The sequence below is a fragment of the Elgaria multicarinata genome, chromosome 3, assembly GCF_023053635.1.
Source record: "Elgaria multicarinata webbii isolate HBS135686 ecotype San Diego chromosome 3, rElgMul1.1.pri, whole genome shotgun sequence".
NCBI lineage: Eukaryota > Metazoa > Chordata > Lepidosauria > Squamata > Anguidae > Elgaria > Elgaria multicarinata.
In genome coordinates, this window is record NC_086173.1 from 145286601 (window position 1) to 145429495 (window position 142895).

Consider the following 142895-nt stretch of genomic DNA (forward strand, 5'->3'; position numbering starts at 1 on the left):
GCCGTTAGAAGAAGGCACAGGTTTGTTACCGGAGGCTATCCTCCAGAATGTATGGGTAGGTTCGTAGCCTTGTGTGTACAGGTAGATTCATAAGATTTAGTTGTCCTGCATTGTGGTTGGAGGCCTTTTCCTTTTCACAAAGTACTACGATTCAGATGTGATGGGGAGCCCGTTCTCCTCTCCTCTATATATTTCCCCCTGAGCAAATCATCCCATGACCGTTGTGGGCTACTCTCATTACCCCACACCAATACACCTCACCTATTAACAGTGAACACTAGGGGGCGCATTCTACTAACAGTAGAAGCCACACAGGAGAAGGGAGGGTGGAGCAGGGGGAACAGCCCTTGCTTTGCCATTGGTCTGGTTTCTGTGGGGTGAGTGGCGTGGTTCTTGCAGCGAGGGGCAGCGGTGGGGTTCCGCCGCCGCCGCCGCCGCTCGGCAAGCTGGGAAGTCTCAGCGAAGATGGTCTCTTTGCAGCCCATTGAACTACTGTGGTTCCCTGCATGCCTCTTGAATGCAGAATGGCCGGGAAGCGGGTGGGCCCTTGCGGTGCACTCTGGGAGTTGTAGGACCGTGTGAGGGGCTCGGGCGGCCCTGCCACCTTCCATCTTTCCCATCTGCCCTTGCGCAGGTCCCGTGCCGCTGCCTGGGGCGGAGGAGAGAGAGTGGCTTTGCGGCATCCAGCGAGAGGGCGGCGGCGTGGACTCAGCGCTGTGGATCCGCTGAGCCCAAGCCCCACCCCACCCCACCCCACCCCGTCCGGTGCTGGCCGCCGACGTTGGCGAGCACCCAGTGGCGGGAGGAGGAGGAAGCCGGCGGACGGGCGGCGCCCTGGGAGTGTGGGTGGGGCCGGCTCGGGGAATCGCTTTCGGACTTCCCTTCCTTTCCGCCGCCGCCGCCGCCGCCTCCTGTGTCTTTCTACTGGCCATCTGGGCAATCGCCACCGAAAGGCTGAGGAGCCACTGCGCGGGAGCCCGAGGCTTGGCCTCCTTCCCCGGCCCCAATCCCCGAGTGCCTGCTGTCAAAACAGACACACGCAGCGCGCCTCCTGCCCGCCCGCCCGTCCGTCCGCGCACCCCCCTTTCCGTCCACGCAGAGGTTGACCCCGTCCATGCACGATTGACCCACGCAGAGCCACCGTCATCCATCATCTGAGCGAGCCCTAGCACCGCCACCGCCGCCTCCTCTCTCCTTCTCCAGGGCTTCAGACACAAAAGCTTCTGCCAGAGGGTTCCAGCGGAGCTGCCCTCGCGAGCACAGCGGCGGAGACATGAAGATCAAAGATGCCAAGAAACCATGTAAGACCTTCCTCTTCCCAGCCTCTCGCAGCTTCACGCCTTCTCTCTCTCTGATTTGAGCAAATTGTTCCTGAGCCTTCACATTTTTTAAAAATAGAGATAGGAGGGAGCAAACATCGGATGTAAAGTCACCCCGTGTTTTTTTTTCCTCCCAGTTTGCTTGGCATTGGAGGTTGGCAAGATAACCTCGAGGCTTATCATAGAATCACAGAATAGTAGAGTTGGAAGGGTCCTATAAGGCCATCGAGTCCAACCCCTGCTCAGTGCAGGAATCCACCCCAAAGCATCCCTGACAGATGGTTGTCCAGCTGCCTCTTGAAAGCCTGTAGTGTGGGAGAGCCCACAACCTCCCTAGGTAACTGGTTCCATTGTTGTACTGCTCTAACAGTCAGGAAGTTTTTCCTGATGCCCAGCTGGAATCTGGCTTAGCATGATTACTCCACTGTAGAATGTATAAAACATGTGGTTCCTTGAACACTTTGGGGGGTTTTCTTAGTAGGAAGAGGCAGGTTGTAATTGGTCAAATGCACATGCTTAGATTGACAGTTGTAGGTGTTATGGCGAGGGGGGTGGATCAATGATGGTGAGATATTTCTTTTAATCGAGTGGTTAAGAACCAGTTGGTTGCAATATATGCTAGCATGTAATTCTGGGTCAGCACCACCTTATACTTTATGCATTTTTTTGTGCAGAAAATACTTATGTCTAGTGAAATATTAAACTGGGGTGTGTTATCATACCTGCTGCCAGCCTGCATTTCTGGTTTGTTTTGTGGAAGTTAGTGCATGTGTGCTAGGATGCTGCAGTGAAATGTAGCTTTCCAATAAAATAGACATGTATGTGTTCTTGTTACATGTGATCTGCATGCTGGCTTCATATTTTCCTTACATGCTTTCCTTTAAAGAACTGCATGATATTTGAACTTCCATCTAGTGATTTCATCACATCCAACGGCTTTTTATATAAATTGAAGTTGTGATTGTAGCAGTTGGAAACAGATTTCCTGAATACTACAAATTATTTTATTATTATTTCATTTCTGAACTGTCCCATAGCTGAAGTTCTCGGCAGTTTACAACAATTCATTAAAAATACTGCAAAATACAACATAATAAAAGCAGTCTTAAAAAAATTAACACAGAAAAATAAAAACAAATTAACACAAAAAAATAAAACAATGTAAACAGCTAAAAGCCCTAGTCATTACCTGGTGCTGAAAAGATGCCAGTGTCAGCACCAGGCAGGCCTCAGTGGGGAGATCATTCCGTAGTTGGATGGCCACCACTGAGAAGGCCCTGTCCCTCGTTGCCACCTTCCAAGCCTTCCTTGGAGGTAGCACTCAGAGGGAGGCCCCTGATGTTGATCATAGTGTCTAGGTATGTTCAGGTTGGGAGAGACGTTCCATCAGGTATTGTGTTCCGAAGCCATATAAGGCTTTATAGGTTAAGACCAGCACCTTGAATCAGGTTCAGAAACATATAGGCAGACAATACAAGTGGGCCAGAATTGGTTTTATATGCTCAGATCTTCTGGTCCCACTTATTAATCTGGCAGCCACATTTTACATAAGATGCAGTTTCTGAACAGACTTCGGGCAGCCCCAGGTAGAGTGCATTGTAGTAATCTGAATTGGAGATTACCAGAGCATAGATTACTGAAACTAGTACTTGTATTTAGGCAAATGTGCAGCTCGGTCCCAAGCATATGTTCTTGGAAGTAAGACCCACACTTGCAACCTGAGTAGCCACATGACAATTGTGTAGAATATCTTTTCTCAATGTGTTACAATGTTAGGATACAGGAGAAGTAAGAAGAGCTAGTCACCTGTAAACATTTTTTTTTTGCCAAAATAAGAGCTTGCTTGCCAAACACTTGTAGATGTGGCACATGTCTCTTGCCCTTTGGTCCTGGAAGGAAAATACCTGTAGAAGTCTGGAATTTAAACTGGACCACCTACTAAAATGTCAGGTTAATGCATCATGTATCTTAATAGAAGTAGGCTTTGCCTCTAAATATTTCAAAGTGCTGTCATGTAAATCTCGTTCTTTGTTTCTTTTGTTTTCCTTGCTAACCTAACCTACATGTAGTTGCGTGAAAATGCACCGTTCATACAAATGTTTTGTTTTTCATTTAAATACCAAGAAAGTGACAGGTGTCTTTGTGACTTCGGAATAAAGAGGGCTGGTTGGTTTTCACTCATTTTTTTCTGTTACTTTTGAGAACTCTTCTGCTCATAAACTGCTTTCCAACAGCTGACAGACAGTTGAGCATGGGTAGTTTTTATTAAAACATGTAAGTAGTGTAACAGCTTACTAACATGCTTTGTGCACTTTGGGTGTTTTAAAAAAGCCGATAGGGCTCTGTTCCAAACTAAGCAACAACATGCAATACTCAGATGTTTAATCAGAACAACAACAAAAAACTTTTTGGGAAAGATCTCATACACTTTGTTTTATTCTTATAAGCATTGCACTGCAGCCAGATAAATTTATTCAAGCACAAATATGTACCTGGCTGACAGCGCAATCTTACCATGTCCGGTTGAGTTCAGTGGGCCTTACCACCTAGTAAGTATGTGTCAAGATAGCACTCCCAAGTCGTTTTATGTCACGTGGACCTGTCTGTTTTACAGAAAATGTGGTGGTAAAACCTTTCAGTCATGTAGATTTGTATTGCACTATGTTTTGAACACAGCCTAGTACCTAACCTGTCAACTATCATACTCTTCACCTGTGTATTTATAAATGGTCATCTGGTGTATTTATTTATATATTACATTTTTATACCGCCCAATAGCCGAAGCTCTCTGGGTGGTTCACAAAAATTAAAATCATGAAGAGCGTAAAAACAACCAACAATCTAAAAACACAAATACAAAATACAATATCAAAAGCACAACCAGGATAAAACCACACAGCAAAAATTGATATAGGTTAAAATATGGAATTAAAGTTAAATTTAAGTTAATAGGTGTTAAAATACTAAGAAAATAAAAAGGTCTTCAGCTGGCGACGGAAAGAATACAGTGTAGGCGCTAGCCAAACCTCTCTGGGGAGCTCGTTCCACAGCCGGGGTGCCACAACAGAGAAAGCCCTCCTCCTAGTAGCCACCAGCCTCACTTCCTTTGGCAGGGGCTCACGGAGAAGCATTGACAGATCAGTAAAGCAAACCTATCCTTTTTCCAAGCCATCATGTGCTTGCCAAAAAGCAAAGATCTCATTGCTGTTGGAAGATACCTTGGTTTAATTTTTCGCATACCTCTTGAGGAAGAGTCCTCCATAGCTGGGAGACAGCTATAGAAATGCCTCTTGATTTCACCCTTTGCAATTGAGGAGTGGGACACTATCATTATTCTAAAGATGGCATCCTCAGTGACTGGGTAGGTTGAATGCCATTACTGATAGATATTTGAATTCCTTCCAGTTGTCAGGAACTGCCAGTCACTATTCCCATTCTTGACGGAATTCCAGTACAGAATATGAACAGAAAACCTCTAGATTCCATGGGCCAAGTTGTGCAAATCATCAGTGATAGTCCATGTCAGTTTATGCCATAACAAAACTCTTAGTGTTTAAGGTGCCACAAGCCTCTTTGTTGCTTTTGCTGCTACAGACTAAAACAACCATCATTCCGGAAGTTATCACCAGTGAAAATGAATTCAAAAAGGCTTTTACTCTTGTATCTTTTGACAGCAGTTACTTTGTTTTACTACACTCTGACATGTATGTGGAATTGTATTCCTCAGATTTGCACCTGTGCAGCCTATTCAATCCCATGGAGGAATTAACTTGACTTGGGGAAACGAGGCTTATTGGCACCCCTTTCCAGTGGCTGAAAACCTCTCTGCCAGATTTGCATAAATTTCCGTTGCAAAGTATTGTCTGCAAACACACATATGTTGAAATGTTACTTCTTCCACTGTGCTGTGTGCGTAGGGGGTGCTCCATTAGGATTTTCCAGGATCTATGTACTGTCCCTTGCTTGTAACTTCCTGGATCGTTCTAGTTAGGGGAAGGATGCTGAAGGATATGGTCTGTGACGCATCTAGGCTAAAGGTTTTTGGGAGGAAGGGTTTCTTAAATGGGATATTGTCAGCTCCTGTATAGGGTGGCCTCTTGCACATCGATGCTAAGTGGATATAGATCTGCATAACATTCACATTTGCCAATTTGCGTATGTAGGTGAAAATTTACAGACCATCATTATAATTTAAATAGAGGTACAATGTGGGGGAGACTGACCACATGACCTGTGTACCTGTCTGCTGTCCAGCTGTTAACAGTAGGTGGGCAACCTCAGAGCTCCTGCCCTTCTATCTCATCATTCTTTGACTTTAAAGTGGACATCTTCAAATAGAGGGATGTAGAAGAAACCCCTATTCCTGTAGAAGAAAAACTGTCTAGAAACCCATTTAAATGCAAATTTGTATTTCTATAGGAGCAAAAATCTCTTATAGCCTCCTGGTTCCAAAGAAAGTATTTTGAAGTAAGCCCAACTAACTTTAGCAGTGCTTGCTTTCACAAATAAATATTAGCATTGTTCTGCCTAGTACACTCACAACATGTTCCTGTAGAATTAATACCCAATTTTCAAGTAAATGTGAGAATTCATCTTTAAAGCTAAAAGCTATTGCAGAAACAAACAAGGTTCAAAGTTTACTGGATGCCCTTGGTGAAGTTTTATTGCACAGTGCTGAAGAGTTATAAACAGCTGGCTGACATTCTGTTGCTTGACGAGAACAGGGATTACAACTTTTTAAATTGCAAGACATGCAGAAAGCTACCTAAATTTCTGAAAAACTTCAAAGCAGAAAGTATAAACTGACCTAGAAAAAGCCATGATTTACCAGTATGGTCAAATCTTCACAACAAAATAAACACATTACAGGACAAGAAGACATGCAATGTGTTTCATCAAAGCTTAAATAAAGAGTACTTTTCAGAGTCTAGTTATTTTACTCTTAATCTGGAGAAATTGGGGAAGGGAGGAGAGTGGGGATATGGTGTGTTTCATCTGAAAGTTGCAATTTTTTACTTAGATTTTATTTTTTATGCAAATGGCATGAAAAGACTAACTAGATCCTACCTTCTGTATCTTCCACTTAATACCTTTTGAGGTATATCTTAAACCTTTTCATTGATAGATCAACAAAGATTTAAACCATGGATGCTGCTACTCTTAGAAGTTTACTCTCTTTTTTCCCTTGTACATTTCAATTGGCATTGTTGAGACAAATGTCAATCTGTAACAAGAATTCTCAATGCATGGGCACTTACTGTATTGTAAAGTTGAGAACAAAGTCCTGATGCATGCTAACAATCTGGGATATGTAGAAGTGGGCTGTTCCACACTTCTTAAGAAATACCACAATAATGCCATGCAGTCATTTCACAAGACTGAAGAGGGTATTAAAGTTCAGGCAGATAAGAGGACATTCAGTCTGAATTTTCACATGTATAAGATTCTCTAACCGCAACTTTATTTCTCCACAGCTTTTCCATGGTTTGGCATGGACATTGGGGGAACCTTAGTAAAACTCGCATACTTTGAACCAATTGATATTACTGCCGAAGAAGAGCAGGAAGAAGTTGAAAGCCTGAAGAGTATTCGCAAATATTTGACATCAAATGTAGCCTACGGATCCACTGGTATTCGGGACGTCCACCTTGAACTCAAGGACTTGATACTCTTTGGGCGAAAGGGAAATTTACACTTTATCCGATTCCCAACCCATGATTTGCCTACCTTTATTCAAATGGGAAGAAATAAAAACTTCTCGACGCTGCATACGGTGCTCTGTGCCACTGGTGGTGGTGCCTATAAGTTCGAAGAAGATTTTCGCACAGTAGGTAGTTGAGTTGCATGTTGTGTAGCATGTAGTCAATTAAAGTATGCTGTTATCTGTGGTGGTGCAGTAATGAACCCATGTGGTTGTCGCCTCAGCTATCATGGGCCAGGATACCTCTGCATCTTTTGTCTCTTCCTGAAACAAGGCATTGCCTGCATGACAGTGACTATATTGAGGGAGCAGTGTTTTGCATCCTCTTGGTCTTTCCTGAGCTGAAATAGCCCCATTTATTGATATATATATTTCATTTCATTTGTAAATCCCTTATAGCTGAAGCTTTCGGGGCAACATAACATGATAAGCACAATAAAGCCAGTAGTATCATTTAATAAAAATCTAGTCAACAATAACATTTTAAAAGCAGAAGGTAAATACCAAGGCAGCATAAAGAAAGGCCATTTAAAAATGCAACATAGAGAAGGGCCATTTGAAAATGCAGACCTATCACAAGAAGTAAAATAAGCTAGACAAACTTAAAAGTCTGAGAGAAGAAAAAAGGTCTTTGTCTGGTGCTGGGAATTCAACAAAGTTGACACCAGGTGAACCTCTCTAGGGGGTATTCCACAATTTGAGGCCCACTACAAAAAGGGCTGGCTCACAAGTAGCTACCTGCTGAATCTTACTTGGGAACAATGTTTAGAAGCAATGACTACCAAGACTCCTCCTGCTATCTCTTCTTGGTTCTTGGCCAGAAAGTTGTACCACGGATGAGAGTTCTTAGCACATGAGTTATTGGACCTTGTACTGTTCAATGACCTTCCACCTCTCTCCTCCTTCGCTTAGCATCCTGCTATATGTTTGCTTAGTATCACACACATTTTAGATACTTGGGATTTTTCCAACCCTGGGCACTTGTACTGCATGGTCCCTGCTTCTGTCCACAGCTGTAGCGGTCTTCTCTTCAGTTCCTAGTCTGCCATACTACAGCTGGACTATGTATTCCTGGAGATTATTTGTCACCTCCAGCAATCTGATGCCGTCTAATCCTTTTGGAACAAAAACTGTACCATTTTGTTAAAAGGGTTAGGGCTTTTCTGGGTAGTGTTGGTATAGCAATGTAGTTAAAATAACAAGTATTTTTGTGGATTTTTCAGTACTTTTGATTACATGAGGCCCTTAATGGTGGGAGTAGATGGTGTCAGCTGAGGCCTACAGCTTTATTTAAAATGTTGCCCCCAAAATGGTCTAGAACTACAAATTGAGTCCCTGTAGCATGCATGTAAACATCTTAGATGGCCAGATGTGAACAATTTGGAAGGGAGCAGCTTACATATATGAAGGTAAATTAATGGGGAGGTTGTTCAAGTGCAGAATAGTTCTAAACTTGTTTGTACATTAATTGTAGTTTTGGAAAGGCTACTGTTTTGTCTTTCATTTGTATTCTTTCCTTTTGACTGACAAACCTTGCAAGGCAGTCTGGTATCTGGCTGCTACTTCTTATACCTCTTCCTCATCCAAAATTAGAATTAGTCATATGGCAAACTTAGAGAGGTTTTGTGAGGGTTTTCTACTTACTGGCGAGATTCTTGATTATTTTGAATGTGCGGGTATAAACAATCTCCATTGCAAAAGACTCAACTTTTATTTAGCTACTTCTATAAACATTGTGGTCTTTTAAATTTGCAACTGTGTGAATTTTATTGTGGTGAGGAAGACTTTTTTTTAAAAAAAAATCCAGATTAAAACACAATAAAATACTGATTAAAAACATAATATACACTGTTAAAAACATCCTAAAAGCATACTAAAACCGTACTAAATGTATCCTAAAATGCTACTGGATAGGCCTGCTGGAAGAGATCAGACTTGATAGCTTTTTGAATGCTAAAAGACTGTCAATATACAATTTTTGTGTATTGTTTTTGAATGCTTTTATCCTATGTAAACCGCCTAGAGAGCTTCGGCTATGGGGTGGTGTACAAATGCAATTAATAATAATAATAATAATAATAATAATAATAAAACCAAAGTGGGGGGAGAGTTGGCTTCCATGTCTCGAGTTAACATGCTAGGTTTCTTCAGTATCTGCCAAGTTTGTTCATGGAACACGTTGTGCTAACGTTTATTTTTATTTTTGCGTTTTCATAGATTGGAGATCTACAGCTGCACAAACTGGACGAACTTGACTGCCTTGTCAAAGGCTTGTTGTATATAGATTCTGTCAGTTTTAATGGCCAGGCGGAGTGCTACTATTTTGAAAATGCATCAGAACCTGAAAGATGCCAGAAGATGCCTTTCAACCTGGATGATCCGTACCCGTTGCTGGTTGTAAACATTGGTTCAGGAGTCAGTATTTTAGCTGTCCATTCCAAAGACAATTATAAAAGAGTAACTGGAACAAGGTAGAGATTTTAATGCATGCTGAGTTAAGGTATTAATTGAAATGATCTTCTGGTGTGTTCTTTATGGACCTCTTCCAAACATACACGAAATTGGCATTCTGAAGTATCTTTTTATTTTGCAATGTGATAGTTTAGTTTTCCTGTATTAAGAGCGGTGTGATTTTACAGCCCCAAACTTATTTTTGAGAGTTGTGTTTTCATAGAATCATAGAAGAGTAGAGTTGGAAGGGGCCTATAAGGCCATCGAGTCCAACCCCCTGCTCAATCCAGGAATCACTGATTTGTTTCCAGAAAATCAACATAATGAAAAATCTAACAAAGAACTTTTCAAAAACTTGTTATGCAGGCTGCTTGTTTAAAAAGTGGGGAAGTTGGAAAAGAGGAAGAGAAACTGTTATAATTAGGAAGATCTAACGTACTTTATCTGGAGTGCCCAGTTGCTGGTGTTTGCTGCTGTAGTTACAACTACAATAATTTCGTCATGATCCAAATTGGCAAAATACTTGCAATATTTGGTTAATCTTCAAAGACTGCTGCAGTGATGTAAATGCCTCAAAAGAGGAAAGTCTGGCTTGAATACCAGTGGTGATGACAACAAAGCACACGTAGTCCTTAATGATATATAGAGTTGACGCACAACCCAAAGTTACGGTACAAAAATATACACAATTAATTATTATTTATTTATTTATATATATATATAGCACCATCAGTGTACATGGTGCTGTACAGAGTAAAACAATAAAATAGCAAAACCGTGCCGCATAGGCTTACATTCTAATAAAATCTTAATAAAACAATAAGAAGGGGAAGAGAATGCACCAAACAGGCACAGGGTAGGGTAAAACTAACAGTATAAATGTAAGATCAAAATCAAGTTTTAAAAGCTTTAGAAAAAAGAAAAGTTTTTAGCTGAGCTTTAAAAACTGCGATTCGCAAATTTTCTGGAAGAGCATTCCAGGCGTAAGGGGCAGCGGAAGAAAATGGACGAAGCCGAGCAAGGGAAGTAGAGACCATTGGGCAGATAAGAATCATGGCATCAGAAGAGCGAAGAGCACGAGCGGGGCAATAGTGTGAGATGAGAGAGGAGAGATAGGAAGGAGCTAGACTGTGAAAAGCTTTGTAGGTCAACAGGAGAAGTTTATATTGGATTCTGAGGTGAATTGGAAGCCAATGAAGAAATTTCAGAAGTGGAGTAACATGGTCAGAGCGGCGAGCCAAGAAGATGATCTTAGCAGCAGAGTGGTGAACAGAAACCAGCAAACTGATGTGAGAAGAAGGAAGGCCAGTGAGAAGGAGGTTACAGTAGTCCAACCGAGAAATAACCAATGCATGAACAAGAGTCTTGGCAGAAGAGACGGACAAAAATGATCGAATCCTGGCAATATTATACAGGAAAAAACAACAAGATTTAGCTACTGCCTCAATATGAGGAATAAAGGAGAGCGAGGAATCAAATATAAAGCCAAGACTACGAGCTTCCTTGACTGGAGTAAGTGTAGCATCATTGACAGTAAGAGAGAATGAGAGATGAGAAGGTTTAGGAGGAAAAACAAGCAATTCAGTCTTTGCCATATTACGTTTCAAATGACGATGAAGCAACCAAGCTGAGATATCTGAAAGACATGCTGAGATACGATCATGAACATCAGGAGAAAGTTCTGGAGATGAAAGATATAATTGTGTATCATCGGCATACAGATGATATTGGAGACCATGAGATTGAATAAGATTACCCAAGGACAACATGTATAAGGAAAACAACAACGGGCCAAGCACCGACCCTTGCGGAACCCCTTCTGAAAGGGGAAAAGAAGAAGACAAGCTGCCATTAGCCAACACATTGAAAGAGCGACCCGCTAGATAGGAGGCAAACCAGTTATAGACGGAGCCACAAAATCCGAGGTCATGAAGGGAATCCAAAAGAAGATGGTGATCAACCGTGTCAAAGGCTGCAGTAAGGTCCAGGAGTATAAGAACAGAATAAAGGCCTTTAGACTTGGCAATAAGATCATTGGTAATCTTAGTAAGGGCTGTTTCAGTGGAATGCAAAGGACGGAATCCAGATTGAAAAGGATCCAGAGCAGAGTTACTAGAGAGAAAATCAAGACAATGAGAGTAGACCATACGCTCCATCTTTGAAACAAAAGGCAACAAAGAGACAGGACGGTAATTAGAAAGAGAAAGCACATCAAGAGTAGGTTTCTTGAGAATAGGAGAGACTGTAGCATGTTTAAAAGCAGAAGGAAATTAACCAGAGGACAAAGCAAAATTAATAATATGAAGCAAGGAAGGGAGGATAGCAGGGATAAGATTATTATTATTATTATTATTTATTTATATAGCACCATCAATGTCACGAGAACAAGTGGAAGGCTTCGAAGAGCGCAGTATTCTAGACAGTTCATCAGCTGAGACCAAAGGGAACGCAGAGAAATTTGCAGGAGGAACTGACAGATGAGGGACAGGAACTGGAAGAGGAGCAGAGCTGGCAAGATCAGAGCGAATAGTTTGGATTTTAGTATTGAAAAAAGAGGCAACGTTATTAGCAGACAGAGAGGCTGGGAAAGATGGTGGATTAGGCTTCAGAAGAGAATTGAAGGACGCAAAGAGCCACTGAGGATCTTTTTTTAGCATTAAAATGATTTAATGCTAAAAAAAGGTACAAATATTAAAAAATATGGTATCCAAAAGGTACCATGTTGCATATTGTTGCATTCACAATATATAAAATAAAAACACTGGTAAAATCTAAAAACTGATGTTAAAATGTTACATTTATATTATTATAGAAGAACAAACATGACCAGATGCATGAATATGTATATAATAAAAACTTTAAAACCTGCAAATGGGCCAAATATTTCAATTCATCATTGGCCTGTACAAAGTAAAAACATAACCAATCAACAAAATAGTTATGTTTTAAACAAAGCCTGATCTCTGAAATTATTTCATTGGAGGAATGAATGTGTATCCATATATCTGTGGCAGGATACTTGTAATACTTGGTTACTCTTAAGACTGCTGCAGCTACCTGAACACCTCAAAAGAAAGATGTCTGGCTTTGCATATCCGTGAACTGGGTTCCTAAGTAGTTTTCTTGCGGTTGATGTTTGGGGACCATGTTTGGTGCATCTGAGTGTTTCTCTGCCTGCTTAATGTATGCTTTTTTTTCTCATAACATAACATTGCCCACTAAGAGCCTTTGTGATCTGGTAGGCTACCATTGGTAATATCTTCGTTCGCTCAAAACAGTTTCTATAGCTCTGTGTCCTTAGTTCTGTACATAGCTTGTAGTTCTTTTCTGTTGTCTATTTAACTTATTAGGCCTCCTACTTGCTCTGGACAGATAAGACAATCATATTGTTGCATTCATATTGTGAACTTTAGAAATCACACCATTTACACTATCTTTTTTTTTCCACACCAGTCTAGGTGGTGGGACCTTTCTTGGCTTGTGCAGTCTACTGACTGGATGTGAAAGCTTTGAAGAAGCTCTAGAAATGGCATCCAAGGGAGACAGCACACATGCTGACAAGCTAGTCCGAGATATTTATGGAGGAGACTATGAACGGTTTGGCTTGCCAGGGTGGGCAGTGGCATCTAGGTAGGCAAAGTAACACTAGTGGTGTGTGTGTGTGTTGTGTTAAAGCTAAAAATGCTAGATTGGAGAGGGCTATGTGAGAAAATTTGCTTTTATACCTAATAAGGAATTTTAAAATGTAACATGTTTATGATACTTTCCTAGTATTCTAGTAATTTATGAATACCTAAGAAGCAATACAGGACAGTAATCAGGTTTTTGAAGTGAAAGATGAGTCAGCTGCATAGAAAAGCTGGTTTTGAATTCTATTCTCTACCTTTACGCTACAAACGATGCAATCCTATGCACATTTTGACAGAAGAAGTACCCAAGCTCCCAGCATCCCCGAGGTAGCATAGCTGGCTGAGGAATGCTGAGAGTTGTAGGCGTAGGATTGCACCCTTAATCTTTGAATTGTGCATTTTGGAGGTAGAAATATAATAAGCGAGACATACAGTGTGCCCCTTCCTCTTGACTAAACCATTGTAAATGACAAGGCTGCAAGTAGAGGTTTACTGTGTAGATGCACATATTCCTTTTTTTAAAAAAAGAAAAATTAATGTTACACACTTCTCTTCTTTCAACCGAACAGATTCTGGTGCTGGTTACATCAGAAAAAACCCCAATGACCTCAATATATCTTGGCATTCTGCAATAACTGTTTATTAAAAATATTTATTTATTTATTTTTATGTAAATGCTTGCAAAATAAGCTTGGAGAAGTTTTAGGCTTCATCTGTTCAGAAACCAGCAGAAAACGGATGATAGCTATTTCAAAGTAATGGGTCTTCAGTGCCGAGAAGAACTTCCTGCCCCTTTTGTATGGAGAGTAGCCGTATTTCTATTCCTAACGTTTGTCTATCACAGTCCTTCATTCCGCATTCCGCACCCCCTTGGCAAAAATTTACAAACCTATTCAACAAATGAATCTTGAAAGTTAAATGGTTATATGTACACAGAGATGAAACCAATCACTTGTCCTATATTCAGCTTTCCCCATACAGAACTGGGATAGATGACTATTTATTTATCCATTCTCAGTTCTTATCCAAAGCAGGAAGGGTCCAGAGTGGCTTACAAATGTTGATAATACAAATATAAATAAAACAACAATATCTTGCTCTTGCAAAAAAGCTGTTAAAAACATGACAATAAGCTGTCGGCGTTATTAGCATTGTTTCCCCATTTGCATCTAGTGATGACGGGGGCATGAGAGGCCAGAAGGGGAACTCCTTACCATGGGGTCTAGTGTTCTTAATAAAAAAATGTATAACATAAAGGGAAGAGACTCCCTCCCCTACTCCACCCCCCTCCCAGTACTATAGCAGCCATCAAACTAAGCTTTTTATCCTGCAACTTACTGGTCCTTTTTCTTCCGGATTCTTTGTGGGATTAAGTTTGGCAGCAAAACTAACACTTCATTCGAGACCCCACAGGAGAAGTAATAAAGACAATCAGTTTTAAGCAAACAGGGCAAACTTAAAATGCTTTTAAAACATGTTAGAATGTAAGCCATATGGCAGGGTGTTTTGTATTTTGTTTTATTTTGTTCTGTACAGCACCATGAAAATTGATGGCGCTATATAAATAAATATTAATAATAATAGTAATAATAATAATGTTTTTAATGTCTCCCCAACTTTTAAAGTAAAATTTTGCTGTACAGGAGGATAGGGGGAATAAAATTGTATAACGTTGTGGGCTTTCTTTCTTTCTAGTTTTGGGAATATGATCTACAAGGACAAACGGGAATCTGTCAGTAAAGAAGACCTGGCAAGAGCGACATTGGTTACTATTACCAATAACATCGGATCTATAGCTCGAATGTGTGCTGTAAATGAGGTAAAACTTAGTTGGGAGGGAGGAGCAGAGATGTTACACAATGCCTTTTAAAATCCAGATCACAATAAAAGTGTACAAGAACTTCCTTGTGCATCTGCCAATCTCTTCACTGGGGATAACCAAACAGGTTCTTTCTCATACACTGGAACCAACTTTACCGGTTCTGTCATTTCTGTTTTACATTAAAACATTCTCTCGGTAGTATCCTGGCAAACAAAGGTAATAAGCACTAGTTAGGTTGAGGTTTTCAAAGTTTTAATTTGCAAGGAAAACTTTATAAACTTAGCAACAGAGTTTTATAATTGGATTCAGACATAGGTCTTTGTGAGTTTGCTTAGACAACACACATTATTATTATTTATTACATTTCTATGCCATAGCTAAAGATTAAAATCCATTAAAAATACAGTATACAAAGTTTAAAAATGCAGAAACATACAGTACATAGAGACAACATAGACCTAAAAGCAACTTTGAGCAATCAACCATAAGCATAAAACCAATCCAGGACTCAATTAAAACTCATCGTATGCTGACAGATGCCTGAGAAAAGAGAAAGGTCATGACCTGGCACCAAAAAGATAACAATGTTGGTGCCAGGCGGGCCTCATCGAAGAGATCATTCCATAGTTGGGGCCACCCCCTAGAAGGCCCACTCCCTTGTTGCCGACTTCCTAGCCTCCCTCAGAGGAGGGACCTGGAGGGGGGCCTTAGGTGCTGTCATTTGCTGCTGGTTAAAGTGCTACATCTGTTTCAGAGGCACGCATGTGGGAATGTGGACCTTGTCTTGACCGACTAAACCATTATGCCAAAAGGAGGAAAAAGGATGCTCATCTGGAATATTTCTTGCTGCCTTCGGCTTCTTTACAGTGCTGCCTTGTTGCATATGGATCAAGCAGCATTGTACAGGGCTATGAAGGCACCGAGTGCTGCTCCGTTGTGCACAGTGGTTTGGTTGCGTTGGATTCCGCCGGCTTGAACTAAATAAGAATTTTGTAATTTGACTTATCCTGGATAAGAATATAGCTGCATATGCAAATCCGTCTGCTTGAGATAAGCTCTAGTTGAATGCCTGTTGCGTTCTGTACCTGTGGTAATTCATTGGGTAGCCTACGGCTTGCTTACAACCACAAATGGTTTTCCTAGACCCTCCATTGCCCCCATCCGTCCTATTTCCATCTGTTTAGCTACCTCTTACACTGATGGTAATCCTAAAACGACGCAGCGCAGCAGTAAAACAAAAATACAGATCGATAAAGACAGGCAGAGAGAGAGAGAGAGAGAGAGATGATTAAAAGCCAGCTAGGTGAGATGCTGGAAGGCCTGGGTGAGCAGAAAGGCCCCGTGCATTGTGCTGGGAAGACAGCAAATTTGGTGCCGGGGAAGCATTCAATATTTGGGACACCCTTTTTCTGGTTGTCACCTGCCTAACATCAGATCCTGGTGGGAGGACTGAGATGATGAATGTAATATGAGGTGAACTCTAGCGGAGAGGCAGAAGTCTTGCCACATTCATATCAGGTCTGGGATGGGTCTAGCCTTTGCTCCTGCGGGTAGGAGCGCCACTTGGGGAACACTCCTACTAGTGGAACTCAGGCATCTCTTCATTGGCTTCCAATTCACTTCAGAATCCAATATAAACTTCTCCTGTTAACCTTCAAAGCTTTTCACGGTCTAGCTCCTTCCTATCTCTCCTCTCTCATCTCACACTATTGCCCCGCTCGTGCTCTTCGCTCCTCTGATGCCATGTTTCTCGCCTGCCCAAGGGCCTCTACTTCCCTTGCTCGGCTTCGTCCATTTTCGTCTGCTGCCCCTTACGCCTGGAACGCTCTTCCAGAACATTTGAGAACTACAAGTTCAACCACAGCTTTTAAAGCTCAACTAAAAACTTTTCTTTTTCCTAAAGCTTTTAAAACTTGATGTTGTGCAGACTTCTACTGTTACTTTCTACTGTTAGTTTTTCCCTACCCTGTGCCTGCTTACCCTTCCCTGTACCTGTTGGCATTCTCTTCCCCTCCTTATTGTTTTACTATGATTTTATTAGATTGTAAGCCTATGCGGCAGAGTCTTGCTATTTACTGTTTTACTCTGTACAGCACCATGTACATTGATGGTGCTATATAAATAAATAATAATAATAATAATAATAATGGAAGGGGTCGGAGGCAATTTCGGGCAATTTCTTTCCCCTCTGCAGCTGCTTTGTGGCCCCTGAAAATTTGCTACGGTGAGTTGAAGGGCCAGCTGGAACAGTGTGGGGGTGATGCAGTGGGGAGGGGAAATTGGTGAAAGTTGCTTGCCCCCCACCCCCCTTTTCCACTGGATTGGGAACCATCTGTAAATGGCTCACAGGAGGTGAAGTCTGGGATCCAAGCCATTGGCAATTTTCTAGATCCCTAGAGGATGCTCAAAATGCATAGATTAATGTAAAAATGTATAGTTACAGGTGTGTGTGTGAGAGCGAGAGAGAGAGAGAGTTTTTAAAAAATGTAAATGCCCTGCAACAAAATCTGTTGAAAGACAGTATGTGAATTATTTTATATGAATAAATGCAGAACAATTTTTTTATTCAAGCCACATGCGCCTGGGAATATATGGGTGGGACTTACTTCTTAGTAAACATGAATTGATTGTGTTGTTCATCTTTTTCTTCCATTCCAGTGAGGAAACTTTTATTGCTCTTCTTTCCTTAGAAAATAAACCGCGTTGTCTTTGTTGGTAACTTTTTACGTGTGAATACGTTGTCGATGAAGCTGTTGGCATATGCACTGGATTACTGGTCCAAAGGCCAATTGAAGGCGTTGTTCCTAGAACATGAGGTACGTATGACCACAGCTATTTATATAGACCAGGAGTCCCCAACCTTTTTGGAACTTTGAGGGAATGTCATGGGCGCCCTCACAAAATGGTTGCCATGGAGGGGACTTCCCCATTCATAAAATGGCTCCCTGGTAGGCAAGGCTGGTCACAAAGCATGCCTTTCCCAGAAGGCAAGACTAAAAGAAAAATAATTTGCCTAAGAACCTAACTTCAAGATGGAAGTGGAATCTGAGCTCCAAAACATAAAAACGCTGTAACTTATATGCACCAGTTGCTGGGGAACATGGGTGGGAGGGAGCTGTTGCACCGTGTCTTGCTTGCGAGTCCTTGGTCGACAGCTGGTTGGCCACTGTGTGAACAGAGCGCTGGACTAGATGGACCCTCAGTCTGATCCACCAGGGCTCTTCTTATGTTCAGTGCTTTGAACCCAAATAAAGATGGCACTGGAGGGTAGCCCATTATGCGGGCAGTGCTATGGGAGCTGCACATGCAGCAATAGCCCCACTGCCAGTCACAGGCTGGGAAAGGAACTTGGGATGATACCACAAGGGGGAGAGTGACTGGTGACAGAAATAGCAGGAAGGGACAGAGGGGGAAAAGAGAAGCAGAACACCTTGTAGGGGGTGTCATACAGTCCACTGAATCTTTAATACAAAGCCTGGTTTAGACCTGATTCATATTATTGTCAGTATATTAACTATACTGTCAATATATTTCATCTGCCTAATTTTGAGATATGCATCAGGGAAAGACAACAGATTTTGTCATATATTTCTGTGTCTTTTGAAGAAGACTGAGTTGAATACAGTTACTGAAATTGAATTGTGCAAACTCTTCTTTTAACTACAGGGGTACTTTGGAGCAGTTGGTGCCCTGCTTGGATTGCCAAATTTCAGCTGAAGCTCAAAGCATCACAATTCTGAATTGTTCCCTACCTTTCTGGCATTATTACAACACTGTTTTGTTTTGTTTTAATATCAATTGGAACCAAAGTGGGGAAGGGCCACAGTCTTTCTATAAATGTCTTTAACTGTAAGAATTCTCATCTGTCTCATGGAGGCAGAATTTGAAATCTGGGTGTTTCTGTAGAAGCAGCTAGTGGTTTTCGTGGATGGCATCCTCTAACAAATACTAAATTTTCAGTTTGCAGTACAGCCTCTGAAAAATGAGCCTCTAACTCAGAATTGGGATATTTGTCTTAGCTGTTCAAACTCTGCAATGCTAATCTAAACTTGCTTCGAAAATTCCTCTTAAGGCTATTTGATCACATCTAGTTCTGCAGGTCTAATTATAGCCTTATACTCAAAAATTCATTTGAGCGATATTTTTTCATCAGCTCCAACGTTGACCCATAGCCATATCCAAGTGCCATCTACTGAAAATAAATAAAGAAAATAAATAGGATTTTCTTTCAGAGCAAGGAGATTACAATGCATTGATGTACTTAATTCAAACTTTCCAGTATTAAGTTTCCCAAAAATTAAAAGTAAAAAAGCATCAGCAAAGACATTTTACAATTGATTTACTGTGTGATAAGCAAATGAATCCATGTATGTACAAACTACTAACTGCATTATCAGGTTTTATTAAGCTCCGTGGTATCCTAGTTCATTTACAATGCAATCCTATACGTATTTACTCAGAAGTAAGACCCACTGAGTTCAATGGGGCCTACTCCCAGGTAAGTGGGTATAGGATCGCAGCCTTAATGGTTAACTGTGTAGGATTTTCAGTCAGACCTGAAAGGATTTTAAAGGGTTGACAAATACAAAAAATATCTATATCTCAGAATCACCCATTTCTATAAAAATGTGCCAGCAGGTGTGACTGAGATCATAACAGCAATAGTGTTACAGTTGTTGGATTGCCAGATCTGTTGAGATGCCTGTTATGCATCTCAACGTAAACACATTCATGAGTTGAGCAAATGGAGTGTGTGTTGACCCAAAATGTGATATTGGGGGCAAGTTTGTGTCTTAAGCAACCATGGCAGCTTTAGAGGTTGTACTGCACAGTCAAAAAGTCCTGCGTTTATTGTACTCTGATAACTGTTCCCAATATTGCAACAGTGTGGCCTTGAGATAAACTCCACGTATTGGGGCTACTCCTATATTTTGACTGTCTGCTGTTTCAGACTTGATTGTAAAAGTTTACAATAGTGGCATATTAGTAGATTGCTGCAGCAAAGCTTACCGTAAGACCTCAGAAAAAAATTAATCATCTCAGAAAAGAAACTTTCTATGCACAGGGAGGGATGTATCAATGTATTCTGAAGGAATATGAAGTTCTCCAATCCATGAATTAAGTTTTCTATAGGGGAATCTACCACTCTGGTTAAGGCTCACAGAGCTCAAGACTAGTGCTTGATTTACTTGATCAAATTGATATGATTTTGGCAGATTGATATTTTATACAGCAATATCTGTATGGATAATGTATCTCCAGATATCTAGGGTGTGTGGCTTTTGCCTTTTTTAAAAAATTCAATTTCATATAACTACATAATTTGCGTGCTCAGTAGCAGCCATTAGTATTTAACTCAAAATCATGTTGACATCACTTGTGCTGACCACCTAAATGCTATTTTCCACTCTTAGAACTCAAACATGAGTGAACTCTTTACAGCACAAAGCAATGGCCAGAGAGTTTTAGGTATTCCACTGGTCCCCTGTTGAGGCAACGGCCAGAAAATGCAGCCCGAGCAAAGTGTCTTGTTATTGAGACCCTGTACTTGAGTATTTTGAGCCCATTGTTGTGGTTTCTAATAATGAATACAGTATAATAATGAATTCATAAATAGTCACATGGAAGTAACGGTTTGCCATTAAAAAAACTTACAGATGTCAGGCCTGTCTTTCAGTTCATATATATATATTATCAATTGTGATTAATACTTTTCAGGACATACCCTTGGCGGGATGAGAATGGTCTAGAGTAGTTCTCTGTATTGGTTGCCATTCAAAACTGAACGTGATTAAGAGATCAGAAACACCCCTTGAAAATCTTAGTCAATCCCAGAGTCCTCCCACTGCAGAGGTTTCTGCAGAGGCTTCAACTATGAGGTCTGAACCTCGTTGGGGGTTGGGGAAGAGCTATAATGAGGGTGTGGCAGTGGATGAGAAAGGAGAAGATGTGGATTCACTGGATTTCTGGCCCCCAATCACATCCCAAACACAGGGAAACATTTAAACCAGTGCCAGGGTTGATAAAAATGAATTCCTTCCCATTGCTTGCAACGGGAGGGGATTTTTTTGCTAAGGATCTCCAGCAGGGCTTTGGATAGATTGGACGTTCCAATATCACAGTGCTCCTTTCTTTGGGTTCCTTCCCTTCAGGATTGCTCTCTAAGAGAACTTCCAGATGAGGGTTTTATTGTGCAATCTTCCTGCCTCTTTCATGCAACTTTATTGTGGGGAGGGTGAAAGGGGTTTCCAGGCTTCTTCCGACTGCTTTTCTTACCATGAAAAGAAATTTGTTAAGCAGGAAAAGGTGGAATAGCTGCTTAATGCCTTTTGATTGGTAGGGCTAGGAACCCTCCATCTGGAAGCATCTTAAAACAACTGGATGGCTATCATTTAGTCCCTAGGCAAATACACTTCAAGAAGACCTTTGCTATAGTACTGAGAAATACAGTATATCCCACTGCAACTGGAATAAATAGCCCAAATACAGGTATGGAATCATCTTTTTAGTGGTTTGATCTCATGCTACAGCAACGTTAGAAAATCCAGTTCTTCATATATGGGTCATGTTGCTAGAGGTTTCTTTTAACCTATGGGAAAAGCTTCTCTGGCTTTCTTCGGGTTGGCAGAGAGCAAGGTTTGTTTGTTTTTTGCAAATATATGGATATCTAGGATTGGTCTCAACTTTCTGGGGAGAGGGAGGAACCACTTGCTGGGTAAGAAGAGGCACATTTCCTTCTCCCCTAATTAAGGAAAGGAATAGAGGTTGTGAGTGTAGTGGCTCTTAAGTCCAGCAGTCACATGAGTGCCTTAAATGTCTTTCTGTAGTTTCAGCCACAGTTTGATATAAGACTATTCCTGGCTTTGGATAGTGGCAGATCATTGGTACCTGTAGATTAGTTTAAAATTGACCCAGATAGGCCTTTGGAAAATTAGAGATTTTCCATCATTTTTCTCATTGTAATTTTTAAATCACATAGTTTTGAGTGCTTTTTTTATTGCAATACAATATGTAGCCCTGGGTATAATATATAGCATTTCCCCCCAAATAAGAGAACTTTTTAACTAGGTAATTTCATCTCTTAATAAGCCAAGCTATTTTCATAGTATGTAAAAACTTGCAAAAGTTTTCATTATCTATTACGTTAAGGTGCATTTGGATAAGACTTCTCATCTATAGCTTCTTCCCTCCCAGACCATAAAACTAGGGAATTAATGGACCGTATAATAGATCCCCCCCCCCCCGGCGTTCTTTTGTGTATTGTCATGCACATTTTGTTTAAAGCAATATTCCATGAAAAAGGTGGTAGTGTAAGGACCAGTTCACTTTTTCTCATTGTTTTTGTCATTTGTGTTACGCTTTCAAGTGGCTAACGAGTCTCATGACCCTGTCAATGTGTTATACTGTCTCTGTGCCATTGAGGTTGGTTGTATGTGACCCTGCTGAATGTCACTGATTAAGTGGATTAAGACCTAATACATTGGTCTTTTCTAATTGTATTGCTGCTTAAATTTTTACTAGCAAGAGCAACTCTTGTAGCTATTCGCAAATTCTGTGTACCTTTGTATCTTTCTATCAGCATGTGGAAAAGTTAGGCAGCCGTCTTTACTATATACTAGCAACATCTACTAAAGTTAGAAAACCTTAGGTATCTAAAGTTCAGCCAAACAGTTGATCCAGTGTCCCTTCAACCTTTCGGAGTATTTCTTTGGACTGCCTTACACATGGTAGTAGAAAATACTTATTAAAAGTTTAGCATGTTTTAACTCTAGCATGAGGTGGATGTACATCTTTCCCACCAGCACCACCACACATGTGCTGATACCTCTTGTGACCTCCCTGCAGCATGGTTTCATGGTGTAGAGGTGTGAGTATGTGGATGGGAAATGTAGTCTTTATGGGACAGAAGCAGCTACATGCTAAATTTCAACGTGCACCTTCTACAGTAATGTGTAAAGCAGTCCTCCAAAGGAAGTCTCTGAATATTTTCAAGTGCTTGTACTGAGAGCAAACTTCTGTTGCTTAAACATTAATAAATTGGACTCATTTAACTTCCTAAAAACCCATGCCTCGTTGCTTTGTAAATAGTGCATTCTATCAATAAAACTCCGTGAACTGAATATCTATTAGATAAAGTAGATGACGTAACATAGAATCTTCAGTGGTAGATCAAAATATGTTTCTAATTGGATACTTGTGTTTTTAGGAGAGAGCATTTTTGCTGCTGAAGTGAAATGACAGAATGTTGCACGGACTGGAATCATTTTTTTAAAAAGTAGAGGTTTCAGGGGTTGTGAATCGAATGCAGTATGCCATTAAAAGATTAGCACCCCTTTTCATTACTATTCCAGTGAGCTACAATAAGCGTTGATCTTAATGAACTTAACTATAAAACTTGGAGATAACAGAAATATGATACTCAATTCTTTTATTAAAAAAACGCCTGTGTTAATAAGCAGGTTGGAATAAAAGGCTTAAAATATTAGTGTCAACTTACTTTTTATGCCTTTATGAGATAATGTGAAGCTTGCAAATAGGAGCACACATATTACAAGTTTTCTGATGGGGGAGGGGCAAATAAGATGCCTTAATTCAGACGTGATCTCTACTTAATTGTTGTCAATGGAGTTAAGTCCTAGAATACATTGTGGTAGGGTATAGGTTTCCCAAATCCTAATTCCAAAGAGTGTTCGTGTTGTCAACTGTACAGTGAGATTAGGAAACCTGCAAGCAAACATTCTCCTAGGTCTGTTTCTCCCCCCCCCCCTTAATTTGTGAGTCATGGCAAGCGGACATAAAATATGCATCATGGTAAATTGTGAGTAGTCACATGAATCTGACATGCATGCAGCTGAAAATATTTGCGAAATGTATGTTGGTCACAAATCCTAATCCTACACAAGTCACAAAGGTAAGCATCTTTTAAGAGCATTGCTGCATACTTTGTGCATGGGAATAGTAACTTCAAAAGTTGTCAATGGGGTGCCTCCATTATGTAAACACTAGAAAATACAGTGGAACTTAATACTAAGAACAGTGGCTTTGTGTTCTCTTGCCATGGAATGGTTATGCCTGCAATTTAATCCTTATCCTGCTCACTAAGACAGATAAAGTAGGCTGCTTTGATGGGATAGGAAGATGGCAGGTCAATTTAGTGACCTATTTTTGGACATAACACTAAACCATACTTAAGTGTTTTATGATAGAGGAAAAGTGAGCATTGGATTTTTGCACTCCCACCTCCAGCAAGCTGTGAAGAGATCTGTTCCTGCTTTAAGCTTACTGGAGGGATTTTGTGTCTAAACTGTGGTGTCGGGATTGACTCTGGTTTGTTAACAAGGAAGGGTCATAAGTCATGTTTGATTGTGGGTTGTTTCAATAAAACCAATTTTAAGCTAACTGGAGGCTGGAACAACAACACACATACCCCACTCCTTTCGTTCAGACATAAGGATATACTGGTTAGTTTAAGAAAGGAAGTGGATGCTTCTGATCTTGAGCAGTGCCAGGGAAGTGGGGCATACAACCCCACGATTCATTCATATAATTGTAAACCGTGGTTTACAGTTACATTGAAACCAGCCAGTATATTGCTGTTACTCCTTAATAGTAAGCCAGACTAGGGTATGGGGGAGAAATTGTAAAACAATCACTGTTTAAAGTCTGATACTTTACAGATGGACATTTCATCGAACTGTAATTACGTCTCATGGGCTTATCTCAAACTGTTATACCTGGACAAAAAAATCATTAAAGCCAAGGGTTTGTCATGAAATTGGCTTTTTATTAAACAGACTGCGATTGAATACATGTGCTATGAAATTTCCAGAATTTCAAAAACAACTGTTAAATTTGTGTATTGCTTGATGTATCTGTGTGTTGATTGAAATTTGATTGACACAAACCTATGTTGAGTGCAACCATGATACTGTTCATTTTTATTTGTATTGTGAGTACAATATTACAAAATTTCTAACATTTTAGATAAAACTTTCCATAATACTAACTGACAAATGTGGACAGAGCTCTCTGGAATCAGGAATAAATAAATAAATTTCACTTCAGCATTAGATGTTGATGCATTTTAAGCAATAGTTACATTCTGAAGCTTATTAGCTTTATGTTCAATCATTACAAAAAGATTTTTACAAAATAAGGTTTTGTAGATGGGGAAGTTTCAATAAACAGTACACTTTGATATTCACACTGATAGGAATTAGTTAGGAAATACTTCATTCACCTGTTAATGGCAAAGTTGGCATTTTAACTTGTTTTTAAACTTCTAAAAGACCAAATTGTACTTGTAATCTTTGATTCTACAGCAAATTCATATTCTACAAAAAACAGTGTGCATATAACATTTACCATAACAGCCATTTCAGATAAGTTGCCTTACTCTGTTGCAGTGAACTTATTGTCTCCACTGTTTACTATTCTGACAATGAAGTTGGTGTAAAAATGTATGTTTTTGCAAATTTAATTTCATAGTTGCTAAATTATTTAATGCATCTCTTGTAAATTGTTTAATTTATTTTCACCATTGATGCTCTCCTGTATCATTTTCCAAACGATATAAGCTGTATTGTAATCATTCCCATCAGAACTGTATAAAAATTCTTTACTGTGCTTGCATGAGTAAATGTGAACTTTAATTTTGTTGTATGATGAGCTTTTTGTGTTTTCCTAGTTTTCCTATTGTTCTGTATGAATGAACAGAACTTTTGACTTTTTTCTAAATAAATACCAATGATTGGTTCTCTCTCCCATACTTTTTGATTCTGTGTACAATTGCAGCTGTCTTAATAAGGGGGTGAGAAACCTCTCTTGGTGTAGGGAAACCTAATTTAATCTAAAAATCACAAGCTGGCCTTTTAAAACTTGAAACAGCAGTTTTCCCAGAGCAGGTCCGTGCAACCCTGTCTAGGAGTGAAGGATTCGTTGGTTGGTTCACCCTCAGACCCAGATAGCAGTTACACTTAGCAAGCATGTGTTAAGATTTAGAATTCAAGATAGAACAACTCACACATGCAGTCACACAAGTACAACAAAGATAAAAGTTAAGCTTGCGATTTTGCTTCGTCTGTCAGCAGAGGTAGCAAATCGACCCAGGGTCCAAAGTTGACAATACTCGGAACTCGGACACATCTTTCTATTAAGTTTAAGTTAGTCTCTACAAAATGTGCCAAATTTGGCAATGTTTATTGGTTGCCAGGGTCTCCCAAAACCATACCCCTCATATCCAAAGCACTACTCTCATCTAGATCAGTTGTTTAACTCAAGACACCCCTGACTTCACTATGTTCTTGCAGTTACTGGTGAACTTTGGGCACTTTAAAATGAAATCTGCATGTCTGCATATAAGTTCTCACAGCCCTACAATATAAATAATAATAATAATAATAATAATAATAATAATAATAATAATAATAATAATAATAATAAAAAATTTATTTCTTACCCGCCTCTCCCTTTGGATCGAGGCGGGGAACAACATTAGAACAGGAATCAATACATCTTTAAAAATCATGATTTTACATTGGTCTGGATAGGCCTGCCGGAAAAGGCTAGTCTTTAAAGCTGCCTTAAAATCACACATAGTGTTAATTTTACGAATCTCCTCCGGCAGGCCATTCCACAATCTGGGGGTGACCGAAGAAAAGCTCCTCTGGGAAACTGATGTCAGCCTAGTTTTAGCTGACTGAAGTAAGTTCACCCCAGAGGACCTGAGTGTGCGGGGCGGACTATATGGGAGAAGGCGATCCCGCAGGTAACCTGGACCCAAACCATTTAGGGCTTTAAAGGTGATGACCAACACTTTGTACTTTGCCTGGAAACTAATTGGCAGCCAGTGGAGTGATTTTAATGTTGGTGTAATGTGGTCACCCCTAGGTGTACCGGTGACCAACCTGGCTGCCATATTTTGAACTAGTTGAAGTTTCCGAACTAGGTACAGTGGTAGCCCTATGTAGAGCGCATTGCAGAAGTCAAGCCTTGAGGTTACCAGCGCGTGCACTACTGTCTTTAGGTCTTCTGACTCTAAGAAGGGGCGCAGCTGGCGTATCAGCCGAAGCTGATAGTAGGCACTCCTGGCCGTCGCATCTATCTGGGCTGTCATTTGGAGCGACGGATCCAGGAGCACCCCCAAACTGCGAACACAGTCTTTCAGGGGGAGTGTAGCCCCATCCAGAACTGGCTGACACACCTCCAAACCCAGGTTGTGGCCTTTGACAGCAAGCACCTCTGTTTTGTCTGGATTCAGCTTCAGTTTGTTTTTCCTCATCCAGCCCATTACTGCCTCCAAGCATTCATTCAGAGGAGACACACTATCCTTAGCTGATGCTGTTATTGAAGGCATAGAGAAATATATTTGGGTGTCATCAGCATACTGATAGCACCCCGCCCCATGCCTCCGGATGATCTCTCCCAGCGGTTTCATGTAGATGTTAAACAGCATTGGGGATAGGATGGCACCTTGTGGTACGCCATACAACAGCTCCTTTTTTGAGGAACAACTATCCCCAAGCATCACCATCTGGAATCTACCTGAGAGGTAGGACCGGAACCACTGGAGCACAGTGCCCCGGATTCCCAAACCCCTCAGGCGTTCCAGAAGGATACCATGGTCGATGGTATCGAAAGCCGCTGAAAGGTCCAAAAGTACCAGCAGGGACACACTCCCCCTGTCAATGCTCATGCGGAGATCATCCACTAAGGCGACCATAGCTGTCTCAACTCTGTATCCTGCCCTAAAGCCAGTTTGAAATGGGTCTAGAAGATCTGTATCATCCAAGACTGATGGAGTCTTGGAAGGCAACTGGAGTTGGAAGGCAACTGCCCTCTCAATCACCTTGCCCAAAAATGGAAGATTTGATACTGGTCTATAATTATTAAGGTCCAGGGGATCCAGGGAGGGCTTTTTGAGAAGCGGCCGTACCACTGCTTCTTTTAAACATGGTGGAAAACTCCCCTCCCTGAGAGATGCATTAACAATATGTTGTAGTTGTAGTCTAACTGCATCTCCTCCCTGGGCGACCAGCCAAGAAGGACAGGGATCGAGAGGACAAATTGTCTTCCTTACTCGTCCAAGCAGCTTGTCCACATCATCAGTACTCACCAACTGAAACTGATCCAGTGTAATCCTACTCATGGAGTTGCTGGACACTTCAGCTTCAGCTTCTGTTATAACGACGGCATCTAAATTGGCTCTTCTCCGAGAGATTTTATCTGTGAAATGATCATTAAATGCATCACAGCGAACTACCGAAGGCTCTAAAACGGTTCAGGGGAGGAGGTGCCTGAGTTAGACCCCTCACCACCCTAAACGGTTCTGCTAGACGTGAATTCGCAGACGCAATGTGGTCAGAGAAGAAAGCTTTCTTAGCTGCACGTATTGCCACCCCATAGGAACGAAGATGTTCTCTATGACATGCCTTATCGGATATGAGACGAGTTTTCCTCCATCGACGCTCCAGTCGTCGACCTTCCTGCTTCAACTTCCTGAGATCTTCTGTGTACCAAGGTGCCCGATTGGAAGCAGGTCGGAGAGGACGTTTGGGGGCAATCGTGTCGATAGCACTAGTTAGGTCTTGATTCCATCTATTGACCAGGGCTTTAACAGGATCGTCGACAATACCAGCCATAGCACCCTCTAAGGCTTTCTGGAATCCAAGAGGATCCATCAGCCTTTGAGGGCGGACCATCTTAATAGGTCCGCCACCCCTGCAGGGGCGGATGGTAGCCATGATATTAACCCTGACCAGAAAATGGTCTGTCCATGACAGCACAGAGGTATTTATCACCTCTGCCCACAGATCTGTCTGTTCGGAACTGAAAACAGCATCGAGGGTGTGACCTGCTGAATGTGTGGGTCCAGAGACCAATTGGGATAGGCCCATGTTTGTCGTGGATGCCATGAACTCCCGAGCTGCACCTGACAAACCACTCCCAAAAGGGATGTTGAAGTCGCCCAGGACCAAAAGCCTGGGCGACTCCAACACCAACTCCGACACCAGTTCCGTGAGTTCGGCCGTGGACGAGGGCGTGGGGCCCAAGGCAAAGCTGAAGACAAAGAATGGATTCCAGTGAGTCTGGAGGGAGTCTGATAGGCAGCGGGGTGGCTGGTACACTAACAGAATCCCCAGTCTATCCCTGGTCTTTAGACTCAGGTACACACTCTCGATATGATTCAATTCCCAGACAGGAAGTCTGGTCAGGTTGAGATTATCCTTATAGACCACAGCTACTCAGCCCCCGCTCACTTTTCCTCACCTGCTCGATAACACAGTACCCAGCTGGGAGGGCCTGGGTCCATGTTGGGCCACTGTCATCTCCCAGCCAGGTCTCTGTGAAACATGCCAGGTCGGCCTCCTCATCTGTGAGGAGATCATAAATTATATTTGTTTTGTTTTTAACCGACCTGGCATTGCAAAGGAGCAAGGAGAGGGTCTGTGGGTGGCTTGGTTCGTTCTCCAAGTTCCCCAGGGTGGCAGGGCGACCGGAAGGAAAGATGGGTGTTAAATATCTATCTCTCCTTCCCCTGTAATGGCACTTCGCCCTGCCATCACCATATCTCCCTCTGCCCTGCACAACTTGAATTGTCGCCTCCTTTCCATTATACATTATACATCTACAATAACTTCACAATAGCAAATTAACAACAATACACAATTAACAGGGGAAATTAACAGTTAAGTAGCTCAATTTGATCGGGGGAGGGAATTGAATGGCTGCTGCCAGGTGACCGTTGCTGGAAGAGAGCAGGAGGGATGGCTGAGCAGGTGTCTCCTCAGCAGAGCTCCCTTTCTCTGTCTCCTGCAGCCTGGTGGAATGGCTGCTGCCAGGTGACCGTTGCTGGAGGGGGGCAGGAGGGATGGCTGAGCAGGTGTCTCCTCAGCAGAGCTCCCCTTCTCTCTGAAGATAGGCTGAACCGACCCCATGTAGACATCATTTTGCGTGGCTGCCTCGCTATAAAACGCATCAAACCTGGGCTGGTGCATTAACGGGGGTTCGCCGGAACTCAATCCGGCTTAAGCGCTGATGACTAGTCATGAATACTCAGAAGCAAAGCCCTCGGCTTCCAATGTTTCTAACTCCCAAGTAAGATGGCTTCGGAAGGCCAGGATCCCTTGCAGCCCAATGACTACGGCAGCAGCGGTTCCGAAGGGCTCCGGTCTCAGCCCCGCATCGCTCTCACCCTCGCTTTAATCCCCGGTCGGGTCTTTACGCTCACACACAAATGGGCATTCAGGGGCTCCCAGTCTCCGTTTGTATTTGGCGCTAAGCCCACCCGCTAAAGGGAAACAGACAGAAATATTTCTGTTGACAGAAATATCTCTGTCAACAGGTGCAAAGTACAAGAACTCGTTGTGCAAATCACTTGCAAAGAATTTTTCTGGTCCAAAGTTTATCTTAAGCAAGCCATCTTGCTTCAGCCTCATTTATGTCACTGATTCTCAAAGTATAAACAATGCAAGCGCCTCTCTGCTGGGGAGAATAAACAGAGGCAAATGGTTAAAGATAAAGAAAGGAAGCCATGCTTGTGTTCCACTTGCTATGATACAGGGCTATTGAAACCCATATAGCAAGTGAATACAAGCTTCTAAAAGGGCTTGTTACGTGAAGCAGCGGAAGGAATTACTCCTTCCAAAAGGCAGTGACCTGACTGTAATGTTAAATGTTACTAGCAACATGGCAATTCAAAAACCTGTTTCTCAAATGCACCTGAATAGACTAGTGAACATACCCAGGTTGAATAGCCTTTCCTTTGATACGGTTAAGCCTTCAAACAAAGTTATGCAGCTGTCAGGGTTGGATACACCAACCTGTCGTGAGTGGAGCCATCTCCCCTGGCACCCCATGGCCTCCTGACGGAAATATCTCCCCACTCCATTTCCCTGAGGGGAGCGGCCATACAATTCTGTCGCTCAGGCTGCTCCCCCACTTGCGTCAAACCAGAGCTATACACTGGTTAAGGAAATCTGCCACTTAGTGACTGAACATGGTATTGCAGCCTTCAAACACATGGACACATTTAAATTAAAATGTATTCATGCACTTTTAAAATCAATCAGCCCTGAGGTGCACACCTCTAGGTCCCCCTTAGTATGTTCAGGTGTTCTAAGAAAGAACAAGAACAGGCCACAACAATTTCCCTTTCCTGCACTTCAGTGTTACACATAACACCTTGCCTTACCTGAACTAGGCCCAGGGCTGGGAACCTCAGTGGGGTGGCTGCCTCCTCTGGGCAGGACTTCCTCTTCCATGGGCGCATTGCTCTTGGGAGTCTTGATCCTCCTGGTACATCATCTTCTTCTGCCGTGTGGCCAACCTGTCTCTCCTCATCTCACTCCACTGCAGGTGTTTTCCTTGATCTGGCTGTTTGGCATTAAGGTGAAAGATTTGGGGTTGTTGTTGTTAAGGCCACAGCAGTTACATCTGATCCATTTATCACAGCTTGATTTGGCAACTTTCAGCTGCGGTTGGGGAGATACCGTTGGGCCGAATGCACTGCAAGCTGTCCTTGAATATACTTTTTCATGAGCATGGGCTGGGTCTTTTACCTTGTGGACACACACATATGCACCTCTCTCTCTCTCTCTCTCTCTCTCTCTCTCTCTCTGTGTGTGTGTGTGTGTATTTACAGTGCATATACAGATGCTAGGGGGAAGAACAGGTCATTGTACTTTTATACGTGACATTTACACAGTGGCCAGCTGTCAACTGCCACCCACAGATGGTGTAACTCTCAGAAGAAAGGTGACCTTTTATTTGGGGGTGGTCTCCCCTGAAACATATCCACCGCCTAAAGAATTCCCCCTTCAGTCTTTTGAATTTTGATTTTGTTTGAGCAGGACTCCTCTGGTAGTTTGCAGTGCAAAGGCCATGGGTGACCCTCCTGAAAATGTTGGTGCTTGAAAGCGGAGTGCTTTCTCTTTCCCCTTTCCAGTTAGGCAGACTTGCGCTTTTCCAGCCCTTCTAAGTGAAAGATGGAGTGAAGAGACAGGAGGGGGAGTAAAAGTGTCTGAGGATGAAATAGACCAAGACATTGGCAGTATGAGGAAATTAGGCAAATTTCATGGCAGGGAAACAGGAGAGCAATTTAGCACGACTTCTCCAGTAGTTGTCATGCGCTCCTGTGCACTTGCACAGGAGCAAAAATAAAGTATTTAAAAATGCAGCCCTGTTTGGGACACACTCTGGTGACCTTTCTTCATGAGACCTGCCCCCCAAAATGTAAAAATCCCTCCTGAGGCTGAAAAGGGGTGATGGAGAATGACAGCTGCACTTGTGAGAGTGGAGAGAAAATTTGCAAGTCACACAGCAGTAGAATGGAACTGAGGAGAAATCTGTGCAAATTTCATGGAATTTGTTAAAAAAAAGGTTTGTGAACACCTTCCCACAGGTGTTCTTTAGTGTAAAAGGTTGCCGAAGTGGGAGACACGGACAAGAGGGGGATAAGGGGAAGGTTGCCTAAATAGCAAACAAGTGGTCTTTCATAAGAGCACAAAAATAATATTTGTTAAACATTGGCAAACACGTTCCCATGTGTTCCATAAGGGCTCAGAAAAATATTGGCTTTTGTGATCTGATATGGGAGGTCCACCCACCGACCCTGCAAGTTAACCAGTACAGAGCTGGAAAAGGAATGTGGGGGTTGCCCAGTGTGGCACATGGCAAAAAAAGAAAAGAAAAGCCTGCACTCCCAAGAGCTTTTAACCGGCCGACACAAGTACAAGTAAAATTAAAATACAAAATGATATTGTAGCTGGCCTAACATAGGACTTTGCTAGGCTGTTGTTGTTGCTGCTGCTTCAGTCTCTGCCCAATCCAGTCCTCCTCATCTCCGCAGTGATCCTATGAGCCACAGAGCTGAATCCAACTGCTTCCAGAGAGTTGTGCTTTCCTCCCTTTATAGAACACTAAGCTGTGCCACTCAGACTCATACAGCTCAAACCTCATCCCTCACTGGGCACAAAGCCCCTCCACCCACCGACCTACGCACCCAGTCACTTCAGGGGGGCTGGGGGCTGAGTGGTATTCTCTGTCTACCCAACCCCCCGGTGGCTTTTCCAACAGTAACAGAAGCCAGATAAGAGTATTTCCTTGTTTTTAATTCTTTTATGTTTAGTCTTTAAAATATTTTTTTAAACATGTATATTAAAACTTTTTAAAATGATACTGCTGTTGTTGTTCATTTGAGCATTTGGTTGTATTTCATTTGAAGATACGATTTAAAACAACAACACTGTTGTGGCCCCAACATATACTTTGAAGGTACTGTTAGTATTTGTATTGTATGTGTAATTTTACAAAGAATAAATTCACTGAAGAATGAATTAGGCAAAAGATTGAACCAATCTAAAAGCAGGTGTTTAAAACTAAGGCACAAGAAACGCTGAATCATTCAGTGTCAGCCTGTTAACCATTTAAAATAGGGGAGTGTCTCAAACAGAGTTGTGGGCGGAAGTGAATAGGAGGTGGAATGTACATGCTGCTGTGGGAGTTTGTTTGGGAAGCTGTTATCTCGTTGTTCCGTGGCTGCAAGAGCGAAGACCTCAAGCAAGTTCAGCCTGAAGGTATTCAAGAAAGACTTTTACAAAGGAAAGAAGGAAAAAGGACTCTTTGCAGAGGAAAAGAATATAACTTAGAACTGTATGTATGAAAGGAATACAAGTTGTTCATATGCTGCTAATATGAAAAGTAAAGCTACTCATCCTTAAACCTAGCGTAAGAAATTTGTTCCAGCTCATAGGTTTAAAGGGTGAATCCACTGTGTCACTCTGTTTCAAAAGAAAAAAACCCTAACAGGTACCACTCTTCAGTCTCTTCAGTGAAGCTAAGCAGATCTGGAGCTGGTGAATGCCTGAATGGGAGACTCCTTGAGAGTTGCGTTGCTATTTATCTTGCTGGCACTACTATCAGACTTTAGTCCATGACATTCACAACGCTCTAAAGTAGGCAGTGGAAGTTCTTTCCATCTGTTCTTCAATATCTGCAATTCCTTCTGCAGACTCTACATCCATTGTTTCTTCATTTCCATTGGTGTGGTTTTAGATTACAGCTCGGCTGAGAAGCTTCTTGAAAGATGTCCATTTTCCTCCCATTAGAGAAAGACAGAAGTGGGATGTCCTAAAATTCCAGTCACAAAGCCACAGTTCAGCAAGCTTGTACAGAGGAATCAAGGAACTGTAACTGATTATAACATGAAAATCAATACCATCCTTTGATTCTAATATACTAAAAATATACTTAGTGTTTATTTTTTATTTCACATACTTTTATATATTTATACATTTCAGGAATGTTGTGGAGGGTTGGTTGGGTGAGGTACCAGAGATTGCATGCAGTTATGCACACATCCCATAATATTCACTGTCAATTATTGGGGGGAATGGCATGCCAGTATGGCCTAGCTTATGAAAAGGGGTATACATGTTTGTGTGCACCTTCTGAAGGTAGACGTATGAGACATACTGGCCTGCAGGAATAGCTGAATATTGGCCATTCCAGATAATAGTGATTATGGATTGTGGAAGTAGGACTTCCATTAGAAAAAGTTGTGGACTGTCACCTCCCCAACTTCGTGTTCTACGATTGGAAGGGAGCGATTGCTTCCCTACTTTCTTGACCAAGAAACATTTGACTTACAAGGCCTGTTCCAGTTCCAGAATGATGGTTTTCTAGTGACCACACATATGGCCTTTAGTTAGTAGTAGTATGTTGGTGGGTCCCTTACTGGAAATCTACCTTGGGCTGCTTTCTCTCCTGCCCTGGTGAAGCTTGCTTTCAGCTTTTCCCACTTTGAGCAGACCTGCTTGTTCCTGCAGGTTGACTCCCATTGACCAATCACCAGCAAATGTCCTCCCAGGAACGCATATTATGGGCAGGAACTTTTTGCTGTTGGATAAATTGTAAAAATTCTTACCTTGATTTTTATGGTTCAGTCCATGGACAGAAATGTGATTTATGATTTGCTGAAGGTTTCAACGGATTCCATGTAAAATTCCATGAGTAAATATGCATAGGATTGCACTATTAAGGACTACAGTTTTACATGGTCATCTGTGCAATCCTGTACGATTCTGCTTCAAAGTAAGGTCTACTGAGTTCAATGGGACTTACTCCCAGGTAAGTGTGCATAGGACTTCAGCCTAAGGGTCAAGCCTCAGTTAGAAATGGATGGCACAGCCTTTCTTGAAAGTGATTCCCCCCGCTAATATACTGGCACTATTATTTTTATGGGATGACAGTGATATCATACCTATGAAAAGTTAAGGAAGAAGTGACATGCAGCAGGGAAAAAATTAGCATTGTTTTAATTTATCTATAAGTAAGAACATTAAAAATGGTCAGTTTTTTTAGTTACATGGCTTTACAGTGTTTAAACTCAATACAAATATAAACATAGTATCAAAAATTATTTCAAATTATAAGAATGCTAGATAACATGTTGGACAATGTAAACATTACATCTCAATATTTCAATAGTGCTTTAAACATTCTCATTAGAGGAAAGTGCTTTTTGAAGACAGTATTGCTGTACATTATTAATCCAGAGTGTCAAGTTCACTTAAAAGAAAAACATTCAAAGCAAGTTGGGATTTTTTTCTACAACTACCTGGCTCAGACTGATTATTAATTGAGCTTAAGTGTTTCTATTACATCCTAACATTGCTCAAGTACCATGGGAAGCTTATTCAATCACTGAGATACATTGACATTATTTAGCCTTATCATAAACTGGCACTATTCATCCAGGAGCCAAACAATGGCCCTCTCCTGTGGTATCTATATGCTTTTTGTATTCCAAGTACAACGTTTTGTGCAAAACATTAATTCTACAGCAACCCTTGACATCAGTAGCAAAACTCCTGTTAAACTTAATGTGCTGATAAGGTTTTCAAAGCTTATCAATTGTATTTGATTTATATGTTTGTTTACAATATTTACAGTGTACTCCTACATACCAGGGGTGAGGAACCTTCCCCACAGGCTGCACGGCCTCAGGGGAAAGTGGTTGACAGTTGCATACTGGTCATGTGGAGGGACAGATCCAGTATTGGGTAGGGTGACCATATGAAAAGAGGACAGGGCTCCTGTATCTCTAACAGTTGTATCGAAAAGAGAATTTCAGCAAGTGTCATTTGTATGCATGCAGCACCTGGTGAAATTCCCTCTTCATCACAACAGTTAAAGCTGCAGGAGCTATTATAGAGTGACCAGATACAAAAGACGGCATGGCTCCTGCAGCTTTAACTGCTGTGCTGAAGAGGGAATTTCACCAGGCGCTGTATGAATACAAATGACACCTGCTGAAATTCCCTTTGCTATGCAACTGTTAAAGATACAGGAGCCCTGCCCTCCTTTTCATAGGCTCATCCTAGTGTTGTGTAGGGCCAAAGGTGTACACAACAAACAATGGGCTCTCCCACACTAGAGGCCTTCAAGAGGCAGCTGGACAAGCATCTGTCAGGGATGCTTTAGGGTGGATTCCTCCATTGAGCAGGGGGTTGGACTCAATGGCCTTGTAGGCCCCTTCCAACTCTGCTATTCTATGATTCTATGAATGTAACCCTGGTGCTGCTCTGCTCTTTTTCACCCCCCCTTTTTCACGTTTAAACCACATGTCCCCTCCCCACTTCTCAGCTGATCACAGGAAAACAGTTTAGAAGTGAAGAAAGGGGAACTCCACAGCCCACTCCCTCACACATCAGCTGTTTTTCCACCACTCAGCTGAGCAGCATAGCAACAGAGATCACTGTGAGGGGTGATTGACTCCCCCCCCCCTTCAATCTTTTCCCTCCTCTCCGTTCAGCTGAGCAGCAGGGCAACAGTTGGAGGGAGGGGCTGGCCAGCCAGATGGGGGGCACCCTACTCCTGCTGTATGCATTTATTAAGTACTGCTGAGTTCAATGGGGATTACTCCCAGGTAAGTGGGTATAAGATTGCAGCCTTAACATCTCTGAACTTTCCTTCAGAGAGGGGCGATGGGTAATTTATTTCAGCAATTCAGTTAGATTATTTGATGTTTACCACAACATTAGCATGGCAGACTATACTTTAGGAATTGCCTCCAGCTATAAAGTCTGATAAAAGCAGGTTTCTTTCTTAAGTGCGTAGCCCCAAATTGATTCAGAGCTCAGTTTTATAGAGTAGATTACTTTTCATATAATATTTAGCTTTAATTCGTTAGAAAGTACTGAAGCCTTTAAAAAGCCATTCTTTTTTGTAATGTACACCTTCACACATAAAGGAAACTCAAAGGAAACTTTGCATATGTCCGATGGCAACAGAAAAAAATTCTTTGTATACAGTTCTAAAAAAACCCTAGAGAATAAAAATTTTAAAAAATTAAATTAATATTTCCCTTACATCAATTAAATTTTAATTTATTATTTTACATATGTTTCAGGACTGCATGGATATTCATAATAATATGTAATAATACTTAATGTTACTTGTTAACATTAATATAATCAAAACCAGATGTTCCAATCTTGATAAACACAGTCCAGAAAAAAGTCTGTCCCGTCCCTCTGCCTCAATCCTAATGACATTAGTCAGACTATTTTATCATTTCCCACAGATTTCAAAGAAGTTAAATGGCATTTTAGTTGTGTGCTTTAGTTACATGGCTAGTTCTAAACTTTTATTGACCTAGTATCCACTGTTGTCTTTTTAAAAGTGATCAAAAAATCTTTAATGCAATCCTAGATTCTCAATTGCAAATAACAAAAAAATTTCCAGAGATAGTGTTTCATTATACCATTATGGGGAGGAAAGGTATGATCTGGCTGGTCTACATAAGCACAGTTCCTTGCATGCAGCTTTCGACTACATTCTCATATCAGATCAATAAAAGCTTCTATTGTTCAAAAACACTATTGATCACCTTGTGATTAAAAGTATATAATAAACACCTGCCCCCAATGAAGCTTAATGAGTTACTGATAAAGGAAATTTGTATGTTTTATTTCTTTTTCTGATCCTCACACCCAAACAAGGCTTGCTGCTTTCCATCCAGAAATCTATTTGGAAATGGTTGAAACGTTGCAATTACACACACATACACCTCTTCCTTTTCTTATGTTTGCAATATCCTGGCAGTGCTCTTCAAAGTACTTCTGTTACAGTCTTTTAAAAGTTTCTCTATCCACCTGCAGAAATTAGTGCACCCTTTAAATGCTGCAATCTTCAGACACTACTTGGTTCTCCTTTCATCAAAGGACTAGACCACTGTGAGGTAAAAAAAAAAAAGGTATTGATGCTTTTATACTCTGACCACAGAAGAACAAAACAACCCCCAGTTTTATGTCCATATTAAGCTAAATCGGTATTTAAAAGGCAGTGAGAGACATCACCGATTGGTATTAATTGTGGAACTGTCACTGGTAAATTCAGGCAACTCAAAAATTGTTCTCCGTTAGTGAATATTAATTCTACGAGAACTGGGGATATACTTTGTCTCTTGGTTTAATTATTAAACAATTAGAGTTGCTTTATCATTATACAATAATCCCCAAATTCTCCTACTTTACTGACAAGTTGGCTGATATTCCTTTTGTTCTCTAGTCATCATTTCTACCTTTCCTGCTTCACCAACTGCAAGCTCCTTGCCAATAAGCCCTAGGTTGTGCAAATTTAGAAGAGAATCTGCAATAATCCGCGCTGTTCTCTTCTGGTAGCCTCCAGATGTCACCATCAAAATAGGAATTCGGTGTTTTCGGGCAGCTCTGAATACAATTTCATCTCTTTCGATAATTCCCTGTATATTTTCGTCAACAACAAAAGGGGGAGATAACGTGAATATTGATTTACATTGTATTTTATAAAACTTGCAGTGTCATCATATTGTATGATGGAGAAAACAAAAGCACATGTATTAATGAAAACTAAAATAGGTATTAAATGCCTAAAATAAAACAGCTGCATGTTATGCATTAAGCTTTTTACAATTTATGTACTACAGTAAGGGCACAATCCTATTACTTCCACCCTTGATAATTGTAAGCCTCTAGGTTCAGCGGCTTACGATCATCCAGTACAGAGGCACGATGGAGATGATCTTTGCCTCCCTGTCCTCCAACTATGCATTTTTGCTAGACGGGCTTATTTTGCCTGTCTAACTGGGGCGTTTCAGAGGGGGAGGGATGCCTCAGGATAGCTCATATCCTGGCCTCTCCAGTCTCCTCTCCTCCCCGCCCACCATAAGGCCCCCTTTCCCCCCCTCTCCAAAGTTGCATTCATGACATGGGAGAGGCAGTGAGCATGGTACTTTCTGTGCTGGCTGTGAGGGGGAGAAGGGGTTGGAGCACAATCTCTGATGTTGGATCTGGGAATCTGAAGCATCCTAAGGTCCCCCAGAGATGTTCTAGGGGTCATAAGATTGCTCCCTCATAACTAAGACAGCGATCCAGAATCCATTAACTCTGGAATAGTTTCATTAAAACCAATGAAGTGGATTGCAGCTTAGGTTGGCAGAAGCCTGGCTTATCTGTCAAAAATTTCCCATACCTACTGGAGTTGAACTCCCAGAGAGCTGGTGAACCACCCAGAGAGCTTTGGCTATTGGGCGGTACAGAAATGAAGTAAATAAATAGACATCGGGGTCTGAATCCATGATTTCATTTATTATTTTTCTATACCACCCCATAGCCAAAGCTCTCTGGGTAGTTCACAAGAATTGAAAAACCATTAAAATACATTATATAAAGTATAAAACCATTCACGCAAGGACATAAAACAGTTAGCACACAAAGAAACAACATATATCTAAATCAATTTAAAACTATCAGCCAGAAACAATTGAGGACCTGTTTTTTTAAAAAAGACTCCTATGCTTCCAAGTGTCTGAGAAAAGAGGCCAGTTTTAACCTGGCGCTGAAAATCTGACAAAGAAGAGCCATGCTGGATCAGACCAAAGGTCTATCTTGTCTGGCATTGTGTTTGCACAGGGGCCAATGAGAGGCTGATGGGAAACCTACAAATAGAACGTGAGTACAACAGCAGCCTCCCGTTCATATTCTCAGCAACTGGCATACAGAGGGATACTGGTACTTGCACAGTCTACCTGATATTCAAGGTAGCATATAGCCATCAGGATGTGTGCCCATTGATAGCCTTACCTTCCATGAATGTGTTTAATCTCAACTTAATTGTTTAAGTTGGTGGCCGTCACTACATCTTGTGATAGTGACCATCATTCAACTACGTGCTTTGTGAACTAGTACTTTCCTTTGTCTGTCCTGAATTTCCTAGCATTCAATTCCATAGGATGCCTCTCAGTTCGAGAAATGGGAAAAACCCATCTCCCTATCCACTTTCTCTGCACCATACATAATTTTATACACCTCTAGTCTATCATGTCTCCTCTTACCATTTTCCTAAGCTAAATAGCCGCAGACCTTGTAACCTTTCCTCATAAGGGAGTTACTCCATCCCCTTGATAACTTTGGTTGTCCCTTTCTGCATCTTTTCCAGCTTAGTTTAACAAACATAAAAGTTTGTTAGTCTAACAATATTATATCAATAAAGTTGACAGACAATCAAAAGAGGAGCATAAGTATACTGTATGTGCTCGTTATAAATGCTGCCCAGATTTTAGGGAAGGCAAGAGAGAATCATTATAATTTCTGAAAACAATATAGCTGAGTAGTATTAGTTGGCTGGACGTGTATTATTTGGCTCAGGGAAAAGAAAACCACAGGATTGCTGGGACTAAAAACAAGGAAAATGAAAGACTTGAACGAAAGAGTTGAAATCCAGCTCAGGAGATAAAATAGGATCCTGCAAATATATCTGAACGAATAGTGTGTTTGCATTGCTTGGTGTTTAGAGCAGACTTCAGTATCATATTTTCATTTGTAGGAAAATGTATATTTTGTGCTGTACAAACCTGTGGTGAAATAGCCAGGCCTCCCAAGGGGTCACCATCCAAAATATCCGTTCCGGCATTATAAATAATTATGTCTGATTTCACTTCGTTCAATGCACCTTCCACATGTGTCTCTACTTTTCGGAGGTATTCTGTATCTTCTGTGCCCCAGTCCAATTCAATTTTCCGCCTTATTGCACCTAAACATTATTATAAAAAATTATGCATAATGAGAAGTTGGAGAAAGGAGGAGTAAGGGTAAAAAAATAGTTTTGGATATTTAAGCTGCAGTCCTATGCCCATGTACCTAATTGTAAGCTCCATTGAACTTAATGGGACGTACTTCTGAGTAGACATGCATGGGATTGTGTGGTCTGTCAAATGTACATCTTAAACTGTAAATTATTCTAGTAAACATTTGATAGAAAACGTTCCTTAAAGTAAATAAGCTATATCAGACACTGGCCCAGCTCAAACAATGGCATGCCAGCGACCATTTTGAATATTCAAGCCTCAGTGGGCACTCGCATTTGTTATCATGACATCCGAACCCAGCAAAGGTGAATTATTGGTGTGGTTAACAAACCAGCCACAACCCTAAAACAGCCCTTGACAACCCTAAAACAGCTCTTGACAACCCTAAAACAGCTCTTGACAACCCTAAAACAGCCCTTGTTAACCAAGGCAATAACCCACCCTCACCATGACTACTTGCCATGGCTTGAATATTCAAAATGGCCTCTGACACACACTGCAACCTGGGCCACTGGAACTCTGAATGATGATCTCCAATGTAACTTGGTAAAAGATGAAAATAAAGGTACATGCATGATGAGTAATGTTGTTGTTGTTGTTGTTATTATATTTATGTTCTGCCCTTCTTCAAGGAATTCAGGGTGGTGTACATGGTTATTCTGCCACTCCCATTTTAGAATCACAACAACCCTGCATGGTAGGTTAGGCTGAGAAATAGTGACTAGTCCAAAATTATCCAAGTGAGTTTCATGGCTGAATGGGGATTTGAACAATGGCCTCTGGTCCAACACTACGAAACTACAGAAATAAAACGGCAAAGGATGTCCAAGGATAGTAGCACTACAAGATGAATTCTGCTGAACACAATATTAGTGTTGGTTGGCACTACTTCAAACATTTGCCCCGCCCACTCAGATGTCCTCCAGGAAGTACCAACAAAAGCAGGAGGGGCACCTCTAGACAGTCCTAACTGAGGTGTCTAGGCTGTGCTTCTAGATTTCTTGGCTCAAGGCCCCTAGCACCTTACCACGTCCTCCACACACCTGTGTGTCCTTTGGATGCACCATACAGGGAAAATGTCAAGCAATTTCAATTGCGGGGGACGGGACAGTGCTGCATTTCATTTACCAGGGAGCAGTTATTCATTGATGAGTGTGGTAACTCTATATTAGGAAATGTGTCTTAATTTTTTTTAAAGTTAAGGTTGTATCCATTTTGAAAATGTTAATCTACTTACGTTTAGCAAATCCGTCTCCTGGATAAATATACCTGTTGTAAACGTCCATAATATACACTCTTCTATCCTCCATGAAGTCTCTTTCATGGCCATTTCCCTATATGGTCATTACAACCAATACAAATCAAGCCAGATATTATTTATTATTATTATTAACATTTCTATGTCCCATAGCCAAAGCTCTCTAGGCAGTTTACAAAAGATCAATGATCAACATGCTAATGCAATTCCATTTCTTTTTGTATTTTTATCCCACCTGCATGGTCGCTTATTGTAGTGTAAATAACAGTATATACACACACATTTATACACACACAGGGCAGTATCCAATGTTGCCCAAGCACCAGTCAGACCCACCCCATGCCCCATAGTGCTTTGTAAAGCAAGTGGAAACTAGCATTTCAAATAGCAGAAGGAAGCTCTGCTGACCTGTTCCAGGATCGAGCATTGCACCTCGTTTCCGGGATTGCTCTAGGTGTTGTGCTAGTGGTGGGTCCTGTTGGTGCAACACAAACAGTGGAGGCACAGCAGCAGCTTTGGATACTGCCCACACACTTTGGATACTGCCCACCAACATGTATCATCATACTCCAAGGATAAAGGTAAGTATTTATCTTTATACCCCAGTGTATATTCCGATGTCTCCTTTAACCACTAGTAATTGGACTTCTGAGAATATCCCTATAAAACTTATTTATTTATTTATTACATTTCTATACCGCCCAATAGCCGGAGCTGTCTGGGTGGTTCACTTGGATTTGATTCGGTTCACTTGGATCAAAACTTGGATCAAAATAAACTTTTGACATGTTTGGGTATAGCCAAATCAAAAAGGAATTATCTCAGGGTTACTACGAATCACAGAATTAAAAAAATGTTCCAGTTCCAAATTTATGAAGTTTTAATATTTCATCAATCAATCAATCAGTCCGTTAAAACCCATGTGATTAGATCAGTGGTATTAGATCAGTGGTAGCCTGGCAAAGATACATTTTTTTAAACAATTGCAACAAATTACCCTATGTACATTTGTTTAATTTCCATAAAATGTTCTCAATTCACCTGCTATATTTTGAACTTAGTATCTGATTTTTAAAAAATGTATAAACCACTGGTCTTCACAAGATCAGTCCAGATGGGTCGTGGCAAAGCTGTTGCCGCTATGTTGGGCATGGAGAAATGTTGGGCATAGGTCCCATGTTGCAGGTTGGGAGTCAAGTTGGGTCTCGGGTCTGGACCAGTTGAAGACCACTGGCATAAGCAACTGCTCCCTGTGGAATCACGATGGTTTGGATCCAAAGGTGCCCTTCTGTTTATAGAAGGGCTGTGTCCCATTCCAGAAGAGTGCCAAACGAGAGAAACAGCTCTAAATCCAGAGGCGGTCAGCCTTATTCAAGCTCCTGTATAAGTTCCTTTTACGTGCTACAGCCTTTAACTCTATTGTTCATATTTCCTATTTTGTAACACATTGTTGTAGTGCACCGCAAGGCATTTTCTGCTAGCACTTCCACAAAGGTTTACAGAACAACACTAATACATTGATCCAGTTCACATCCCTGGTCTGTTTTTGGGTAATTTGAGGGTTGTTCCTCCCTCAAACGAGTCATGTTCGAATGACATAACAAGCCTCACCCAGGCAGGTAATTAGGCAAATGGCACCCAGCAGACATTCCAGTTTGAACAGGCCACTGCGGCCTCTTTAAGCCACCGTGATTGTGCAAACTGGGCCATTTTCTCCTTCTATGAATGGTTCTATGGATCCAGGCCAATACATTTGATATATCCATAATAAATATATACTAATGTACAATAAAGGCTGCAATCCTATGATCCCTGGTAGGGTGTCTCAGGAGCCATCGATTTTTTGAGGAGAGATATCCTTCTCTCTTTGAGGGTATTATTATTATTATTATTATTTATTTATATAGCACCATCAATGTACATGGTGCTGTACAGAGTAAAACAGTAAATAGCAAGACCCTGCCGCATAGGCTTACAATCTAATAAAATCATAGTAAAACAATAAGGAGGGGAAGAGAATGCAAACAGGTACAGGGTAGGGTAAGCAGGCACAGGGTAGGGAAAAACTAACAGTAGACAACTCATCTTGTGAGGTTGTGGAAAGATGCACAGCCATGTTCTGACATCGGAGAAGGCAAAAAAGAGGTGTTGTAGAGAGGCTGTGAATGCACAGGAATCAAAGCCCTCCCATTCCTGCAACATTATGGAACTCACTACTACAAGATGTAGTGATGGACACTAATTTGGATGGCTTTAAAAGGGGGTTGGATAAATTCCTGGAGCAGAAGGCTATCAATGGCTCTGATGGTTGTGTGCTATCTCCAGTATTTGAGGAGTAAGCCTGTGTGCACCAGTTGCTGGGGAACAGGGGTGGGAGGGTGCTGTTGCACCATGTCCTGCTTTGTTGGTCCCTGGCCGATTGGCTACTGTGTGAACAGAGTGCTGGACTAAATGGACCCTTGGTCTGATCCAGCATGGCACTTATGTTCTTATCCAAAATGGGGAGAAGCACACCTGCCCTGCAGCTGACATAATTTATTTTCCTCCCTTTGGAATCAATGGGAAGGAAACTGAGGACAAACAATACTTACAACTGGTGGGGGGAGGGAAGAACCCCCCACCCACATGCAGGGTAGTATCCAATTGTGCTCTAGTGGCAATGATGTTCCACTAGCATAATCCAACACTTGCTAGGGCAAATGGGGGAAAGCGGCAATTTGCCACTGCCCTAGCAAGTCCTACTTACGTTGCGCAAGTGTTGGTTTATGCTAGCATGAGCCCAACAGGGCAGCAGTTCCCCTGCCTTGGGTGCTTCCTCTCCCATCCCACAGGATTACTCTAAGACCAATTTTCTTTGATGTCTGTGTAGAGATTAAGATTTCCCAAAAGTGCTATTCATGTATGAAGCTTTCAGTCTGTTTTGTTTTGCTTTTTAATATATACAGAAAGAAAGAGTTTTCCAGTGGAGTTACTAGCTTTTGAGTTAACCTTTTTTTTTATTTGACCACTCACCTGATGTGCATCCAGATCTATTATAGTTGCCTTTGAAACTCCTTCTATTCTTTCAAATAAGAACTGGAACACAGAGAAAGGAAATAAAAAAGACAGTTGGGAAAGAAGATGAGGCATTTATCTTTCACTACTGGATGAATTACTATAATATAATATGACAGCTGTTTTAACAGCATATAAAAAGTATCCATTTGGGATCATTTTCCTTAACTGAAAGGTTTTTAAAGCTTCACTGGGCATTTATCCAAACGTATTTTCATCCATGGAGCACGGTAACAAAGCAAATTCTCAGTTATCCAATCAATGCATGTATTTCCAACACCTCATAGCCCTCCTTCAAATTCCACAGGATGTAGTTCTACGGCTGAGGCTGGCTGAATAAGAGGCTGCCTGGATCATCCCAGCTGAACCCTTACAGGCCTGATCCCCTGCCTTTGGGTGTCTGTGTTTAGAGCTTTGCAGGACTCTACAGGTGCTTCTAGATAGAAAGGTCCTGGCGCTAACCATCAGAAGGCATCGTGCAGCTATTTTCTTCCTTAACGGATTTCCCATGATAAGGAAAAAGACAGAGGAATCAGTGGGAAAACCCAGAAGGGTTAGAACTGGAAGATGGCGTAGTCCAGACGCCCCATAAAATTCCATGAATGAGGCAACACGATTGCACATTAAAAGGTCTGTCTGGAAAAATCCTATGCCTGTGTTAGACCCAGGATGAGAGCTTAAGTGTCATTCTCTCCAGCTCCTTCAGAACACTGTACTATTCTTTATTTATTAATCTTCAGCTTTACTGAAATCAACTGTGCTCCAAGAAAGCCAAAGACCTTTTTTTTTCATTGATCCTCTGCTTAGGATGTCCCCATACTACTAGGATTACGATAACTTTCACATATTCCATTTTTACTTAACAGCATTTTGTGAACTATTAAGAACAAATTAAGGCTATTGGTTTCACACATATATAATAAATATTTGTGTGATTTCTATAAAGAATCAATGCTTTTGCCTACAATGGAGTTTCCTTACCTTTATGGCCAACGAGATATCAGCATACGCACAAAATCCTCCACCTTTTTCACTTGAACAGTGATGAAAGCCACCACCTAGAAAAAGAAAAGGTAAATGTGAAATACATATTTAGGTAAAATGTTGTGGAAATTATGATTTTATAAGGTACTTAACAGATTGCTTCATCAGCCATGCTCTATTAGTCTGCACCAAAAACAACAACAACTCCATTAATGAATAGGCTGGCTTGCACTAGCCTTCCCCAATCTGGTTCCCTCTGGATGTGTTGGACTAGTGACTGTGGATGATGGCAGTTGTAGTCCAACAAATATGGAGGGCATCAGGTTGGGGAAGGCTTCAGGAGGGCATGGGAACTACGGGATGTACCAAAGCCTTCATGTAAAAGGTGGTTTTTCAAGAGGGATTTGACGGAGGGAGGAAAGATAGCATCACACTGGTGTTCTGGAAGGCAGTTCCAGGTGTAAGAGGGAGCAATGGAGAAACAGAGGTGCCATTTGAAGCAGCAAGTGAGGGTGGTGGAGCTGAAGAAGCGGAGGTCCCAGAGAAGATGTATAAGGACATAAGAGGAGAAAGAAAAGAGTGAGGTGTTGTTGGTGGTGAGCAAAGCCATAGGGGGCTTTGAAGATAAGGACAAAGAGCTCATGCTGGATCCAGGAGCAAATATAAAGGCACTGAAAAGTTTCAGAGATGGGATGAGAGACCTGAATGGTTTTGGCAGCACAGTGCTGGATCAGCATGAGAAGAACAAGATGATGCAACGGCAGACCAGAGAGAAGATTGCAGTAGTCTCTAGGCAAGAGATGGAGCAGAATTTTTGCTGAGGGGATAAAGAGGAAGTATGTAAACATATTGCTACTTACCAACATTAACTGCCCATCCTCTTTCAATGGCCAGTTTCCCTGCCTTTAAAAAATAAAAATAAAAATAACTTACTAAATAATTGGTTTTTTAATATTAACATTAGAGTGGCCATGTGTCCTACTTAGCAGACCAAACAAAACAGGAGATATCTACCAAACCTTAGACAAATAACAACAAAACAACAGGTTCAGGCTGACTGATGATGATAAATATGAATAGGACAAAATCTAATAATATTTTTTATCAATAAAGGTATATATAACAGTAAGAAGGAATACACTGTTCTTGTGCTGTAAAGACTTATACAACAAATCAGTGAGAGAGAACGTAATGTTGTGTTATAAAGGTTTAACCATACCAAAAATAAACAATACCAAAAATAAACAGAACCAAACGCCTTTCGACATACAGTCTTCCTCAGTGGTTGTAATGTCGGGCTCTTAGAAGGGATTTGTGGAGAAGAATCCAAAACAATCAGGGCTCCAATACAGCAAACAAAACAACTTTATTTCTCCATTGTAAGACAGAGTACAAAGCAAAGCAGCAGAAAACTCTGTGTACAAGGAACAGCTAACCACCAAACCTCGATTATTTAAATACTATTCAGCTGTGCTGGGACATGCTTAATCTTAAAAGAACATTATACCACAATGGTCTAGTAAAAGGGATATGGTCTAGTATATAAAAGATATGCCCACAAATAAACAAGCATAGGTATACAGTCACACTGTATATAACACAGCACAATTGCTAACATAGGGCCCTGCTATATTTAGACCTGTGGATATACAAACAATATTACGTTTAAAATATTTTCATTATAACATAAAGATACCATCAAGAAACCTCTTATAGAGGACAATACACTGTTTATAGCCCTTCCCTTCATGCAAAACGTGGGTCTGCTGAAATCTGTGCCTGAAATCTGCCAGTAAAATTGGCCTTGGAATTGGATTTTTTTCCTTAAGGGACAATTCTGGTAGTGAATGTAAAAAAGCCATAAGCAGAGCAGAAACATCTTTTTTATTCAGGGTTGATTCATAGAATCATAGAATAGTAGAATTGGAAGGGGCCTATAAGGCCATCTAGTCCAGCCCATTGCTCAATGGAGGAATCCACCCTAAAGCATACCCGACAGATGGTTGTCCAGCTGTCTCTTGAATGCCTCTAGTGTGGGAAATACCACAACCTCCCTAGGTAACTGGTTCCATTGTCATTCCGTGTCCTGCACTCTGGGAGGATCGAGAAGAGATCCTGGCCCTCCTCTGTGTGACAACCTTTTAAGTATTTGAAGAGTGCTATCATGTCTCCCCTCAATCTTCTCTTCTCCAGGCTAAACATGTCCAGTTCTTTCAGTCTCTCTTCATAGGGCTTTGTTTCCAGACCCCTGATCATCCTGGTTGCCCTCCTCTGAACACGCTCCAGCTTGTCTACATCCTTCTTGAATTGTGGAGCCCAGAACTGGATGCAATACTCTAGATGAGGCCTAACCAGGGCCGAATAGAGAGGAACCACGCGATTTGGAAGCTATACTTCTATTAATGCAGCCCAAAATAGCATTTGCTTTTTTTGCAGACACATCACACTGTTGGCTCATATTCAGCATGTGATCTACAACAATTCCAAGACCCTTCTCCTTTGTAGTATTGCTGAGCCAAATATCCCCCATCATGTAACTGTGCATTTGGTTTCTATTTCCTAGATGCAGAACCTGGCATTTATCCCTATTAAATTTCATTCTGTTGTTTTCAGTCCAGCACTCCAGCCTATCAAGATCACTTTGAAGTTTGTTTCTGTCTTCCAGGGTATTAGCTATCCCACCCAATTTTGTGTCATCTACAAATTTGATAAGCGTTCCCTGTACCTCCTTGTCCAAATAATTAATAAAAATGTTGAAGAGCACTGTGTCTCAACGGTCTCTACAGCCGCTGTTGCGGAATATTTGTATATACTGAAACCACATCCATGAATCCCTAACAGGTGTCTTGTAATACCTCAGAAACAGTGTCAAGGAAATTAAGAAAATGGGAAGTATCCTTTATATATTACTCAATTTTGTAGACAAAAGGTTTAAGAAAAGAATATATATATATATATATATATATATATATATATATATATATATATATGTGTGTGTGTGTGTGTGTGTGTGTGTGTGTGTGTGTGTGTGTACGTACACGCAAGGGTTCTAATGTAGATCCAGAGCCAGATATAATAGGTCTCCCTGTGATAGGAAATATATTTGTGTGGATTTGGGGGAAGAGATCTGGGGACTCATCCCTCACTTTCAAGCAAATAGTAATGTATATTCTTACCTATATAACCCATAAGAAGTGTCTCATCCTGGAGGCGAAGGCTATCAATGGCTACTAGCTCTGATGGTTGTGTGCTACCTCCAGTATTTGAGGCAGTAAGCCTATATTCACTGGTTGCTGGGGAACATGGGTGGGAGGGTGCTGTTGCACCATGTACTGCTTTGTTGGTCCCTGGTTGACAGCTGGTTGGTCATTGTGTGAACAGAGTGTTGTACTAGATGGACCCTTGATCTTATGTTCTTATAACCTATTTCAGGGATGCTTTAGGGTGGATTCTTGCATTGAGCAGGGGGTTGGACTCAATGGCCCTTCCAACTCTGCTATTCTATGATTCTACGATATTTGCGTGGTTGGGTTAGCTGAGACAGCATATAAAGGCTGGCATTATGAAGCTGGCAATAAGACTCCTGGAGGTAGTTGCCTTCGTTCATGACCACTAATTGAATTTCCCTTCCCCACTGCAGCCCCCCTTCTGGAGCATATTTGGGGAGTGTGCCAAGAGCTGCAGGGGAAAGGATACTCCCATTGCTTGAGCAGATGTCTGCTTTGGATTTAGCCCTAGCACCAAAGGAGCCATAATCTGTCCTCTGGTTCATTTCCTTCTGCTTTTAAACATGCTACAGTCTCTCCCATTCTCAAGAAACCTACTCTTGATAGGCTATCTCTGTCTAACTACCGACCTATCTCTTTGTTGCCGTTTGTTTCAAAGATCCTGGAGCGTGCGGTCTACTCTCGCTGTCTTGACTTTCTTTCTAGTAACTCTGCTTTGGATCCATTTCAATCTGGATTCCGTCCTCTGCATTCCACCGAAACAGCCCTTACTAAGATCACCAATGATCTCCTTACTGCCAAGTCTAAAGGCCATTATTCCGTTCTTATTCTCCTTGATCTAACTGCAGCCTTTGACACGGTTGATCATGATCTTTTCTTAGATTCCCTTCATGACCTTGGATTTTGTGGCTCTGTCTATAACTGGTTTGCCTCCTATCTAGCGGGTTGCTCTTTCAGCGTGTTGACTAATGGCAGCTCATCTTCCTCCTTTCCCCTTTCAGTAGGGGTTCCGCAAGGCTCGGTGCTTGGCCCCTTGTTGTTTTCCTTATACATGTTGCCCTTGGGCAAGCTTATTCAATCTCATGGCCTCCAATATCATCTGTACGCCGATGATACACAACTATATCTGTCATCTCCGGAACTTTCTCCTGATGTTCACGATCGTATCTCGGCATGTCTTTCAGATATCTCAGCTTGGCTGCTTCATCGTCGCTTGAAGCTTAACATGGCAAAGACTGAATTGCTTGTTTTTCCTCCTAAACCTTCTCCTCATCTCTCATTCTCTCTTACTGTCAATGATGTTACGCTTACTCCGGTCAAGGAAGCTCGTAGCCTTGGCTTTATCTTCGACTCCTCGCTCTCCTTTATTCCTCATATTGAGGCAGTAGCTAAATCTTGTCGATTTTTCCTGTATAATATTGCCAGGATTCGATCATTTTTGTCTGTCTCTTCTGCCAAGACGCTTGTTCATGCACTGGTTATTTCACGGTTGGATTACTGCAACCTTCTTCTCTCTGGCCTTCCTTCTTCTCACATCAGTCCGTTGGTTTCTGTTCACCACTCTGCCGCAAAGATCATCTTCTTGGCTCGCCGCTCCAACCATGTTACTCCGCTTCTGAAATCTCTTCATTGGCTTCCAATTCACTTCAGAATCCAATATAAACTTCTCCTGTTAACCTTCAAAGCTTTTCACGGTCTAGCTCCTTCCTATCTCTCCTCTCTCATCTCACACTATTGCCCCGCTCGTGCTCTTCGCTCCTCTGATGCCATGTTTCTCGCCTGCCCAAGGGCCTCTACTTCCCTTGCTCGGCTTCGTCCATTTTCGTCTGCTGCCCCTTACGCCTGGAACGCTCTTCCAGAACATTTGAGAACTACAAGTTCAACCGCAGCTTTTAAAGCTCAACTAAAAACTTTTCTTTTTCCTAAAGCTTTTAAAACTTGATGTTGTGCAGACTTCTACTGTTACTTTCTACTGTTAGTTTTACCCTACCCTGTGTCTGCTTACCCTACCCTGTACCTGTTTGCATTCTCTTCCCCTCCTTATTGTTTTACTATAATTTTATTAGATTGTAAGCCTATGCGGCAGGGTCTTGCTATTTACTGTTTTACTCTGTACAGCACCATGTACATTGATGGTGCTATATAAATAAATAAATAAATAAATAAATAAATATAATAATAATAATAATAATAATAATAATAATAATAATAATAATAATGGGACTAGGGATTTATGGCCTGTGCCTCTCAGCTAGCAGTCCCCCTAAGCCACATGGAAACCACGTTTGAAATGGAGGGGCCTTCCAAGAGCAGTGGTGATCTGGTATGGGACTGGGGCTGGGTGAGAGGGAATAGCACCAATGGAAGTTGGAGAGAAAGGAGAGGCAGGCTCTGCTGCTGTGGTTGATGTACAGTGAACGTTTTATTGTTTCCAAATTTAGAATAGCTCATTTTAAATTTAAAATGGTATGGGAGTCTGCTGTTCAGTTTACTTAAAAGTATTGTTTTGATACACTCATTTAATGTAAACCTGACAGAGTATCATAATACAAGTTTGACAAAATCCGACAAAACAAAACAAAGCCCAATGTATTAGCCTCATTCATTCCAAAATCAATAAGTAAAACCAACATAAGCAAAAGACCAGTTATAAAAAGATATAGCTTAAAATCGCTTCTTGCTCCCAACATTGTAAAAAGTTATACTGAATCCTAACCCTTTCCAGTACATTGCAAGAATTCCAGTACATTGTAAGAATATTTATTTTTTCTATGTACTCATAATGTAATTGTTAACCTTACCTTTGTTTGTTATCTTAACCCAGAACTTTAATAGCCGTCCCATTACTGATGGAGCCTCTTTCCCTCTCTCTCGTTCTGTCCCACCTCCCCACCCCTCATGCCATTTCTGGCTGATAGCATTTTTAGCTGCAATGAGAAGGTGAATTCTCTATCCTCTGCTGTTCAGTTTATTTATTTTTTCAGAGTCAAAAAACACTGGGCATGCTCAATCCCTGAGCCTCAACTACACATAGGGTTGTACGTGACATAAATCCTATTATGCATCCTCAAAAATACATGCTGCATTTGAATAAAATTTGTAGAGCTTATCCAGAAGAGATGCTCAATTCTTGAAGGTATAGCCAATCCACAATGCTGACCTAACCCTATACTTACACTGGGACTGTTGCAATGAATTGCACATACTAGAAAGCATGACCCACTGAAATTAATGCCCTTTCCTCCTGAACAAGCACACTAATGATCAAGCTCTAGAAAAAAGAAAATATGCTTTGGATTCAAAAGCACGGAAGAAAACAAATGATGACACACTAGTATGTGCTTTGTATGACATCCAATGTTGTGTGAACAGACTTCTGCTCACACAATAGAACTTTCCCATCTTCTCTTTCCCACTGCAGCCTGCCATGAGCCCCCAAATTCTGCAACAGAGGGGTCCCCAACTTTCCAGAGCAGATTTTGGGAGAGGATAGGATAGGAATAGGAAAGTCCACTCATACAACACTGGATGTCACCTAAAATGCATACAAGTGTGCTTTCTGTTGCAGAATTTCCTGATATTTAATACCTTTGGTTTGCTCTGCTTACTGTATATTTGTTTTAATTTGCTCTTTTCTATGGTCTTGAGGGGGAATCCGTTCTACAGGCTGATGCTGTTCCATTAGATTTCACCCTGTGTCTGGTAGTGATTTTAATAATTTTCATAGCTTTGACATTATAGGAGTTAGGGCAGCAACTACTAAATAAGGCCAAAAAGCCACTCAAATCCTATGAGAAATGTTATTCAAAACATTCAGCATCCAGAAACTGCTTTGAAAGAACTCAATTACTCTATTCTGAAATATGGATTAATTCTGTAGCATTCACCCTATGCGCCACCAACGAACATTGAGGAAAAGTCACTCTGCTCAGCTGAAATTTCACACAGAAGGGTTTTCTTATAATCAGCCAAATATTGATTAATTGTATACATTTACCCTCCCTCCCCTTCCAAATCTAAAACGTTCTCTCACCTTACAACATCCAATTGGAGGACATTCCCTACAAATATCCACATTTAAGTGCACTGGCAGCATGGCTTAGGATTTATCCCTATCTGCAAGCCAGAAAATTGATTCCTTCAAAATTTCCTTCCCAGGTGGAGGCAGCCAAGGAGGGAACACCGTTTTTCTCATGGAGCTGCTGGTGAGGCTCTCTCTGCCAGAGAGGAAAGCGGAGCTGTGCCTTCCGCCTTGCATGCAGAGAGTCCAATGTTCAATCCTTAGCATCTCCAGTTAAAAGATTGGGTCGCAAGGGAAGGGAGAAAAAATCCCGAAGAACCACTACCAGTGAGAGGATACGATGTTGGACTCAATGGACAAACAATCTCACTTACTATAAATGGCTTCCTCTGGTCAATGGTAGATTTGTTCTTGCTTAATACTGACTAAGGCCAATGGGTATTTATACTAATACAGACAGGATTTTACTGGCCTTTTAAAAATGTTTCATTTAAAGCAATTAGAAACAGTATGAGAGGAAAACAAAACAACAAAAACACTTTCCTTACCATTATTGTTCCTCCCGTTTGTGTTCTTAGGGGCCGTAGTACTTTCCTCTGAACAAGGAAATTGGGCAAAAAAATAACAGGCGGGATTTCTGTAATTGTAGCCACAACAAATGACCACTAGAAGGAGGAAGAAAAACTCGATTAAGGATTAGTTCCTGTCAGCACAATCCTAAGCATGGCCTATCTGAAAGTAAGCCTCACTGAGTTCAGTGGGACTTATTCCTAGGTAAACATGTATAGGATGGCAACCTAAATAGCGGATCTATTTACAGTGCGGTCCAAATATGTTTACTCAGACTTAAGTCCCTCTGTATTGAATGGAGCTTACTAGTAAGCTCCATCCTAAACACATTCTAGTAAGTGTGTTCAGGATTTAAATCTATTCATATTATAATTATGTGCAAAGCAAAAACATATTTTTTTAGAAAATGCATCGTTACAAAAAACACCAATGGCATCCTGGGAAAATGCTGATGAGCAAACGAGAGGAGCAGATTAAGAGTTGTATCCAATGGTAATGAATGAGCAGAAGGCAACTCATGCAACGGATCTTTCTCTTCCATTCCTCTCCCCTGCAGCGCCTGGTTTGTATCCAGTGTTAGTCTAACTTTTAAGCCCTATTCGTTTCTTTAGGTCTACTCTAAGTAGGACTAACACTGACTGTAACCCCTGAACCCTCAGAAAAGAAAACCTCATCAGAGGGTCAGGGGACCTTTCTGAACAGTGGGGCTGTGCTAGCACAAGATCCCTCTGCCTGATTTCAGACGATTCCCACCTTCTGCTGCAGTGTCCACTGTTCAGGAAAGCTAGGGTGACCATATGGAAAGAAGGACAGGGCTCCTGTATCTTTAACAGATGCATAGAAAAGGGAAATTCAGCAGGTGTCATTTGTATATATGGAGAACCTGGGGAAATTCCCTCTTCATCACAACAGTTAAAGCTGCAGGAGCTATACCAGAGTGACCAGATTTAAAAGAGGGCAGGGCACCTGCAGCTTTAACTGTTGTGATGAAGAGGGAATTTCACCAGGTTCCCCATATGTACAAATGACCCCTGCTGAAATTTCCTTTTCAATGCGACTGTTAAAGATACAGGAGCCCTGTCCTCCTTTTCATATGGTCACCCTAGGAAAGCCTTCCTCCCAAATGCTCTAGATCAGGTCGAAGGCCATATAAATTGTTGGGTGGGTGACCGTTGGGCCGTGTGAGCACACATCTCACACAAACGCACGCACACACCTCCCACTGCAGATCACTGGGGTAATGATAGTGAGTAGTATTATTGGGATGGGGACAACGTTAAAACCTCCCCCTGCCATCATAGCAATGGTGCTGAAGTTCACTGCGGTGGGGAGTAGCAGGTTCTAATCTCACCCCCATCATGGCAATTCTCCAAAAACATAACTCCTTGCACACCTTCTTTCTCTGATGCATGGCTGCAATGGAAGTGACGTTACAGCCTCCTTCCCATTGCAGCGATGCTGATGAAGATCACTGGATGAGGGTTTAATCTTGTCCCCATCACAGCAATTCTCCCCCCAAATAGCCTGATGCTCCAAGGTGCTGTTTGTGGCAGAGGAGAATTACGCAGAGGGTGTAGAAACAGGTATGAATGATGGCATGCGGCCCGTGGGCCACACCTTCCCCACGCCTGCTCTAAAGCTACAATTGGATACAACCCCTAATGATTTTGGGTGCTTCCAGATTAGGTTTTTATGGCAACATCATCCTACCTCACAGAATTTTACAAAGGTTCCAGATGACGACATCTTCACTCATAACCCTCCCACGTTTTCCCACCATTTCTTTCATCTTTTTCCTTACCGTAGAAAATCCATTAAGGAAAAAAAGAAGAAGAAAGAACTGGTGCACAATGCTTCCCATTATACCACTAGGAACCCTCCGTCTGGAAGCATCCTCAATTAAACAAACTTTTGTTCAGATCACTGGTCTCAGAAAGAAAAACCACTTTTGTTGCTCTTTAATATTAATTTAAGAAGGCTCAAGAATATAAAAATAATTTAGAAAAACATCAAAAAGCAGAAGGACATTAACTACAAAGGCAAAAATACAGAGCAACAATGGGTAATGAAAATGATTTCAGTGCTGGATGTAGCTAATGCAGCAAAACAGCACAATTAAAATGACAATACAACAAATAACTAAGCTGCATTTTATATTCATAGCACTTTCAAGTGTGTAGCAAAAGCGCAAAATGGTTTCTAGAATACCTCTTCAAAGCTTTCCAGTATATGCTTCTGTAAGCAGCACAAAAAAGTTGAAGAAAATATATTCAAACATCTTGAATAACTTGTAGCCATAACTAATCTCCAAACTCTGTGTTGTTTGTGTTAGCTGTTTGCCAGGTGAATTTGAGCACTGAAACAGGTTTCCTGCCAACATTGCAAACATTGCTCTACAGAAATGTTTTGAGGTTACATGTTAGGTTATAATTTACCAAGGTCTTTAAGGAGAAAAATAAATTTATATGGTAAATTATCTCTGTTATGACGTCCCACTTCAGAAACATAAGTTTTACTATTTCGTATTATAAGTACTATTACGAAAAGGTTTGTGCTACCCTTACTTTCAACAACATCTATCAGAATTAAAGAAAGCTAACTACCTACCTGTCATCTGTTCCTAGAAGAAGATAAGCAGTGGCATCCACTGAGAAACTCAAGGAAGGAATTATGAGGGAAATTATATTTTGGCTTCGTAAAATGAAGTGCTACATCATAATCAGAGGAATGGGTTACTTCTCCTACTTTATGCAATAGAAAAACTGTGCAAGCTGACTGCCTGAAACAAGGGTTGTCCTACTGAAAAGCTAGGAAACCTAGGGACCTGTAGTTCCTTCTTCATCTCTGACTTCCATCCCTTACCAGAAATATAAGAGAACCCGCTCTATCTCTCTTTCCAGTGATGGGGGGAATACGAGGCTGGAATAGCATGAAACAAATCTCACTTCAAACTCCGTAAGTGGGGAAATTGGTTATGATCTTGCTGTTGCCTGCGTTACATTGTAGTGATTAAAAACTTCACCACTAGGATGGCCAGATGCAAAAGAGGACACAGTTTTTACATGTGTAGTAGTTGTGCTGAAATTCCCTCTTTTATTGAAGGTATAGGATTCCTCTCCTGGCCACCCTACAGGAGGCACAGGCTCAGTTGAGACAACGCGTTTCTCAATGGTCGTTTTAGAACACCACGGTGGAGTTTTTACACCACCGTTGAGAAATGTGTTGTCTGGTGGGAAAGCTCCATGCAATGGTGGAGTTTTTTAAAAAAACACTCCATGCAGAATATCCATGCTGTGCAGAGGAAAATTCCTGCAGAAGCGTTGTGTTGCATGTTGTATGGCAGGCTCCATGGAGTTTTCCAATGCATTGAGTTGACTTTTACCACTGGCTATAGAGTTCCCTGGCAAGAGTGGTGAAAGGAGTGAGTACCACTCTAGGAGAGCCACCAGGATTGTTTTTTTTCTTTTTTAGCAATGGCTGATGGGTTAGCATCGAGAGGACCAAGGGAGGAGAGAGGGCGGAGGAACTGTCAATCAAACATTGTGATGGATTTTACTCAACTCCACGGTACCCCACAGTCACACAACGGTGGAGTTAAAACATGTTGTGTGGAGAGTACCCCCTAAAAACTCAACCATTGAGTGCAGTTTTCACACTGTGTTGACTAACATGTTGTCTGAACTGAGCCATAGCGTCCTAAACTAACCATCTAATTTAAATGTTAAAGGAGCGGAGGCATAAAAAAATGATAGGCCCACTGTCGCTTTGTCACAGGAAGACACTAAGCCAAAGATCACGTTCATGGCATATGGAACCATAGTAAAGCAGAATTCCTGATCACACAGAGGCTTCTAGACTACAGCATCGATTTGACTTTCCAATAACGCTGCTTCTGCTTACAGATATTTTGAGAACATGCAAATTCAAATCTTAAGGGAACAGTTTTCTGTATTAAACCACAGTTGCTTTTAACTGATTTAATTGGCCATACACTATTTCAACAGAAAGAAGCCTCTTCAATTAAAAGTAGTCAGCTTTAATATGGAGAGAACTATCATTGTTTTTTCCAGCTTTCAAATACAAATGCCATACAAGATTGTAATAGAGGCCTGTCCCATCCCAGGCACCGTTCACTTTCATCTTTTGTGGAGAGCATAGCCCTAAAATTAGGAAGTTATTTTTGGTCTAGAACTGAGTCTAGATGATACTGTTTTCATTATACCCACTTACATTTGCTGTGGATTCTTTTTCTATGTGTGAGTGAGAAAGTGTAGTTAGAAAAAATAATCAAAACATTTGTTTGAAACACAATAGATACCATACCTTTAATCGATTCAAGTAGTGTCTCGTGTGAACAACCAAAAGGTCTTCTTCTGTTGCTTCTCGAGCTTGTACAATCACATCATCTGCAATTAGTTTTGCTTCTGAATCGGAAAAGAAAATCAAATGGCAATCAATAATGTGCAAATAAGACCCACTCTTCTGTTCTACAAAAGCCTGCACATAAGATTTTCCATTTCATAAACAAGGCTTTCTTTAACAACACAATGGGCCTGTTCAGACAACATGCTAAGCCATCGTTAAGCAGCTAACCCTTTTGCAGTGAGCATGTTTAAACCATGGTTAAGAATGGTTCACACAACACGCTAGGTCATGGTTCACACACATGGTTGTAGAAACGGAACAGTATACAAATTTTGTAAATAAAACAAATAAAAATACTACAACTGCAAATCTAATACAGAAAATAAGAATGCATAGAAATTATCCATAAAATCTATCATCAAAATATGAAAGTATTCATAATTGGCACCTATATCAGTAATAAAAGAAACTACCATCTATATGAAATTACTTCTTGCAAGATGACTGCATGCAGAACATCACATCAGCACATTTTCACAAATTGGAAGTCCTTCAGTTTTGTTATTATTTTACCTTTCAAGAAATTTATTACTTTCCCCCATTTTCCAGCATCAAATGGATGCAGTTTCTCCAATCCCATAAACGTAATGTTGTAATCTGGAGAATACACAATAGGCCAGCATGTTGGTGGGATATCTTGATATAGTTCCGTTCTGTGAGGCCTTACAGGGGGGGAAAGAGATCATTAGAAATCTAGAATACTGATAGGTGAAAAATACAACGCATTCCAAATAAATGTTGCTAAGTTATTTAATACTTTAGCTATAAATTTAGATCAATGTGCATATTTAGAGAGAGTATTTGATATACCTTTTCCTTTTCAGTTATTGTTTTGACCTCTGGCACACAAGATGGGGAATGGTGTTACATAAAGTGAAGTGAGAGAACAGCTAAGGGGTGCAAAGAAACCATGGAATAGCATGGGGGAAAGGTCATGGAACTTCTCCATTTCCCTAAATTCAAGAATTTTTGTATTGTACTTGTTTGTCACATCACAACATCCTTTGGAAGCTGATACTTTAACAATTCATTTGCATTTGTGGTTTTATTTCTGTACCCTCCTGTTACATGTTTGTTCAGAATACAGTTCATCCACTTACCAGTCTAGGGAATCGTGTATTACACCAGCCCATCTTTTTTACATTAGCTGCATGCAAAATGGCAGACTCAATTTAAGAACACGTACATAGGCTATACATTATTTTATTTTAATTTATTTAATTTATTACATTTTTATACCGCCTAATAGCTGAAGCTCTCTGGGTGGTTCACAAAAATTAAAACCATTAAGAACATAATAAAACATCCAACAATCTAAAAACCCAAATACAAAATACAATATAAAAAGCACAACCAGGATAAAACTATACACCTATACTTGGAACATATGAAGCTGCATTATACCAAACAGCACCCACAGCCTCCATTACCAGAGGCCATGAGTGACAGGAGAGACCAGATTGAAGCATCCAATACTGCAAGATTTGTGGATGCTGGAGACACTATGGACCCGGTGGCCCACTCTCTTACATCATGAACAGCCTCCAGAAAAGGCCTCCTTTCTTTGGTCAGCCAGTGCTGATGGAGGATCTGGAAGTTCCCACCCTTCTGCACAGCCAAAAAGCCTCTGATCACTGTCAGCAGGAGCAGCCTGCAAAGTGTGCAAAGGGACTCTGCACTTAGGCTGCCATCACACCAGGCTTTTTATCCAACAACTTAGCGGGACTTTTGTTTCTGGATTCTTTGCAGGATTAAGGTTGGCTCCTTTACACAGCTGGACATGTGCTTTGATTCTAGGAATTAATTTGTCAGCAAGTTCTATATGTTTCATTATGCAGCCACTAGATGGCACCACTGTATAGCACACCTCTGTCATTACAGATTACTGATACATCGGATAACGCTCCTTGTCGCATTATCTCTGATCTTTTTATAAGCAGAATAAAGGTTGAAATGCACGAGAGACACCCTGGAGTTTGGCTATGTCGTGTAAAGGAGCCACAATCTTCTGTGAGTGACCAATCAGATTCGTCCAATAAAATCCTCATGTAGAAATGCTGATAGAGACTGGACATAAGGGTTGCAGTTACGCACAGCTATTCCTGTCTCTGATGTGCACAGATCCTCCATACAAAGACATTATATTCAAGTAAATTGGCCCAAGTGCCTCCCCGCTTTTTTTTTTTTTTAATAAGAATGGAGCTATCTATTACATGGTCTGCTAGGTGTGCTGCATCCAAAACATATGCTGGTGATCTAACTCAGTGTTTCTCAACCTTTTTCCGACCGTGGCCCCCTTCCGACCTTGTTTCCTTCCTGTGGCCCCCCTATCCTACCAGTAGAAAAGTAGCTATTTAAATATTTTGTTTGTAAATAGAACATGTTTTATTTATAATTTTTATAATTTATACAAAATACAATTACATAAAAATTTATACTTAAGTATTTCTCGATCAATGTGACCCTTGTGCAGAAACAAGCTTTTTTTTATATCTGGTTCTATTGCTGTGAGGGATAACCGAAGATCACCTCTGTCCATTATGTTAAGGCGATTCCGCGTTAGGCTGAGTAAATAATTCACACAGCTGAAACCTGATTCTACAGAATACGAAGTAGGAAATGCCATGAAAAACAATTTTGCTTTATCCCAAAGCTGTGGAAACTTTTTAGATTATTGTACTCTTTATCCAAAAATGGTGTTTTTCTTGACTGAAAGTTACTTTGGCTGTTATGTTGCTCTGTAGCTCTATGAGCGCTTCTTGCAAAGAAACATCAACGTCAGCAGCATTCACAGCAAATGGATCAACTACCCAGGCCGGAATATCCACGTCCAGCAGATCACGGAAACAAACTTCCATATCATTCAATATGATGCTTCAAATGATCCACATACACAATTATTTCATCATCTTTCAATTCATCACTAACTGCTGCCAAAGAGGAAAACTGGGCGAATTCTCGACGTCCAATATTGGTGGCATACAGGTTGACTTTTCCAAGAAACCCTGTAATAATCTCCTTACTTGAAAAAAAGGTCACAATTCCTGCCCTGTAGTTGTTTGTTTAACAAATTTAACAAGTTGTTTGTTTGTTTAACACTTCACTTCTCTGTTTTCTATTTTCTTCACTTCTGTGTTTTCTTTTCTCGGTCACTTCTCTGTTTTCTTCACTTCTCACTTCCCTCTGTGGCCCCCTAGTCTTGTGCCATGGCCCCCCATTTATGTGATTTTCACCTGTGGCCCCTTGGAATATCCTGGGGCCCCCAAGGGGGCCTTATGGCCCTCGGTTGAGAAACGCTGGTCTAACTAGCCATTCACAATCCAAGATGATGGTATAATTGAGATTAGGCAAGTGAAAGACGCTCCCCCATCAGAAACAGTTTTTAAAAAATGAAACAAAAAGTGTAGTACCCAATAGGTAGAAATTTAACCTGTGGCTAAACATGTGACCAGGAAGTTGTGTCAAAATATTTTAGTGTTAACTGGTATGTTTCTCATTAAAAGAAACTTTGTTACATACTACCATTATATAACGGGGACAGCAAGGTTTTACTGCACAATCCTATGCATATTTATTCAAAAATAAATCTCACTGAGCAATAGGATTCACTCTCAGGTAACTATATCTAGAATATGTAGGGGAATATTTTTTCTGTCAAGGGTCACATTTTTACTTGGTGGTAATATGCTGGTGTATGAATTTAGGTTGAAGGCCTAGTGTACAGCTTTACAGTGCAATCCTATACAAGTCTGCTCAGTTCAATGGGATTTACAGTCCTGGGCCCAGTGCTCTTCAACATTTTTATTAATGATTTGGACGAGGAGGTGCAGGGAACACTTATCAAATTTGCAGATGACACAAAATTGGGTGGGATAGCTAATACCCTGGAAGACAGAAACAAACTTCAAAGTGATCTTGATAGGCTGGAGTACTGGACTGAAAACAACAGAATGAAATTTAATAGGGATAAATGCCAAGTTCTACATCTAGGAAATAGAAATCAAATACACAGTTACAAGATGGGGGATACTTGGCTGAGCAATACTACAAACGAGAAAGATCTTGGAATTGTTGTAGATCACAAGCTGAATATGAGCCAACAGTGTGATATGGCTGCAAGAAAGGCAAATGCTATTTTGGGCTGCATTAATAGAAGTATAGCTTCCAAATCGTGTGAGGTACTGGTTCCTCTCTATTCGGCCCTGGTTAGGCCGCATCTAGAGTATTGCGTCCAGTTCTGGCCACCACACTTCAAGAAGGATGCAGACAAGCTGGAGCGTGTTCAGAGGAGGGCAACCAGGATGATCAGGGGTTTGGAAACAAAGCCCTATGAAGAGAGACTGAAAGAACTGGGCATGTTTAGCCTGGAGAAGAGAAGATTGAGGGGAGACAAATACTCAAATACTTAAAAGGTTGTCACACAGAGGAGGGCCAGGATCTCTTCTTGATCATCCCAGAGTGCAGGACATGGAATAATGGGCTGAAGTTACAGGAAGTCAGATTCTGGCTGAACATCAGGAAAAACTTCCTGACTGTTAGAGCAGTATGACAATGGAACCAGTTACCTAGGGAGGTTGTGGGCTCTCCCACACTAGAGGCATTCAAGAGGCAGCTGGACAACCATCTGGTGAATAGGGTGGATTTCTGCATTGAGCAGGGGGTTGGACTCGATGGCCTTATAGGCCCCTTCCAACTCTACTATTCTATGATTCTACTCCCAGGTAAGTCAGTAAAGGATTTCAGCGTTAATTTTATTTCTACCATGTTTGGAACCGCACAAAATGAGACCATTATATATTATATACCTAGATTCATTCCAGAAATGAAGGTTGTTAATTTTAAAAGCATAGGCTGCAAGCATTTGGCCTGAAGTAAGTTTATTTTACATGACTGAGCTAATACTAGCAAGAATATTGATTTTAAAGAAACGTTAAGGGGTTATATATAAAAATGCTTAAACAGCCAAAATATTACTTTGTCCTCAAACCCAGGTTCAGGTTATTAATTTTGTTCAAATCACTTTTTATGTGCAATAATACTATTTACAGAATAAAAAGCGATATTTCTTTCAAAACAACAATCTTTTTCTATTTATTATTGGGGAAACCAATTACTCCCATTGTGACCAGTCAGTGTTTATTTTGCATATATTTACATTTTTATTATTATTACATTTATATACCGCCCCATAGCCGAAGCTCTCTGGTCAGTTGACAAAAGTTAAAAACAATAAACATTAAAAACAAATATACAAAAATTTAAAAGCATAAAAACAGCAATATCCATTTAACTGAATTGTCAGTGTGCGCTTTCACATTCCATGATTATTTTAATGTGCCTTTTCATTTTCCCCTTCCACCTATCTGTGTGCCACACACACCACTGCTGCCACTTGAGGTTTACACTTAAGGCAACAGAAGTGGAGTCCAGTCCACATAAGCTTATGCCATAATACAACTCTTATTTTGTTATGATTGATTCTTCCCATCCATTCCTCAAAACTAGCCTTCCCCAATCTGGCGACCTCCAGAAGTGTCTAAATACAACTCCCGGCGGCAATCCCCCCTGCCAACACGGGGGCACAGGGCTGTAACATTCCAGTGCCTCTATTTCACAAGTCGTCAACGCACCGCCCTCCATGGGTGTTCGACTACAATTCCCATCATCCCCCCCAACATGGGGGGAGCACAGGGTGCGTCCTCCGAGTGCCTGTTTCAGCAGTCGCCGACTCAGTGCCTTTCAACGGTATTCGACTACAACTCCCATCAGCCTCCCAGCTGGGGTGTGGGTGCTGGGAGTTACAGCCAACGCATCTGGAACGCACCCAGTGGTGTGGAGCCTCGCTTGAACCCAGAGGCGGCTGCAGTCCCTACGTCGCTGATGATTGTGAGATAGGACGAGGCAGCCTCAATAACACGGCCGGGCCGGGCTTGCTTTGGCGCAGTTTACTACGGAATGGGCACAACAACAGGCCTGTGACATGTGACCTTCTTCTCTTTGCACCGCCGACAGGCCAAATGGCACTCCTGCCTGGGTGCTGCTGCCTACCAGGGACGGCTGGGGAAAGAATGAGGGAGCCTGTGCCTGAGCCCTCCTTCCCGTCCCGAGAGGTGCCCGTCAGTCGTCCCGCCGCTTTAACCTGCAGCAGCAGCAGCAGCAGCAGCAGCAGCAGCAGCAGCTCCTCCCTCCCCACACGCCAAGGCCGCCTCTCCCTCGCCTTCCCAGTCCGGCCCCGAACAAGCCCCGTCGCTCGTTACTCACATGATGCCCCCTCAATGGCATAGCGCACGAGCTCCCTCCTCGTCAGAAAGCCATACCTGGATGCGACTGAGCATGCCCGGATTCTAGTGAGCATGCCCGGACTCGTCGAACGAAGACGCCTGCCCTTAACTTGCCCTCACTTGCTGCTCTATTACCCTTAGGTAGAGACATTAGAAACAGCAGGGAGGGATATAGTGACGTGCAGTTGCATCAAGGCTGTGAACATGAGAATGAGTCAGATGATGATTAAATAATAATAATTTAAAATCTCCCATCATAATTTATTTCTTTTAAAATATTTAAAATTTATTATTATACAAAATGTAAAAAAATATTATTTTAAAAATCAGGAACTGTGTAACAGAGTTCCCAGGCACTGTGCATGATCAAAGGCTTCCCCCTTCCTTCACTTTGGTACACTCTGGAATGCTGAAATCATGATGGGACTACAAAGTGCTTTACTGTACCTAGACTTCTTAATATTTATTTATTAATTAAATTAATCACAACACAACTATATATATTAAACATAATTCTTGGCATTGGCCCAGCTTGATGTCCGCCAGGCCCCATCATTACAGACCTTCATGCAGGCCCCAAAATGTACCTGTTTACCTTTGGATGATTTTTTTTTTTTAAAAAAAGCACACAACATTGCAAACATGGTGAAAATGCTCACCCCACGGGCTCTCTCCACACAGCTCCTTGCCCATTTCCTGAGCCCCACTACTCGCAGGGAAGAGGGAGGACCCCAGGAGGGAGAGCCACACCATCCGTGGACCATGGGATTGTCCCGAGACCGGAGCGAAAAATGGACAAAAGCAGTCCCAGATATCCTGGGAGAACTTGAGTGACGGTCTCTGGTTCACCCCAGGATCAGCTGTGCATCATTTGGACCCGCAGGGACAACCTCGAGTCCACCCCAGGACAAATGGCAGGTTTGATTAGGCCTCACTGCATTGGAGATTTGCTGTCCTGGAGAGGGGAGGGATTCCCTTCCTCTCCAGCCCCCCACAATCCCCAAATCTGCTCGAGGGTTCGGACATCCTCCAGAGCAGATTAGGGCAAATAAAAGTCACGTTCCACAAGTGTGACATTAGATTTTGCCCACTATGTGTACCAAAATATACTGCATATGTAAACATAAGCATTTACAAACGTTCAGTGTTTTTTATAAATGAGGGTTTTAGGTTACATGCAAATAAATATTAAGGTTGAAGAAAAGAATAAAATACCTTTAAAAAGTCTTACAACTCACAGCTTTCTCAGGCCAGAAAAGTCCTACAGCTCCCAGCTTTTTTTTCTGTCTAAACATGATTGCGCCGTTAACCCCCCCTCCCCATTTCTCTCTGTCCTTCGCCAGATTTTATTATTATTTTATTGTTATTATTGATGCTCATTTCTGGACTCCTTCCAACTGCAAAACTATGCAAGCTTCTTGAGCGCTCTTTGGCTATGCCATGCAGCAAAAAGCGCAGGTGTTAACTCATTTTGCAGCACTGCTGGAATCAAATGGAACCAGCAGGGGGAGATCTACGATCGCGCTTGCTAAATTGCAAGCAGTTCTCCAAGGTCAACGTTCGATTAAAACACATACAGAGTTAGTCGGCTTCTTTCCCGCTGGAGAAAGGTCAACAGACTCAAAAGACTACAGAGATCCAGGGGGTTGAAGGGGAGACGATCAGAGACCGGAACACAGAAGCTTTTTTTGGGGGGGGGGGAGACAAACAGAGAGAAAGATCCCCTGGTGCTCTGATAACGCAACGAGCTGCTGCTCATCTTGCAGCTCTCTTGCATGCAAAGGACAAGCAGCTGCAGACGGGCAAAAGGGTGTGTGGGAAGCCAGGCTCGGATGCCTTCCTCTTCCTGTCTGCAAAGGCAGGGTGGATCCCAGGCTTGCTGGAGCCGCCTCCGCCTCCTAGCCTTGCCCATTGGTTCGCTGGTCTGCTGATGCCCCCCTTCCCTGAAAGGAACCATTCGGGGGGGTTGATGGATGTGACGTTATGGGCGGGGATTGGCCAGTTCAAGCGTCTGAAAGAGACCCTTCCAAGTCCCGATCGAAGCTCCACCCACGACGTTACTACTGACTAACAACTGTTCATGTGAACACTCGCTTGTGCAAAAGATTCCATCTTGGCTTTCTTCTTGTGCCCTTGTGTTCCATGCAATCTCTATGTTATTTTCCTCCAGGGGTGGCCTCTAGGTCTTTGGAGGAAAGTTTATCACTTTTAAGGCATTTAAGGAGCTGTAGCTGTGTGGAGTTGAGTACTGGTCTGTGTGGACTAGGTGAAAGCAGAAATGCCTCATACACCTCGCCAGCGCTTGCAGCCTCGTGCTCCTGTGTGGTCAGAGACAGAAACCCGAGATTTTCTTGCACTCTGGGGTGAACTGCTGATTTTAAGGTGGATTGAAAACCGTCCACCAAACAGCGACATCTATGAGGACCTTTCGGCCCAAATGATTGCCAGGGGTCATGAGCGCAACGCTTCGCAGTGTAGGAACAGAGCCCGGGACCTCAAGCGGAGTTATCGGAGAGCCAAGGATGCGCAAGTCTGTGCTGGAGCGGAACCGGTTTCCTGCCGCTACTTTCGAGAGTTGGATCAGATGTTTGGCGGTGAAATGGACGGCGTAGCTAATCGAAGCCTGGCTGGCATGGATGGGTCCATGCGGGCCGTTGTGAAAACCGAAGATGCAGAAGACATGGAGGCCCAAGTTTCGGAAGAAGAAGGCAACCAAATGACACCACCGAACACCCTCTCGAGCATGGATGCTGACACCGACACGGAAACGGAACCAACGTTGGGGATCTCACGAGAGCTGCTGGCAGCGCATCCAGATGTGATTGAAACCACCATCGGGGAGGAATGTTCCGAAGACAAAACAATGCTTTCACGTGGACAACCAATGGCTGGCCCCAGTGAAGATGGACACCACACTGTTACTGGTGAGCAAGTGACCTGTTACTGCCATGGCTTTTTGTGTGGTCTCTCAGTTCCTATAATTCTATCTAAATCAGTTATAGGAACCCATAAGAACCTATCTCACTCTGTAGGGATTGGTTCTTGGGTCATGGAGAGGTGAGGACATGACCTGAATTTTCTCCTGTTTAGAGGCCCTGTTTAGATGTGCCTTGGGAGAAAAATGAAGACTTGAAATCAGTTTTAAAAGAGGAACCTGGCTAAGTGCTGTGGAAGCTACTCACATCATCTCACTTTGCCAGGAGAGCCATATGGCACTAGGTGTCCAGGTTCAGCCAATTTTAGTCACAAGGTTAGCTGAAGGGTTGGGGTCTTTTTGCAGGGATTGGGAGGGTCTGGAAGTGTTTGGTGAGGCGGTCGCTTAGATTTTCATCCGAGCAGCCAATCAGCATTAGTTCCCAGCAGTCTCAGCTCCACCCTAGCAAATTAATTGGGCTGTGGGATACTATGGCAGGCAGGCAGGCAGGAAAAAGGAAGGAGACAGAGGAAGAGGCTGAGGACAGAGGAAATGTAGAAGGGTGGGAAAGTGTAAATGGATTTGGCTGGAAGGGGAAGAAAAGGAGAAGCTCTGTGGATGAAAGCAGAAATAGTAAATACAGTATTGACCAAGGAATGTTGCCAGGGTGTATACATTGTAGTTTTGTTCACAATCCTGGGTGCTTCTGCAATACATGCACACATCCAGAGGAATAGGGAATTATAAAACCATTATAAAACTATCTGACATGTAACAGTAAACCTACCACCCATGGTAGTCACTGCCACTAGTTTTAGACGTTTTCTGCTTATATTGCTTAATATTACAGGATATATAATATCAGCAATAAGCAGTTTCATCTACTGTGATGTACCCATACCACTGGTGACATTAATTACTACTAACAGTTATTATTATGATGCTTGGTCATGTACATTTTTCCAAGCAGAAAGAACAAGATTGGTACTGTGCTGTGCTACTAATGTTATATCCAAATGTTACATATGTTGCAGACCTTGGCCTAGTTCGTGTCTGTGATAGCTGATTGTTCTTTCACAGAAACAGCAGTTTCACACACACATATATGGCAGATGCAGTTATGCGATAAAGATAACTTTATACATCGGTCCCCCTTATAAAGGGGGGACCCCCCCATTTGTCATCATGCCCAGGAAAGAAAACCCAGAAGTGTTAGGGAAACCTCAAATATATGCAGAACTGAATTATGAAACCTAAACTTCATTTACTACTTCAAAACTGCATTTCTGTACCTACCTCCTGATGGAAAGCCCCAACCAAGTCTGTGGGACTTACTTCTAAAAGACACGTATTTCATATAAGAAAATAGGAACCTACAGCAAACAATATTATGTTGACTGCAACAGTATTTTTTTTAAAAAAAATATATACATACATATATATGTATGCAGTTAAACCTCAAAAAAACCAAGATTATGGCAACCAGCTCGATTGATAACTGGCAAATAGAGGGAGAAAACGTGGAGGCAGTGACAGACTTTGTATTTCTGGGCGCAAAGATTACTGCAGACGCTGACTGCAGACAGGAAATCAGAAGACGTTTACTTCTTGGAAGGAGAGCAATGACAAATCTTGATAAAATAGTTAAGAGCAGAGACACCACATGACAACAAAGGTCCGCATAGTTAAAGCAATGGTATTCCCCGTAGTAACCTATGGCTGCGAGAGCTGGACCATAAGGAAAGCTGAGCGAAGGAAGATAGATGCTTTTGAACTGTGGTGTTGGAGGAAAATGCTGAGAGTGCCTTGGACTGCAAGAAGATCAAACCAGTCCATACTCCAGGAAATAAAGCCAGACTGCTCACTTGAGGGAATGGTATTAAAGGCAAAACTGAAGTACTTTGGCCACATAATGAGAAGACAGGATACCCTGGAGAAGAGGCTGATGCTAGGGAAAGCGGAAGGCAAAAGGAAGAGGGGCCGACCAAGGGCAAGATGGATGGATGATATTCTGGAGGTGACAGACTTGACCTTGGGGGAGCTAGGGGTGGCGACAGCCAACAGAAAGCTCTGGCGTGGGCTGGTCCATGAAGTCACGAAGAGTCGGAAATGACTGAACGAATAAACAACAAATCTTTCTAAATATCAATAGCAATGAATACTTATAAAATGCATAGATCTGAAAATACAACAACAAATATCCATAGGCTTAAACAAAAGCAGAGCAGATATCCAAATAAGAATCCATTTCAAGGTGGTATCTATATGCCACCCATTCAAATGTTAGAAGTGTTATCCATTGCATTATAGGAGGCAAGTGTTTATCCTTCCAATGTTGTAATATCAGTCTTTTAGCTGTCAAGAGGGCACAGCAAATCCATTTATGCTGACCATTCTTTAATTTCCATGAAGCAGGTAAATAATTTAAAAGAGCATGCACATCAGTAAATATTAAAGACTGTTCCAGTACAAAATGTATCTATTTAATAACTTCCTCCCCAAAAGAATCAGTTACTGGACATTGCTAAAATATATGTTTAAAAGAACCATTAACTGCATTGCACCACTAGCAATTAGCTGAATTAGACAATCACTTATTAAAGATACATTGCAGTGTTTAATAGCCACACACAAAAAAGTTTTTGTTGAATAAGGTGTAGCCTGAGATCCATAGACAGTATAGATATAGATGACAAAATGGTGATGCATTGATTAGGCTGAATGGGACAATCCAATTCCCTAATATATTACTGCTTAAAACCTCCACAGTACTGTGCAGAAACAGAAGAAATGTGACCATGATCCAGTGAGAGTTAGTACTTAAGATCCATCGAAATGAATGGGACTTCAGTGTGACTCAGGCTGCAATCCTATACCTGGGATTGTCCCATTGAACTAAATGGGGCTTACTTCTGAGTAGAGGAGTGTAGGATTGCTCTGTGACTTCCCGTTGACTGAGCCATGCATTTCTAGAGGAAAAGCCCACAAAGGAGTATCCTTTTAATGCAATTAATATTTCACAGATGATCATTTCTAAAATAAATTGTTTGTAAGAGTCTTCCTCCCACTTCAATTTCTTGCCAAATTTCTGACTTTTCCATTAGGGATGGAAGGCATCTGTTTTTTTCTCCATCCCCCATCCCCTGCCCTCAGCCTTTAGATCTTAAGCTAAAATCATTTATCTTTTTGGTCCTCTTCCTTTGAAAATCAGATGACTGACAAGTCAGTACAATGGTTTCACTTCCCTCCACCTCCAGAAAAAAACCTGCTAGCAAAATTATTGTCTCTCGTGTGTTTGTTTATTGATCTCCTGAGGCCGTCTGATCTACACAGGTACTGCAGAGATTTAATATGTTACTCTAAGGCCGACATTGGTTTGGACCCCAGCCTCCAGGGATTATAGAGTGATCCTCTGGTCATATTAAAGTTTATATTAAAGAGTGGGGGCTTGCTATTTATTACATTTTTATGCCCCCCTTCCTCCAGGGAATTAAGGTAGCATACAGTATTCTCTCCTCCACCCAATTTTCTCCTCGCAACAGCTTCGTAGCTGGGTGATTTGAACTAGGGTCTCCCCAGTCATAGTTCAACTCTCTAACCTCTGGGTCTCCAATTTTATGCTTGTGGGCACCAGTGTGCCCACAGATCCTTCTCTAGGCACCTGCCCGGCTCCTTGCCTCTTCTCCTTTAATATTTTTTTTTACTGGAATACTGAGAAGTGCTGCCCTCCTGTGCCATCTTTATTTGAGTTCAAAGGCGTAGTCTTGTGTTTTGGAGTTCAGGCCCCACCTCTACCTTGTACTTAGGTACTTAAGCATGTTACTTTTCCTTTAGTCTCACCAGTTTGCTCTCTGGTGAGTGTTTTGTGACCAGCTATGCTCCCTTTAGCAACTGTTTATGAATGGCCAGTCCACCCCCACCCCCATAGCAGTTTTGTAAGAGTGTCCAAAAAGATTAAGGACCTTGCTCTAACCACTACACCACAATGCCTTAGTAAAGCCTTGTAAGGCTGTGAGCTTCAGTAAATCCTTGCTTCTGCAAAACACTGAAACAAAAGCAGAGAATGCACCACAGTCTTGCCACTGCCACCCACTCTTTTTGCTGTTCTCTGTATCTGTGCCAGCGAGTCAGAGCTCTGATCTGAGTGATGGGTCAAAAATGAGCAGTAAGCAGAGCTGTCTTTCAGTGCCTGACCAGAACTGTTCTTTTCCCTTGCAGGCCGAGGCAGGCGAGAGAATCCCCTAGGGCGTCCCCTGACAACAGCAGAGAGAATGGCATCCATGAGGGAGAGGAAGAGGCGGTCCCACGAAGAAATGATGCATGAGATCATGACCGACTACCGGAGGACCTGGGAGACTATGGAGGCCCTTCATGAGAGGGGAGAAATCAGTGCAGGGGAGTTTCGCGAGGCGATGCTGAGGGAAATGCTTTTGGACAGGGAGGCCCGGACCCGGGAGGCCCAGCTAGACCGCGAATCCCGGGCTAGGGAGGCCCAGTTGGATAGAGAAGCAAGAGCCAGGGACAGCCAGCTGGAGAGGGAGATTAGGATTAAGGAGCTCAACATGATTGAGGCCGAGCTCCAACGCACCAGGGATATCCTCCATCCCATGGTCGATGCTGTGGTGTCTGTGGCCGAGGTGTTGCGTACAACAGGCAGCGTGCTTCAGCAGTCTCGTCAGCCACAGCAAAGCGGAAAGCGTCCCTTTTTGGAATTGGAGGATCGCAAATAATTTCCTTTTAGGGAAAATAGTATATAGACACTGTGTTGGACAAAAAGGAGGGGTAGTAAGGAGGGGAGGGATGAAAAGAAAATGGCTTCCTCAGGAGTTAGAAACACTACAATTGCCCATTTCTTCCAGAGGACATTTTCTCTTGACTGGTCAACAGCTCAGCTGAATTCGCCTATGCTTTTCCCTGCAAAGGGTCCGGCTATGTGAATTTAGAGAAATCATGTAATTCTATGTGGGTTTGGAAAAGGAAGGAAACCTAAAAAACATACTGACTTGCTGCTTCAGATCTTTATGTTTCCTAAAATCAGGTCTGGTGCCATGGGCTGAGCAACTTGTGTATCTGGGGGCTTTTTTCTTGAGTGATTGTACCAAGAACACAGATTGCAGTACGCAATACATGTATTTATCGTTAAATGGGAGGGTTTGTGTGTGTGTGTGTGTCTGTATTGTTCACAGCTTTTCCTTTCCAAATACTCATGAGCAGGTGCTCATTCCTTTACCAGAGGGCGGGATATAAATGTTGTTGTTTTTTAAACAGCTTGTGGACTTTGCAGAGACATATGGCTGATCACTGTTGCTGGTGGGCTACTGGACTGGATAGACTTTTGGCCTGATCCAGGCTCTTCTTATAGCAAATGGTTGGGAGGAAAGGGGTATGGCCAACTGCGGCATCCAGGAGGACTGGGTTGGGATGCCAGGCAGGCCAGATTTGAGGTTATGCATTTGAGGACTGGGTTGGGATGCCAGGCAGGCCAGATTTGAGGCTCTGCCTTATACGGCCATGGCTATTTATACACACCAGCATTGGGCCTGGCTTTTCTAGAGCGAAAAACTGTTTGAAAGCTTGGGTTGGTATGATGTAAAGTGGTCGGAAATGTGGGCTGGAGGGAGGTGGAGGGACTTCTTAGTGTCTCATAGAAAAGTGGCTTAAAAGCAGGTCTTCATGATATAGCCTGAAGCTGCAGGAACTGGTAGCAGGTACTGCACTCAGTATCCTATGAATCTCATGATTTCCTTCTTTAAAAAAACAAAAACCCCCCCGCAGAAATCCAGCCAAACTAAAAGCACTTTTAAGCCCTACTGATTGCAGTGGGGGAGAGTGCTTAACTTATCCTGGTCAATGGTGTTTTGAAAGTAACTTTGGCTGGATTGTGTTCCCCCAAGGTTTCTATCCCACAATGCTGTGGAGATGCACTGACAGAATCTCAGAGGGGCTGGGCAGGATTCCTAAGGCAGAGGTAGCAGGATTTCAATTCCATGCATAGATCTTTGCATAGAGCTCTCCACGACTAGCTGAAACAGAATCAATTGTGCCTAGTAATCAAATACATGTAAATCTATATACTAAGCAAAGGTAGCGGAATCCTGCTTTTCTTGGCCCAGAATGTTGATTTTTCTTTTCTTTCTAGGCAGGGCTTTGTGCATTCTGCCTCCAAGTGGAGTGGATAAAAAGCTTTGGATGCAAAGAGAGGAGCAGTTAAATTAGCACGCGGCAGGCAGTGGCTGTCGGTCCAGTTAGAGTGAATTATTTGTAGGGTATCTGCAACGTTTGGTACAAGTAAGAAGTTGGTATCCTAGGTTTAAACTTTAAACTATACATTTTAAAAACCAAAGAGCCAATAAACCAAATGCCTGGTTCTAATGGTTGATGCCTAGAGAGATGTGGAACCATGTGAGCAGAATTTGTTAAGACACAGAAGCCAAAAAGTTTGGAGCTGGATGGGGTGTGTGGCTTGCCAGAATTTTCCTTGAGGAAGGGGACATGATTTTAATGCTATGTGAAATTCATTTTTTCTGCCCTCACTGGCTTTCTAGTTCCTTTTCTCATGCTACTCTCTCTCCTTCTTTATGTCTGTCATCTGACTTATCTCCAGTCCCTTCCTCACCAAAATTCTTTGGGAATCTCAATTTTGTAATGTACAAAATTAGCAAGTGGAGGCAACTCTACTCCAGCTATATCATTTATTCAGACTGCAGGATTCAAGTTTCCTGTGGTGTCAAATATGGATTAGTTCTCCTTTTGCAGGTGTATGTATAGAATGCTCACAGTTTTGAATATTTGCCCCAGAAAGGCACTCATCCAAGGATAGACTCCTGTTGCAACATGCATATCTGTTTAAGGTTGGAGCTACGCGTTACAAATGGCATCCCTGTGTCAAGTTCTACCCTCTCCTCCTGTAATATCTAGTTCAACTTATTTATGTATTATTTATTTGTTACATTTATATCCCATTTTTCCTTCAAGGATCCCATACATCCTCCTCCTCCTCTCTATTTTACCCTCACAATGAGGAGGTGCAGGGAACGCTTATAAAATTTGCAGATGACCCAAAATTGGGTTGACACACAGAGAAGGGCCAGGATCTCTTCTCGATCCTCCCAGAGTGCAGGACACGGAATGACAATGGAACCAGTTACCTAGGGAGGTTGTGGGCTCTCCCACACTAGAGGCCTTCAAGAGGCAGCTGGACAAGCATCTGTCGGGGATGCTTTAGGGTGGATTCCTGCATTGAGCAGGGGGCTGAACTCGATGGCCTTATAGGCCCCTTCCAACTCTACTATTCTATGATTCTATGACAACACTTTACCCTGTGACTCAGGTAAGGCTGAGAGTCAGAGACTGGCCCAAAGACACCCAGGGAGCTTCATGGCCAAGTGGGGATTAGAACCTGGTTCTCCTTTGTCATCCAGAACTCTAGCCTCTAGACCACACTGACTCTTACCCCATGTCTTGATGTTACAATGTGCTTTTCATCCTTCTCCCCAACATAAGTTTGCGGCTGTGGAAATGCACATCATTAGAGAAGCTGCCGAATTTCATAATTAATGAGCTTGTTGGTCAAAACTCACATGTTCATAATGCTCACCTTTGTAAGGAGCTTGGATTGTTGTCTTATGAGTTTGTTACTTATTTCAGAGTAGATTGTGAGCTTAGGAGCATGCGCAGTCTGGATCTAAACTATGGCAATTTCTGCGCATGTGCTGAGTTGGTTGGTTTAACCCTTTTCTTTCAGGAGGAAATGTGGTGATGTCACTTTAACCTTTTAGGGAAAAGTCCACACTTGAACTCTTTCCACAACCAATCATGTTCGAAGAAACAACCACATAGGTTGTACACACCTCCATATGCTGATCCATATCTCTCTCCTCCATATACTGATGGGCGACAGCAAGTAAACATTATGAAAAAAGGCCATGTCGAAACAAGCAATCAGGAAGCATACATAACATGGTGATGCATTATGTGACACATTATGCAATTCCAAACGACAGCTCCCAAGGCGCAATTTGATATTGTGCATGCATGAAAATTGTGTATAGAGAATAGTATCTCAAATTAAGTGAGAACTTCCATCTGAGATTATACAGATGAATTTGTTACTTTCTGAGGAGATAACAAATGTATTTGGGATATGCATGTTCACCCATCACTACACGTAATTATAGCATCACAGTAAGGAGCCATGGGGCAGGGAGGAGAGAGCCTGACTCAACAAGAGACGCCTTTTTTCAGCAGCCTCGGCCCAGTGCCACCCTTTTTAACATGTAGATCTGCCTTAAGAAGTTAACATTCCAGTCGGTCATTCATATAGAATGCTTGTAGCACTGGCCTCTTATGCATATTGCATGTTCTGCTGTTTGTTTAGGCAGGGAGCATCTTACTTCCTTTTTTTGTTGCTGATACTATCTACTTTGGGGGTCCCCCCCCCCCAGAACAAGGAAGAGGTGCAGCCACTGTCATGGCTGGTTCAACTCAATATATAAAACAGTCATCTTCTGGCCCTTCTCCCTATGCTGCTTACTGCCTATAGCCATCCATCCACCAAAGATCTTTTGCCTATCCACTCCTTTCTGGTCAACAAAACACCACCCCTCTCCCAAGGACTGGTGTCCACATTGTTTACTCCTGACCTCTTCCTTCTAGATCAATCCCTGACTCCTATAACCCCTTTCTTCAGGCCTCAGCCTTCTCCATTCATCCTTTCCTAATTTCCCCCTCTTTGAGCCCTGACTATAGGCTCTCCTCCACTTGACCTCTTAGTTTGCTGTCTCCCTTTTTACTCAGTACTACTGCCTCCCCATTTCCCCCCTTGTCTCTGATGTGAGCTTTTTAACTGACCTTTTACTTCATGCACTGATATGGCTTGGTTTGTTCTGTTGCTGATATCCTCACTCTGAGCAGTTAGAATGTTTGCAAACATTCTATGACATCACAGCAGTTCAACCAGTGGCTAAGTAGGTGATATTCAACCAACATGATTTAAGTTTTCTATATCTAAGCAGGACACATTATGCTTGTTCCTAAGGATTTCATAGGATGGAATCATAACATTCTTTGAATGAATGCTTCACTGTGGGAGGATCTACACTATACAGTGACAACTGTTGGGGCCCAGAACACATTCAACATACAGTTTTCAAAGTGTCATATCCTGCTTGGTGTAGATCTGGCCTGTGTGTGTCCTCTGTCACTGTGTATTGCAAAGGATAAAGAATGGGAAGGTGGAGGATCAGTTTGGGGCAAATGTTTGCTTGCAGCCATAGAACTACCCTTTCAAACCCAGTGGCACTGGCAAAACAGTCCAGGACCTTAGCTCTTACAAAGATATTACACCAATTTAGGTTTAGAGTTAGTCCAGTTGCAGAATGGGACTTAACTATCTAGTGGGTTTTTAAAAATGTGAATAAACAGTTTTATCAGAAAACATTTGTGTGAAGGATGCTTTTTTCTGCAACAATATAATAGTTAACAGTATATTTGCTAATACCTGTGAGTCCTAGCACAAGCCAAGCCTATGATTATATCCAAACAACTCTAATTTACGATATGCTTTTTTTTAAAAGCATGCTAAAGAAAAATATAAAAATGTCCAGTGTCACCTATGCAGGCCTCACTGCTGTAGCCTCTCATAGGCAAAACAGAACGAGGGAATCCCCTCACTGCAGGCCAGCCTCACCCCACTTCCTCCCAAAATGTCTGGCGTGAAGGTAACATCATGTCAGTTTCTGAACAGAAGGGAGATCTCAGCCTTCTGAGCTTGAGGGGCCAGAAGCACAAGGCCCAGCAGCCTGACAAGAGTGGTGTGAGAAAAGGGAAGGCCCCTTATCTTTGTCAAGGAAGGGAAAATTGCAGCCAGGGCGGGCTGGAGAATGCAGAGAGGTGTGTGGGGTGGTGGGGATTTGTCACTGCCTCTTAATATATGAGGTGAACACTCTACCATTTGGGCTGGCTCCCCTTCACAAAGGAAGGCCCAAGTCACCTAGACAAGGGCTGCCTTTCCCAATCCTAAGTGGTCTCTCGTCTTTGTCCTGATGGTTTAGGGAGGCATAATTCTCACTTTGGAGATGAGAGGTCCCCAGACTAACCCATGCATGCTTAGTGCAGAGCTAAGCGAATGCACGTCGATACCATCCCTATGTGCATTCACTCACACTTCAGTAGGCCAAAAGGGGACAGGGGCTCCTGCACCTTTAACAGCAGAAGGAATTTCAGTAGGTTTACTTGATATGCCTGTTGAACTGACATATCTGGCCCAAAGATACAGCGGTGTCTCCCATCGCAGAGCTACAGACCTTTACTCCCCTCCCTCCATCTACTCTAGCAAGATGGGACTCTACTTCTGCTTCATAACAAGGTGCACAGAATCTCAGAATTTCAGCCTCTGGGGTTCCCCAGTTGATCACACCCCTTCCCCTAGCTCCACTTCCTTGGCCCCAACCATTGATCATTTTGTGGTTTCCAACTTCTGTTTAGACACCCCCATCCACCCCATTCTAAAAGGCAATGCCGCTCTCATTTTATTTATTTACTTTTAACCACCCAATAATCAAAATTCTTTGGGTGCTGTATAATACATTCAAAACATACTGTACAAATATCCTGTGCAGGATAAAGCCAGCAGCGCAGGCGCGCACACATTTTTTTTTTTAAAAAAAAGCAACAAAATAAAATGAAATTAAAATGAATTAAAGGGGTTAGGTATTGGCTGTAAAAGCTTTAAACTAAAATAGGCTGACACTTTGGGCCCGCCTCCTTTGCCTTCAGCCCACTCACTGGAATGTGGCCCCCAAAAGCTTCTACGAAATTCAATTCGGCCCTCGAGTTGAAAAGGTTCTGCACTACTGGACTAGATCACTGGAGTCCTGGGGCAGGAGTTCCTGAATTCGCTGGCTGGCTGCTAACGCAAGAGGCATTCTCTCCAGGTGAAGAAATGGCGGTGAGAGACATTGCCCCCAAATGCAAAGGGAACGTACAAAGACAACCACCTGCTTAGTTGTAACGAGCTGTAACATTTGTTTGAAAATTAGAGTCGCAATGAAAAATCAGTGGCTGCACTCACTCTGGCATCCTAATCCTGGCAAAGGCAGCAACCCAAACATGGAATCTTTACATTGCTATCAGGTCAGGCTGATATATGGTTACGCCTAGGAAGTGTCCGACAGGCCATGACCCAGTCTCCCCACCAGCCGTTCACTGCTACAAGAGTGCCAACAGTAGCTTCTGCACTGGCAGCATTTGAGTCTATTCTGAGCTAAACAAGGCTTGAGTGCAAGCTAAGTTAGTCTAGTTGTTAATACACCCCCCCCGAACAAATAGATTCATGTTTTAATACAGTGATGATAGAGGGAAGTCCCATAGCACAGCAACACCCTTGCAGCTGGTGCCACAACTTGTAGGAGGGGGAAAGATGGCACCCTTCGGGTGGGCACATTTAAAATTTTGAGTGTCGTGGGCTCTCTCACAAAATAGCTGCTGTGGCAGGGGTGGGTCATGCCTAGTCTTTAAATGTCTGCCATGGTGGGCATAGCTGGTCACAAAACACTCATTTCCCATATAGCAAACTAGTGAGACTAACAGAAAAGTAATTTGCCCAAGAACCCAAATACAAGGCAAAGGTAGGATCTGAACTCCAAAACACAGAACCATGCTTTTGAGTCCAGATAAAGATTTGCTGGAGGGCAGCACTTTGCTTTGTCACCAGCTATGCTGCCCAGTAGCTGAAGCTCTCTGGGCGGCTCACAAAATTTTAAACCACAAAATACAGCATAAAATATAAAATATGGAAGCTTAAAACTACAACCAGAATAAAACCTGTCGTCTAGCCTCTTGAGAAGAACCAGGCGGACCCCTTTCTCATATCAAGGGGGCTCTCATGGGAAGAAAATCTGAACATCTTTAATCAAGATCAGCACCTTGCTTCAGCTGAACCCCTTCTATGCCCAAGTTTCTAGGTGGACTAACTGGATTACTGTCAGGTGCAATGTGTGATACAATATGCACAAGATCTTCCAAGAAATCAGGGCTTTCTCTAAATCAATAGCTGTCAGTCCTCCCTGCACTTATTATATTTTAAATATCAATGGGGAGGGTCTTCATACCTGCTGCTCTTCAGTTTTATAAGCATCCCCACCAACTTCCCAGGCCTCTATCCTAAAGCTTAATTTGAAAAGAAGTTAGGTAAAGAGACAAATTCTCTAGAAAAATATGAACAACAAACAAATTTATTTAGTTTAACCTGATTTAGGTTAACCATGGTTTGTTGCTTCAGTAATGAATAAACAAGCATACAAACCATGACTTGTTTTCCCTATCTCGGGCTTGTTTCTCTCTGGCAACTCTTCCTTCAGAGCTGTTTCATTTTCAGGCTGTTTTTACTAGATCCTCTGTTTCAGGGTGAACAGCTACACTAACAAGCCAGGGATAAGCCTCAGTTCTGGCTTCAGACATTACAACAAGCCATGGCTTAAAAAAGACAGACTTCTTAAACCAACAACAAACCATGTCTTCTGTTTGTGATTTGTAGCTGTTTAACAACCCATGGTTTGTTTGAGGTGATGGGTTCAGACACTAACAAACCATACTGCAACAAACCACACCGTGGTTTATCATTATATGTGAACAAGGCCAATGTAGAATTTCTACATATATATATATATATATATATATATATATATATATATATATGTGTGTGTGTGTGTGTGTGTGTGTGTGTGTGTGTGTGTGTGTGTGTGTGTAATAAATGACTCCTTTGTCTACATGCAGCATTGTTGGGAGCTCATTCTAAGAACCAACAGAGAGCTTCTTTCAACTCCCAAGAGTTTCGCACTTCAAGGCAATTACGCTAATGTGTCCTCCTGCCTGGTGCCTCCTGTGACTGGATTTGTGGCTGAAGCTCTTTCCGCACTCACTACACAGATATGGTCTCTCTCCCATGTGGATTCTCTGATGGCTCACGAGATCTCTGCTCCGGCAAAAATCTTTCCCACAGTCTGTGCAATTGTATGGCCGTGGTGCTCTGCGGTGGCGTCTAATACAGGCTGCACTGTCCCCAAAACCTTCCGCGGCTTCAAGTGCTGCTTCTTTGAGGTGCATCCTTTAGTTTCTAGCCAGGTGGGAACTAACGTTGAAACTCCTCCTGCACTCAGGGCATTCGTAAGGCTTCTCTCCCGTGTGGATTCGATGATGCCGTATTAGAGCTGACTTGAAACTGAAGCTTTTCCCAAACTCAGGGCAGCCGTAGGGCTTCTCTCCTGTGTGGCTTCTCCGGTGATGAATCATAGAATCATAGAATAGCAGAGTTGGAAGGGGCCTACAAGACCATCGAGTCCAACCCCCTGCTCAATGCAGGAATCCACCCTAAAGCATCCCTGACAGATGGTTGTCCAGCTGCCTCTTGAATGCCTCTAGTGTGGGAGAGCCCACAACCTCCCTAGGTAGCTGATTCCACTGTCGCACTGCTCTAACAGTCAGGAAGTTTTTCCTGATGTCCAGCCGGAATCTGGCTTCCTTTAACTTGAGCCCGTTATTCCGTGTCCTGCACTCTGGGAGAATCGAGAAGAGATCCTGGCCCTCCTCTGTGTGACAACCTTTTAAGTATTTGAAGAGTGCTATCATGTCTCCCCTCAATCTTCTCTTCTCCAGGCTAAACATGCCCAGTTCTTTCAGTCTCTCTTCATAGGGCTTTGTTTCTAGACCTCTGATCATCCTCGTTGCCCTCTTCTGAACACGCTCCAGCTTGTCTGCGTCCTTCTTGAATTGTGGAGCCCAGAACTGGACGCAATACTCTAAATGAGGCCTAACCAGGGCAGAATAGAGAGGAACCAGTACCTCACGTGATTTGGAAGCTATACTTCTATTAATGCAGCCCAAAATAGCATTTGCCTTTCTTGCAGCCATATCGCACTGTTGGCTCATATTCAGCTTGTGATCTACAACAATTCCAAGATCTTTCTCATTTGTAGTATTGCTGAGCCAAATGTCCCCCATCTTGTAACTGTGCATTTGGTTTCTATGAAGTGTGAGATCTGAGTGAAACCTTTCCCACAGGCTGACCACATGTAGGGTTTCTCTCCAGTGTGGATTCTCTGATGCTGAGTGAGGTGGCTGCTCTCCATAAAGCTTTCGCCACATTCGGAGCATTAAAAGGGCTTCTCACCCATGTGGAATTTCCAATGTCTTTTGAAGGCTGATGGATTAGAAAATCCTTTCCCACAATCCGGGCACTTTAAAAGCTGCTGATCCCCACCAATGCTGTCATGTGCTATAGGATTCTGCCAGCTGCTTTCCTTGCAAACAGTGTCTGCATTTTTGTTTCCACCTTGGTCCTGATGGACTCCAGGTTCTTTCCAAACTGCCTTGGCAACATTGAGGGAGTCCCTCCACCACTTTCGCTCACTTCACTGATCTGCGGGGTGCACAGTTTTCAACAGACTTTCCCAGCTTAGGATTCTGAGATGTTGCCATCCCAGGATAAGAATTCTCTGCCCTCTTCTTACTCAGCATCCTTACGACTGCTGGGGAAAAGAAAAGGGGAGGGGGGAAAAGCTTGAGTTTATTTATTTATTTATTTCATTTCATTTCTATACCGCCCAATAGCCGAAGCTCTCTGGATGGTTCACAAAAATTAAAACCATGAAGAGCATAATAGAACAACCAACAATTTAAAAACACAAATACAAAATACAATATAAAAAGCACGACCAGGATAAAACCACACAGCAAAAATTGATATAGGTTAAAATATGAGATTAAAACAGCAGAGTTTAAATTTAAGTTAAATTAGGTGTTAAAATACTGAGAAAATAAAAAGGTCTTCAGCTGGCGATGAAAGGAAAATGTAGGTGCCAAGAGAACCTCTCTGGGGAGCTCGTTCCACAGCTGGGGTGCCACAGCAGAGAAAGCCCTCCTCCTAGTAGCCACCTGCCTCACTTCCTTCGGCAGGGGCTCACGGAGAAGGGCCCCTGTGGATGATCTTAAGGTCCGGGCAGACACATATGGTTGGAGGCGTTCCTTCAAATAACCTGGCCCCAAGCCGTTTAGGGCTTTGAATGTTAATACCAGCACTTTGAGTGTTTGAATGTTAATACCAGCACTTTGAGTTTCAGGTAAGATATGGCCTTAGATAAGCCCATTATCTATTTATTCATTTATTTTTATTCAATCAATTTATAGATTATTTGGCTGTATCTAAAAAGATATCCTGAAGCAGTTTACAACATAAACATTTAAAATATAAACAACCTCAGTTAAAACATTTACAAACAGAAAATACAAAACATCTCAGAAAATACAAAACATCCTCAATTAAAACATTTTTTTAAAAAACAAACAGCTATCGGACAATTAGGCAGCACAATCAGTCAGGTAAAGCTAGGGTGAAAAGGTAGGTCTTTAACCGGCTTCTACTTTTTTTAAAAAAAAGGCTTGTCATGAGGAGACAGCACCCATGGGATGCGATTTAATAGCAGCTCCCATGTAATGTAATGAATTAATGTGGGCTAACCATCATCTGAGGATGTTAAAATGAGGAGCTAGCAACATAAAAATGGAAGCCCATGCCCACCCTATAATTATTCTAACTAGCAGTAAATTCAGGACAGAAAAAAGGAAGTACTTCTTCATACTACACAGAATGAATATATAATTTGCAGCCACAAGATCTCAGGATGGCTATTAGATTTGACAGCTATTGACCATGGGTCTATCAACAGCTACGTATATGCTACCAGAGGCAGAATACTATGCTGACTACCAGTTGCTAGAGGACAGCAGGTGAGGGCTGTTGCATTCATATCCTGCTTATGAGCACATCAGAAGCTCCTGGTTGGCCACTGTGGAAAACAGGATGCTAGGCTAGATGGTCTTTGGGTGTGATACAGCAAGGCTAGATAGGAAGTGGTCTTATCCCAAGTCAGGGCATTGGTCCATCTAGCTCAATATATCTTCTTACATCAGGGATGCAGAACCTTTTTTCTCCCAGAGGAAAACACTCCCTGGGGAGTAATGTTAGGGGGCTGCATAGGCAGGGCTGCAAGTGGCCTGGGTCAATATCCTCTCTTTCCACACACACAGAGCATCCCTCTGCCCCCACTCACACACACTAGCACACACACACCAATCAGCAAATTGGCAGGACTGGCATGGGATCTGCCCGAGGACCACATATAAGACCCACTGCTGGTCTACACTGACTGGCAGCAGCTCTCCAGAGATACAGACAGGGATCTTTCCAAGTTACCTGGAGAGGCAAGGGATTGAAGCCAGGACCTCTGGCTTGCAAAACACGCACTTTACTACCGAGCTATGGCCCTTTTCCCTATTTGTGTGTTCTAATGGGCTAGGCATGCTCTGTACTTTCCCAGAGTGCCTCACTCCACCACATGAAATCAACAACAACCTAGTTCCATTCTAGAAAGCAAACGGGGAAGGAGTTCTGGGCGTAGCCCCACATCTCTTTACAGATCACAGTCCACTTGTGGAAAATGCACTTCTAGACAGTATAAAGTTTATGTGGATATTACACAGTTAGGGCAATCCCTGCTGGAATAACTTCTGTGGCAGTAAGGAGCCATTTTTTTCCCATTTGAGAATGCAGTTGGCATGATAAAATAGGCCCATGTAAGTTGGATCTGGATTCACAACAAAGTTTTTCGATAAACCTAATTCATAGATGCCTGCACTCCTAATAGCTGTTTGACCGGAAGTCATTCAACAGATGCAGCAACGAAAAAGGTTTCAGCTATTAAATTTCCACATGATGTGCAACAGTTAAAAGCCACAGGAGCCCTGTCAGGCTGAATGAGCAAGCCTATAGTGGGGAAGAATTGGAAGCTTCACTTGTTGGATTTCTGCCGGTCAGCCACTGCGCAGTTCCTGGAGTTTTCCCTACTGCATCGTCTCTTTTGAGAACTCGCTCACTTCAACTTCCAGCTGTTCCCATCCCTTCAGGAGTTAATGACTGCAAGCCAAGGGCTGCTCTGTGAAGTTTCGCCCAATAGCAGCCAGCTCCTCCTTCGATCAGGTACGTGGAGAACAGTGATCCTATCGCAGCTTGGACGACAACAGAGCGGGCTGTGCATTACGCCAGAGCATTTGACCCAGGAAGCGCAACATACCTGTGCAGCAGCAGAGAGGCAAAGACTAGCCTCATTTCCTTCCTCGGCTGCCGGAGCCCTCTTGTGGCTGCAGCCAGGCAAACTCGGAAGGTTTCATTTCTAAAAGAGCGCCAAGGGCTGCAGCCACTGGTTTTGACACCCACGGGCCCCCTCCCGCAATGAATCTGTCTGTCGGTCAAGCAAGTGGAAGTAATGATGAGAAAGAGGATGAGGATGGCACTGAGCTGGCAGAGAGCCAGTGAGCAAGTAGGCAGGGATATCTACTGCTCCTCCCCACCATCACCATCTGAGCCAGAGCAAGTGGCAGGTTGCAATAGCAGGTTGCAATAGTGACAAGGATGAGCAACTCCAGGGGGGCTTTTGTTAGTAAAACCCCCCCACCCCTGCTCTGGTGTGGTTTCTTGACAGGTGCCTGATCATGCCCACCCTTGGTGCCAGCCCTGCTCAGGCCCAAAGTTAGTGCCCCCCAAACTGCCAACTAAATAGCAGCAGGAGATGGAGGCAATGGCAAATAGGCACACGAGAACAGACACTGTTTGCCACAGCATCTGTTGTTATTTTAAAAAATGATTTACAGTTGGGAGGGGGGGCTGGGATCGGCCGGCCAGGCATAACAAAGCATGGCGGTGGGAAGGGGAGACAAATGGAGAGGGAGACATTTTCCTCCCTCTCTCATAATACTAGAACCCAATGAAGTCATTCCATGAAGCTGATTGCTGGGAGATTCCGGACAGATAAAAGGAAGGACTTCACATAGTTAAGCTATGGAATATGCTACCACAAGAGGTAGTGAAGGCCACCGCTTTGGATGGCTTTAAAGGGGGGTTGGTGAGTTCCTGGAGGAGAAGTCTGTCAATGGCAACTAGTCCTGATGGCTATTTGCTACCTCTAGAAGCAGTATATCAGCTGCTGAGGAACATGGGTATGAGGGTGCTGTTGCATTATTATTATTATTATTATTATTATTATTATTATTAATTTGATATGGTTGCCAACTGGCCAGAAAAGAAAAGCTAAAGATACACTTCTTTGTTACCCGGTCACATGCCTGGACATTCAAAATAGGTTCCAAGCCTAATCCTGTACAGAGAAATAAAGCTTGCTAGAGTAATCTACCAATGGCCTGGCCTCCTGTGTCCTTAAAGAAGGTTTGTGTAGTGGGTAAGAAGAGATTGAGCTTTGAATCATGAAGTTTGTTCACCTGCCTCTTGCTCTGACCCAGACAACAATGGTGAGAAGAAGGAGCAGTAGATGCTTACTTACTCACTGGCTCGCTGCCTGTCAAGCAAGCAAGTGATAGCAAGGACAAGATATCGGATGGGAAGCAATTTATTTATTTATAACATTTTTTATTTATTACATTTTTATACTGCCCAATAGCCAAAGCTCTAGCAGCTGGTGACCATGGGGGTGAGAAAGTAGACTCACTGAGGGAACAGGCCCATTGTGGAGAGAGAGAGACTTTTCTCCTAGCAGGGCTCCTGTCTGTTTAACAGAGTCAGGCAGGTATATATTCTACAGCAGCCTTTCCCAACTTGGTGCCTTCTAGATGTTTTGGACTTCAACTCCCATCAGCCCCAGCCAGCATAGTGAGAGGTCAGGAATGAGAGACCAAAGAGCCCAGCAGCTCTGGGGTCAAGTGCTGTAGGAGTGATTTTGCCTTAGGTACTGTGATGAAACTGAGGTAAAATGGAGGTAAAAGTTGAACTGTTATGTTTTGTTTCAATAACTGAAGGACTGAATGGGTAATAAACAGTATAAAAAAAGGTGTGCCATTTACTGTAAGCTTAAACCTGGGGAGAATTATATTGTAAATGTGGTATGCTGGTAAAATGGCAATTACTGTTACCACTGAGAGGGAAATAAAGCCTTTATATATGGGATGGTAGGATCAAAGCTGGTGCCATTTGATTGGAGAATAACTGAACATTCTAAGCATGCCCATTGGTCCTAAGTCTAAGTTTAAACTGAAGTAGTGTGACTGAAAGTCGGCCACACCAAAGCTGATTGGCTGGAGGGTGATGACTGGAATGAACTGTTGAGAGGGATCTTGGAGAGTCTGTCAGGCTTTGCCTGGGGAGTTTTACCTGAGGAAGAGTTGCCTGGAGGTTTCTTTATGAGAGACCGGGAGCCCGAAGAAGGCGTCAGCCAGGAAGAAGAGCAGCTGCAAGACTAGGAAGCCAAGCTGAGAAAATGTAAGGCAGAAGTTGAAGGCTTGGAAATGAGAGGAAGACTCTTGGAACAGCCTTTGGAGGAAAGAGCTGAAGTTTTAAGTATCAGCTGGTGGCAGTGGTATGAAGACACCAGCTGCTGGACCAGACTGAAGACTTAAGGGGAAGCCTGTTGAACAGCCTTAAAGGTTCCAGGAGGAAGTCAAACTCTTACAGAGAGAAGATGGCCTTTCAAGCCCTCATTGTTAGGCCTGTGAGTTAACTGGGGAATTGGCTTACCTTTGGTTAGGGTTAGGAACTGAGGCTTCTAACACCTGATTGGTGGACATGGCAAGCTGCAGTTTGCGGCTTGAATATTCAAAATGGCCGCCTGCATGTGCTGCACCTCAGCATGGCTTAAATAAGCAACGGTGGGCTGCTTGATCGTGCAAACCAGTCCAGTGTGTAACTCTTGGAATAACTACTATCTTTATGGAATAGTTTCCGAGTTTCATGTTGTTGTTGTTATTTGTTTATTAATGAATTTCTGTACCACCACTGAAAGTTGGTTTCCAGAACGGTTTACAAATTCTTTACTTAAAATTCCATATCTCACAACCTTTCTTTTACTGCCTCAGACCAATAAGAAGGGCTCCCCATTTTTCATCTCGGTCCTCTTGCTATGTCCTTTAAGTTGCTTTTCCTACAGCAATCAGCAAGGGAAGCTTTTTGATGGGATAAATTGCTGCACATAAAGAAGCTGTTAAAGGTACAGCAGTGGAGACTGGTTGATAACTGGCAACTTCTCCAAATAACTATTTAATCAAGAACACTATCATAAACAGAGATCAATTCCCATCAGCCCCAGGTAGTGTGCTAATGGTTAGAAATGCTGGCACATTTTGGGAGTGATAGCTAAACTTAAGGTTAATGGAAGGAACACAAAAGTATTCTCTCAAAATTAGACACAGAGGATGGTGGTACTGCAGCTTTGGAAGACTAATTTCCATTGCAAAATTAGAGGCACAAGATCCAAACAAACTGAAAACAAACTATTTGGATCTCCACACCTCCTCCTCTGCCCGACCGAAGTGGAGACTCCTTGACCCAGTTTACCCCAGAGGTTTCCAGCGATTAAGTACTGAGCAGCCGCTCTAGGCAATCGTGGGATTGGGTAGGAACTGTGTTTACACTAACAGCCTTCCTACTTCTCCGTTGTTGGAGGATGCCAGACCCGCAGAGAATAGTGAGGGGTGTTTCTTTTATAATACCCTTTCATTTAGGAATTATCATATAGTCTGGAAATATTTTTATTCAACAATCACGCACACAGCTCCATGTATATGTGGAGTGACAAACCCTGCCAGTGTGGTCGTCACCTGTGACAATCTGCATGCAAATTGCAAGTTAATTTCAACATGGCATTGCACAATGATTTCCTGCAGAGATTATGTTTCCATGTGCAGGTGACAAAACTGATACATCTGTTTGTTGCACATAACTACGCATAAAGGTTATTACAGAAAAGGGATTCTTCAAACGTGTGAAAGAGTCATTGAACAAGAGGAGATAGGAAAGGAGGTGGTATTGAAAAGGATGGGAAATAATTGGCAAAGGACAGGCATTTTCCCCAGACTGATCTGTAATATGTGCCTTTCAGGCAGAGGTCAGCTGCAGATCTGAGATAGGTACCTCCATTCTTTGAAAGCTTAGGTTAGACCATAGTAGGAGGGAGGGTTTTCTGGGAGACATGACAAACTAACTGAGCAAAGTAAAGTAATAGCAAGTGCAAATGATATAGAAAAAACCAGCAATAATTCTGAGATACATCTTTATTTTTGATGTATCAAAAGCATGCATCTCCTCCTAGCTCTTGGATGTCTTTCCCCATTAAAAAAGAGCAGGCCCATTCTTGGAGTTTGGGTGGAAAACTGCATTCAGTGAATTCAGCTAAGTTCTTCTCACATGGATTTGCCTCAAAAGATGTAGCCTTGTCACCCACGTTTTTCACCATCTACATCAGGAATCCATGTGGATATTCCAACTTTCCTTGCAGCAAGCCAGGAAGTGCCTTTGGAGCATAGTGCTTATCTACCTTTCTTTTGCTTGTCGGATTATAACTTTTTAGGATTTCACTTGTTGATTCCAGGATGGTGACTAAATTTTGCCCAGAATGCCCTTTCCCAGTCAATATCTGTTTTCTGTTAAGGACTAATGATTTTCTCCCTCTGATGGCAGTCCAATGCTGGATCAGGCCCAAGGCCCATTAGCTTAATGTCCTGCTTTGCACTGTGGTTCCATCACCCATTAATTTCTTGTGTATCTTCTCTGAGGATTCATTCTAACAATAGTCATTCAAGACGTAACTTTTCATGCTTAATTACCTTTATCAGCTGTCATTAGACAGGTGCCAGTAACTGCCAGAGCAACAAAAAAATGCTCTGTGCACTGTGATTTCTGGGACTTCTAAATGTTTAGTGCTTTGAAAATTAATGGGCTGCTTGGAAAGTTGGCAACCCTCCAAAGATCGACCTGTTCTGGATATCCATCACCAACAGTGGCAGGCTAGAGATCCGTCTCAAACAAGAAATGCAGATACCCATCTACTCAAGGTTACACACACTCTTTTGGTATACAAAATTAAGTTCTAGGGATGATAGTCAGATTTGGACTTGACAATGGTATGTTTATTTTCTCAAAACCTGCCAGGAAAAATTGTGGTGGATAAGGCTCTTGAAAGCTGATTTTCATTGCAAAATTAGAAGTGCAGGGTGCAGTACAATAACTGACAGGAGCCAATGAGCTTTAGCGCTGTCAATCGTCATAACTGGATTATTACAATGTTTTGATCATAGTCACATTCAGTGTAACAATGACTCCATGACTACAATGAAGGCAGATATATCCAATCAGCACACACCATACAGAGCTTTCATTTGCATGCTGTTGCCTATAACTGATGGTGCTTGGCCAAAGTCTGGTGACATTTGAGGCAGGTGCTTAAGGAGAAAAGAACAATGGCTGCTAAACAGCAAGGCATGAAGAAAACCAGGGATGTGAAGAGAAAGACGACCCAGAAGAAGCATCAACAAGTCGGACGGAAGCAGAAGAAGCTGCAGACTCAAAAGCAGAAGAAGCGCCAGTCTCCTCTTAAGCGTCAAGTCAAGCGGACGTATGCCAAAAAGGCAGTGAGCAGTGAGCAGAAGAAGATCTGTTCCCCAAGGCTCTTTGCATCCAAGGTACTGCGGCAGATGCCCAAGGTGCGGATGGAGGCCAATGCCAGGGGTCTGGTGAAGACCTTGTTGACGGACCTCTACAACCAGGTGGCCACCGAGGTAGAAACCCTGAGCCAGAAGGATGAGTCGTCCACCATCACCTGTTCTGATGTGCAAACTGCCTTGAAGGGGGCCATGGAAAAGGAGTTGGCCAAGCACACGGCCGAACCCACCACCAATGAATGTGCCTAGAGGAACATGCCTCCCCTTCCCCAGCTGGGGCAAGAAGGGAGAGGACCAAACGGTGCCCTGAGAAAGATCCTAATAACACCTGAGAGTCTTTAAAATATTTTGCTGCCTTAATAAGCCTAAGAAATCCTGTAATCTATTACTTTCTGTGACACTTTCACCTCCCTCCATCTTGATTCCCAAACAGGCAGAAGGGACATGATTATTGGACTACAGCTGTAGATGTTAAGAGATTTCCCATCAGTCTGAACCAGAACCAGCAGAGGCTGAGTGAGGGGAGCAGCCATGATCATATATATGGCTGTTTCTAAATCTAAAAGAAACACCATATAAGAACTTGTTATTCTAATAAATCAGGATTTTTGCAGCTTCATTCATTGAAGTGTGTGTGTCTGTATCTATGTTTTGTTTTTCAACATGGGGATTTGTGGTTGGGTTGTGGGTTGACGGGTGCATAACCTCTAGCCCAGGGGCCAAATCTGGGGTCCCAATATGGCCGCCTGGATTTCTCCAGATGACCATCACTTAACCCCGGCTACTGATCGTTTGGTGTTTTCAGGGCTTCTGTGCATTCCTTGTCCCCTATTCTATAAAGCTTTAAATCCTTTCCTAAGGCCTGATTGATGGCAGTAGAAGCTCTAAGCTAATATACGTGGTCTTTTTTGGTATTTTGGTTCTACCTCTTTAGCTGAGAGTGGGATTGGGAAGTGTCAACACTTCCTAAACTTTGGTCAAGCATTGAAAGGGAGTATCTAAGGTAGTATCTAAGGCAGGACATGTTAGATAGGAAGAACCAGAAACATTGTCCACATTTATAGGGAACTTTATTTCATAACACCTAAGCGTTTCCTGTATCTAAAATGAGCAGCAGGATTAAAATAATACTGATGACACAAAGATCAATGGACAGGCTTTTTGCAACATCCCTGGCGGTCTAGTGCTTAGGATATTGTAGAGTTGGAAAAAGTGCAGAAAGGGAAACTGAAATGATCAAGGGGCTGGAGCATTTTGGTTTGGAAAAAGGAGCAAGAGGAGTCAGGACAGAGGTGCACAAAATGGTGCCTGGTGTGGAGGAAGTGGATAGGGAGACATTTTTCTCCCTCTCCCAAAAAACCAGAACCCAGGTTCATCCCATAAAGCTGATTAGTGAGGGATTTAGGACAGATAAAGTCCTTCTTCACACAGCACAAACTATGGAATTTGCTACCACAACATGTGATGATGGCCACCAACTTTGATGGCTTTAAAGGGGACTTAGATAAATTCCTGGAGGAGAAAGTTATCAATGGCTACTAGTCCTGAGGCAGTAAGCCTATGTGCACCAGTTGCTATGGAACAGGGGTGGGAGGATGCTGTTGCACTCATGTCCTGCTGGTGGGTACTTGGTCGACAGCTGGTCGGCCACTGTGTGAACAGAATGCTAGACTAGATGGACTTTTGGTCTGATCCAGCATGGATCTTCTCATATTATGATATTGGTATTATTCCAGAGCTGTTTGTCTGAGTTTCATTTTTTGGAGAAGCCATCAAAAACATCATCCTTTTAAATAAATAAACAAACAAACAAACAAACAAATAAATGAAACAGCAGCAACGATAGCAACAGCAAAGCAACATCTTAGAAATGACATTAAATGTAGTGCAACAGCAACGATTAATGACGTTATGAAAGGGCTGAAAAAAAACCTTCACTTCAAAAGTTCATGTTGCTCCTATTTCACTTCCTACTAACTGGGGAAAAGTAAATTCCCATACCCTGCAATGCACTGAAACCATGCAGTGTAGTTCCCCAGGATTCCACTTTGACTTACATTGTTACTCTCTTCCTATTGACATCCTTGAAATGATACAGGGCTCCTGTATCTCTAGCAATTGTATACAAAAGGAATCCCAGCAGGTATCATAGAATCATAGAATTGCAGAGTTGGAAGGGGCCTACAAGGCCATCGAGTCCAACCCCCTACTCAATGCAGGAATCCACCCTAAAGCATCCCTGACAGATGGTTGTCCAGCTGCCTCTTGAAGGCCTCTAGTGTGGGAGAGCCCACAACCTCACCAGGCAACTGATTCCATTGTCGTACTGCTCTAACAGTCAGGAAGTTTTTCCTGATGTCCAGCTGGAATCTGGCTTCCTTTAACTTGAGCCCGTTATTCCGTGTCCTGCACTCTGGGAGGATTGAGAAGAGATCCTGGCCCTCCTCTGTGTGACAACCTTTCAAGTATTTGAAGACTGCTGTCATGTCTCCCCTCAATCTTCTCTTCTCCAGGCTAAACATGCCCAGTTCTTTCAGTCTCTCTTCATAGGGCTTTGTTTCCAGACCCCTGATCATTCTGGTTGCCCTCCTCTGAACACGCTCCAGCTTGTCTGCATCCTTCTTGAATTGTGGAGCCCAGAACTGGACGCAATACTCTAGATGAGGCCTAACCAGGGCCGAATAGAGAGGAACCGGTACCTCACGTCATTTGGAAGCTATACTTCTATTAATGCAGCCCAAAATAGCATTTGCCTTTCTTGCAGCCATATCACACTGTTGGCTCATATTCAGCTTGCGATCTACAACAATTCCAAGATCCTTCTTGTTTGTAGTATTGCTGAGCCAAGTATCCCCCATCTTGTAACTGTGCATTTGGTTTCTATTTCCTAAATGTAGAACTTGGCATTTATCCCTATTAAATTTCATTCTGTTGTTTTCAGCCCAGCACTCCAGCCTATCAAGATCACTTTGAAGTTTGTTTCTGTCTTCCAGGGTATTAGCTATCCCAGCCAATTTTGTGTCATCTGCAAATTTTATAAGTGTTCCCTGCACCTCCTCGTCCAAATCATTAATAAAAATGTTGAAGAGCACTGGGTCCAGGACTGAGCCCTGCGGTACCCCACTTGTTGCCTCTCCCCAGTTTGAGAAGGTTCCATTGATAAGTACTCTTTGAGTCCGATTCTGTAGCCAACTGTGGATCCACCTAATAGTTGTTCCATCTAGCCCACTTTTAGCTAGTTTGTTAATCAGAATATCATGGGGCACTTTGTCAAAAGCTTTGCTGAAGACAAGATATATGACGTCCTCAGCATTCCAACAGTCCACAAGGGAGGTTACCCGATCAAAAAATGAGATCAAATTAGTCTGACAGGACTTGTTCCTGACAAATCCATGTTGGCTTCTAGTGATCACCGCATTGATTTCAAGGTGTTTACAGATTGACTTCTTTATAATCTGCTCCAAAATTTTCCCAGGGATGGATGTCAGACTGACTGGTCTGTAGTTCCTAGGTTCCTCCTTTTTGCCCTTTTTGAAGGTAGGGACAACGTTTGCCCTCCTCCAGTCGTCCGGCACCTCACCCGTCTTCCATGATTTTGCAAAGATAATAGACAAAGGTTCTGAGAGTTCTTCCGCTAGCACCTTCATTACTCTAGGATGCAGTTCATCGGGCCCTGGAGATTTGAACTCATTCAAGGAAATTAGGTGTTCTTTGACCATTTGTTCATCAATCTCAAACTGCAATCCTGCCCCCTCAACTTCTGCTTCACTTTTTCCAGAGGGGTCATAGACCCGCTTCTGGGAGAAGACTGAGGCAAAGTAGGAATTGAGCACTTCAGCCTTTTCTTTGTCCTCTTTTATCAATTTGCCATCCTCATTAAGCAGTTGAACCACCATTTCTTTCCTCTGTCTTTTACTACTCACGTATCTGAAGAAAGCCTTTTTATTGCTTTTAGCATCCCTCGCTAATCTCAGCTCATTCTCAGCTTTAGCCTTCCTGACGCCATTTTGGCACTTCTGCGCCACCTGTCTTACTCTTCTTTTGTAGCCTGGCCTTCCTTCCACTTCCTATATGTATCCTTTTTTGTTTTCAGGTCATCTCTAAGCTTTTTGTGGAGCCACATTGGTTTCCTCTGTTGTCTTCCATCTTTTCTCCTTGTTGGAATTGTTTGTAACTGTGCCTTTAAAATTTCCTTTTTTAAATACTCCCACCCATCCTGCACTCCTTTTCTCATTAGGCTCACTTGCCACGGGACCTTACTTATCATAGTTCTGAGTTTATTAAAATCAGCCTTCCTAAAATCCAGAGTACGTGTATGGCTACACTCAACTTTTGTCTCCTTCATAATCAAGAATTCAAGTATGACGTGGTCACTTTCTCCCAGAGTTCCCGAAACTGCCACTTTATCCACTAAGTCATCCCTATTGGTCAATATCAAGTCAAGGATTGCCGATCCTCTAGTTCCTTCCTCCACTTTCTGTAGGAGAAAGTTATTACCCACACATGTCAGGAATTTCTTGGAAGGGCCGCTTTTGGCAGTATTTGTCTCCCAACAGATATCAGGGTAATTGAAGTCCCCCATCACTACTACATCACACTTCCTTGAAACACTGGCAATTTGTTTCTCAAAGTTTCGTCCTCGTCTTCTCCTTGATTGGGTGGTCAGTAGTAGACTCCGATTATCATGTTCTTTTTATTCCTTGCCCCATTTATTTTAATCCAGATGCTTTCGATGGGGCTCCCAGTCTGATCCGCCTGTATTTCTGTGCAGGGATAGGTACTTTTAACATATAGTGCAACTCCACCTCCCTTTCTATTTCTTCTGTTCTTTTTGAACAAGTTATATCCTTCAATTGCTATATTCCAGTCATGGGAATCATCACACCAAGTTTCAGTTATACCTATCAAGTCGTATTTGCCTTCATGTAATAAGAGTTCAAGTTCATTGTGTTTGTTTCCCATGCTCTGGGCATTAGTATATAGACATCGAAGACCATGTATGCATATCATACCATTTGTAGGCATGCAGCAGCTGGTGAAATTTCCTCTTCATCACAACAGTTAAAGCTGTAGGGACCTTGCCTGCATTTTCATATGGTCACCCTACCCCAAATTATCGCAGTCTACCTAATGTTAGGGCCAGCCCTGTGCTCAGCTATTTCTCTCCCCTGCCCCAACATATGTTTTTAAACATCTAGCCTGGAGAAGGGTTTTGGGCAACTCAACAACTCTGGTGACGTTTTGGTGTGTCCTAATGAAGGTATTGCCCAACTGTAGCCTTTGGATCTTCCAGAAGTGTGATGAAGAGGGAATTTCACCAGGTGCCTCATGCATACAAATGACACCTGCTGAAATTCCCTTTTCTATGCAACTGTTAAAGATACAGGAGCTCTGCCCGGCTTAATTCTGAGTAGACATGTATAAGGTTGCTCTGTTAATTTATGATAGTTGGGGGGTTTTTACTGCCAGGGAGGGGAAGAGATGTTTTGGGGATGTTCTGCCTCATGTGCCAAAACAACTTGGCTGGCCTTGGACCTGGATTTGGGGTGGAGTTGCTGCTCCGCACCTGGATTTGTACCTGGATTTGGGGTGGAGTTGCTGCTCCGCTCAGGCAGCAAAATGTCTTGGGCCAGTTCTTGCTGGGCATGATGTTAAAGTTGTAACAGTTTTAAGAAGAAATGCAGAAGAAGTGACCAAGAAACCCAAAACAAAACAGAAAACCCATTGCAGGCTGCACCCAGGTCTACAGGGACAAATACACAATCATGGCGATGGGTTGTATCCAGTGTTAGTTTTACTTAGAATAGACCTATTGAAATGGATGGGACTTGGTAGACTTAACTTAATTCCTCTCCTACCCTTTATTTCCCCCTCTGTCTCTTAAGATCCCTCTTTTTCGAAGGCTAAATTTGGTATTCCCTAATGGGGTGGGGTGCGGGTTAGAAAATCGTAAATTATCCGTGTGTCTTTTAGAATATGCTCAAGAACTAAGAACTCCTGGTGATTCGTTTTGTCCTGGAAACGAACCAAATGATCTTGGAAACTGTAGTCAAAAGATTTACATTTAAGAGAACCGGTTAAGATAAAACTCGGGCCGATTTAGGAAACTTTGGTGAGACCAAATTAGGTCGCCAATTAAAAAGCAACTTTTCCCCGGTTGGGAGTTGAAGGTATGATGTGGATTGTACCAAACGTCAGCGTAACTTAACTGCCATTCATTTCAATGGGTCTACTCTTTTGGACAAACGCCGGACACAACCCTCGTCTTCCGTACTAAGCGGTCCACATTTGGCCCGTGCCCACCAGAGGGCTCCTCTTCGCATTGGAGGAAGGGAAGCTGCTCCCTTCTCTGCCGCTCGGCAGCCCCGGCTGGAGAGGCGGAGTTTCCCGAGTCGGCCGCCGCTGCACATCCGGATTAATTTTAAGTGGCGGCTGCTGCTGCTGCTGCTGCTGCTCCTGCTGCTGCGGCTGATCCCCGCAATAGAGAGATCCCCCCGCGCCGCCCCGAGCTGCAAACTTGTCGGAGCGGCGCCGCAGGCGGATTGTAGGTGATCAAAGGCGAGTCTGGGGCGAAGAGGGAGGGGCCAGCGGGAGCCGGGCCTGGAAGGCTTTGGGCACAAATTGGCCCTGATTCCCGCCCCCCCCTTTTTGTTGTTGTTGTTGGGAAGGGGAGGGGAGAGCGGATTGAAAGGAAAACCCGCGTCCGGTGGGGGAGGGGGGACATCCCCTGGATCAATGGGAGGAGGGGGGAAAAGGCAGCGCGTCGTGATCGGGGCTCAGCGGGACGCCCTTTTGCTGCAGGGGGTGGGTGGGATTGCAACGAGGGCCGGGGTGAAATGGACCTCGGGGGGTGGGGGAGGAGAGGAAGCGATACTGAGAACAGAGACTTTTTTTTTAAAGGTCTATAACTAAATCGAATTGTCTCCGATTCGCTCGTGCAGTCAGGCGGAGGAGTAGTTTCAGATTTCTTTGCCTGTAGGCCAATCAGATCTCTGTGTTAAAGGATCCGATGTTAATCCTAGTAGACTCGCTGAAATGAATGGGACTTCCTTTAGTCATGACGAACTAAGGCCTAATCATTTCAATGACTCTCCTCTAAGTAGGACTAACATTGGATGCTACCCGAAGGCCCCTATGTAATTTGTAGTCTGCGAATGGGAACCGTTTGAGTGTGTTCAAACAAATACTACTACCATCATCATTCTTCGTGGTCGCTCCTTAATTGTGGTATATTTAAGTGGATGCACAGGTTTATACCCCTTTATTGTGGATTGCTTCACGTTTGATTACCAAAAGGTACATCCAGACTGGCAACACTGTAATATTTTAATTCCGTTCTCTCCCTTGCCATTTCGTCTTCATAACAATTTCTTCCAGGAATTTGTACCTCTGATTTTTATTTTATTTTTTGCAAGAGAACTTGCTATCTTGCTACTTTAAAAAAATCCTTATTGTGGCTTATCTAATCAAAGGGTTCTAAAATATTGCAACTATCTTAAGTATTGCTGAATTTTAAAAATTGTATACTACTCTATACATTTGATACCTTGTGTTTTTTTTAACTTTAATGGAAGAAATCAGTAAAGTATTGGTGATGAGTGCAAAAGTGCAAACTGTTTGTTGTTTTTAAAATGGATTCAGTATGAAATGTTGTGAGATGACAGCAGTCTTATACACACATACCTGGAAGGAAGTGCTGTTGAATTCATTAGGACTTACTTCAGAGTAGATGTGTATAGGATTGCACTAGGTAGCTCTGAAGATCAGGGTTGGTCCTAGCATTGGGAATTTTACTTGTTTTATTTAATTCTTAGCTGCCTTTCCAAACTGAGGTCTTCCCAAGGCTTACTACGATATCAAAATAGTACGATTCAGACAAATTACAAAAGTAGCTTATATCAAATGAATTTAAAATTTAAAGCGAGGTGGTAGATTTTGGTGCCAAGCTGCTAGTTAATTTATAATTCTAGAGAGATAACTTTGAAAGTCTGATGCATGGAAACCAATTGAGAGTCTTGTGGAACTTAATTGTGGCATAAGATTTCGTGGACCCAAGTCCACTGTATCAGGTAACATTTCTGACAAAATGCGCTCTCAGCCACGAAAGCTTACACCACAATAAATCTGTAATTTTTAGTAGTAATATCAATAGGTTATTACTGCCATTAACCACTTGATTGGTTTTGATTCATTATGTTTCTATAGTGTAGAATGGGGGGGATTTCAATTTTCTGCCTCAGTTGCTATTATGTCTTGAGCTGGTCTTGGTGAAGGGGAGCAACATGAGACTTCTATTCAGACAAGCTGGAGGAAGGTTTGAACCTCTTTGTAATATGAAGTAAAAGAATTTATGCCTGCTTCCCTCCTTCCCCCCTTTCTTTCTTTCTGTGTGTGTGTGTGTGTGTGTGTGTGTTTAACCCAAACCTTGGAAGTGAAGTGCTTAAACTGACTCTCTAAACAGTGACAGGTCACACCCTGTGTGTGGTATCTGCTCCTTGCCTGACTACCAATGGCCAATTGAGCAAGACTTTGCCAATCCAAATAAGTGCCGCTGCCACTCTGCAAATAAACATGCCTTGAAAACTTCTGGGGTTGGACAATGGGGGTGGCATGGTTTTCTAACCGTTTTAAGTGCTGTATTTTCTCATTTACCTTTTGATAGTGTTCTTCCCTTTTGGATCCATCAAATCAAAACTGGCAAGATATTAATTTGACTGGAGGGAAGGGGAGGGAAGTTATGCGCACTGGAGGCTAGAATAATCTGTTAAATACAGTAGGTAGTTCTTTTTTAAAAAATTAAAATTATTTTTAAAATTTATTATTACATTTATATCCTGCCATTCCACCAAGAAACACATGACCCTCCTTTGCATTTTATTCTCAAAACAATCCTGTGAGATAGGTAAGGTAAGAGTCAAAATCACCCAGTGAGCTTCATGGCCAGTGTAGTGTAGTGGCTAATGTGTTGGACTGGGAGTCAGGAGATCCGGGTTCTAGTCCCCACTTGGCCATGGAAACCCACTGGGTGACTTTGGGCCAGTCACAGACTCTCAGCCCAACCTACCTCACAGGGTTGTTGTTGTGGGGATAAAATGGAGCGGAGGAGGAGGATTATGTTTGCCGCCTTGGGTTCCTTGGAGGAAAAAAGGCGGGATATCAATCCAATAAAAAAGTGGGTACTCGAACCTTGATTTCTGAAGTCCCAGTCCCAATGCTCTAATCACTACACCACACTATCTCTCAGTGTATATATACCACCCTTCTACCAAGGGGTGGTGTGCATGGGTCTCTTCATTCCATTTCCCACCCACCCCCTACCCTGTGGGATCAGGGTAGGCATTCTGGTGCCTTTGAGATGTTTTGGACTACAACTCCCATCAGTCCCAGCCAGCATAGGCAGTGGTCATGGATGATTGGAGTTGTAGTTCAAAACATATTGAGGGCACTGCTTGCCTCCCCTTAAAGAAGCCTTCCCCAACCTGGTGCCCTCAAGTTAGTTTGAACTTTAACTCCCATCAGCCCCTTCCAGCATGGGTGATGATCAGGGATGATGGGAGTTGTAGTGCAAGGGCACCAGGTTGGGGAAGCCCGCCTTAAAGGAAAGAGCGACTGGGCCAAGCTCACCTAGGGAAATTCTCGGCTGAGCTGGGATGCAAACCTGAGGCCTCCCAGTCCAAACCCAGCACTTTGCCCACTACACAACCTACCTTCCTAGTTTCTAGGGCCAGCCTGGTGCGGCGAATCAAGTGCTGAGCTTGAGTATGGGAGATTTGGGTTCAAAACTTTGCTGAGCTGGGGTGCTTGCTGGCTGGGCTTGCGCAGCAGCATAGCTGGTCACAGCCTACCAGCCATGTAAAGCCATCTGTTAAACAAAAGGATCAGCAAAGCCGTCCTGTGCTGAAGACAGAAATGGTCAGGCAAGCTAAAATATAGGGCTGGTGGGGCTGCTTTCGAGTTGGGGATGGAGAGGAGAATCACAATTTGTGCTGGCCTTGAACATGACCCAGGACTAGCTGCCCTGAGGCCCCAATGAACCATGTGGTAGGATCACACTTTTTTTTAAAAAAAAATCCGCTTCTTGACCTAAGCAACTTCTGAGGATTGTGGAGCTAAATAAACTATAACCGCAAAGCAGGGGTGGGCAAGGTGTAGCTTTCCAGAGGTTGTTGGACTGCAACTCCCATCATCCCTCACCATTGGCTGTGCTGGCTGATGAGAATTGCAGTCTGACAACAGCCAGAGGGCCCCACACTCCTTGCTGTAAAGCTTTCTTCGTAGTTGAAAAAGAGCCCACGCAACCTTCACCATGAAGAGAATTTGCTTTTGGAAGAACCTCGGTGGCCCTGCTTTTATGGAAACGCCGAGGTATAGATATAGAGACCTCTTTCTCTCTTTTCCCCTCCCCCGTGGCACTACAACCTCCCAGGTCTCTGGTTGGGAAAAGGAGGCACAGCTCTTGAATTAGGGTAATCCAGTAGTGTAAACATCCTTAAAGAGCTGTGAAGCCTGTTCTGTATTGAATCTGGCAGCCATGGAAACGAACTGTGCAGAAGCCTACGAGAGGCTGGTGCTTCACAAGCACTTCAGCAATGAGCTTTGGCATGGCTGTTTTTATAATGCAATCGTTTCCCGGGTGTCCATCCATTCTTGATCATGCTGACTTGGATAGGGCATTATGCCTGGTGTTCCCATTCCCCCATAACCCCCCAACACCCCTTGCCATCGTCATCAGACTCATGCAAATCCTGGTATGGTAGCTGCAAAGATACAGTTGCACTGTCCAGACTCACCACTCCAGTGCAGCGTTTTGTTTCTCAACTCTTAACTCTCTCAAATAAAATAGCTTTTACCGACCTGGTTCACGTGTAACAGCAATTTCAGTTGTTTAACCAAGAAAATCTAATGGGAGTGAGCGAGTATGCTGCCTTCAGTATCTGAGGAAGTAGGCCTGTGTGCACCAGTTGCTGGAGAACATGGGTGGGAGGGTGCTGTTGCACCGTGTCCTGCTTGGTTGGTCCCTGGTCGACAGCTGTTTGGCCACTGTGTGAACCGAGTGCTGGACTAGATGGACCCTTGGTCTGATCCAGCATTTCTTATTATAGAATCATAGAATAGTAGAGTTGGAAGTGGCCTATAAGGCCATTGAGTCCAACCCCCTGCTGAATGCAGGATGTTCCTGTGGGTTCGTCCTTTTTCATTTATTTATTTATTGCATTTTTATACTGCCCAGTTGCCGAAGCTATTAACCCAGGAACCCCAGTTGTTGCTGTGATGTCCAAATCCAGAAACTCTGGGTTGTTTATAGGTTAAATAACCCAGAGTTAACACAACAAACCCATACACAGCCCATAGTTTCTGGGTTGTTGATTAAAAGCAGAAATGATTTGTGCATGGCTCATGCATTCAGCTCATCCCTGGCAATTCCTGGGTTAAACAACCTAGGAATTGTCAGAAACCAGGTCATAGCTTCTGGGTGTGGACATCATGATAACAACTCAGGAATGGTGCATGCAGGAGGCAGCACGCTTGCTCTCTGCCACTCAGCCCCATGGCTTGCAGTTACATGACAACTAGGCCACTGTGTGAATGTGAAATTAAAATTTGTTGAATGTAGTGACTACTACTTAGCTTAATGCTGATGGCATGTGAAGAGGAATGGCTTGGTGGTTATTTCCCTCTTTTTGGATGTCAACTTAAGCTTGCTATTGACAAGATTGGTTCTAGTAAGTAGAAGGGTGGGGGAATCCCACAGACCTCCATTCTGTTGTAGACTTAGAGTAGTGAAAACCCAGGGAGTGGGTGGGGTGGAAGCTGGAAAAAATTGGTGGGGGGAATTATTTTTTCCTTGTTATTTTTCCTTGAAGGCCTTTTTTAAAAAATCTAATGAAAAAAATGGAAATTTGGGGGGACATTGGGAAGAAAAACCCTTTTATGAAATATTTTCTCTTTTGGAATGAGTGAAATGCTTTTTAAGACAGCATTTTTCCTCACTCAAAATGTGTTTTATGAAGTGTTTTTTTTAGTGTAAGACAAACTACAGTGTAAATTCTACAGAATTAGGGAAGGATAATTCCTGTATTATATGTAGAATGTAAGCCTATGTGGCAGGGTTTTGCTATTTTATGGTTTTACTCTGTACAGCACCATGTACACTGATGGTGCTATATTAATAATAATAATAATAATGTTTATATATAAACATTTATATATATAATATATATAAATGCTCAGTCCCAGATGTATTTTTGCATCTAGTCACATAGGGTGCAGCAGTTTGCAGCTCTCTTTCTATTATTGGATATATTTATAATTGCTTGTAAAAACGAAGGCATTTGTACTATGCTCACTGGGAGTAAGGTTTGCTGAACTGAATGGCTCTTACTTGAGTAAACATGTGTAGGACTGCTCATTAAACTTCATAAATGTACCAATAACTACAATTTTATATGCTAACTAAGTTATAAGTGATGCATTTTATGTTAAAGCATTAAAATAAGCCTAGGCTTGATAAGAAAATAAGTATTGCATATATTTCCATTTCCCCCAAATATCTTAGGTGTTTTTCTCCCCAGGGAAAAATGTCTTTTGTGTGTGTGCATTTCTCAATATTTTTAGAACTTTTACTAGAAATTTAACATCTCTCATTTGGCTCACTGTTTACTGGAGTACTGGCTGCAGTTAAGAGGGAAAATTTGTGTTGCATGTTTAAACTGTTAGATAGTTTTTAAAAACTCCTCCTTTACATACCTTGTCATTAGACTCTGCTGAACTACAGGTTTGCTGGTTTTCAGCTATCGATCGATCTACAGTGGAAATGACCTAATGGTTTTGGTACTTGTATGGGCCAGTTAAAGAGCTATGTACATACATAACACTTTATCTTATGAGAATATGTGGGGAATCTATTTAAACTTTAGTATGCCTACAGAGGTTGCAAACCTATACTGTGTGTGTGTGTGTGTGTGTGTGTGTGTGGATAGATAGATAGATAGATAGATAGATGATAGAGGGCCTGTTTAGAAGACACCTTTTAACCATGGCTTTAACCATGGTGATTAAGCCAGAAAGTCAGGCAGTGTTCAGAAGACACCTTAAACCACAGCTTTAACCACATTAAATAAGGCTTTTTGCTTTATTCACCATGGTTAAAGCTGGGGTTTAAGGTGTCTTCTCAACACAGCTCGGCTTTCTGGCTTAACCACTGTGGTTAGGTTGAGTCTTGAGATAGAATCATAGAGTTGGAAGGGGCCTACAAGGCCGTCGAGTCCAACCCCCTGTTCAATGCAGGAATCAATGTACATGGGGTTCCCAGGTATTCACCCTTCCAGAAACTGACCAGGCCTATACCCGCTTAGCTTCATCAAGGTTGCAGCCTCCCATGCCATCACACCAGATAAGCTGGCTTTCATACCAGATAAGCTGGTTTAAGGTGTCTTCTCAACACAGCCCAGCTTTCTGGCTTAACCACTGTGGTTAAAGCCGTGGTTTAAGGTGTTTTCTCAACACAGCCCGGCTTTCTGGCTTAACCCAGAGAACTACCAATAGACTCCGATCTACCTTTTTCCAAATCTTCTCTTTGCTGTGGCCCCATTCAGAAGACACCGTAAACCATGGCTTTAACCACGGTGGTTAAGCCAGAAAGCTGGGCTGTATTTAGAAGACACCTTAAACCACGGCTTTAACCACAGTGAATAAAGCAAAAAGCCTTATTGTCCATGGTTTCAAGCCATGGTTTAAGGTGTCTTCTGAACAGGCCCTATGAATGGTATGTGCATAATTAAAGATCCACTCGCTGCTCCTTGACCATGCTGCTTGGGGATGATGGGATTGTGGTCCAACATGTCTGAGGGCACCAGATTGGGGAAAAGCTGCTCTTGGTAGTTTACCTCGGTGAAAGGACAGGTTTTGAATGGATTTAATTTGTTGTTGGTAGGTGCCAGTGAGCCTCTGAGAAGATTCTTTGCCGCCATGGAGCCGTGGGTGTACCTGGACCCCCGCCAGAGGGCTCTGTATCGAGATGTCATGCAGGAGAGCTATGAGACGTTGATGTCTCTTGGTAAGGATCCATTTTCCCTCTTTCCTTCCATTCTGTTTCAGCTTGCCCATCCTTTCGCACTTGGTTTCTCCTTATTAGATCCAGTAAAGACCATCCCCAACCCACCAGCAGTTGCAACAGATAGCCTGTTCAGGCAGAGTCTTCCACTACGCTTGAGAAAAGGAAAGAAGTCTGATGGGAGTCTCCCTGGGAAGGCAGTGAGAGAGCCAGTGTGGCACAGCGGTTTGAATACTGGATGAGGGCCAGGGAGACTCAGTTCAAATCCTCATTCAGCTGTGAAGTTTGCCAGGTGACTTTGGGCCAGTCTCTTCTCTCTCAGGTTAACCTACCTCGCAGAGATGTTTGTTTATTTATTTATTACATTTATATACTGCCCCATAGCTGAAGCTCTCTGGGCGTTTTACAAAAGTTAAAAACAGTCAACATTAAAAAAGTATACAAAATTTAAAACCATCAAAAACATAAAAACAACAGTATAAAAACAAGAGTATCCATTTAAAAGCAACAGTTCTGGGGTCCGTTAAAAAGCAAACTTAGCGTTGTTAAATGCTGTTAAATGCCTGGGAGAAGAGAAAAGTCTTGACCTGGCGCCTGAAAGATAACAGTGTTGGCACCAGGTGAGCCTCATCGGGGAGATCATTTCACAGTCGGGGGGGCCACCACCGAAAAGGCCCTCTCCCTTGTTGCCATCCTCCGAGCTTCCCTCGGAGTAGGCACTCAGAGGAGGACCTTAGATGTTGAGCGCAGTGTATAGTAGGTTCATGTCGGGAGAGGCGTTCCATCAGGTATTGTGGTACCAAGCCGTGTAGGGCTTTATAGGTTAAAACCAGCACCTTGAGTTGGGCTCAGAAACGTATAGGCAGCCAATGCAAGTGGGCCAGAATCAATGTTATATGTTCGAACCTCCTTGTTCCAGTTATCAATCTGGCCGCTGCATTTTGCACAAGCTGCAGCTTCCGAATCGTCTTCAAAGGCTGCCCCATGTAGAGGGCATTGCAGTAATCTAATTTGGAGGTTATCAGAGTATGGACAATTGAAGCTAGGTTATCCCTGTACATGTAGGGGCGTAGCTGGGCCACCAACCGGAGTTGGTAGAAAGCACTCTGTGCCACTGAGGCCACCTGAGTCTCAAGTGACAGAGATGGTTCTAGGAGAACCCCCAAGCTACGAACATGCTCCTTCAGGGGGAGTGCAACCCCATCTGGAACAGGTTGAACACCCACCATCTGGATGCCTGGGAGAAGAGAAAAGTCTTGACCTGGCAGCTGAAATGTTGTGAGAATAAAAGGGGTGGGGTGGGGGAGAACGTATTGGATTTGTTAGCCACCTTAAGAGCACTTGTGCTTAAGAACAGGGTGAAAATAGCTCAGATAAGGGCACAATCCTATGCACATTTAGACAGAAAAAAGTCCTCCCAGTTGGCTGGGGAATGCTGGGAGTTGGAGGACTTTTTTCTGTCTAAACGTGCATAGGATTGTGCCCTAATTCAGTACTAAATAGGCCTTCTCTTCCCAAGTTCTCTGAGCGTATCAGAGGATTGGAGGCTGGGTCTCACTTCATTCCATGCATGGTTTCGGCAGAAGCAGGTGGGGTTTCTTACACTGACCCTGTTCAGACGGCACACTAAGCCAGAGTGGTTAAGCATTTTGAGCTAAACATTATGGCTTAGCGTCTCATGTGAACCATGACTCAGCATGTCGTGTGAACCATTCCTGACCATGGTGGCTACATAGTCACGGTTTAAACGTTCACTGACCGTTTGCTGACAAAGGATTAGTGGCCTAACCATGGCTTAGTGTGTTGTCTGAACAGGCCCACTGCCTCTCTGTTGCCAGTGCAGAGTGAGAACTTCCCCCTCACCTGCCCTCGGCTTCGAACTCTCTACAATTCAGAAGAGGATTCACCAAAATCTGTGACCCGGCAAGTGGATTTATAGAGCTCTGGGTGTAAGAAAACTTTGCATTCATGTAGCAAAGTGCTTTGTGTGTGTTCTTGGTCAGTAAGAAGAACTTTGTAAGATAGAGGAACACTGTTGCAGATGGGACAATTCTGAGAGATGGGGGCTTTGCCGTGGCTTCTGGATAGCCCTGTAAGCGAAGGTGAGATTTGAATCAGGAACGTCCTGGGTCAAGAGTTTGTACGCTTAGCGATTGGTGTGAGCATTTCAAATTCCAGGTGCCACAGTAGTTAAGAGCTTGGCTGGAAGAAAAACGTAAGCATGTATGCACATGCACACACAGTCTCCAATCCCTAGGAGCAAACAGACAAGTTTTGAATGAGCATTTCAGATGCCAAGGTACCAGCATCAAATCCCTAGGCACGCAAATGACTCAGTGACTGGAACTCTTCCAGCCTGGCTTAAAGCATTGGCCGTAGTCTCTTGTGCATCAACCAGCCTCTCCTGCATCAAGCATTATGTGCAACATTCCACCCAACGATGCACATTTCAAGGAAGATGCAATCCAGGGACCTCTGAAACTTGTTGAGCAGGGCCGCATAAGGCCAGACGCTTGTGTGCTCTCGTTGCCCTGGCTTGCTTGAAGGCAGCGCTGTGCTCAGTGTGAGATATTTGAGGATGGTGACCCTCTCTCCTACCACCTTCTCCTTGACTCATGGGGAGTTTGGAAACCAGAGCCTATGACTCCTGCTGAAATGCCCTTTCCTACACAACTGTTACAGATACAGGAGCCCTGTCCTCCTTTCCCTAGGGTCACCCTAGGTACTGCCCATTGGAATGGCTTAGGTTAGGGAAGGACGAAGACACAGAGGCTGGCCTTCAGGCATCTTCCGAAGCACCTTGGCTGGCCCCTGTTGGAAGACAGGCTGCTGAGCGAGGCAGGGGGAAGGAACCCTGCTTATTTATTTTATTTATTTATTTTATTAAATTTATATACCGCCCCATAGCCTAAGCTCTCTGGGCGGTTTACAAAAGTTAAAAACAGTGAACGTTAAAAGTATACAAAATTTTAAATCATCAAAAATATAAAACAGTATAAAACATTATCCATTTTAAACAACAATAGTTCTGGGGTCCATTAAAAAAAAACTTAGCATATGTTGTTAAATGCTGTTAAATGCCTGGGAGAAGAGAAAGGTCTTGACCTGGCGCCGAAATGATGACAATGTTGGCGCCAGGCGAGCCTCATCGGGGAGATCATTCCATAATTGGGGAGCCACCACTGAAAAGGCCCTCTCCCTTGTTGCCATCCTCCAAGCTTGAAATGGTGTGTGTATGTGTGTGAGATAGTGAGTGAGAGAGATGCACACATTTTTCTACCCCCCCCCCCAATCATTCAAAATGCACCCAGGTTCGCATGCAAAATTCCTCTACTGCCCTAACCTGAGGCTTTGGACTTGTGTCGGTGCGCAGGAGTGTTGATCCTCTTTCAGCCTCGAAGCCAAATTCCATTTTGGAGAACCTCCTGGGGGCCACGTTCCAGTGATGGGCAGAGCCAAAATCCAAAACAATACGAGCACGTTGCTCTTGTTGCCTGTAATGGGGCCTTAGGAGAGGCATTTCTGCCTTTAAAGATGGGGGTGGGTGGAAATGCACAAAAGCTGGGAAATCATCAAGTCAGTAGTTGGGGGGAAGAAGGAGGGGCTATAGGGGAACGGATTTGGGGCCTGGCCATTAGGTTCTGCATCCTTGCTAAACGTCTGCGTGCCCTTGTGAGTCCATTGGGAAACAGTATGGTAGTTGGTGAACGCCCAAGAAGACGTGGCGGGGGCGGGGATTGGCACTTTTCTCAGAGCTGGGGCGATGTCATTGGTTGGAGTGATGATGTCATTGGTTGGAGCCTCTTAGCAAACTCAGGAGGATCTCCTGCTGACTCCTGACACCTTGCTCAGCCAAGACTTTGCCAGAGCTAACTGGTTTGTGCTCAGGTTGTGCCAGAGCTGGGCACATAAGCCTGTGAGTGCAACAAGATTCTTGCCCTTCCTATGGAGGGAGATACTTGAAGCCTCTATGTACCAAATCAGCTCATTGGCAGCAGGCAGGTGCTGGAAGGAGCAGAGATGGCAACAGCCGCTGCTGCAGAGCATGCGTGTGTGTGCGCACCCTCACCCCCATCCTGTTACTTACTCATATCCCCAAAAGGAATGCTGGGACCGAGAGGCAAAGGGGTTTGGGTGGGTGGGGCTGGAGAATCTTCAACTCCTCGATTCACAGGCATACGGGTGGCCTGTAAGTATTCCACGAGTCTTTGTTGCTAGTTCTCAGGCCCATCCCTGCCCCTGCCAATCCTCTTGCTGTTCCTTAATCCCTGAAGTAAATAAAGGAGTGAAAAGTGTCCTTCATAGAGTCCGTTGTCAGGCGATATTAGCCTGCACGGCTAAGACCTTCCTACTGCAAGGATCCGGCTTCTGCAGTGGCAGCATCTCCTGGGTCTTAGTGCTGGAGGAAGATGTCGGGGAGAGCTTGACTGCTAGGAGCTGAACCAGTTGGTACTGGAGCAGGATGGGACAGAGTCCTTGGAAATGTGGAAGTGCAGGAGAATGGACTTTGGCTCCCCACGGCCCCAGGTTGGCTGCCCTCCTTCCTTCCCCTCCACCATTATGTCACATTACAGAGCCCAAGATAAATCTCAGAATGGCAACAGCATAGCACGCTTACAGAGTTAGACCCCATTGAACTAAGTGACATTTGCTTACGAGTGAGTCTAGATTGGGCTGGCGGTGGCTAAACGTCCAGCCCCTTTTCTATACTTGCTTACGCTGAAGTTAGTTGAACTTCATAGTTGCAAACAGCCCCAGGGAATTTGCCAGTTGGGTGTGATATGAATCTAATAAAATAAATAAAATTAAAATACATTTTGATTCAATAGGTCTTACTTATATGAGCCACGGTGCATAGGCTTGCAACTTCAGGTCATTTGCAACATGGTTCGGCATGACTGCAAAATGGGTGGCCTTACAGAGAGCATAGAGTGCCCCTGTTTTTACGCTGGATTAGTTTAACTCTGAGTGAACAGATTTCTAGTGGAAAAGGAAGATTGGAAAGGCCCGTTGGACTGTCTGTCTGCTTTTCTAAAGTCAGGGCCATCCATCAAGCCATCTGCACACTCAACCCCCAAGCAGAGAGTGGTTGCACCACAGCAAAAGGAGCCTGTGGATCATATAGCCCCAGACAACTCATGTAAGTAAGCCAAGCCACACACTACAGAGACAGGAAAGAATAGGGAGTTACTGTTAGCTATTACCTTTGCCGTTCAGATTTAACTATCTGCTCTTGGAATTAAACCCCAAACGAACAGGTTTAGGCCGGCAGCTTTGGTTTGAAGCTTCGCAAACACAGATATGGAGTGGAACTCCGAAACCATCCTTTGAACCATTCGGAGTGTGAACGTGACAGTATATTTTTTTCAAAAGTTGAATACTCTTGATGGGGAGCTTCTAGCTTCCTTTGTAACACTTGTATCCCACTTTTCTTCCAAGAAACCCTAAATAGGTTATTGGGTTGCCACTTTGCAACTTGGACACTGCTTGCATGCTTTTGAATCCACCCCACCCCACCCCCACCCCACCCCACCCCAGGGCCCTCAGAAACCTGTAGCTGGCACTGGTCATACTATTCCAAACAAGCATTCAAAAGAGTTTTTTCGGGTTTTTAAAAAGGTTTTCCCCACCCCCCTCCATCCTTTTAACACACAGCAGGCTTCTTACACAACTTATTCTTCTTGTTAATATAAGCTCAATTTCTGCAACTTGAAAATTACACTCTTCATATTGTGGCTTAAAAATAAGAGTAGGACTTTTAAAATCCATCATGAATACAAAAGTAGGGTGACCATATGGAAAGGAAGACAGGGCTTCTATATATTTTATAGTTGTCTAGAAAAGGGAATTTCAGCAGGTGTTATTTGCATGCACGCAGCACCTGGTGAAATTCCCTCTTCATCACAACAGTTAAAGCTGCAGGAGCCCTGCCCTCTTGAACAGATACAAAATACCCACTGAAATTCCCTTGTCTATACAACTGTTGAAGATACAGGAACCCTGTTCTTCTTTCGATATGGTCACAGTAACAAAAGCAAGTTGTGACACGAGGGCAGCAAAGGCTAGGTTTAGAAAAACCTGACTACAGTAGACCTGTCTACTCAGGGGTAAGTCCTATTGAATTCAATGGGGCTTGTTCTCAGGTAAGTTGGTATAATTGCAACCTTAAACGTAAGTTTAAGGAATAAGAGTTTAGGAATAAGAGGAGACAACTCCACTACCTAAAGTTTAGATTCTAAATGATTGAAAAGAAATAAAAATCTCATTACCTTAGCAATAACGTGTATATTACTCTTTTTATATATACACAGCGATGGTCTTACTCTCATCAGGTTCTTTGCACCTGGAGCCAATTAATCCGTCAGTTTCAGTGGTATGAAATCAAGCTCCTCATTGAACTTCTCATGCTGACTTTGTGGCTTGCTGATCCATCTAGGTTTTCTTTCTAGCAACAACTGGGTCCGCTAATGTCTTAGATTTGTCAGGAAGTCCAAAGAATATTTTTCTTTTCTGACAGTGGAGCATTAAATCCTGTATCTTATCAATGCTCCTTAAAAATGTAGCTTTGGGAATAACTTCCACCTTCCTCTCTTTCGGGAGTTGGAGGGCAGGCAGCTTGTAGGCCTTAAACTGCCTCCCCCACCCACAGCAGGATTTTGGAATCTTCCTGCTTCCCCCCCCCCCCCCAGGGAGAAAGGTGTACAGGAAACAGCCGGTTTGTTGGGTGGGGCTTTGAGAGAGGGCTCTCTGGAAACACATGGGAAAGGTTTTAAGCCTGCCTTTTCCAATGCTCTGGGGGAGGGGAGGCTCTTTCAAAACTCCACCCACCAGGCAAGTGGTCCTTTCCAGACCATAAAATGCCTTCCTCTCTCCCACTCACGGTCTCCTTGTGAGGAAGAGGCAGATCCCTGGGTCTCCTTTGATGGAGGGAAGGAGGAGCCAAACAAAGCCTGGGCCTCTTGTTTTCAGGATTCCTACCACCTCTGGTTAGTAATACTTACTAATGAAAAAATGAAAAATGGGAGGATGTGAATTTGGGGAGGGGTTGTTGTTGTTAGATGCCTTTGGAAAGGTATCTCTCTGCTCTCCTTCATTTTCCGTGTGCTACTCTTCCCCTCTCTAAACCCAGCCTTCCCCAACCTGGAGCCCTCCAGATGTGTTTCCCAGCATTTCCAGCCAGGGGCTTGTAGTCCCAACAGTCAGGAGGGAACCCAGCTGGAGGAGGCTGCAAGAACCCCAAGGCTTGCCTGTCTCTCTCGTTCCTTTTCCGTAGCCACACTTCCCACTTGATGGGGATCCTCCTGGTCACTCTAGAGCCACTTTTCCCACGCCCTGGAGCCCCACTTCTCCCCCACTTTGCACCTCTCCGTTCCCTTTTCCCATTAGCTCCATTCAGCCTCATCTTGCCTCCACCCTTTGCAATCCCCTTAACCACATTTCTACTTCCAGCCCAAGGAGCCTGTCCTGGTCTTAATCCCATTTCTCTCCCCACCCCCAAACCCTGATGAGAATCCCTTCCCAGTCACCTGCCCACCTCTCTTTCCAAGGCCTGGAACCCATGTGCCCACCGTGGACCTCCCAAGCATGCTGCCTAGTTGGGTTTGTTTGTGTCTGTATGTTTTGCTCCTTAATGGACATTTTGCTTCTGCTCAGTGGATCAGGGAAAAGCGTTCTGCATGTGCTCACAATTGCCGTCTCACAAAAGCAGGGCAGATGGGAAGTGTTTGGATGGGTTTAGATGGAGTGGAACTGAGCACCAGTGTGTGTGTGGGGGGGGGATGGAGGTGGGGGGGCGGACACTAGCTAGTACTGGAGGTAGGAGGGCCATTAATATGGCCCTGGCTAGTGCTTCATATGTTTGAGAGCTCCTTACATTTGCCCATCCTCCCAACCCCCACTGCCTTTGTCATTACTAAAACACCTAAAATCAGTCCTTGATGTACCAACCCCCCACCCACCCCCAAAGCAAAAAAACAAAACAAGGCCTGTTGCCTGCAGGCTTCTAATCTAAGGCTAGGAAGAAAAGGAAGAGATCCTTTCTATGCTTTTTTTTTAAAATCCTGACTTTTAAATTTATAATTTATATCCCTTTTTTGTATACAAAAAAAAAGGGGGGGGGAGAACAGATACAGTAAGATACTACAAAACAATTCTTTGTAAAGCAATTCATCCAATTAACATTTTTTAAAACGGCAGCAGGTAAAACTGCTAGCAGTTTGGAAATTAAAAATGATAAAACAGCAGATCACTTTTTGTATCGTGTTGTATGTTTGTTTATTATTTTAGGTTGTCTTTTTATGGTGTTTATTCTTATTTGTATTGTGGTGATTAGGATTTCTTTGGTGGTTCCCCCCCACCCCCGTTACATTAATTATGGTTTTCTATATTTGTGTGTCTAATTCGCTTTGAGACTGCTTTTTGCGCTGGGAAGTGCCATTTTGTTCTTTTACTATGTACGGTACCATGTACATTGATGGTGCTATATAGATGATGATGATGGTGATGATCGCTTAAAAGCCAGATGGGGGAAAATGGTTTTGCTAAGAGTTTCGAGTATGTGTCTTTCTTTCAGCTGCTGATAAATTGCTGAACAGCAATAACAACGAAGAGGAAGAGGATGATGATGATGAAGAGGAGGACGATGAAGGCCCTGAGGAGCTGCGTCCGGGCACATCTCAAAGCATCCCCAGGCGGGTCAAGCCCTTGGTACACCGGGCAGCCCCCAAGCCGCCGAAAATCACCCCGGTGGTTAAAAAGGACAAGGCCACCCAGCGCGGCCATGCGCTGAAGAAAAGCCTCGAGAGCCGGTGCTCGGATTGCACGCGGATCCTGCACACCGCCGGCCGGGGCCGCCAGCGGAGCGAGGCCAACGCCGCCCGAGAAAAGCCTTTCCAGTGCTCGGACTGTGGGAAGTGTTTCATCTGGAGCTCGCACCTGGAGCGCCACCGGAGGATGCACACGGGGGAGAAGCCCTTCAAGTGCCTCAATTGTGGGGAGGCCTACAGCCAGAACTTCCACCTCTTGCAGCACCGTTGCTCCCAGCTGATCGAGAAGCCCTTCAAGTGCGCCGAGTGCGGGAAGCGCTTTGCCCAGAGCTCCGCCCTGGAGAACCACCAGAAGGGCCACACGGCGATCAAGCGCCACAAGTGCGCCGACTGCGGCAAGTGCTTCATCTGGGCGTCCCACCTGGAGAGGCACCGGCGGGTCCACACTGGGGAGCGGCCGTTCAAGTGCCCCGAGTGCGGGGAGACCTACAGCCAGAGCGCCCACCTGGCCAAGCATCGGCGCAACCACATGGGCGAGCGGCCTTACAACTGCCCGGCCTGCTGGAGGAGCTTCGCTCAGATTGCCGAGCTGGAGGAGCACAAGAAGACCCACCTGGGCTGCGAGGACTGCGGCAAGGTCTTCCGGAGCCGGCAGACGCTGATGCGCCACCAGCGAGGGCACCGCCGCGAGCGCACCCACCTCTGCGAGGAGTGCGGGAAGGGCTTTGTGTGGGCCTCCCACCTGGAGCGCCACCGCCGGGTGCACACTGGCGAGCGCCCCTTCCCTTGCCCCACTTGCGGGGAGAAGTTTGCCCAGAAGGTCCACCTCCTCCAGCACAACAAGACCCACTCTCACACGCGGCCCTACAAGTGCGGGGACTGCGACAAGCGCTTCGGGGACAGTTCGGCCTTCCTGGCCCACCAGCGGGGCCACGCCATGGAGAAGAACCACAAGTGCCAGTATTGCGGCAAGAGCTTTGCCTGGAGCTCCCACCTGGAGAGGCATCAGAGGATCCACACGGGGGAGAAACCCTACAAATGCCCCCACTGCCCGGAGCACTTTAGCCAGACGTCCCAGCTCTTCAAGCATCAGCGTAGCCACCTGGGCAAGAGGCCCTACAAGTGCAGCGAGTGCGGCCGCAGCTTCGGCACCACCCTGGAAGTCATTATCCACCAGCGAACCCACTTTGGGACCAAGCCCTACCGGTGCTCCAATTGCGGGAAGGGGTTCACCCGCCGGGCCAACCTGCTGAAGCACCAGCGGTGCCACGCCAAGGAGAGCCCATAAGGCAACGCGACTCGATGGGCCAGCGGTGGGAGAGGGATCATGTCCTTCTGCATTCAGCAATCTGCAGATCCACACAAGAGAAGCCCTTCTGTACGTTCTGATGACGGGGAAACTCCCGTGCTTACACAGCTCTTGCAATGGCACCCGCTGATCTCTACACAGTTGAGGAATATTTCAGAAAACGCACAGTAGAAACGAGAAGCTCGTAGAAAAGCCTTGATGGAGTGGAGTAGCCGACGTTGGATTTTGGGGGGTTGGGGTGGGGTGGGCGAAAAGACCTGTCGAGGTACAAAAATAAAAAAAAACGAATAGCAACCCTGTCTGCATTGGGAATTGAACGTGATATAGAATCCATATGGATGTCTTACTCACCTTTGTTTGACACTGTGTACATATACCCCAAACAAGAAAAGCTTTACTGACTGTTCATCCTTATATTATGCATCAGAAACCTTACCTGGGATAGACCCAACTCCCTTCTCTACCCCCCACCCCCATAATTTCAAACTCTGGATAACAAAGCTTTAAGAATCGCTGAGGACTGACCTCCAGACCTTAAATGCCTGACTGAGACGGACTTGGACTTCACTATCCATTAGGGAATCTGCATGGGGGAGGGGATGAAAATGGCAACTTTTGCAAGCCTCCTTCATGTGGGGGGAAAAGCTTTACTGACTTACCCAACTCAAAGAATCTAAATGTCAGAGGCCCAGTGAATAATGCCCTTGTGCAAGGCTGGTCAGTTGCATTTAGCGAAATTAGCTGATACATTAGTACCTGAGTATCCAGAGACCGTCTGAGGTCAGACTACAGCTTTGGCTGGATCACACTGTGTGGCTTCATCAGCAGTTTCTACTCAGATGAGGAGCTCGGCTTGGTTTCTTCTTTTTCCTGGAATCCCAGCCACGCAGTTTCCGCTTGCCAAGCTGGTCGTGGGGAGAGGACATCCTCCAAAGTCTGAAATTCCTGGTGGTTTCTTCACCATGAACTAGAAAGAACTGAGAAGATGAAGATGCTCAGCCCTCATTTCGAAACTTGGAGAAGGGGGGATCATTGGGTTTAGCCACGGTTCAGCTGGATGGGCCTGTTTCTGGTGCTCTTATCCCTTGGGGTTCTTGGTAGTTTGGTCCCAGGCATTGACGCGCGGAGATCTGGCCACTGAAATGACAGTGGAGAAAGCCGCCCGAGGTTAGGGAAGTAGATGCCAAAGGGTGCAACATAGTGAGGGGTAGAAAACCGTATGAGGCTCACAGAGGATTTGGCTTTGGGGCTGAGGAATGAGCTTGCTAGGGTGGCATATGGGTGATCTGATGGATTCAGGATTTGGTTTCAGGGTCATCACCGGCCTCTGCTTCTTGTGGGGAGCTGGCCTTATGCATCAGTCCAATATCAACCTGCTGTAAGTCAGTGTGGTGGTGGAAGGGGGTGGGGGTGGGGGTAGGGGGAGAGAAAGAGAGGTCTTGCTGAAGACTTGGAGCAGTTCCACAGTGGATTGGAAGATCTTGCTTATGAAGTTGGGTGAGTTACTATTACTGGCTGAGGCTGTGAGCAACAAAACTCTGTACTTCAAGAGGAGTAACTGGACTTGTTGTGGGGGAGCGTTGCTGGAATAGAATCCATCCCCATGCTATGATGGGCTGCGAAGTGGGGCTGTGATTTCCCAGGAATATGGGAGTGAGTGGAGGGGAGAAGGATTTCTTTCCCCCAGTCCTGAGCTTGTGAACTCGCTTTGACCTGGCCATTGCGCTTCCTCTCAAATACTGCTCTCCCAACACCTACCTCAGGCTGAAAGAGTCCACCTTTCTCCCCCCCGCTCACCTTTTTTGATGTTCTTAAGCCAGAGATGTGCCGTGATGGAACAGAAGCCTTGACCGGGATGGGAGAGACCACGAGGCCTCTGTAAACATACTGTGATGCTGCACGCAAGGGGTCGAATGCTACGGCTAGCGAGTGGATTGCTGTGGACAGAGGAGGCCCCGTGTCCTCAGAGGAGGCCCCTGCTTCGATTACTGTACCCTGGTCTCTTGTCTTACTGGCCTGTGCTTTCCTGCCCGCTCCCCCCCCCCTCTGTTTTGGCCCTTCTCCATTGGAGGTTTTATTTACTTTATTGCTTTTGGGGGGTATCTGTTTGCCACAATGTGCTACTGTTGATTCCCCCCCATTTCCCTCTTTTGTTTCGTTTTCATCCAAAGCAAGCAAGCGTCTTTCTGTTTAGGGCCCCTTTCCCCCACCCCCAAATGACTTATAGAGGGGGAAAAAAGTTTCTGAGCTCTGATTTCTTTGTTGTTGGTTAGGAGTAATAAAGGTAAAACAAATGGTAGCTCATGCAAGTCTGGTTTGTCTGATGTGCGTTGTAATCCTGGGCCTGTTTGCGTAGATCAGGGCCCCTTGAGAAATTTTGTATTACAACTCTCAGGATCCCTTCTGGCCATTGGCCATGCTGGTTGGGGCTGATGGGAGTTATAGTCCAAAACATCCAGATGGCAGCAGGTTCCTTACTCCTGGTATAGATTCAGCAAGTTGTGCTGAAGCACTTTCCCCAAGGCGAAAGGTTAAAGCAGGGGTGGAGAACACTGTAGCCTTCAAGAGGGCTTTAGACTCCAGCTCCTATCATCCCAGGCCATTGGCCATGCTGGCTGGGGATGATGGGAGTTGGAATCCATCAACATCTGAAGGGCCACAGGTTCCCTGCCTCTGGGCTAAAGCATTGGCCTTCAGTGGGTGGAGCACAAGCTACCATTGGGGCGTGGCATGTGTTGAAACGTCCCGCCATGCAGAGATGAAACAGATTGGATCCCAGCATGGCTGAAGATGGATTCCAGGTTGAACAAGTTGAAGACTGCTGGTCTTTTTGAGTATTTTTAGACTAGAGGAAATACAACTAACTGGGACCATGATATGAAGTTTATAATATGCAGTGCGGATAAAGTAGAGGCTAAGAAAGAAAGAAAGAAAGAAAGAAAGGACACAAAAACACGTTAGCAAGAGTGGGCAACTTGTGGCCTTCCCAATTTTTTGACCTACAACTCCCATCAAACCTAGTAATCACAGCAAACGGTGAGGGATTATGGGAGCTGTACGTCAGTCTGGAGGGCCACACGTTGCCCAGCACAGCAGCCTTCCACAACCAGGCATCCTCCAAATGTGTTGGACTACAACTCCATTATTCCCATGCCATGCTGGCTGGAGATGATGGGGGCCGTAGTCCAACACATCTGGAATTCACCTGTTTTGGGAAGGCTAAATTAGGTTGTGTCGCCCAGTGAAATCATTGGTCATTGGATTTAAGACAGATTTAAAAATCCCTCTTCATGCATTGAAATTCACTTCTATGAAGTGTGATGATGGCACTGCCAGCTTTGGGGCCTTAAAAGGGGGTTGAAGGATGGATGTGGTGGCAGCTACTTTGTCATAGGGGTTAGATCTTGCTGTGTGTGTGGGTTGCCTCCATGCCATGCTTCTGAGTTTCCCAAAAGCCTCTGCTTGGCCACAGTGGGGATTGGGAAGATGGACTAGGTGGAACTGGTAAGAGCCCTGCTGGATCAGAGGTTGCATACGGGGTTAGCAATTTTTTAACACAGTGGGGGGAGAGGTTTCATTTCCCCTGCCAAATTCCAACCCCCATCCTGTTCCCCATCTTTTGGAAGGCATCTTCAACTTTGTGGCTCTGCCCCTGGGGAGAAAACCTGGCTCTTGCTCTCCTCCACCCACTCCTGATGAAAAGGTTGGGCCATGCTTTGCAAAAGAGGAGGCTCCCTCAGCACTGTTTTTAAAAACGGGTGTGGGGGATGAGCCCTCATGGCCATGCTGGCTGGGGATGATGGAAGTTGTACACACCCCTGGGAGTACGCTGGAAGCAGGAGGCAGAAGTGTGTGTATGCAAGCAATTTCCAAACCCAATCTATCCTTCAAAAGGGCCACATTTATTCTGGAGTAAGATGCATTGAGTTCAATAGGATTAGCTTCCAAACTGACGTACTGAGCATTCAAGCCTTGCTGCAATCATCATCAACAAAAATCAACACCTCTGGATTTGTTCAGTTGTCGTAGCGGTGCCAGTGCTTGTCAAGATGCAACACAGCCATTTTTTATTATTTTGTGATCTCCTCTGTCTCCCCCACCCCTTCAGCATTCCTGGTTCCCCTTTAGCTTAGCTGCAACCTTCACAGAGAGGGGTGGGGGTGGGGGTGATTTTGACTAGCGAGATGATCTTGTTCCCTGCTGTAATGCAAACTAGGTTGGTTTGGAATGGGCAATTAAGAGCCCTTAGCATGACAAAAGGCTGGCTCCTTCTGGGGATGAAAAGCGCTCCATCTGGTTAGCTGATAGGGAGCCACACAGCTGCCTGAATCTTCTTGGGTTTCCTGGGGGGGGCGGGGCTACAGGCGATGAGTGCCTGCCCTACAACCCTTCCCATTACACCGGTGTCTGGGAAAGGTTGGCCTTCTTCATCCTTTATTCTTGCCATCCTGCTAGATGGTAGAGCAAGATCACTTTGGGAACAGGATATCCCCTTTACCTGTAGCTGAAGCAAAATGCTGCCCAATACTATTTGCTTTGATGGAAAGGCTAGCTGTCGATAAATGCAGCCTTCTGCAGTTCCAGTCGGACTCCCAACTTTCATCATCCTCAGCTAAGGTAATCTGGAGAGACACCAGGTTGGGGAAATGGATAATAAATATGCAAAGCTGGTAAACTGCAGGACTCCACATTCTATAATGCTACTTGTCCTTGGTTCATACATTGCCTGTATTTTCTCTTTCCAACGCAAGCTCATGCCAAGGGGTTGGATCCTTGATCTGCCTTCTGCAAGAGTAAGGGCTTCACTTAAAGTTTGGAGGATCCCTCATCTACACCACTCCATTCATAGAATCATAGAATAGCAGAGTTGGAAGGGGCCTACAAGGCCATCGAGTCCAACCCCCTGCTCACTGCAGGAATCCACCCTAAAGCATCCCCGACAGATGCTTGTCCAGCTGCCGCTTGAAGGCCTCTAGTGTGGGAGAGCCCACAACCTCCCTAGGTAACTGATTCCATTGTCGCACTGCTCTAACAGTCAGGAAGTTTTTCCTGATGTCCAGCTGGAATCTGGCTTCCTTTAACTTGAGTCCATTATTCCGTGTCCTGCACTCTGGGAGGATCGAGAAGAGATCCTGGCCCTCCTCTGTGTGACAACCTTAAGTATTTGAAGAGTGCTATCATGTCTCCCCTCAATCTTCTCTTCTCCAGGCTAAACATGCCCAGTTCTTTCAGTCTCTCTTCATAGGGCTTTGTTTCCAGACCCCTGATCATCCTGGTTGCCCTCCTCTGAACACGCTCCAGCTTGTCTGCGTCCTTCTTGAATTGTGGAGCCCAGAACTGGACGCAATACTCTAGATGAGGCCTAACCAGGGCCGAATAGAGAGGAACCAGTACCTCACGTGATTTGGAAGCTATACTTCTATTAATGCAGCCCAAAATAGCATTGGCCTTTTTTGCAGCCATATCGCACTGTTGGCTCATATTCAGCTTGCGATCTACAACAATTCCAAGATCTTTCTCGTTTGTAGTATTGCTGAGCCAAGTATCCCCCATCTTGTAACTGTGCCTTTGGTTTCTATTTCCTAAATGTAGAACTTGGCATTTATCCCTATTAAATTTCATCCTGTTGTTTTCAGCAGGGCCTCTCCACTCTCTGGGCCAGTTCCCACAATTGCTGCAGCCCACCGTGGTGCTGGCAGCCAGTTTGAATATTCAAGCAGGTCTTGTCCAAACCAGGCAAGGGTGGGTTGTTGGTGTGGTTAACAAACCACTTGCAAATCTATAGGCTGTTTAAAGATTGTAGGTGGTTTGTTGACCATGCCAAAACCCACCTTTGCTGGGTTTGGATAACAGTGACTGGTTCAGACAGCACAATAAGCCGCAACAACCATCCACCATGGCTTGAATATTCAAAATGGCCACCTGCACACGCCACAACAGTGATGGTGTGAGCCAGGCCTCTGCGTACCATTTTCACGGTTACCCTAGCAGGAAAAAACCACTTCCACCAGTGCAATTGATATATCTTAAATCTGGATCCAACCCACAGAGTGCTTGTTCCCAGATACATATGGACAAAAACTATGTGAATGGGTGATACTGATCGATTGCTAGCCACTAACAAATCATGGAACTTTGAAGTTTTTAGATTTGCATGGTAACAAATGACAGTAGTAGACCTGTGTATAGATGGAATCCCCAAAGGAAACAAGTACTGAACATTTTGTTCCAGCAACCCAAAACCACTACTGCAATCAAAATAAATTCTGTAAATCACACACACATTGTCATGCACACATATCAATTCATTCTGCTTCCAAGATTCAGACTTAACAAATCTTGGCAAGAGAATGATAAAGGAAACCGGAAACAGGAAAGGCCTTGGAACAGATAAGCAGGTTCAACCAGGGATGACTGGGTAGTTTGTGGGGAAATGGTAACCAGGGCCATGCACACGCTGCGCTTCGAAAAGAAACAACAAACGAAAAAAAAAGTCAGCCTTAAAAAATGGTTTTGCATCAAGGTCAACCACACTGTTGCCAAGAACAGCTGAATTCTGTGATATGTGCAAAGTGCATGTTGAGGGCTGTCAATGGGTCAGATGAGTCAGCTAAGGTTTGTCATTGACTAAAAATGGTTTTTTAAAATACAAGTACTTATAAAAACTGCAGGTGGCAAGCTCTGTTAGAGGAGGCATTCCCTCCTGTGTGTGAGAGAGAAGTGGCAGGGGAAAATACCTCTTCTAAATTGGTGCCTGCTGTGACTTAATCGGAGAGAGTGAGCAGAAGATAAGATTTACTGGTAGAGCTCTGGATTTTGCAATAAATTGAGGCGTGGGAGGGGAAGAGGAGGTCTGATTCTCAATTACTTAACAATGACAGAAACAAAATGACACCCGCCAACCTCTCATAGTGCTAAAATCAAGATAATCGGGAGTGCATTTTTGTGTAGAAGAACTCAATACAGGTGCACAAATTTCCTGGGTTCAGAATCCTTTAATTCTGAGCAAGTGTCATTTGTACCAGGCTCCAGTTCATGAATCTCTGTGTTCTAGTAAAGAAACAAAGTAGATCCCTAAAGCCCCAAATCTGCCCATCCTGTGTTCTCTAAAAACAACTAAGGATGCGTTTCTTTAGAACTGTTTTTTCTCATATGCAGATTTGTTGATGCAGATTGACAAAACTCCTAGGATTATGATCATTTAAACTTCATGGCAGCCCTTGTGTCTTCTGTATAATATGCTTCTTTTAGTTGTAGGGAAGAGTGCAGCGGTTTCCACAGCCCTTAAGTCATACCTCCTGACCCTCAGAGATGTTCATGAAGACCTCTACCACACCCTACTATTGCACCTTAAGGACTAGTACGTTTGCTTGTTTTAAAATAAAGGTTGAGTTTCCACATCCAAACCAACACATTTTGGACATGGGAGGAATACACACAGCTCCAATTACAAAGAGCAATTCAGGGATATAATGTCTTCTTTGTCCCCATCATTGGAGCACCCAGTCCTTCTCACAATCCTGAGCCTGTTCACACATTTTCCAAGGATTTCTCTGTCACCAAGAGGACTAGAAACTTGCTCCTGAAACATTAAAAACAGCAGGGCGTCTCAGGATGCAGAACACACCCATACTCATCCATCTTATTTATTATTACCTAGTCATTCAAAACATTTGTGTGTATATCCATTTGCAGGAGTCCTCCCACGTCTGGGGATTTCAAAAAGTAGACAAAAGCACTCTCCATCCATTCCTGATTCTGGGAACAACAGTTTGTTCAAAGTGTATTCCAAGGTTGCTGCTTTTGGAAGCCTTGCATGGAACTAAAATTACCATGGCTGAGTCATGGTTTAAGAAGCTGCCTCTGAGGTGTATCTGTCTGTGGCTCCACCCAATTGTGCTATTTGAACAAGATTCGTCTCTTCATGGACCGCACACTGTCCCTGTGGTCCAAAGGAATCTGATCCAGGACTTGGTGTCCCTGTGGTCCAAAGGAATCCGATCCAGGACTTGGTCTCTAGAGCCTGCAACTTATTCAGTGACGTCTCTCAGCTGCAGTTCTGTAAAGCAGAAGTAATATCAACCTACCTCACTGTTGTGGTGGGACGGAAGTTATTAAAAGAGACAAGGAAGGAAGGAGGAACACATTTTTACAGAGATACTCGTCACAATCTCACCATCCATTTGGTCCCTTCTGCCTACACATCCCCAGCACCACACACCTCTCTGGGGAGGCGGGTGCTTTCTCTCTCCCAGGCAGCCCAAATCACTCAGTGACAAGATCACCGTTTCCCCCCAGTGGGAGCAGGAAAGAGCAGCTGCGTGGAAGAACACCAGAGGAAGGACACCGCAGGGCCAGCTCAATAACATACTCATATTATTTTCCCCACTGCATTCTCCTGTAACATGGCTTCTTGGCTCTCTTGCTTGAATTATTCATGCTGCACGCTGGTTGAGGCTTAATCTGGGGGAGGGGGAGGGGATTGATCTGGAAGTCAGACTTGGATGAGTTTCTAGTCCCTTCCGAATCTAGGATTTTGTGACGTGGTCAAACCCTCCACATTCAGAACCTACCCTTGCAATGCCCTTATAGGACGAGGTGCAGAAACTCAGACCCAGAGGCCAAATCCAACCCTCTGGGGTCCCCCAGAAGACCACACCCACTTCTCCTGGCCCCACCTCCTTTTCCCCAACCACCAATTGTTTGATGGTTTCCTGACTTTTCTGCAGTTCTCCACCCACCCACCCACCCCATTCTAAAAGGTTGAAATGCCTCTGAAATGCCTGTCTCTAGAGTAAAGTGGGAAGGGCATGGGACGGAGCGAGGAGAGAGCAAAACGTCTGGTTGAAGAGAGGAGCGGAAGGGAAAGAGGGAGCTGAAAAGAGAGGAGGCAGAAGGAGGGAGTTGAAGGAGAAACGGGGAGGAAGGAAAGAGAAATCGGCAGCATCATGAGGAGGAGGAGGAGGGGGGGAGACCGTCTGCAGTTTCGTGAAGAGCTCACCTCGGCACGGAGAGAGACAAGCAACCAGGGAACTAAAGAACTGGAATAAACAAGCGTTGTTGGACCGCTGAACCTAACACTGTGCTTCACAGAGAACTGCGGGTTAAAAAATAGTTGATTCATAGTTGTGTTAATTGTTTTCTTCATGTTGTTATTCTCTAATCCTTCTTTAGCAAAGTAAATTCTGTTAAATATTTATTTGGTTTGGTCTCTGGAGTGCCTGCAGTCTGCCCCTCCTCATCCTAGTCATAGAAACCGGAAAAGTCACACCTCTCCTAAGGCTCAGGCCCTGGCAGTAAGAGTTTTCTGCTAAAATAGCTTGGCAGTTTGAGCCCCACCCCTTTCACCTTTGGCTCCGCCCACCACTGGAATGCGCCCCCCCCCAGCTTCTCTGAAATGAAATTTGGCCCTCAGGCTGAAAGGGATCCTGCACCCCCTTTCATTTCCCCACTCCTGGGCTCCCACTTTTCCCTGTTCTGGTTCTTATTCCAGAACCCATTGGCAATCAGCTTGCTTGCTCATTCCCTACAACACAGACTCCTCAGCCCCCCTCCCTGACCTCAATAAACTCTGTTGACTCTCCCTCTCTTAGGGCTTGGTGTCCCTTCTGTGGGTGGAATAAGAGGTCAACATGTCTTTTGGCCCCAGGGCATGATGGGAATATCGCCATCTTTTTAAGCTGCTACAGCAGCAATACATGGATAGGGATCAGGAGGTTGCTGGCAGAGGGAAAAAGGAACTTGCCCTTTATTGCTGTCCCAGGATAGGTTTACTGTCTAAGCAAAAAGAGGGGTGTCTGTCCGTTCAGGCATTTCCAAAGAATGGAAGGGACCGTTTACGAAGGAATGAGATTTGCACAAATATCTATCAAGGGAAATTAGCAGGGGGAACTTGAGGAGGGGCCTGGGTCCAGCTTTCGGCAGGGTCCGTCAGACTCTCACCCCCCTGTCCAAGGTCATTCTGCCTTATGGTCCTCCATGCATCACCAGGAGATTTGGCCGTCCACTGAAAAGGGCCAGCTGGATCCAGGGGGACCGGCCAGATGTCCCGCTGCTCCAGTGGACGCCTCCGTTCTCCTTCGCCCTCCCACCAGTTGGGGGCAACCGCGGCCAGTAAAGCATCCTCTTGGTGGTTCTGTGGCTGGTTTTGGCCCTCGGCAAAGGCGTGCGCACGCTGATGCCGGTTGCGATGGGAGCTGCGCCCAAACCGTTTCCCACAATGGGCGCAAGGAAAGGGCTTCTCTCCGGTGTGCGAGAGCCGGTGGCGGTCGAAGTGCGAGCTCCAGGCAAACCCCTTGCCACAGACGTCGCACTGGTAGGGCTTCTCGCCGCGATGCAGCCGCCGGTGACGCTCGAGCACCGCTGTGGAGCTGAACCCTTTGCCGCACTCCGGGCACCGGTGAGGTTTGGCCTCGGCGTTGTGGAGCCGTCGATGCGCGGCCAGCGTGGCCCCCAAGGCAAAGGTCTTGCCGCACTCCCCGCAGCCATGGGGACGGGCCCCGGTGTGGATCCGCCGGTGCCTCTCCAAGTGGGAGCCCACGGCGAAGCCCCGGCCACAGTCGCCGCACGCGTAGGGCTTCTCCCCAGTGTGGATCCGCCGGTGCCTCTCCAGGTGGGAGCTCCATCCAAAGCTCTTGCCGCAGTCAGGGCACTGGTGGGGCCTGCCGCCGGTGTGGCTGAGCTGGTGCTTGGCCAGGGAGGCCGGGTCCCTGAAGCCCCGGGTGCAGTCCGGGCAGGGGTAAGGCCTGTCCTTGCTGTGGGTGTGCTGGTGCTTGAGGAGGGCGGAGCACCAGCTAAACCGCCGCCCACATTCCGAGCACTGGTAGGGCTTCTCGCCCGTGTGGACGCGCTGGTGTTTGAGCAGGTTAGAGCTCTGGCTGAAGCCCTTTCCACACAGGGCGCACCGATGAGGCTGCTCCTTCTCCGTCTCCTTCTCCTCCGCAGCTTCCACGTCCTTGTGCTCCAGAGGGGTCTGGGTGCCCTTGTGCTTGAAGCGGTGAGGGTGCGTCACGTGGTTGACCCGCTTGCCGCAGTCGGCGCACTTCGAGGGCGGCGCCTCCTCGGGCAGCGCCGACATGGAGTGGGTCCGCATGTGGCGGTCCAGGTGGGAGCTCCACGCAAACGCCCGTCCGCATTCGCGGCACTTATATGGCTTCTCCCCCGTGTGGATCCGCCGGTGTCTCTCGAGATGGGAGCTCCATGCAAAACTTTTCCCGCAGTCCACGCACTCGTGGGGCTTTTCCCCGGCGTGGCTCTTGCGGTGGCGCTCCAGGGCGGCAGGGTCGCTGAAACACTTCCCGCACTCGGGGCAGCGGTTGGGCTTCTCGCCCCCCGGCGCGTGGATCCGCTGGTGGGTCAGCAGAGTGGAGCTCACGCTGAAGCTCTTCCCGCAGTCTGGGCAGCGGTACGGCCGTTCCCCCGTGTGGGTCCTCTGGTGTATCGTCAGGTCTGACCGTTGAATGAAGCTCTTCCCACATTCGTCACACTCATAGGGCTTCTCTCCGGTGTGGATCTTCTGGTGTTTCACCAAGGCAGACTTGTGGCTGAAGGTTTTGCCACATTCATGGCAGACGTTGGGGTTGGGAGGGGGTGGCAGAGGGGATGAGGGTGCAGGGACCAGGGGGCTCTCGTCTTGGACCTCAGTACCCTCATCTGCACCCTGGGGGCTCTGGAAGACTGCAGCAGCAGGATCCACCTCTTGGGAATCTCCCTGTGCTGGATTCTCTTCTTCCACGTTCTCGTTTATTGCTGCAAGATCAGAGACAGGAAGAAGAATTAGTCAGAGTTCTGCATATCTTGTAATCTTGAAGTCTCCCCACCTCTTACTTCATGCATTCTTGTCCTGCCTGACAGCTGGGAAGAATGAAATCTCTTAAGGATGAAAATGTCACAAGCCTTTTTGCAGAACTCTGTGTCGTTTGGCTTGTGACATTCTCATCCTTAAGAGATTTCATTCTTCCCGGCTGACAGGCAGGACAAGAATGCATGAAATCAGGGCAGACTTCAAGATTGCAAGATCTGCTTTGGTTGTTATTGTTTTTTTACTACTACTACTACAACTATTTTATTATTTACTGTATTTTTATCTCTCTTTTTAGACAACTATTGTCTCGTAAAATGGCTCACATCAATAAAAACATGGGTGTGGGGTGGGTGGGGCTTAAAAACTAAAAAGACAAAGACACACAAGAAATGGAAGTAGAGGGAAAAGAAAGAGGAGTTTTTCATGGCCAGAACAAGACCTAGAACTTCAAGATCCACCAGTAGCAGTCAGCTACCTATACCTCTCCATGAGCCAAACACCAGGGTGATTCCCTAGGTACATGTACAAGTCCACATCTAAGTTACTCCTGATCAGGTATTCCAAATAAAACCCTGAAATTGCTTAACAGACCAGCACGAAGACCTGGTATGAGATTGCTTTGTAAGGACTAGTTCTCACAAACAGCAGAAGAGGTAGTAAGCCGGTGCCACTTCTGACTGCGCATGGGAGATCACATGGGTAATGGCTCTTCCCTTGCTCCTAGAAGACTAAATGTCAGGGAGAAAGGCTTCAAGCCTAGTCATTTCCTGACACCTAGTTTTCTCTGTACAGGGCAAGGATATATTTTTGTATGGAGGAGGAGTGTTGTCAGTCCCCATCTGACAAGGCACAGTCTAGACGCAGGCTTACTAGCTCATCTGCTGTTTGTGAAAACTCAGCCTACAACAAAGCTGTGAGTCAACAAGCCCACACAATTTACTACCCTGCAAGACTACTGGGCATGTTCAGACGACACAATAGCCAACCTTGCCCTTATAGTCCACGCCACGGATGATTATTGGAATGTTGCGCTTGGGCAACATGCTAATAACTCTTCCGTGGAGAAGGCTACAGGGCTGGCTTGGCTATTCCTCTCTCCCTCCCCCTCTGCACTGAATGGCGGCGCTGGTTCCCCCTTACCTTATCGGTGTGCCGCCATTCCATGGGCAGAGGGGTGTGTGTGTGGGAGAAGCTCCCCTGCCTCCTTCTTCTGCAGCAGCAGCTATGGAAGGACACACCCTGCAGGCACCACCACAGAAACGAGTGGCAGGCAGATCTTGGGCCTCGGTGTCGAAACAAACGGGCAGAGCTGGAGAAGGAGGTGCCTGCGATGTGTGTCCCTCTGCAGTCGCTGCAGCAAGAACCGGTAGGCAGATCTCCTCCCGAGGAGGTTATTTCTAGAAAATAACCAACCATGGGGTGGTTTTTGCCCCACAGATGACACAATATTTATTTATTTATTTATTTATTTATTTATTTATTTTATTACATTTATATACCGCCCCACAGCCGAAGCTCTCTGGGTGGTTTACAACATTAAAAATAGTAAACTTTAAATAGTCAATGGTGTACTATTTAGTCAACCATGGACTATTGAATCAATGGTTGACTATTGTGTCGCCCGAACCCAGTCATTTACCGGGCTGATAGAAGAGGGGTGGAAGTGCTCCGACCCTCCTGCGGTTGTCTGCTGCATTTAAATGCTGGGCACATAGAGGGGAGGATTGCTCCATCTTTCCTCCGTCAGCCCACTCACTTGCCTGCAAGCAATTCCTTCTTGGGCTACTAGGCTAGTTCTCAAATGCAAGGCTGCTCCAACATTCATAAATTTCACAACAAATGTATTCAGGTTGCAGCATTCAGGATTTTGAAGTGCAGCAATCCAGGTACTTTGCATATATTTATTTATTTATTGCACTTATATACCGCTCCCATAGCCAGGACTCTCTGGGCAGTTTACAGAAATTCTAAAATTAAGATTAAAACGAGTATACAAAATTTAAAATTCTAAAACACAAAACATACACACATAAAGCATTAAAAACCGTTAAAACACTATCTGGGTAGCAGAGAATTCTAAACCTTTTGGCTGGGCTCAGGACTCACCTGGAGGGATGCCTCTCGGCCCCTGAAAGTCAAAGGCTGTTGCTTCATCTCCTCGTTCTGTTCGGGTCAGCAAGTCAGGCTTGGGCAGTGGAAATTCTTTTCAGAGGAAAGATGGGTGGGGTGGGGGTGGGGGTGGGGGAGAATGCAAGAACAGCTTAGTTAAGGCACCCAAGCTAAAAACAATCAAACAAATATTTACCATTCTCAAGTTCCAATAGTTGCAACAGGTGGGCAGAAATTAGACCTGAATCTATGGGTAAATCTCTGGGTAACCAGTAGTAGATCAGAGATCTCTGGTGATTGGGCAGCACAGAAATGCTAACAGGGTGGTTAACTCTCAGTTGTTTAACAATAGAAAGAACACCCTCCTCGCATTTGCAAATTAGGTTACTGAATCAAAGAAAATTTGGGGCAGACCCCAAAGTAGATTTTTATGAGAAAAGACTGTGAACTCAATTCTGGCACTGAAAACTGCATGCTGCATGAAAACTATTAATTTTAAGTATAGGTCTACCCTTGAGCCACTCTTTTTTCCCCACCTGGCTCTGGTTGGTGATTCTTGGGGTTGTATCAAAAAGTAGATTGCACAAGCTGAAGTCTGCCCACTCCTGTCATAGATATTATTATTATTATTATTATTATTATTATTATTATTATCATCATCATCATCATCATCATCATCATCTATTCCGCCTCATAGTCGAAGCTCTCTGGGCAATTTACGTAAGATTAAAAATAATATACAAGATTGAAAACCACAAAAACATGCAAGATACACAGAAACATATATCTAAAAACAACTATAAACAAGTTTATGAACAACTATAAAAACAGATCTAAGATTGATGAAGCTCATCGCATATTGCTAAATGACTGAGAAAAGAGAAAGGTCTTAACCTGGCGCTGAAAAGATAGCAATGTTGGCACCGGGTGGGCCTTGTTGGGGAGATTATTCCATAATTGAGGGGCCACCGCTGTTAAGGCCCTCTCCCTTCTGGCCATCCTCCGAGCTTCTCCCAGAGTAGGCACCTGGAGAAGGGCCTTAGATGTTGAACATAGTGTATTTATTTATTACATTTTTATCCCACCTTTTTTCCCTCCAAGGAACCCAAGGTGGCGTACATAATCCTCCTCGTCCTCTTCATTTTATCCTCACAACAACCCTGTGAGGTAGGTTGGGCTGAGAGTCTGTGACTGGCCCAAAGTCACCCAGTGGGTTTCCATGGCTGAGTGGGGACTAGAACCCAGATCTCCGAACTCCCAGTCCAACACTTTAGCCACTACACCACACTTGCTCTTGCGTGTACGAGTAGGTTCATGTCAGGATTCAGGAAAGGTGTTCCATCAGGTATTGTGGTCCTGAGCCATGTAAGGCTTTATAGGTTAGAACCAGCACCTTGAATCAGGCTCGGAAACATACAGGCAGCCAATGCAAGCGGGCCAGAGTTGGTCTTATATGTTCGAACCTTCTGGTCCCTGTTATTAATCTGGCCGCCGCATTTTGCACAAGCTGCAGTTTCTGAATCATCTTCAAAGGCAGCCCCACATAGAAATCATCACCCAGCCATGATTTCTAAGAAAAGGAGATAGCCAGGCTTGTCCTTCTTTAATCAGCACCCTTTCCCTGATATAAACACTCTCTATTTACTCAGCCATCAAGGAACTACACTTTAAACTTGTTTAGGGAGATTTGCCTATTCTTACTCCACATGTTTCTGGGCCCTGAAAAAAGATGAACCTCATCAACCTTTTTACTCTGTACAGCACCATGTACATTGATGGCGCTATATAAATAAATAATAATAATAATAACCTTGGCATAACATTGACCTGGTTCGCACAGCATGACAATCCACCATGGCTTAATTTGCCTGCTGGGGCTGTCACGTTATGCTGCCTGGTTTACTGTGACTTTTCATGGAGCCCAGAACAACATGACAGCCCCCACCCCTATGGTGGGCTGTTGTGACGTGCAAACAGGCTAAGTTCTGCCCATCATCCTCAGTTCTTCAAACCCATTCAGGGTTTATTCAAATGACTATGGGAGAACTCAAAGTGTCCTCCTCCTTATAAGGAATTTGGATAAACAGAAAGGCTATTTACATATGGAGGGGCTATGAACACACAGCACATTTGTTTGTGTTTGCTGTGCAAGCTCTGAATTTGACAGCTGGAACATCTGACATTTGAAAGTCTTGACTCTCTCCTTTCTTTTTAAAGAAAAAAATGCTAAGCAACTTAGAACCAGGATACTTCAAAGATCCCCTGGTCTTCTACCAGCTTGCTCAGTTATTATGCTCATCAGGAAATACCCTCCTAATAGTACCCAAGATTTCAGAGATTTAGTCCATCATGGCTTGAAATATGGCCTTTAGTCTGATAAAGCCCACTCTCTGGAACTCCTTACCAGTACAAATTAGACAGGTGCCAACTCTCCTGGAGTTTTGGTGCCTATCGAAAATGTACTTGTTCCGACAAGCAAAGTAATTTAGTCCTCTGTATGAAGGCATGCTTTTGTACATCACTTAGACATTTCTTCAACGTGTTTCATAAATATTGTTAAATCAAGAGTCGCTTGGAGTTGCCCAATGAAAGATTCTGTGTAACTTGAAAGCTTGCATATGCACACAAACAGAAATCAATGTAATACAAAAAGTTGCATTACCAATTTTGAATTTCTCATTTTCTGGGCTAACATCAAAAGATAAACTTTTAACTATTTTAGCACCTATCTCTATCTATCTATCTATCTATCTATCTATCTATCTATCAATCCATAGACATACACACACATACAGTACTATATACAAAATGGAGTTCACCCCCAAGACATCATGTAGGGAGGACACAACTGAGATGAACCCAACACGGGTCGTTGCGTTTTCCAGCCACAGAAAATAAATGGATCCCTACCAAGTGCCATCAGCGTCTCATAACTCTCCTGCATGACGTCCCGGTACAAGGCCCTCTGCCGTGGATCCAGTAGCACATACTGCTCCATCATAACCAGCAGCCGCTGTTCTGCAGATCACAACTTCTGAAACAACAAACACGGTCCCACTGGCATCTGAATCCCAAGAAAAGGAAGACCCGAGGTATTTCCAACAGTAAACTAGCGTTGGTTTTATTGACTAACTACATCTTCAGGGCCGGCACTACCATTAGGCCAACTAGGCAGCCGCTCTTAGGGTGCAGACCTCAGAGGGGCACAGTACTTCACTTTAAGGGTCACACTTTTATACAAATTAGCTGGGTTTTTAAAAAAATAATAATAAGAGGAAAATATAATAGTTCAGAAACTCTTCTTGAACAGCTGAATCAAAGTTGGCAATTTTGGGGGGGCGGGGAAGTAGCTCGCCTTGCCTAGGGCGCAAAATATTCTGGCATCGGCCCTGTACATCCTGTATTAGATCTGGTTGTTAACTAGCTCAAGAGTAGGGTAGCCCAGGAGAGGGCTCCTTCCCCTTTCATAGCTGTATGAAAGGGGAATGAAAGCTATGAAATGAAAGCTATGAAAGCTCTAGAATTCCTTCTAGAGGGAATTTCAGCAGGAGGAGCTTACAAGATAACTATTAAACATAGCAGAACCTTGTCCCTTTGCATCTGGCCACTCTACCTGGGAGACTTGGCCGAGAGATGAGCTAGAATTTTGAATGAATATGTGAATAAATATTTGTGAAAATGTTCCTATTCTCGTCCCCCTCCACCAATAAAAATATTGCCTCCTTCTTTTCAGCTCCTTTATACAAAAAGCTGCACCTGTTGAAGGTCTCACTATCATTAGGGTTGCCACTTTTTTCCTGGCAGGGCTCTTGTACATTTAACTGCTGCTTGGTAGCCAGAAATTCAACACAGCAAGCTTCCCACCGCCAACCTGTGGGGCAGGAACACATCAATGAGAAAGGATAAACTTCTGCCCATTGCGAAGTGGTGAAAGGCACAGGAACACTGCCAGAAGAAAAAGTAGCAACCCTATTGTGTAGCTGACAAAAGCTCCTGTAAAAAAAGGGAGGTGGCACACCCGTCAGAAATGCTGTTGTCAGATGTGCATGAATTTTGGATTATTCATCAGTAAGACTTCTTGATGTTAACACTGAAACAGCCGTGGTGTTTTCGTTTATTACAACCATAATAATAAAAAATCTTGTGCAGCCTATGTACGCATAATTGAAAACAAATGCTAAAAGAAAATAGCGCCGGTAAATTTCTCTCCACGCAGGACCAAGAAAAGCAGAGGTTTTAAAAATAGACGGCTGATTTTTAAGTCCCCGTTCACATATTGATCAGATCCACCTGTCCTCTCTTGTATTGTGTAAAACGAGCGCCCCTGAGCCCCAGGCACCCAGGTGTGAATGGAAGGCTAAAATGGAGTCTTTTCAAAAGCTTCTCTCCTGAATGGTATCCGGGCTGAGCTCTTTTCTCAGTTACCTGGAGCCTCGGGCTGCTGAAGGGTTAACGGCTGCAATGCCCGCGGCTCCCCCAGGGGGCTGAGACCAGCCAGAGCCGAGTTCTCCCTTCGGTCGGCCACTCAGCAAACGCTCCTCCGGGCGCAGACTTTAAACAGGAGGAGCAGTCGCGGCTCCCAGGTCACTCCGTGCGGGCTCCCACACGGCTGCCGAGAGCCAGGGTGACCTAGGAAGCTCAGCCCCCTGATATCCTGGGTGGGAAGAACGGAGAAAACGGGCTCCCCTTCCTTAGCAATAATAGCCAGGGCCCTCTGGTGGTCGTAGCTACGGATGCCTCTTCCTTCCTCCTCTTACGGCGGGACACGCGTGTACTCAACCCCCCTATCCCGGCCGCCCCCCTCCCCAAGAGGCTAAAATCGTTTCCTGAAGCCGTGCTTATCAAAATGTTTACCTTCATGCAACTGCTTCCCACCTGGCTTGTAGTTTGCCAAGGAACCCCGACACATTCCCCAAAGGCTTCCTTTAGGGCACACGCCTAGAAGCGGACTCTAGTCCACGAAAGCTTAGGGCGCCACAAGACTCTTAGTTGCTCCTATCGCTTCTGCAAGCTGGTGTGACAAAAACCAGTGGCGAAGGAGACAAGCCTGTCTCTGGACTGAATCACTCCAGAATGCAGCTTGGAGCGGACATGGTAAGATGCTCATCATTACAGAAGGAAGGAAGGAAATACCTGCACATAGAAAATTAGCATCTCTGACATTCTGCTTTGGTTTTATGTGCAGGGATTTTGAGGGGCATGGAAGTGCATTCAAAGATGTGAACCCCCACTGCAATCTGAAGTGATACAGTCCAGAAAGAGCTTAAGCTGCAGGAGCTATACTACAGTGACCAGATACAAAAGAGGGCAGGGCTCATATACAAATGACACGTGCTGAAATTCCCTTTTCTATGCAACTGGTAAAGATACAGGAGTCTTGTCCTCCTTTTCATAGGGTTGCCCTACTCCAAATAATCTGTTAAGAAAGAAATGATGGAATAGCTGCACAATCCTTAGAGCAGCTCTGGGAGTGCGTGGGTGGGGGTGGATTTCCCCAGCAGCAATACATGATTGTGATCTATTCCTGTTGTTATGCAAAGTATTTGGGGATGGCTTGGTCTTGAATGGGTAATTAAGACCCATCAGCTTTCCAAAAGACCTAGAAAAGGCATTCAAAAAACACACAAAGAGAGCTGGACCAACACAGCTGCCTGCATTTTTGGATTCTGGGGTGAGGGTAGCAATGGGGACTGTCATGATGAGCAACTGCACTTCAGAATCTACCACTCTGTCTGCACAATGTGTTTTGAGCAGTAGCAGAAGCTCTCAGTCAGGAAGTATCCTAGCTCTTAAAACGTGTTGGCTGGTGAAAGCCCATATACACCAGTTGCTGCAGAATGGGTGGGAGGGTGCTATTGCACCCGTGTCCTGCTTGTGGATCCCTGGTTGACGGTTAGATGGCCACTGTGTGAACAGAGTCTGATCTAGCATGGCTCTTCTTATGTTCTTAAGATCTTTTTGCTTTATAATGGCAACCAGGGATGGGGTGAGAGCAGCGTAGGAAACGTAAAACTGAGACAGCTCTTGCCCAGGTGGATTGAGATCTGCCCCTCTTTTTCACCCAACGCCTGACCCGTTTCCTTCCCTCCAGTGTTTGAAAGGGTATGATGCTGCCTAATAATAATAATAGGCTAAGGGTGACCATTACATTCTTGGGAGTTGAAAATCCTCATCCTTAATCCTAGACATCAGGGGCTGAGATGGAGGCACTCTGCAATATAGTACATTGATGGTGCTATATAAATAAATAATAATAATAATGTATTCAGAGGCACTGTCTTATTTCCCATTTGACAGGTTGAGCCTTGATACTAGAAATAGGTTCTATAGTCAAGTGTAGGTGAACCCTGTCTGAAACGAGGTTTGTCTGTAGAACTGTGGTTTCAATTTGATTGTGAGCATTAAAACCGACAGAAAGATGAAATGTTCTGCCCCTCTCCTATTTTCCTTCCTTCTATTTATTCCCAGTTCAGTTTTACTGTTTATAACCCTGGGTCATCACAATATAACAAAGAGAGAAAATATTCAATACATCACAAAAGAAAAATGGGAAAATTAGATATAGCTCGAGCAATAATTTGGAACTCTCCAAATATTTTTTTTCATTCTCCCTCCCCTTCACCTCCCTTTGTGCTACCTTCCTTCCCCTCTCTTGGGGAGATCTAGTTTCTGGGTTCTCTGTTCTTTTATCGGCAACTGGGAGAAAGGAGATGGAAAGAAAGGATTAAGCTAGGTAGCAGCTATGGAGCTGGCTCTGTATCTCCCCCTCAAAGCCTGTCTGTCTCTGTCTCTGTCAAAAGTCAGAAATGCTCTGGCTGCTAAAAGGTTAAAGGCTAAACTGAGAAGTGAATGTATTCTGCCAAAGACAAGACATCAAGTCTCCACTCTGGTCCATCCGGCAAACAGCGCTGTATAAAACAATTTCTCTTGTCTTGCTCCCAAACCTAACACAGACCTGATCTGGTGTGTGTGTGTGTGTGTGTGTGTAGAAGCTTCTGGGATCCTGTCTGCTCAACCCATGAGGAAGGCCCCCCCATGGAAGGTGTCTTGCGCACGGACCCTCAAAAAACTACAGCAGACCGATTCTGACTTACCATGACATGTGAATGCGGCCACTGTATATTAGGCAGATTTCTCTGAAGAGCATAAAAACAACCAACAATTTAAAAAACACAAATACAAAATACAACATAAAAAGCACAATAAATGAATATACAATTTATTAAAGTTTTTCAAACCATTGAGTCATTTACAATACATGCTAGAGGCATTGTTTCACGCCTTTGTTTATTAAAAATGGACCTAGATTGACGACAGCTCACCATGTGGGCCATCTCTGCACTTGCCCCCAGAGTAGGCCGTCTGATGTTTCACCAGACCTGAGCGCCCAGTGAACCCTTTGCCACAGTGGAAGCACCGATAGGGGTGCTCGCCTGTGTGGGTTCTGGAATGGGAGTTGAGCTTCGCTCGCTGATTAAATCTCCTCCCACAATCAGGACAGAAAAAGGGCTTCTCTCCGGTATGAATTCTCTGGTGGGTAGTAAGGGTCGATTTCACTCTGAAGCTCTTGTCGCAGTACTGACATTGGTGGGGTTTCTCTCCAGTGTGGATTCTCTGGTGATAAACTAGAGTTGATCGTTCACGGAAGCTTTTGCCGCACTCATAGCATGGATGGGGCCTGTCGTCTGTGTGAATCTTCTGGTGCTTAACCAGGGCCGATTTGCAAGTGAAGCTTTTCCCACAGTCCCTGCATGCATAACGTGCCCCTCTTCTGGCAGAGGCAACATGTTGAAGGAAGGCAGAGCTGTTGTTTAAGATGTTCTCAGAGTTGGTGGTGCAGGAGTAGGATTTCCATTTAGTGAAGAACTCTGAGTAGCTGAAGACGTCTGAACCAAAGTGGACCTGGGTTTCACTTTCAGGCCTCTGACAGGATAATTTCCCCCCGTTTCCCCATATCGGACATGTGACAAATCTTGATATACTTTTGCCGGGTTTCCCGGGTGAAGTGGAAGTGTGATCAACCTCTTGCTCACTTTTTGAATAGATTTGGGGATGGTGGTTTCCTTCAAGGCTGCTTCCAAAATAAACGGACTTGTCTTCCCCCTTCCATGGATGGCTCCCTTGCCACGTCCTTCCCTGTGACAGGTCCCAGTTCTCATTGTCTTCTTCTTTTTCTTCTGTTTGCTTCATATGCTGAGAAACAATCTCATTCCCTTCTTTTTCAGTATCTTCCTGCCATAAATCCCTTTCTGCCTCTGTGTCCACAACAATGATATCCAGAATGTCTAGAACACAAAATACAATGCTCCAAGAAATGTGCCTGGCTTTGCACATGGCAAATATCACCTGCCGGAGATCCTTCTTCTCTTCCACCCCCACCCCCACCGGACCACGACTGTAGTCAGTGGTGCAGCTAAGTAATTGTATACCCTGGCCATCAGCCAGCTGGGCTGGCTAGAAATGCTGGGAGTTGTAGGACTTTCTTCTTTCTAAACAGGCATAGGCTTGCACCCCAAATGGTCTTATGACTGCCTCCCATTTAGATGGCCATGTGTATTACTTCAGTTATGAGGAACAGAGCTAACACTTCTCTTTCCCCTCCAACCATTTCCATTCCATGATTTATTACATTCCTGATACATTAGAACAACCACAACACTATTTGCCAATTCTGATTTTAAAACACTCACCCATCCTCTGCCCAGGTGCTGTTTCGCATTTAAAACTTGCTTAAATAATAGCATTCCAATGACGACAGCAACAAAATGGAGTTTATTTCTGCACCTTCTGCTCTCTGGGTGGTCATAGGACCCAGTCTGTGAGGTCGTGGATTTAACTATGCACTGTGTGAAGGACTTCCTTTTATCTGTCCTGAATCTCCAAATCAGCTTCATGGGATGACCCCCATATTCTAGTATTTTGGGAGAGGGAGAAAAATGTCTCCCTATCCACTTCCACATCATGCATAAATTTGTACACCCTTTCTGTCTATATAAATATCTTCCACTTTCCAATTTTAAAAAAACCCACTGCTTGCTATTTTACCTGGATTGCTAAAGGTGGAAGTCGAGGATGTATGTATGGATCCAGGCTGTTAAGAGAATGGGAAAAAGAAAGAGAATGAGTGACAACCCACCCCTGTGCATTTTTTTTTAATAAATTTTTATTTTCTACAATACTTAAACATACAGCATTACAATAAAAAGAAAACAACATACTACATAAATGTTGAGTAAATATTGAATACATAATATCATATCTAAATAACATAATCAAACTTAACATTTAAGTGCACCCCCCACCACGGGATTTCATTCCTGATTCCAAAATCACATACTTTCTTCTGCTGGCGGTTTCCCACTTCCCTTAGAAAACACAAATATTAGGAACTGTTTCCAAATTCCTTCAAAATCATTTGTTTTAGCTATACCTCTTCTCCATTTAATATTACAAGTCAATTTATCATTTATAGCTATATCCCATACTTCTTTATACCATTCTTCAATAGAATATTCCCCTTGAATCTTCCAGTTCCTAGCTACAATCAATCTTGCTGCCGTCAGCAAATTCGTTATTAATTCCTTAATTTCTTTTTTATATTTTAAATCTTCAAATAGTGACAGTAATGCAACTTTTGGTGTTCATTATATCTTCATTCCCACAATTTCTTCAATCTCCAAAAACACCATCTTCCACAATTTTTGTACATATTTGCATTCCCACCACATATGTAAATACGTTCCTTTTTCCCCACATCCTCTCCAACAATTTGCTGAATGCTGATTATTTATCTTATTTAATCTAACAGGGGTTAGGTACCACCTCCATATAATTTTAAAATAATTCTCTTTTATTCTTACTGACATATTTCTCAACGCTCTCTGCCTCCATAGTCCCTCCCAACTCTGTTGTCCTATTTGTATATTTAAATCTTTCTCCCAAACCCCTGAAAGACTGTGTTCGCAGCTTGGGGGTGCTTCTGGATCCGTCGCTCCAAATGACAGCCCAGATAGATGCGACGGCCAGGAGTGCCTACTATCAGCTTCGGCTGATACGCCAGCTGCGCCCCTTCCTAGAGTTGGAAGACCTAAAGACGGTAGTGCATGCACTGGTAACTTCGAGGCTTGACTTCTGTAATGCGCTCTACATGGGCCTACCTCTGTGCCTAGTCCGGAAACTTCAATTAGTCCAAAATATCGCAGCCAGGCTGGTCACTGGTACACCTAGGGGTGACCACATTACACCAGTTTTAAAATCTCTTCACTGGCTGCCGATTAGTTTCCGGGCGAAGTAAAGCCCTACATGGTTTGGGTCCAGGCTACCTGCAGGATCGCCTTCTACCGTACAATCCGCCCCGCACACTCAGGTCCTCTGGGAAGAATCCACTTCAGCTAGCAAAAGCTAGATTAACAACTGTTACCCAGAAGACCTTCTCTTCTGCTGCTCCCAGACTGTGGAATGGCCTGCCGGAGGAGATTCGTCAACTTGACAGTCTTTTAGAATTTAAAAAAGCAATAAAGACTGATCTATTCCGGCAGGCCTATCCAGTGAAATTTTAGAATGTTTTCAGGATGTTTTAATCATGTAGGGCATGTTTTAATTCGTTTTAATGTGCATTTTATCTCATGTTTTTATACTGTTTGTTTTACACTTTGAATTGTTTAAGTTTTTGTGAACCGCCCAGGGAGCTTCGGCTATTGGGCGGTATAAAAATGCAATAAATAGTAATAATAATAATAATAATTTTACCTGAACTATCCATCAACCCTTTCTTCACCAATATTCTATATATTTCACCCCGTGCATTAACCCCTTCCCTCCCATCCCTTCTGCCACCCTTTTCCCAAGGCATACTCACCTGTAGGGATGCACGTTTCCCCATCTCAGACTTTATAACAGTGGTGGATTTCATTTGTAGTACGTCCTTATTCAAAACCTGAAGCACTGAAATAATAATAATAATAATAATAATAATAATAATAATAATAATAATAATAATAATAGAAAATGTTTCACACACAAAAATTCTAGTGTTTGGAAGACACTGATCTTTGGGCAGGTTGCATTGTGCATGGCAATATGGAAGCATGGTGAAGCGGCCCATCACCGAGAAGGGAGAGAATCCGTGCTTCCCACATAATCATTAATCCACACCACAACTTTTCCTAGCATGCTCATTCATGCTAAGTTTGCATGAATTGCCAAAAGTGTACACAGTGTATGAACTGTACACAATTCTCTCCCCCCTACCTGCGCCAGCAATAACAGTGTGTACAGTTGTTTGAAGCATCCATTAATGAAGAGAAGATGGGTTTCTTTACCTCCTGATGAGCCATTCTCGCAATTCTCCAGGACTTCCCAGTAAAAGGTCTTTTGTTTGGGTTCTGTCAAAGTCCACTCACTTTTAGCAAGCTGAAAAGAAAAATGCACCCAATAATAATAATAATAATAATAATAATAATAATAATAATAGCACACAGACAGAGGAGGATTTGTTTATTTTAGTGTCACAACGTTGCCATGGACAATAGAAGCTGGGCTTCACATTCCTGGAAACCAGTTTGTTTTTAGAAGGTAGTCGTTTACAAAAAATAAAATAAAAATAAAAATAAAGGCAGGGTCTGCTCAAAGTAAGCCTACAGAGGGTTTATGTGGGATTTGCATGTGGCCAGGAGGGGAAATATTAGCTTCACCCACTGCAAAATTGATTTTCTGCTCCAGGGGTTGAATCCAGATTTAAATGCACTGGGGGAATTGGTCTTTCCCAGTATCTCCTCCCCACGGCAGCCCCTCCATCCCCCTGAAAATGCTACTGAGAGAGACCCTGTTGAATGGGGTGACTGTGGTGTGTGCTGGGGGGGAGAGGAGACCCCCCCCAAAAAACCTGGATTGAAGACCCTCTGTGAGCGGAGCCCTCCCTCTCACAGAAGGTCTCTTCCTCTCATAGAAGGCAGATCCTGGACTCAACCTGAGATGTGTACTTCATCTCTGAAAGAGTGAGAAAAGAAACACTTGCTGCTTTACTTCATGCAAAGGAAATGCAATTTCATACAGCCTGAATAACCAGAGCGAGCCAGGTTGGACTCTTAACACGCACACATCCGTCAGCATCCGGCCTTCCTCACCTTGGCAACATCCGTTAGTCCTTGCTGTCCTAGGAAAGTCTCCACTAGTTGAGCTACCTCTTTGCTGCTTCTTGGCCCTTTAGCTCTCAACTCAGACTGCATGTCTACTGGAAGTAAAGCCAAGAATTGTTCCAGGATGATGGTGTCCACAATTTGCTCCTTGGTGCACTCTTGAGAGCGCAACCATCGATGAGCAGCATCACTCAAGCGGGACAGAGTCTCCTGGGGAGTTTCTCCTGGTGGGACGGCACTGCAGCGGAATCTCTGCCGATAGGCTTCCAGGATGGCTGGCCAAGAAGGTAGACTAGATATCTTAGTCTCAGCACTGGTACCCACTGGATTTCTCCCTGATCCAGACCATGGGTGAAGAACCTTTCCAGCACATACAAGGGGTGGAAGGAAAACCTGGCTGCTCAGAGGTCTGGACTGAGCCATCATCATCCCAATGGAAGACCTTACCCACGACCTGTCAAGGCAACAACAGAGAGGTCTGTGAGGCCTGAAGTTAGGGTAGCCACTTATGAACCTCTCCAAAAGAGGAAACACATCACCCCAAAAGGACAGCGATTTGCATAAAAGTTGTAGATGCTAATTTAGATGTATAGATAGGAACACAGGAAGCTGCCTTATACTGAATCAGAACACGGGTCTATCTGGCAGCAGTGGCTCTCTGAGCTTTCAGCAGGAGCTTTTCCAGTCTTACCTGGAGATTTCGGGATGAAACTTTGGACCTTCTGGACACAAAGTGTGAATTCAACCACTGAGTCCTGGCCCTTATGCAAATTTAGAAATAATTATTATAATTGACATAGAAATGCAGCAATCTCTCCGTAGTGTGGAAGGCAGGTGATCTGTGTGCCTGCTTTTTCAGTGTGCTGTTCAGGTGCTAACTCCTGTTGATGGGCAACAATTCATGTGGTTCTTTGTCTTTAAACCAGATTTGGATAGGGCAGCCCTTCAATCACAGGACGGGCCCTTCAAATAGAGGACTGTAAAAGAGGAAAAATGGCCACCCTCTCTGAAGTTTCAGTGTGTGATGATGCAAAATTTCACTTGGACCTACAGACCTGTTAACTTCTACAGCCCTAGACCAAGTTTTCCACCCAGGCCCAGCACTGGTTCAGAATGGAACTTCTAACTGAAGGCTACATGGTGAAGTAGAGAGAGATGGCTGAAAGTTACCAGCTTTCTGTTTATGCTGAGCCCTACCACAGATGAACTGGCCAAGTAACTGAAAAGCAGATTTTGTAATTAAAGGAAGGGTGCAAGATAGAACCACACACTGGACTCCCCTAAGGCCTTCGCCTTTGGAGTACAAAAATGCCTCCATCATTGGCTTGCAGGAAGTGTTCTACTGGGCTGTGTAATTGTTGGTGCTGGTTTTAATTATACTACATTTCTGCCTGAGAAGTGAAAGGTGCTGTAACTTTAGTGATGGGAGCTATAAATGATTTGGGGAGCGGAGGGAAGAGCCATACATTGGTTACCTGTTACGTTTCTGGGCCCAATTCAAGGTGGTGGTTTTGGCTTTTAAAACCCTAAGTTATCTGAAGGACTGCCTACATCTGAGCCCATCAAAATACTGTTTCAGAGGTCCTATTCTCTGGCCCACCAGCAAGAGCCATTAGGTTGGCAGGTACTAGGGCCTGGGCTTTCTCAGTGGCTCCACCCCTTTAGAACTATCTCCCTAGAGAGATACAAATGGTTTCATCCCTCATTCACCCCTATCCCTGAAGTCTCATTTGTTCCAGTCTACATTTGGTGTTGAAAAATCATTAGATGCTTTTGATGTTACTGTTCTGTCTGTGCATTTAATTCTAATTGCATGCTCATGTTTTTGTAATATTGTAAGTGCAGTGCATCCTGATAGGTAGCAGATATGCTACTAGTTTTCATAACGGACACACAAGCCTCACCAGCATTGTGGGGGTGGGAGGTTTGGCACCCAGGAGTTCTATTCTTTTAAAGAAGAAGAAAAAAAGATGGAGAAAATGGATGCAAAACAGGACAACACCCATTTACCTTCCAATGGGTATTTTTTTAATATGTATGTTCCACTCTTCTGAGGAACCCTTCTGAGGGTTTTGCTATTTTATTGTTTTACTCTGTACAGCACCATGTACACGGATGGTGCTATATAAATAAATAAATAAATAAATAAATAATAACTCCGTACTAGATGGCTGACAAGGGCCTGAGCTTCAGGAGAGCTACAGCAGCTGGTGTTGTGTTATTCATTGGCTTCTCATCTCATTTGTTCTAGTCTATGAAAACATAGCAGATCTACAGCTTCCCAAAGTCAAATGGGTGAATTGCAGTGTTGCCCAGTTCGTATGGTAATTTAAGGCATTGACTTTATAATTTGTTGGAATTGCTCATTGCCTTTGGCAATTATTCAACAATGGAGCCAAGCCAGGCAGCAGATAAACTCATCAGTAAACGTGACAAACATA

General features: G+C 43.7%; 6 protein-coding genes and 1 long non-coding RNA gene across 10 annotated transcripts; 3 read left to right on the forward strand and 4 right to left on the reverse strand.

Annotated features, from left to right (window-relative positions):
- Positions 1 to 1157: 1157 nt before the first annotated feature.
- On the forward strand, positions 1158 to 25690 carry LOC134395958 (pantothenate kinase 3). Its single transcript, XM_063122247.1, has 7 exons — positions 1158 to 1301; positions 6794 to 7146; positions 9238 to 9491; positions 12925 to 13101; positions 14796 to 14919; positions 17613 to 17738; positions 18589 to 25690. Exons 1-7 carry the CDS (start codon positions 1274 to 1276, stop codon positions 18637 to 18639), a joined length of 1113 nt encoding a protein of 370 aa, XP_062978317.1. The 5' UTR covers positions 1158 to 1273; the 3' UTR covers positions 18640 to 25690.
- Positions 25691 to 35220: 9530 nt separating this feature from the next.
- Positions 35221 to 64935, reverse strand: HDAC11 (histone deacetylase 11). 4 transcript variants are annotated; one of them, XM_063122238.1, is made up of 12 exons: positions 64907 to 64935; positions 59103 to 59251; positions 58488 to 58588; positions 56373 to 56399; positions 54143 to 54259; positions 47207 to 47249; positions 46344 to 46420; positions 45321 to 45383; positions 42288 to 42384; positions 40817 to 40995; positions 36495 to 38686; positions 35221 to 36346 (listed from the first exon to the last, which is right to left on the reverse strand). In XM_063122238.1, exons 2-11 carry the CDS (start codon positions 59167 to 59169, stop codon positions 38456 to 38458), a joined length of 1002 nt encoding a protein of 333 aa, XP_062978308.1. In that variant the 5' UTR covers positions 59170 to 59251; positions 64907 to 64935; the 3' UTR covers positions 35221 to 36346; positions 36495 to 38455. The 4 variants fall into 4 exon arrangements, with proteins under 4 accessions (XP_062978308.1, XP_062978306.1, XP_062978307.1 ...); XM_063122236.1 differs by lacking the exon at positions 56373 to 56399 and having other exon boundaries at positions 64851 to 64910; XM_063122237.1 differs by lacking the exons at positions 56373 to 56399; positions 64907 to 64935 and adding an exon at positions 64851 to 64894 and having other exon boundaries at positions 59103 to 59242.
- A 1930-nt stretch (positions 64936 to 66865) lies between these two features.
- On the forward strand, positions 66866 to 72926 carry LOC134395945 (uncharacterized). Its single transcript, XM_063122229.1, has 2 exons — positions 66866 to 67794; positions 72003 to 72926. The coding sequence occupies exons 1-2, from the start codon at positions 67149 to 67151 to the stop codon at positions 72512 to 72514; spliced, it is 1158 nt and encodes a 385-aa protein (XP_062978299.1). The 5' UTR covers positions 66866 to 67148; the 3' UTR covers positions 72515 to 72926.
- A 23755-nt stretch (positions 72927 to 96681) lies between these two features.
- Positions 96682 to 116694, forward strand: LOC134395929 (zinc finger protein CKR1-like). The gene is made up of 3 exons (XM_063122203.1): positions 96682 to 96822; positions 104212 to 104334; positions 112904 to 116694. Exons 2-3 carry the CDS (start codon positions 104247 to 104249, stop codon positions 114382 to 114384), a joined length of 1569 nt encoding a protein of 522 aa, XP_062978273.1. The 5' UTR covers positions 96682 to 96822; positions 104212 to 104246; the 3' UTR covers positions 114385 to 116694.
- Positions 116695 to 124014: 7320 nt separating this feature from the next.
- On the reverse strand, positions 124015 to 127251 carry LOC134395479 (zinc finger protein 345-like). The gene is made up of 2 exons (XM_063121642.1): positions 127200 to 127251; positions 124015 to 126153 (listed from the first exon to the last, which is right to left on the reverse strand). The coding sequence occupies exons 1-2, from the start codon at positions 127249 to 127251 to the stop codon at positions 124274 to 124276; spliced, it is 1932 nt and encodes a 643-aa protein (XP_062977712.1). The 3' UTR covers positions 124015 to 124273.
- Positions 127252 to 128320: 1069 nt separating this feature from the next.
- On the reverse strand, positions 128321 to 132773 carry LOC134395964 (uncharacterized). The gene is made up of 3 exons (XR_010025238.1): positions 132743 to 132773; positions 131228 to 131348; positions 128321 to 128410 (listed from the first exon to the last, which is right to left on the reverse strand). It is a non-coding gene; the product is annotated as an uncharacterized LOC134395964 (long non-coding RNA).
- A 2846-nt stretch (positions 132774 to 135619) lies between these two features.
- Positions 135620 to 140877, reverse strand: LOC134395480 (zinc finger protein with KRAB and SCAN domains 8-like). Its single transcript, XM_063121643.1, has 3 exons — positions 140443 to 140877; positions 137363 to 137408; positions 135620 to 136602 (listed from the first exon to the last, which is right to left on the reverse strand). The coding sequence occupies exons 1-3, from the start codon at positions 140875 to 140877 to the stop codon at positions 135620 to 135622; spliced, it is 1464 nt and encodes a 487-aa protein (XP_062977713.1).
- Positions 140878 to 142895: the final 2018 nt, after the last annotated feature.

Excerpts from the sequence above, each read along its gene's own strand:
- LOC134395958 (XM_063122247.1), top strand. The coding sequence starts at position 1,274 with ATGAAGATCAAAGATGCCAAGAAACCAT. Across the intron at positions 9,492-12,924 it reads AAAAGAGTAACTGGAACAAG|TCTAGGTGGTGGGACCTTTC; the intron begins GTAGAGATTTTA and ends TTTCCACACCAG. Across the intron at positions 14,920-17,612 it reads GAATGTGTGCTGTAAATGAG|AAAATAAACCGCGTTGTCTT; the intron begins GTAAAACTTAGT and ends TTCTTTCCTTAG.
- HDAC11 (XM_063122236.1), bottom strand. Across the intron at positions 58,589-59,102 it reads AGTAATAAATTTCTTGAAAG|AAGCAAAACTAATTGCAGAT; the intron begins GTAAAATAATAA and ends TTTCCGATTCAG. Across the intron at positions 38,687-40,816 it reads GCCTGGCTATTTCACCACAG|GGAATTATCGAAAGAGATGA; the intron begins GTTTGTACAGCA and ends GAAAATATACAG.
- LOC134395945 (XM_063122229.1), top strand. The coding sequence starts at position 67,149 with ATGCCTCATACACCTCGCCAGCGCTTGCAGCCTCGTGCTCCTGTGTGG. Across the intron at positions 67,795-72,002 it reads TGGACACCACACTGTTACTG|GCCGAGGCAGGCGAGAGAAT; the intron begins GTGAGCAAGTGA and ends TTTCCCTTGCAG.
- LOC134395929 (XM_063122203.1), top strand. The coding sequence starts at position 104,247 with ATGGAGCCGTGGGTGTACCTGGACCCCCGCCAGAGGGCTCTGTATCGA. Across the intron at positions 104,335-112,903 it reads TGAGACGTTGATGTCTCTTG|CTGCTGATAAATTGCTGAAC; the intron begins GTAAGGATCCAT and ends TCTTTCTTTCAG.
- LOC134395479 (XM_063121642.1), bottom strand. The coding sequence starts at position 127,251 with ATGTTGCCCAAGCGCAACATTCCAATAATCATCCGTGGCGTGGACTAT. Across the intron at positions 126,154-127,199 it reads CCGTGGCGTGGACTATAAGG|CAATAAACGAGAACGTGGAA; the intron begins GCAAGGTTGGCT and ends CTGATCTTGCAG.
- LOC134395480 (XM_063121643.1), bottom strand. The coding sequence starts at position 140,877 with ATGGCTCAGTCCAGACCTCTGAGCAGCCAGGTTTTCCTTCCACCCCTT. Across the intron at positions 137,409-140,442 it reads GACTAACGGATGTTGCCAAG|CCTGGATCCATACATACATC; the intron begins GTGAGGAAGGCC and ends TTCTCTTAACAG. Across the intron at positions 136,603-137,362 it reads TTCCACCTTTAGCAATCCAG|ACATTCTGGATATCATTGTT; the intron begins GTAAAATAGCAA and ends TTTGTGTTCTAG.